Here is a 144,179-nt window from a genome sequence, read left to right on the forward strand (position 1 = left end):
TAGCAAAAAAAAAAAAAACCTTAACAAATTTTAAAAGGTTATTTTTTTTAATATTCGAATTAAATAAAAAATTTAATGAGCCATTATTCTTGTAATTTGAAACTTAACCCACCTAAAAAAAAATTTAAGGAGCCTATATTCTAATAAAATGAAACTTTTTTATTAGCTCAACTAACTTTAAAAATTGGTTGCTGAATTTTTTTTAATTTAAGAACTTAAAAAAAATTAAATTGTGAGCGAGGAATATAGAATACCTAAGTCTCGTTGTTATATCCGTCATTTGTCTCATATATCTAAATATTATAATCGCCATTGATTAATATTTTTTTCCATGGCCCAAAAAGCAAAAAAAATTAATGGACCAATACGCTAGTAATTTCAATGTTTTTTACAGGCTCAATTAAAGAAAAAATTAATGAATTCATATTTTAATTTTAAAAATTTGTTTTTATTAACCTAACAAAATTGAAAAATTAGTTGCCCATATTTTTAAATTTTCCTTTGTGTAATAAAAAAATATTTAAAACACACAGAAATTGTGAGTTAAATAAATAAAACACCTAGGTCTAAAAGTTGCATCTGTTTAACTTTGAACTCAAAGATTGAAACAAAGTCGAAACTCCTCAACAATTGTATTTTTAATTTAGAGTACTTTAAATGTGGGTATGCTCTTAATTATCTCTTATGTCTAGCTAAAAAAAAAACCTTAACAAAGTTTAAAAAGGTTATTTTTTTATTATTCCAATTAAATAAAAAATTTAATGAGCCATTATTCTCATAATTTTAAACTTAACCCACTTAAAAAAAAAATTAATGAGCCTATATTCTAATAAAATGAAACTTTTTTATTAGCTCAACTTAAATTAAAAATTGGTTGCTGAATTTTTTTTAATTTAAGAATTTAAAAAAAATTAAATTGTGAGCGAGGTATATAAAATATCTAAGTCTAGTTGTTATATCCGTCATTCGTCTCATATATCTAAATATTATAATCGTCATTGATTAATATTTTTTTTCCATGGCTCAAAAAAGGAAAAAAAAATTAATGGACCAATACTCTAGTAATTTCAATGTTTTTTTACAGGCTCAATTAAAGAAAAAATTAACGAATACATATTTTAATTCTTAAAAATTAGTTTTTATTAGTCTAACAAAATTGAAAAATTAGTTGCCCATATTTTTAAAATTTCCTTTGGGTAATAAAAGAAATATTTAAAAAACACACAAACTATGAGTTAAACAAATTAAACACTTAGGTCTAAAAGTTGCATCCGTGTAACATTGAACTCAAAGATTGAAACAAAGCTGAAACTCCTCAACAATTGTATTTTTAATTTAGAGTACTTTAAATGTAGGTATGTTCTTAATTGTCTCTTATGTCTAGCAAAAAAAAAAAAAACCTTAACAAAATTTAAAAAGGTTTTTTTTTTAATATTCGAATTAAATAAAAAATTTAATGAGCTATTATTCTTGTAATTTGAAACTTAACCCACCTAAAAAAAAATTTAAGGAGCCTATATTCTAATAAAATGAAACTTTTTTAATAGCTCAACTTACTTTAAAAATTGGTTGCTGAATTTTTTTTAATTTAAGAATTTAGAAAAAATTAAATTGTGAGCGAGGAATATAGAATACCTAAGTCTAGTTGTTATATCCGTTATTTGTCTCATATATCTAAATATTATAATCGTCATTGATTAATATTTTTTTCCATGGCCCAAAAAGCAAAAAAAATTAATGGACCAATACGCTAGTAATTTCAATGTTTTTTACAGGCTCAATTAAAGAAAAAATTAATGAATTCATATTTTAATTTTAAAAATTAGTTTCTATTAACCTAACAATATTGAAAAATTAGTTGCCCATATTTTTAAATTTTCCTCTGGGTAATAAAAAAATATTTAAAACACACAGAAATTGTGAGTTAAATAAATAAAACACCTAGGTCTTAAAGTTGCATCTGTTTAACTTTGAACTCAAAGATTGAAACAAAGTCGAAACCCCTCAATAATTTTATTTTTAATTTAGAGTACTTTAAATGTGGGTATGCTCTTAATTACCTCTAATGTCTAGCTAAAAAAAAAAACCTTAACAAAATTTAAAAAGGTTATTTTTTTATTATTCCAATTAAATAAAAAATTTAATGAGCCATTATTCTTATAATTTGAAACTTAACCCACTTAAAAAAAAAAATTAATGAGCCTATATTCTAATGAAAAGAAACTTTTTTATTAGCTCAACTTAGATTAAAAATTGGTTGCCGGCCGAATTTTTTTTTTAATTTAAGAATTTAAAAGAAATTAAATTATGAGCGAGGTACATAAAATACCTAAGTCTAGTTGTTATATCCGTCATTCATCTCATATATCTAAATATTATAATCGTCATTGATTAATATTTTTTTTCCATGCCCCAAAAAAGCAAAAAAAATTAATGGACCAATACTCTAGTAATTCAATTTTTTTTATAGGCTCAATTAAATAAAAAATTAATGAATTCATATTTTAAATCTTAAAAATTAGTTTTTATTAACCTAACAAAATTGAAAAATTAGTTGCCCATATTTTTAAAATTTCCTTTGGGTAATTAAAGAAATATTTAAAAAACACACAAATTATGAGTTAAATAAATAAAAGACTTAGGTCTAAAAGTTGCATCCGTGTAACATTGAACTCAAAGATTGAAACAAAGCCGAAACTCCTCAACAATTGTATTTTTAATTTAGAGTACTTTAAATGTAGGTATGCCCTTAATTGTCTCTTATGTCTAGAAAAAAAAAAAAACTTAACAAATTTTTAAAAGGTTATTTTTTTATTATTCCAATTAAATAAAAAATTTAATGAGCCATTATTCTTATAATTTGAAACTTAACCCACATAAAAAAAAAAATTTAATGAGCCGATATTCTGATAAAATGAAACTTTTTTATTAGCTCAACTTAGATTAAAAATTAGTTGCTGAATTTCTTTTTATTTTAAGAATTTAAAAAAAATTAAATTGTGAGGGAGGTACATAAAATACCTAAGTCTAGTTGTTATATCCATCATTCGTCTCATATATCTAAATATTATAATCGTCATTGATTAATATTTTTTTCCACGGCCCAAAAAGCAAAAAAAATTAATGGACCAATACGCTAGTAATTTCATTGTTTTTTACAGGCTCAATTAAAGAAAAAATTAATGAATTCATATTTTAATTTTAAAAACTAGTTTTTATTAACCTAACAAAATTGAAAAATTAGTTGCCCATATTTTTAAATTTTCCTTTGGATAATAAAAAAATATTTAAAACACACAGAAATTGTAAAGGTCCGGCCCACTAGTGATATTGTCCGCTCTGGGTCGAAGCCCTCACGGTTTTAAAACGCGTCACTAGGGGTTACAAACCACCAACTTATAAACCCAGCATCTCTCCCGTGTTTTGTCAATGTGGGATTTGCCTAGGGTGTTACAATTCTTCCCCTCTAATAAAAATTTCGTCCTCGAAATTTACACAGTGTAATTAATCGAGGGACCGCTATCTCCTTGTCTTTTCACCTTTTTATGTTATAATACTTTACTTTTTCTTTAGTCTGTCTTATTAATTCTATTTCTACAATCTTATCCTTATCTCGATTTACTATTGGAAATACGTAGCTCTACACAATAGTCCCAAGTCGATACTGTAATCTGCAGCTTACAGCACAAACATCAAGAGCATTGCATAGTCACCACGATATAATCCCAATAGACTAACTCTTTTTATTTTTACAATCAGTTTTGTACTCTTCTTCTTTCATCTCATATACAGCCTCCTTCTCATTTCCATCTATTATCTTTGATACGATCCTTTTAGCATCTCTCCCGTGTTTTGCCGATGTGGAATTTGCCTAGGGTGTTACAGAAATTGTGAGTTAAATAAATAAAACACCTAGGTCTAAAAGTTGCATCTGTTTAACTTCGAACTCAAAGATTGAAACAAAGTCGAAACTCCTCAACAATTTTATTTTTAATTTAGAGTACTTCAATTGTGGGTATGCACTTAATTATCTCTTATGTCTAACTAAAAAAAAAACCTTAACAAAATTTAAAAAGGTTATTTTTTTATTATTCCAATTAAATAAAAAATTTAATGAGTCATTATTCTTATAATTTGAAACTTAACCCACTTAAAAAAAAAATTAATGAGCCTATATTCTAATAAAATGAAACTTTTTTATTAGCTCAACTTAGATTAAAAATTGGTTGCTGAATTTTTTTTAATTTAAGAATTTAAGAAAAATTAAGTTGTGAGCGAGGTACATAAAATAACTAAGCCTAGTTGTTATATCCGTCATTCGTCTCATATATCTAAATATTATAATCGTCATTGATTAATATTTTTTTTCCATGGCTCAAAAAAGGAAAAAAAAATTAATGGACCAATACTCTAGTTATTTCAATGTTTTTTACAGGCTCAATTAAACAAAAAATTAACGAATTCATATTTTAATTCTTAAAAATTAGTTTTTATTAGCCTAAAAAAATTGAAAAATTAGTTGCCCATATTTTTAAAATTTCCTTTGGGTAATAAAAGAAATATTTAAAAAACACACAAATTATGAGTTAAACAAATAAAACACTTAGATCTAAAAGTTGCATCGGTGTAACATTGAACTCAAAGATTGAAACAAAGCTGAAACTCCTCAACAATTGCATTTTTAATTTAGAGTACTTTAAATGTAGGTATGCTCTTAATTGTCTCTTATGTCTAGCAAAAAAAAAAAAACCATAACAAAATTTAAAAAGGTTATTTTTTTTAATATTCGAATTAAATAAAAAATTTAATGAGCCATTATTCTTGTAATTTGAAACTTAACCGACCTAAAAAAGAATTTAAGGAGCCTATATTCTAATAAAATGAAATTTTTTTATTAGCTCAACTTAGATTAAAAATTGGTTGCTGAATTTTTTTTTATTTTAAGAATTTAAAAAAATTAAATTGTGAGCGAGGTACATAAAATACCTAAGTCTAGTTGTTATATCCATCATTCGTCTCATATATCTAAATATTATAATCGTTATTGATTAATATTTTTTTCCATGGCCCAAAAAGTAGAAAAAATTAATGAATTCATTTTTTAATTCTTAAAAATTAGTTTTTATTAACCTAACAAAATTGAAAAATTAGTTGCCCGTGTGTTTAAATTTTCTTTTGGGTAATAAAAAAATATTTAAAAAACACAGAAATTATGAGTTAAATAAATAAAACACCTAGGTCTAAAAGTTGCATCCTTTTAACATTGAACTCAAAAAATTAATGGACCAATACTCTAGTAATTTCAATGTTTTTTACAGGCTCAATTAAAGAAAAAATTGATGAATTCATTTTTTAATTCTTAAAAATTAGTTTTTATTAACCTAAAAAAATTGATAAATTACTTGCCCATATTTTTAAATTTTCCTTTGTGTAATAAAAAAATATTTAAAAAACACAGAAATTATGAGTTAAATAAATAAAACACCTAGGTCTAAAACTTGCATCCGTTTAACATTGAACTCAAAAATTGAAACAAAGCCGAAACTCTTCAACAATTTTATTTTTAATTTAGAGTACTTTAAATGTTGTTATACTCTTAATTGTCTCTTATGTCTAGCAAAAAAAAAAAAACTTAACAAAATTTAAAAAGGTTATTTTTTTTAATATTCGAATTAAATAAAAAATTTAATGAGCCATTATTCTTGTAATTTGAGGCTTAACCCACCTAAAAAAAAATTAATGAGCCTACATTCTAATAAAATGATACTTTTTTATTAGCTCAACTTAATTTAAAAATTGGTTGCTGAATTTTTTTTAATTTAAGAATTTAAAAAAAATTAAATTGTGAGCGAGGTACATAAAATACCTATGTCTAGTTGTTATATCCGTCTTTCATCTCATATATCTAAATATTATATTCGTCATTGAATAATATTTTTTTTCCATGGCTAAAAAATGCAAAAAAAATTAATGGACCAATACGCTAGTAATTTCAATGTTTTTTCCTGGCTCAATTAAAGAAAAAATTAATGAATTCATTTTTTAATTCTTAAAAATTAGTTTTTATTAACCTAACAAAATTGAAAAATTAGTTGCCCGTGTTTTTAAATTTTCTTTTGGGTAATAAAAAAATATTTAAAAAACACAGAAATTATGAGTTAAATAAATAAAACACCTAGGTCTAAAAGTTGCACCTTTTAACATTGAACTCAAAAATTGAAACAAAGTCGAAACTCCTCAACAATTTTATTTTTATTTTAGAGTACTTTAAATGTTGGTATGCTCTTAATTGTCTCTTATGTCTAGCAAAAAAAAAAAACCTTAACAAAATTTAAATGTGTTATTTTCTTAATATTCGAATTAAATAAAAAATTTAATGAGCCATTATTCTTGTAATTTGAAACTTAACCCACCTAAAAAAAAATTAATGAGCCTATATTCTAATAAAATGAAGCTTTTTTATTAGCTCAACTTAGATTAAAAATTGGTTGCTGAATTTTTTTTTAATTTATGAATTTTAAAAAAATTAAATTGTGAGCGAGGTACATAAATACCTAAGTCTAGTTGTTACATCCGTCATTCGTCTCATATATCTAAATGTTATAATCGTCATTGATTAATATTTTTTTCCATGGCCCAAAAAAGCAAAAAAAATTAATGGACCAATCCTCTAGTAATTTCAAAGTTTTTTACTGGCTCAATTAAACAAAAAATTAATAAATTCATATTTTAATTCTTAAAAATTAGTTTTTATTAACCTAACAAAATTGATAAATTACTTGCCCATATTTTTAAATTTTCCTTTGTGTAATAAAAAAATATTTAAAAAACACAGAAATTATGAGTTAAATAAATAAAACACCTAGGTCTAAAAGTTGCATCCGTTTAACATTGAACTCAAAAATTGAAACAAAGCCGAAACTCTTCAACAATTTTATTTTTAATTTAGAGTACTTTAAATGTTGGTATACTCTTAATTGTCTCTTATGTCTAGCAAAAAAAAAAAAACTTAACAAAATTTAAAAAGGTTATTTTTTTTAATATTCGAATTAAATAAAAAATTTAATGAGCCATTATTCTTGTAATTTGAGGCTTAACCCACCTAAAAAAAAATTAATGAGCCTATATTCTAATAAAATGATACTTTTTTATTAGCTCAACTTAATTTAAAAATTGGTTGCTGAATTTTTTTTAATTTAAGAATTTAAAAAAAATTAAATTGTGAGCGAGGTACATAAAATACCTATGTCTAGTTGTTATATCCGTCTTTCATCTCATATATCTAAATATTATATTCGTCATTGAATAATATTTTTTTTCCATGGCTAAAAAATGCAAAAAAAAATTAATGGACCAATACGCTAGTAATTTCAATGTTTTTTCCTGGCTCAATTAAAGAAAAAATTAATGAATTCATTTTTTAATTCTTAAAAATTAGTTTTTATTAACCTAACAAAATTGAAAAATTAGTTGCCCATGTTTTTAAATTTTCTTTTGGGTAATAAAAAAATATTTAAAAAACACATAAATTATGAGTTAAATAAATAAAACACCTAGGTCTAAAAGTTGCACCTTTTAACATTGAACTCAAAAATTGAAACAAAGTCGAAACTCCTCAACAATTTTATTTTTATTTTAGAGTACTTTAAATGTTGGTATGCTCTTAATTGTCTCTTATGTCTAGCAAAAAAAAAAAAAACCTTAACAAAATTTAAATGTGTTATTTTCTTAATATTCGAATTAAATAAAAAATTTAATGAGCCATTATTCTTGTAATTTGAAACTTAACCCACCTAAAAAAAAATTAATGAGCCTATATTCTAATAAAATGATAATTTTTTATTAGCTCAACTAAATTTAAAAATTGGTTGCCGAATTTTTTTTTATTTTAAGAATTTAAAAAAAATTAAATTGTGAGCAAGGTACATAAAATACCTATGTCTAGTTGTTATATCTGTCTTTCATCTCATATATCTAAATATTATATTCGTCATTGAATAATATTTTTTTTCCATGGCTAAAAAATGCAAAAAAAATTAATGGACCAATACGCTAGTAATTTCAATGTTTTTTCCAGGCTCAATTAAAGAAAAAATTAATGAATTTATTTTTTAATTCTTAAAAATTAGTTTTTATTAACCTAACAAAATTGAAAAATTAGTTGCCCATGTTTTTAAATTTTCTTTTGGGTAATAAAAAAATATTTAAAAAACACAGAAATTATGAGTTAAATAAATAAAACACCTAGGTCTAAAAGTTGCATCCTTTTAACATTGAACTCAAAAATTGAAACAAAGTTGAAACTCCTCAACAATTTTATTTTTATTTAGAGTACTTTAAATGTTGGTATACTCTTAATTGTCTCTTATGTCTAGCAAAAAAAAAAAAACCTTAACAAAATTTAAAAGTGTTATTTTCTTAATATTTGAATTAAATAAAAAATTTGATGAGCCATTATTCTTGTAATTTGAAACTTAACCCACCTAAAAAAAAATTAATGAGCCTATATTCTAATAAAATGATACTTTTTTATTAGCTCAACTAAATTTAAAAATTAGTTGCTGAATTTTTTTACTTTAAGAATTTAAAAAAAATTAAATTGTGAGCGAGGTACATAAAATACCTATGTCTAGTTGTTATATCCGTCATTCGTCTCATATATCTAAATATTATAATCCTCATTGATTAATATTTTTTTTCCATGGCTAAAAAAAGCAAAAAAAATTAATGGACTAATACGTTAGTAATTTCAATGTTTTTTTCAGGCTCGATTAAAGAAAAAATTAATGAATTCATTTTTTAATTCTTAAAAATTAGTTTTTATTAACCTAACAAATTTGAAAAATTAGTTGCCCATGTTTTTAAATTTTCTTTTGGGTAATAAAAAAATATTTAAAAAATACAGAAATTATGAGTTAAATAAATAAAACACCTAGGTCTAAAAGTTGCATCCGTTTAACATTGAACTCAAAAATTGAAACAAAGTCGAAACTCCTCAACAATTTTATTTTTAATTTAGAGTACTTTAAATGTTGGTGTGCTCTTAATTGTCTCTTATGTCTAGCAAAAAAAAAAAAACCTTAACAAAATTTAAAAAGGTTATTTTTTTAATATTCGAATTAAATAAAAAATTTAATGAGCCATTATTCTTATAATTTGAAACTTAACCCACCTAAAAACAAATTTAATGAGCCTATATTCTAATAAAATGAAACTTTTTTATTGGCTCAACTTAGATTAAAAATTGGTTGCTGATTTTTTTTTTAATTTAAGAATTTAAAAAAAATTAAATTGTGAGGGAGTTACATAAAATACCTAAGTCTTGTTGTTATATCCATCATTCGTCTCATATATCTAAATGCTATAATCGTCATTGATTAATATTTTTTTCCATGGCCCAAAAAAGCAAAAAAATTGAAGGACCAGTATTCTAGTAATTTCAAAGTTTTTTACCAGCTCAATTAAACAAAAAATTAATGAATTCATTTTTTAATTTTTAAAAATTAGTTTTTATTAACCTAACAAAATTGAAAAATTAGTTGCCTATAATTTTAAAATTTCATTTGGGTAATAAAAGAAATATTTAAAAAACACACAAATTATGAGTTAAATAAATAAAACACCTATGTCTAAAAGTTGCATCCGTTTAACATTGAACTCGAAGACTGAAAAAAAGTCGAAACTCCTCAACAATTTTATTTTTAATTTAGAGTACTTTAAATGTGGGTATGCTCTTAATTGTCTCTTATGTCTAGCTTAAAAAAAAACCTTATCAAAATTTAAAAAGGTTACTTTTTTGTTATTCCAATTAAATAAAAATTTAATGAGACATTATTCTTATAATTTGAAACTTAACCCACAAAAAAAAAAAAATTAATGAGCCTATATTCTAATAAAATGAAACTTTTTTATTAGCTCAACTTAGATTAAAAATTGGTTGCTGATTTTTTTTTTTAATTTAAGAATTTAAAAAAAATTAAATTGTGAGCGAGGAACATAAAATACCTAAGTCTAGTTGTTATATCCATCATTCGTCCCATATATCTAAATGTTATAATCGTCATTGATTAATATATTTTTTCATGGCTTAAAAAAGCAAAAAAAATTGCTGGACCAATACTCCAGTAATTTCAAATTTTTTTACCAGCTCAATTAAACAAAAAATTAATGAATTCATTTTTTAATTCTTAAAAATTAGATATTATTAATCTAACAAAATTAAAAAATTAGTTGCCCATATTTTTAAATTTTCCTTTGGGTAATAAAAAAATATTTAAAAAATACAGAAATTATGAGTTAAATAAGTAAAATACCTAGGTCTAAAAGTTGCATCCGTTTAACATTGAACTCAAAATTTGAAACAAAGCCAAAACTCCTTAACAATTTTATTTTTAATTTAAAGTACTTTAAATGTGAGTATGCTCTTAATTAACTCTTATGTCTAGCTAAAAAAAAACCATAACAAAATTTAAAAAGGTTATTTTTTTATTATTCCAATTAAATAAAAAACTTAATGAGCCATTATTCTTATAATTTGAAACATAACCCACTTAAAAAAAATTTAATCAGCCTATATTCTAATAAAATGAAACTTTTTTATTAGCTCAACTTAGAATAAAAATTGACTGCTGAATTTTTTTTTTAATTTAAGAATTTAAAAAAAATTAAATTGTGAACGAGGCACATAAATACCTAAGTCTAGTTGTTACATCCGTCATTCGTCTCATATATCTAAATGCTATAATCGTTATTGATTAACATTTTTTTCCATGGCCCAAAAAACAAAAAAAATTAATGGACCAATACTCTAGTAATTTCAAAGTTTTTTACCAGCTCAATTAAACAAAAAATTAATAAATTCATATTTTAATTCTTAAAAATTAGTTTTTATTAACCTAACAAAATTGAAAAATTACTTGCCCATATTTTTAAATTTTCCTTTGGGTAATAAAAAAATATTTAAAAAACACAGAAATTGTGAGTTGAATAAATAAAACACCTAAGTCTAAAAGTTGCATCCGTTTAACATTGAGCTCAATGATTGAAACAAAGTCAAAACTCCTCAATAATTTTATTTCTAATTTAAAGTACTTTAAATGTGGGTATGCTCTTAAATCTCTCGTATGTCTAGCTAAAAAAAACCTTAAAAATTTTAAAAAGGTTATTTTTTTATTATTCCAATTAAATAAAAAATTTAATGAGCCATTATTCTTATAATTTGAAACTTAACCCACTTAAAAAAAAAATTAATGAGCCTATATTCTAATAAAATGAAACTTTTTTATTAGCTCAACTTAGATTAAAAATTGGTCGCTGAAATTTTTTTTTTAATTTAAAAATTTTAAAAAAAAATAAATTGTGAACGAGGTACATAAAATATCTAAGTCTAGTTGTTATATCCGTCATTCGTCTCATATATCTTAATGTTATAATCGTCATTGATTAATATTTTTTTTCCATGGCCCAAAAAAGCAAAAAAAAATATTGGACCAATATTCTAGAAATTTCAAAGTTTTTTATCGGCTCAATAAAACAAAAAATTAACGAATTCATATTTTAATTCTAAAAAATTAGTTTTTATTAACCTAACAAAATTGAAAAATTAGGTGCCTATATTTTTAAATTTTCCTTTGGGTAATAAAAAAATATTTAAAAAGCACAGAAATTGTGAGTTAAATAAATAAAACACTTAGGTCTAAAAGTTGCATCCGTTTAACATTGAACTCAAAGTTTGAAACAAATTTGAAACTCCTAAACAATTTTATTTTTAATTTAGAGTACTTTAATTTTATTTTATTTTCATTTGGTCCTAATGTGCTTGTGATGTTGACAAGGGCACCAAGGCATGTGTGCGGCCATCTTTCTTCAAATTGTAGTGATTCTACCTCCCATCATGAATCACATACCTATCATACTGCCATGGCCTACCTAGCAAGATATGTTTAGCTATAATGGGCACTACACCACATAAGACCTCATCATGGTAGCTCCCTATAGTGAAAGGTACCACTACTTGCTTAGTTACCTTCATTTTGTTGCAATCATTTAGCCATTGTAACCCATAAAGTTTAGGATGCTTAAGGGTAGGCAATCCTAATTTCTCTGCAAGTAAGGAACTAGCTGCATTGCAACAACTACCCCCATCTATAATCAAGCCACACAATTTCTCCTTCACCACACACCTAGTATGAAAGATGTTTTCCCTTTGCAACTCATCACTATCCACAATAGGTTGAAACAAAGTCGAAACTCCTCAACAATTTTATTTTTAATTTAGAGTACTTTAAATGTGGGTATGCTCTTAATTGTCTCTTACGTCTAGCTAAAAAAAAACCTTAACAAAATTTAAAAAGGTTATTTTTTTATTATTTCAATTAAATAAAAAATTTAATGAGCCATTATTCTTATAATTTGAAACTTAACCCACCTAAAAAAAAATTTAAAGAGCCTATATTCTAATAAAATGAAACTTTTTTATTAGCTCAACTTTGAATTTTTTTTTTTAATTTAAGAATTTAAAAAAAATTAAATTGTGAGTGAGGTATATAGAATACCTAAGTCTAGTTGTTATATCCATCATTCGTCTCATATATCTAAATGTTATAATCGTCATTGATTAATATATTTTTCCATGGCCCAAAAAAGCAAAAAAAATTGCTGGACCAATACTCTAGTAATTTCAAATTTTTTTACAGACTCAATTAAACAAAAAATTAATGAACTCATATTTTAATTCTTAAAAATTAGTTTTTATTAACCTAACAAAATTGAAAAATTAGTTGCCCATATTTTTAAATTTTCCTTTGGGTAATAAAAAAATATTTAAAAAACACAGAAATTATGAGTTAAATAAATAAAACACCTAGGTCTAAAACTTGCATCCTTTTAACATTGAACTCAAAAATTGAAACGAAGTCGAAACTCCTCAACAATTTTATTTTTAATTTAGAGTACTTTAAATGTTGGTATGCTCTTAATTGTCTCTTATGTCTAGCAAAAAGAAAAACCCTAAAAAATTTAAAAATGTTATTTTTTTAATATTCGAATTAAATAAAAAATTTAATGAGCCATTATTCTTATAATTTGAAACTTAACTCACCTAAAAAAAATATTAATGAGCCTATATTCTAATAAAATGAAACTTTTTTATTAGCTCAACTTACATTAAAAATTGGTTGCTAATTTTTTTTTTTAATTTAAGAATTTAAAAAAAATTAAATTCTGAGCGAAGTATATAGAATACCTAAGTCTAGTTGTTATATTCGTCATTCGTCTCATATATCTAAATGTTATAATCATCATTGATTAATATTTTTTTCCATGGCCCAAAAAAGTAAAAGAAATTAATGGACCAATACTCTAGTAATTTCAAAGTTTTTTACCGGCTCAATTAAACAAAAAATTAATGAATTCATATTTTAATTCTTAAAAATTAGCTTTTATTAACCTAACAAAATTGATAAATTAGTTGCCCATATTTTTAAATTTTCCTTTGGGTAATAAAAAAATATTTAAAAAATACACAAATTGTGAGTTAAATAAATAAAATACCTAGGTCTAAAAGTTGCGTCCGTTTAACATTGAACTCAAAGATTAAAACAAAGTAGAAACTCCTCAACAATTTTATTTTTAATTTAGAGTACTTTAAATGTGGGTATGCTCTTAATTGTCTCTTATGTCTAGGTAAAAAAAAAACCTTAATAAAATTTAAAAAGGTTATTTTTTTTATTATTCCAATTAAATAAAAAATTTAATGAGCCATTATTCTTATAATTTGAAACTTAACCCACAAAAAAAAAATTAATGAGCCTATATTCTGATAAAATGAAACATTTTTATTAGCTCAACTTAGATTAAAAATTAGTTGCTGAATTTTTTTTTTAATTTAAGAATTTAAAAAAAATTAAATTGTGAGCGAGGTACATAAAATATCTAAGTCTAGTTGTTATATCCGTCATTCGTCTCATATATCTAAATATTATAATCGTCATTGATTAATATTTTTTTCCATGGCCCAAAAAGCAAAAAAAATTAATGGACCAATATGCTAGTAATTTCAATGTTTTCTACAGGCTCAATTAAAGAAAAAAATTAATGAATTCATTTTTTCATTCATAAAAATTAGTTTTTATTAACCTAACAAAATTGAAAAATTACTTGCCCATATTTTTAAATTTTCCTTTGTGTAATAAAAAAATATTTAAAAAATACAGAAATTATAAGTTAAATAAATAAAATACCTAGGTCTAAAAGTTGCATCCGTTTAACATTGAACTCAAAAATTGAAACAAAGTCGAAACTCCTCAACAATTTTATTTTTAATTTAGAGTACTTTAAATGTTGGTATACTCTTAATTGTCTCTTACGTCTAGCAAAAAAAAATTAACAAAAGTTAAAAAGGTTATTTTTTTAATATTCGAATTAAATAAAAAATTTAATGAGCCATTATTCTTATAATTTAAAACTTAACCCACTTAAAAAAAAAATTTAATGAGCCTATATTCTAATAAAATGAAACTTTTTTATTAGTTCAACTTAGATTAAAAATTGGTTGCTGAATTTTTTTTTAATTTAAGAATTTAAAAAAAATTAAATTATGAGCGAGGTACATAAAATACCTAAGTCTAGTTGTTATATCTGTCATTCGTCTCATATATCTAAATGTTATAATCGTCATTGATTAATATTTTTTTCCATGGCCCAAAAAAGCAAAAACATTAATGGACCAATACTCTAGTAATTTCAAAGTTTTTTACAGGCTCAATTAAACAAAAAATTAATGAATTCATATTTTAATTCTTAAAAATTAGTTTTTATTAACCTAACAAAATTGAAAAATTGCTTGCCCATATTTTTAAATTTTCCTTTGGGTAAAAAAAAAAATTAAAAAAACACAGAAATTGTGGGTTAAATAAATAAAACACCTAGGTCTAAAAGTTGCATTCGTTTAACAATGAACTCAAAGATTGAAACAAAATCGAAACTCCTTGACAATTTTATTTTTAATTTAAAGTACTTTAAATGTGGGTATGCTCTTAATTGTCTCTTATGTCTAGCTAAAAAAAAAACCTTAACAAAATTTAAAAAGGTTATTTTTTTATTATTCCAATTAAATAAAAAATTTAATGAGCCATTATTCTTATAATTTGAAACATAACCCATTTAAAAAAAAAATTTAATCAGCCTATATTCTAATAAAATGAAACTTTTTTATTAGCTCAACTTAGATTAAAAATTGGTTGCTGAATTTTTTTTTAATTTAAGAATTTAAAAAAAATTAAATTGTGAGCGAGGTACATAAATACCTAAGTCTAGTTGTTACATCCGTCATTCGTCTCATATATCTAAATGTTATAATCGTCATTGATTAATATTTTTTTCCATGGCCCAAAAAAGCAAAAAAAATTAATGGACCAATCCTCTAGTAATTTCAAAGTTTTTTACCGGCTCAATTAAACAAAAAATTAATAAATTCATATTTTAATTCTTAAAAATTAGTTTTTATTAACCTAACAAAATTGAAAAGTTACTTGCCCATATTTTTAAATTTTTCTTTGGGTAATAAAAAAATATTTAAAAAACACAGAAATTATGAGTTAAATAAATAAAACACCTAGGTCTAAAAGTTGCATCCGTTTAATATTGAACTCAAAAATTGAAACAAAGCCGAAACTCTTCAATAATTTTATTTTTAATTTAGAGTACTTTAAATGTTGGTATACTCTTAATTGTCTCTTATGTCTAGCTAAAAAAAAACTTAAAAAAATTTAAAAAGGTTATTTTTTTATTATTCTAATTAAATAAAAAATTTAATGAGCCATTATTCTTATAATTTGAAACTTAACCCACTTAAAAAAAAATTAATGAGCCTATATTCTAATAAAATGAAACTTTTTTATTAGCTCAACTTAGATTAAAAATTGATCGCTGAAATTTTTTTTTTAATTTAAGAAATCAAAAAAAAATTAAATTGTGAGCGAGGTACATAAAATATCTAGGCCAGTTGTTATATCCGTCATTCGTCTCATATATCTTAATGTTATAATCGTTATTGATTAATATTTTTTCCCATGGCCCAAAAAAGCAAAAAAATTATTGGACCAATATTCTAGAAATTTCAAAGTTTTTTATTGGCTCAATTAAACAAAAAATTAATGAATTCATATTTTAATTCTAAAAAATTAGTTTTTATTAACCTAACAAAATTGAAAAATTAGGTGCCCATATTTTTAAATTTTCCTTTGGGTAATAAAAAAATATTTAAAAAACACAGAAATTATGAGTTAAATAAATAAAACACTTAGGTCTAAAAGTTGCGTCCATTTAACATTGAACTCAAAGATTGAAACAAAGTCGAAACTCCTAAACAATTTTATTTTTAATTTAGAGTACTTTAATTTTATTTTATTTTCATTTGGTCCTCATTTGCTTGTGATGGTGACAAGGGCACCAAGGCTTGTGTGCGGCCATCTTTCTTCAAATTGTAGTGATTCTTCCTCCCATCAATAATCACATACCTATCATACTGCCATGGCCTACCTAGCAAGATATGTGTAGCTATAATGGGCACTACAACACATAAGACCTCATCATGGTAGCTCCCTATAGTGAAAGGTACCACTACTTGCTTAGTTACCTTCACTTTGTTGTAATCATTTAGCCATTGTAACCCATAGAGTTTAGGATGCTTAAGGGTAGGCAATCCTAATTTCTCCGCAAGTAAGGAACTAGCCACATTGCAACAACTACCCCCATCTATAATCATGCTACACAATTTCTCCTTCACCACACACCTAGTATGAAAGATGTTTTCCCTTGCAACTCATCACTATCCACAATAGGTTGAAACAAAGTCGAAACTCCTTAACAATTTTATTTTTAACTTAGAGTACTTTAAATGTAGGTATGCTCTTAATTGTCTTTTATGTCTAGCTAAAAAAAAACCTTAACAAAATTTAAAAAGGCTATTTTTTTATTATTTCAATTAAATAAAAAATTTAATGAGCCATTATTCTTATAATTTGAAACTTAACCCACCTAAAAAAAAAATTTAAAGAGCCTATATTCTAATAAAATGAAACTTTTTTATTAGCTCAACTTAGATTAAAAATTGGTTGCTGAATTTTTTTTTAATTTAAGAATTTAAAAAAAAATTAAATTGTGAGCGAGGTATATAGAATACCTAAGTCTAGTTGTTATATCCGTCATTCGTCTCATATATCTAAATGTTATAATCGTCATTGATTAATATATTTTTCCATGGCCCAAAAAAGCAAAAAAAAATTGCTGGACCAATACTCTAGTAATTTCAAATTTTCTTACAGGCTCAATTAAACAAAAAATTAATGAATTCATATTTTAATTCTTAAAAATTAGTTTTTATTAACCTAACAAAATTGAAAAATTAGTTGCCCATGTTTTTAAATTTTCTTTTGGGTAATAAAAAAATATTTAAAAAACACAGAAATTATGAGTTAAATAAATAAAACACCTGCGTCTAAAAGTTGCATCCTTTTAACATTGAACTCAAAAATTGAAACAAAGTCGAAACTCCTCAACAATTTTATTTTTAATTTAGAGTACTTTAAATGTTGGTATGCTCTTAATTGTCTCTTATGTCTAGCAAAAAAAAAAAAAAAAAACCTTAACAAAATTTAAAAATGTTATTTTTTTAATATTCGAATTAAATAAAAAATTTAATGAGCCATTATTCTTATAATTTGAAACTTAGCCCACCTAAAAAAAAATTTAATGAAACTTTTTTTTTAGCTCAACTTACATTAAAAATTAGTTGCTGATTTTTTTTTTAATTTAAGAATTAAAAAAAAAATGAAATTTTGAGCGAGGTATATAGAATACCTAAGTCTAGTTGTTTTATCCGTCATTCGTCTCATATATCTAAATGTTATAATCGCCATTGATTAATATTTGTTTCCATGGTCCAAAAAAGTAAAAAAAATTAATGGACCAATACTCTAGTAATTTCAAAGTTTTTTACCGGCTTAATTAAACAAAAAATTAATGAATTCATTTTTAATTCTTAAAAATTAATTTTTATTCACCTAACAAAATTGAAAAATTAGTTGCCCATATTTTTAAATTTTCCTTTTGGTAATAAAAAAATATTTAAAAAATACACAAATTGTGAGTTAAATAAATAAAACACCTAGGTCAAAAAGTTGCGTCTGTTTAACATTGAACTCAAATATTGAAACAAAGTAGAAACTCCTCAACAATTTTATTTTTAATTTAGAGTATTTTAAATGTGGGTATGCTCTTAATTGTCTCTTATGTCTAGGTAAAAAAAAAACTTAACAAAATTTAAAAAGGTTATTTTTTTATTATTCCAATTAAATAAAAAATTTAATGAGCCATTATTCTTATAATTTGAAACTTAACCCACATAAAAAAAATTTTAATGAGCCTATATTCTGATAAAATGAAACTTTTTTATTAGCTCAACTTATATTAAAAATTAGTTGCTGAATTTTTTTTTTATTTTAAGAATTTAAAAAAAATTAAAGTGTGAGCTAGGTACATAAAATACCTAAGTCTAGTTGTTATATCTGTCATTCATCTCATATATCTAAATATTATAATCGTCATTGATTAATATTTTTTTCCATGGCCCAAAAAGCAAAAAAAATTAATGGACCAATACGCTAGTAATTTCAATGTTTTTTACAGGCTCAATTAAAGAAAAAATTAATGAATTCATTTTTTAATTCTTAAAAATTAGTTTTTATTAACCTAACAAAATTGAAAAATTACTTGCCCATATTTTTAAATTTTCCTTTGTGTAATAAAAAAATATTTAAAAAACACAGAAATTATGAGTTAAATAAATAAAACACCTAGGTCTAAAAGTTGCATCCGTTTAACATTGAACTCAAAAATTGAAACAAAGTCGAAACTCCTCAACAATTTTATTTTTAATTTTGAGTACTTTAAATGTTGGTATGCTCTTAATTGTCTCTTATGTCTAACAAAAAAAAAAAAAACCTTAACAAAATTTAAAAAGGTTATTTTTTTAATATTCGAATTAAATAAAAAATTTAATGAGCCATTATTCTTGTAATTTGAAACTTAACCCACCTAAAAAAAAATTTAATGAGCCTATATTCTAATAAAATGAAACTTTTTTGTTAGCTCAACTTAGATTAAAAATTGGTTGCTGAATTTTTTTTTAATTTAAGAATTATTGTGAGCGAGGTGCCTAAAATACATAAGTCTAGTTGTTATATTCGTCATTCGTCTCATATATTTAAATATTATATTCATCATTCATTAATATTTTTTTCCATGCCCCAAAAAAGCAAAAAACATTAATGGACCAATACTCTAGTAATTTCAATGTTTTTTACAGGCTCAATTAAACAAAAAACTAATGAATTCATATTTTAATTTTTAAGAATTAGTTTTTATTAACCTAACAAAATTGAAAAATTAGTTGCCCATATTTTTAAAATTTCCTTTGGATAATAAAAGAAATATTTAAAAAACACACAAACTATGACTTAAATAAATAAAACACCTAGGTCTAAAATTTGTATCCGTGTAACATTAAACTCAAAGATTGAAACAAAGCCGAAACTCCTCAACAATTGTATTTTAAGTTTAGAGTACTTTAAATGTGGGTATGCTCTTAATTGTCTCTTATGTCTAGCAAAAAAAAAAACTTAAAATTTTTTAAAACGTTATTTTTTTTATTATTCCAATTAAATAAAAAATTTAATGAGCCATTATTCTTATAATTTGAAACTTATCCTACTTAAAAAAAAATTTAATGAGCCTATATTCTGATAAAATGAAACTTTTTTATTGGCTCAACTTAGATTAAAAATTAGTTGCTTAATTTTTTTTTAATTTAAGAATTTAAAAAAAATTAAATTGTGAGCTAGGTACATAAAATACCTAAGTCTAGTTGTTATATCCGTCATTCCTCTCATATATCTAAATATTATAATCGTCATTGATTAATATTTTTTTCCATGGGCCAAAAAAATAAAAAAAATTTAATAGACCAATACGCTTGTAATTTCAAAGTTTTTTACCGACTCAATTAAACAAAAAAATAATGAATTCATTTTTTTAATTCTTAAAAATTAGTTTTTATTAACGTAACAAAATTAAAAAATTAGTTGCCCATATTTTTAAATTTTCCTTTGGGTCATAAAAAAATATTTAAAAAATACACAAATTGTGAGTTAAATAAATAAAATACGTAGGTCTAAAAGTTGCATCCGTTTAACATTGAACTCAAAAATTGAAACAAAGCCGAAACTCCTCAACAATTTTATTTTTAATTTAGAGTACTTTAAATGTTGGTATACTCTTAATTGTCTCTTATGTCTAGCAAAAAAAAAAAAAAAAAAAACCTTAACAAAATTTAAAAAGGTTATTTTTTTAATATTCGAATTAAATAAAAAATTTAATGAGCCATTATTCTTGTAATTTGAAACTTAACCCACCTAAAAAAAAATTTAATGAGCCTATATTCTAATAAAATGAAACTTTTTTATTAGCTCAACTTAATTTAAAAATTGGTTGCTGAATTTTTTTTAATTTAAGAATTTTAAAAAAATTAAACTGTGAGCGAGGTACATAAAATACCTAAGTTTAGTTGTTATATCCGTCATTCCTCTCATATATCTAAATATTATGATTGTCATTGATTAATATTTTTTTTTCCATGGCACAAAAAAACAAAAAAAATTAATGGACCAATACTCTAGTAATTTCAATGTTTTTTACAGGCTCAATTAAACAAAAAATTAATGAATTCATATTTTAATTCCTAGAAATTAGTTTCTATTAACCTAACAATATTGAAAAATTAGTTGCCCATATTTTTAAATTTTCCTTTGGGTAATAAAAAAATATTTAAAACACACAGAAATTGTGAGTTAAATAAATAAAACACCTAGGTTTAAAAGTTGCATCCATGTAACATTGAACTCAAAGATTGAAACAAAGCCGAAACTCCTCAACAATTGTATTTTTAATTTTGAGTACTTTAAATGTGGGTATGCTCTTAATTGTCTCTTATGTCTAGCAAAAAAAAAAAAACCTTAACAAAATTTAAAAAGGTTTTTTTTTTTTAATATTCGAATTAAATAAAAAATTTAATGAGCCATTATTCTTGTAATTTGAAACTTAACCCACCTAAAAAAAAATTTAAGGAGCCTATATTCTAATAAAATGAAACTTTTTTATTAGCTCAACTTACTTTAAAAATTGGTTGCTGAATTTTTTTAATTTAAGAACTTAAAAAAAATTAAATTGTGAGCGAGGAATATAAAATACCAAAGTCTCGTTGTTATGTCCATCATTTGTCTTATATATCTAGATATTATAATCGCCATTGATTAATATTTTTTTCCATGGCCCAAAAAGCAAAAAAAATTAATGGACCAATACGCTAGTAATTTCAATGTTTTTTACAGGCTCAATTAAAGAAAAAATTAATGAATTCATATTTTAATTTTAAAAATTTGTTTTTATTAACCTAACAAAATTGAAAAATTAGTTGCCCATATTTTTAAATTTTCCTTTGTGTAATAAAAAAAATATTTAAAACACACAGAAATTGTGAGTTAAATAAATAAAACACCTAGGTCTAAAAGTTGCATCTGTTTAACTTTGAACTCAAAGATTGAAACAAAGTCGAAACTCCTCAACAATTGTATTTTTAATTTAGAGTACTTTAAATGTGGGTATGCTCTTAATTATCTCTTATGTCTAGCTAAAAAAAAACCTTAACAAAGTTTAAAAAGGTTATTTTTTTATTATTCCAATTAAATAAAAAATTTAATGAGCCATTATTCTTATAATTTGAAACTTAACCCACTTAAAAAAAAATTAATGAGCCTATATTCTAATAAAATGAAACTTTTTTATTAGCTCAACTTAGATTAAAAATTGGTTGCTGAATTTTTTTTTTTAATTTAAGAATTTAAAAAAAATTAAATTGTGAGCGAGGTTCATAAAATACCTAAGTCTAGTTGTTATATCCGTCATTCGTCTCATATCTCTAAATATTATAATCGTCATTGATTAATATTTTTTTTCCATGGCTCAAAAAAGGAAAAAAAAATTAATGGACCAATACTCTAGTAATTTCAATGTTTTTTACAGGCTCAATTAAAGAAAAAATTAACGAATACATATTTTAATTCTTAAAAATTAGTTTTTATTAGCCTAACAAAATTGAAAAATTAGTTGCCTATATTTTTAAAATTTCCTTTGGGTAATAAAAGAAATATTTGAAAAACACACAAATTAAGAGTTAAACAAATAAAACACTTAGGTCTAAAAGTTGCATTCGTGTAACATTGAACTCAAAGATTGAAACAAAGCTGAAACTCCTCAACAATTGTATTTTTAATTTAGAGTACTTTAAATGTAGGTATGCTCTTAATTGTCTCTTATGTCTAGCAAAAAAAAAAAAAACCTTAACAAAATTTAAAAAGGTTATTTTTTTTAATATTCGAATTAAATAAAAAATTTAATGAGCTATTATTCTTGTAATTTGAAACTTAACCCACCTAAAAAAAAATTTTAAGGAGCCTATATTCTAATAAAATGAAACTTTTTTAATAGCTCAACTTACTTTAAAAATTGGTTGTTGAATTTTTTTTAATTTAAGAATTTAGAAAAAATTAAATTGTGAGCGAGGAATATAGAATACCTAAGTCTAGTTGTTATATCCGTTATTTGTCTCATATATCTAAATATTATAATCGTCATTGATTAATATTTTTTTCCATGGCCCAAAAAGCAAAAAAAATTAATGGACCAATACGCTAGTAATTTCAATATTTTTTACAGGCTCAATTAAAGAAAAAATTAATGAATTCATATTTTAATTTTAAAAATTAGTTTCTATTAACCTAACAATATTGAAAAATTAGTTGTCCATATTTTTAAATTTTCCTTTGGGTAATAAAAAAATATTTAAAACACACAGAAATTATGAGTTAAATAAATAAAACACCTAGGTCTAAATGTTGCATCTGTTTAACTTTGAACTCAAAGATTGAAACAAAGTCGAAACTCCTCAATAATTTTATTTTTAATTTAGAGTACTTTAAATGTGGGTATGCTCTTAATTACCTCTAATGTCTAGCTAAAAAAAAAAAACTTTAACAAAATTTAAAAAGGTTATTTTTTTATTATTTCAATTAAATAAAAGATTTAATGAGCCATTATTTTTATAATTTGAAACTTAACCCACTTAAAAAAAAAATTTAATGAGCCTATATTCTAATAAAAATAAACTTTTTTATTAGCTCAACTTAGATTAAAAATTGGTTGCCGAATTTTTTTTTTAATTTAAGAATTTAAAAGAAATTAAATTATGAGCGAGGTACATAAAATACCTAAGTCTAGTTGTTATATCCGTCATTCATCTCATATATCTAAATATTATAATCATCATTGATTAATATTTTTTTTCCATGGCTCAAAAAAGCAAAAAAAATTAATGGACCAATACTCTAGTAATTCAATGTTTTTTACAGGCTCAATTAAACAAAAAATTAATGAATTCATATTTTAAATCTTAAAAATTAGTTTTTCTTAACCTAACAAAATTGAAAAATTAGTTGCCTATATTTTTAAAATTTCCTTTGGGTAATTAAAGAAATATTTAAAAAACACACAAATTATGAGTTAAATAAATAAAACACTTAGGTCTAAAAGTTGCATCCGTGTAACATTGAACTCAAAGATTGAAACAAAGCCGAAACTCCTCAACAATTGTATTTTTAATTTAGAGTACTTTAAATGTAGGTATGCCCTTAATTGTCTCTTATGTCTAGAAAAAAAAAAAACTTAACAAATTTTTAAAAGGTTATTTTTTTATTATTCCAATTAAATAAAAAATTTAATGAGCCATTATTCTTATAATTTGAAACTTAACCCACATAAAAAAAAAAATTTAATGAGCCGATATTCTGATAAAATGAAACTTTTTTATTAGCTCAACTTAGATTAAAAATTAGTTGCTGAATTTTTTTTTATTTTAAGAATTTAAAAAAAATTAAATTGTGAGCGAGGTACATAAAATACCTAAGTCTAGTTGTTATATCCATCATTCGTCTCATATATCTAAATATTATAATCGTCATTGATTAATATTTTTTTCCACGGCCCAAAAAGCAAAAAAAATTAATGGACCAATACTCTAGTAATTTCAATGTTTTTTACAGGCTCAATTAAAGAAAAAATTAATGAATTCATTTTTTAATTTTAAAAACTAGTTTTTATTAACCTAACAAAATTGAAAAATTAGTTGCCCATATTTTTAAATTTTCCTTTGGGTAATAAAAAAATATTTAAAACACACAGAAATTGTAATGGTCCGACCCACTAGTGATATTGTCCGCTCTGGGCCGAAGCCCTCATGGTTTTAAAACGTGTCACTAGGGGTTACAAATCACCAACTTATAAACCCAGCATCTCTCCCGTGTTTTGTCGATGTGGGATTTGCCTAGGGTGTTACAATTCTTCCCCTCTAATAAAATTTTCGTCCTCGAAATTTACACAGTGTAATTAATCGAGGGACCGCTATCTCCTTGTCTTTTCACCTTTTTGTGTTATAATACTTTACTTTTTCTTTAGTCAGTCTTATTAATTCTAGTTCTACAATCTTATCCTTATCTCGATTTACTATTGGAAATACGTAGCTCTACACAATAGTCCCAAGTCGATACTGTAATCTACAGCTTACAGCACAAACATCAAGAGCATTGCATAGTCACCACGATATAATCCCAGTAGACTAACTCTTTTTTTTTCAATCAGTTTTGTACTCTTCTTCTTTCATCTCATATACAGCCTCCTTCTCATTTCCATCTATTATCTTTGATACGATCCTTTTAGCATCTCTCCCGTGTTTTGCCGATATGGGATTTGCCTAGGGTGTTACAGAAATTGTGAGTTAAATAAATAAAACACCTAGGTCTAAAAGTTGCATCTGTTTAACTTCGAACTCAAAGATTGAAACAAAGTCGAAACTCCTCAACAATTTTATTTTTAATTTAGAGTACTTTAAATGTGGGTATGCACTTAATTATCTCTTATGTCTAGCTAAAAAAAAACCTTAACAAAATTTAAAAAGGTTTTTTTTTTATTATTCCAATTAAATAAAAAATTTAATGAGCCATTATTCTTATAATTTGAAACTTAACCCACATAAAAAAAAATTTAATGAGCCTATATTCTAATAAAATGAAACTTTTTTATTAGCTCAACTTAGATTAAAAATTGGTTGCTGAATTTTTTTTAATTTAAGAATTTAAGAAAAATTAAGTTGTGAGCGAGGTACATAAAATAACTAAGCCTAGTTGTTATATCCGTCATTCGTCTCATATATCTAAATATTATAATCGTCATTAATTAATATTTTTTTCCATGGCTCAAAAAAGGAAAAAAAAATTAATGGACCAATACTCTAGTAATTTCAAAGTTTTTTACAGGCTCAATTAAACAAAAAATTAACGAATTCATATTTTAATTCTTAAAAATTAGTTTTTATTAGCCTAAAAAAATTGAAAAATTAGTTGCCCATATTTTTAAAATTTCCTTTGGGTAATAAAAGAAATATTTAAAAAACACACAAATTATGAGTTAAACAAATAAAACACTTAGGTCTAAAAGTTGCATCTGTGTAACATTGAACTCAAAGATTGAAACAAAGCTGAAACTCCTCAACAATTGTATTTTTAATTTAGAGTACTTTAAATGTAGGTATGCTCTTAATTGTCTCTTATGTCTAGCAAAAAAAAAAAAAACCTTAACAAAATTTAAAAAGGTTATTTTTTTTAATATTCGAATTAAATAAAAAATTTAATGAGCCATTATTCTTGTAATTTGAAACTTAACCGACCTAAAAAAAAATTTAAGGAGCCTATATTCTAATAAAATGAAATTTTTTTATTAGCTCAACTTAGATTAAAAATTGGTTGCTCAATTTTTTTTTAATTTAAGAATTTAAAAAAATTAAATTGTGAGCGAGGTACATAAAATACCTAAGTCTAGTTGTTATATCTGTCATTCGTCTCATATATCTAAATGTTATAATCGTCATTGATTAATATTTTTTTCCATGGCCCAAAAAAGAAAAAACATTAATGGACCAATACTCTAGTAATTTCAAAGTTTTTTACAGGCTCAATTAAACAAAAAATTAATGAATTCATATTTTAATTCTTAAAAATTAGTTTTTATTAACCTAACAAAATTGAAAAATTGCCTGCCCATATTTTTAAATTTTCCTTTGGGTAAAAAAAAAAAAAAACACAGAAATTGTGGGTTAAATAAATAAAACACCTAGGTCTAAAAGTTGCATTCGTTTAACAATGAACTCAAAGATTGAAACAAAATCGAAACTCCTTGACAATTTTATTTTTAATTTAAAGTACTTTAAATGTGGGTATGCTCTTAATTGTCTCTTATGTCTAGCTAAAAAAAAACCTTAACAAAATTTAAAAAGGTTATTTTTTTATTATTCCAATTAAATAAAAAATTTAATGAGCCATTATTCTTATAATTTGAAACTTAACCTACTTAAAAAAAAAATTAATGAGCCTATATTCTAATAAAAATAAAATTTTTTATTAGCTCAACTTAGATTAAAAATTGGTTGCCGAATTTTTTTTTAATTTAAGAATTTAAAAGAAATTAAATTATGAGTGAGGTACATAAAATACCTAAGTCTAGTTGTTATATCCGTCATTCATCTCATATATCTAAATATTATAATCATCATTGATTAATATTTTTTTTCCATGGCTTAAAAAAGCAAAAAAAATTAATGGACCAATACTCTAGTAATTCAATGTTTTTTACAGGCTCAATTAAACAAAAAATTAATGAATTCATATTTTAAATCTTAAAAATTAGTTTTTCTTAACCTAAAAAAATTGAAAAATTAGTTGCCTATATTTTAAAAATTTCCTTTGGATAATTAAAGAAATATTTAAAAAACACACAAATTATGAGTTAAATAAATAAAACACTTAGGTCTAAAAGTTGCATCCGTGTAACATTGAACTCAAAGATTGAAACAAAGTCGAAACTCCTCAACAATTGAATTTTTAATTTAGAGTACTTTAAATGTAGGTATGCCCTTAATTGTCTCTTATGTCTAGAAAAAAAAAAAACTTAACAAATTTTTAAAATGTTATTTTTTTATTATTTCAATTAAATAAAAAATTTAATGAGCCATTATTCTTATAATTTGAAACTTAACCCACATAAAAAAAAATTTTAATGAGCCGATATTCTGATAAAATGAAACTTTTTTATTAGCTCAACTTAGATTAAAAATTAGTTGCTGAATTTTTTTTTTAATTTAAGAATTTAAAAAAAATTAAATTATGAGCGAGGTACATAAAATACCTAAGTCTAGTTGTTATATCTGTCATTCGTCTCATATATCTAAATGTTATAATCGTCATTGATTAATATTTTTTTCCATGGCCCAAAAAAGAAAAAACATTAATGGACCAATACTCTAGTAATTTCAAAGTTTTTTACAGGCTCAATTAAACAAAAAATTAATGAATTCATATTTTAATTCTTAAAAATTAGTTTTTATTAACCTAACAAAATTGAAAAATTGCCTGCCCATATTTTTAAATTTTCCTTTGGGTAAAAAAAAATAAAAAAAACACAGAAATTGTGGGTTAAATAAATAAAACACCTAGGTCTAAAAGTTGCATTCGTTTAACAATGAACTCAAAGATTGAAACAAAATCGAAACTCCTTGACAATTTTATTTTTAATTTAAAGTACTTTAAATGTGGGTATGCTCTTAATTATCTCTTATGTCTAGCTAAAAAAAAAACCTTAACAAAATTTGAAAAGGTTATTTTTTTATTATTCCAATTAAATAAAAAATTTAATGAGCCATTATTCTTATAATTTGAAACATAACCCATTTAAAAAAAAAATTTAATCAGCCTATATTCTAATAAAATGAAGCTTTTTTATTAGCTCAACTTAGATTAAAAATTGGTTGCTGAATTTTTTTTAATTTATGAATTTAAAAAAAATTAAATTGTGAGCGAGGTACATAAATACCTAAGTCTAGTTATTACATCCGTCATTCGTCTCATATATCTAAATGTTATAATCGTCATTGATTAATATTTTTTTCCATGGCCCAAAAAAGCAAAAAAAATTAATGGACCAATCCTCTAGTAATTTCAAAGTTTTTTACCGGCTCAATTAAACAAAAAATTAATAAATTCATATTTTAATTCTTAAAAATTAGTTTTTATTAACCTAACAAAATTGAAAAATTACTTGCCCATATTTTTAAATTTTCCTTTGGGTAATAAAAAAATATTTAAAAAACACAGAAATTATGAGTTAAATAAATAAAACACCTAGGTCTAAAAGTTGCATCCTTTTAACATTGAAGTCAAAAATTGAAATAAAGTCGAAACTCCTCAACAATTTTATTTTTATTTTAGAGTACTTTAAATATTGGTATGCTCTTAATTGTCTCTTATGTCTAGCAAAAAAAAAAAACCTTAACAAAATTTAAAAGTGTTATTTTCTTAATATTCGAATTAAATAAAAAATTTAATGAGCCATTATTCTTATAATTTGAAACTTAACCCACTTAAAAAAAAAATTAATGAGCCTATATTCTAATAAAATGAAACTTTTTTATTAGCTCAACTTAGATTAAAAATTGATCGCTGAAATTTTTTTTTTAATTTAAGAATTCAAAAAAAAAATTAAATTGTGAGCGAGGTACATAAAATATCTAAGGCCAGTTGTTATATCCGTCATTCGTCTCATATATCTTAATGTTATAATCGTTATTGATTAATATTTTTTCCCATGGCCCAAAAAAGCAAAAAAATTATTGGACCAATATTCTAGAAATTTCAAAGTTTTTTATTGGCTCAATTAAACAAAAAATTAATGAATTCATATTTTAATTCTAAAAAATTAGTTTTTATTAACCTAACAAAATTGAAAAATTAGGTGCCCATATTTTTAAATTTTCCTTTGGGTAATAAAAAAATATTTAAAAAACACAGAAATTATGAGTTAAATAAATAAAACACTTAGGTCTAAAAGTTGCGTCCGTTTAACATTGAACTCAAAGATTGAAACAAAGTCAAAACTCCTAAACAATTTTTTTTTTTAATTTAGAGTACTTTAATTTTATTTTATTTTCATTTGGTCCTCATTTGCTTGTGATGGTGACAAGGGCACCAAGGCTTGTGTGCGGCCATCTTTCTTCAAATTGTAGTGATTCTTCCTCCCATCATGAATCACATACCTATCATACTGCCATGGCCTACCTAGCAAGATATGTGTAGCTATAATGGGCACTACAACACATAAGACCTCATCATGGTAGCTCCCTATAGTGAAAGGTACCACTACTTGCTTAGTTACCTTCACTTTGTTGCAATCATTTAGCCATTGTAACCCATAAAGTTTAGGATGCTTAAGGGTAGGCAATCCTAATTTCTCCGCAAGTAAGGAACTAGCCACATTGCAACAACTACCCCCATCTATAATCATGCTACACAATTTCTCCTTCACCACACACCTAGTATGAAAGATGTTTTCCCTTGCAACTCATCACTATCCACAATAGGTTGAAACAAAGTCGAAACTCCTCAACAATTTTATTTTTAACTTAGAGTACTTTAAATGTGGGTATGCTCTTAATTGTCTCTTATGTCTAGCTAAAAAAAAACCTTAAAAAAATTTAAAAAGGTTATTTTTTTATTATTTCAATTAAATAAAAAATTTAATGAGCCATTATTCTTATAATTTGAAACTTAACCCACCTAAAAAAAAATTTAAAGAGCCTATATTCTAATAAAATGAAACTTTTTTATTAGCTCAACTTAGATTAAAAATTGGTTGCTGAATTTTTTTTTAATTTAAGAATTTAAAAAAAATTAAATTGTGAGCGAGGTATATAGAATACCTAAGTCTAGTTGTTATATCCGTCATTCGTCTCATATATCTAAATGTTATAATCGTCATTGATTAATATATTTTTCCATGGCCCAAAAAAGCAAAAAAAAATTGCTGGACCAATACTCTAGTAATTTCAAATTTTCTTACAGGCTCAATTAAACAAAAAATTAATGAATTCATATTTTAATTCTTAAAAATTAGTTTTTATTAACCTAACAAAATTGAAAAATTAGTTGCCCATGTTTTTAAATTTTCTTTTGGGTAATAAAAAAATATTTAAAAAACACAGAAATTATGAGTTAAATAAATAAAACACCTACGTCTAAAAGTTGCATCCTTTTAACATTGAACTCAAAAATTGAAACAAAGTCGAAACTCCTCAACAATTTTATTTTTAATTTAGAGTACTTTAAATGTTGGTATGCTCTTAATTGTCTCTTATGTCTAGCAAAAAAAAAAAAAAAAACCTTAACAAAATTTAAAAATGTTATTTTTTTAATATTCGAATTAAATAAAAAATTTAATGAGCCATTATTCTTATAATTTGAAACTTAGCCCACCTAAAAAAAAATTTAATGAAACTTTTTTTTTAGCTCAACTTACATTAAAAATTAGTTGCTGATTTTTTTTTAATTTAAGAATTTAAAAATAATTAAATTTTGAGCGAGGTATATAGAATACCTAAGTCTAGTTGTTTTATCCGTCATTCGTCTCATATATCTAAATGTTATAATCGTCATTGATTAATATTTATTTCCATGGCCCAAAAAAGTAAAAAAAATTAATGGACCAATACTCTAGTAATTTCAAAGTTTTTTACCGGCTCAATTAAACAAAAAATTAATGAATTCATTTTTAATTCTTAAAAATTAATTTTTATTCACCTAACAAAATTGAAAAATTAGTTGCCTATATTTTTAAATTTTCCTTTTGGTAATAAAAAAATATTTAAAAAATACACAAATTGTGAGTTAAATAAATAAAACACCTAGGTCTAAAAGTTTCATCCGTTTAACATTGAACTCAAAGATTGAAACAAAGTCGAAACTCCTTGTAACACCCTGGGCAAATCCCACATCGACAAAACGTGGGAGAGATGCTGGGTTTATAAGTTGGCAGTTCATAACTCCTAGTGACGCGTTTTAAAACCGAAATGTAACGGCCCGGCCCACTAGTGATATTGGCCGCTCTAGGCTGAAGTCCTCACGGTTTTAAAACGCGTCAATAGGGGTTAGGAACTATCAACTTATGAACCCAGCATCTCTCCCGTGTTTTGTCGATGTGGGATTTGCCTAGGGTGTTACAATCCACCCCCCTTATGGGACTCAGCGTCCTCGCTGAGGTTTGCCTCACCATCGTTCAAGGTTGCACGCGGAGCCGCTCTGATACCACAAATGTAATGGCCCGGCCCACTAGTGATATTGTCAGCTCTGGGCAGAAGCCCTCACGGTTTTAAAACGCGTCACTAGGAGTTATGAACTGCCAACTTATAAACCCAGCATCTCTCCCGTGTTTTGTCGATGTGGGATTTGCCTAGGGTGTTACAATCCACCCCCCTTATGGGACTCAGCGTCCTCGCTGAGGTTTGCCCCACCATCGTTCAAGGTTGCACGCGGAGCGGCTCTGATACCACAAATGTAACGGCCCGACCCACTAGTGATATTGTCCGCTCTAGGCTGAAGCCCTCACAGTTTTAAAACGCGTCAATAGGGGTTAGGAACTATCAACTTATGAACCCAGCATCTCTCCCGTGTTTTGTCGATGTGGGATTTGCCTAGGGTGTTACACTCCTCAACAATTTTATTTTTAATTTAGAGTATTTTAAATGTGGGTATGCTCTTAATTGTCTCTTATGTCTTGGTAAAAAAAAAAAACTTAACAAATTTTAAAAAGGTTATTTTTTATTATTCCAATTAAATAAAAAATTTAATGAGCCATTATTCTTATAATTCGAAACTTAACCCACATAAAAAAATTTTTAATGAGCCTATATTCTGATAAAATGAAACTTTTTTATTAGCTCAACTTATATTAAAAATTAGTTGCTGAATTTTTTTTTTTATTTTAAGAATTTAAAAAAAATTAAAGTGTGAGCTAGGTACATAAAATACCTAAGTCTAGTTGTTATATCTGTCATTCATCTCATATATCTAAATATTATAATCGTCATTGATTAATATTTTTTTCCAAGGCCCAAAAAGCAAAAAAAATTAATGGACCAATACGCTAGTAATTTCAATGTTTTTTACAGGCTCAATTAAAGAAAAAATTAATGAATTCATTTTTTAATTCTTAAAAATTAGTTTTTATTAACCTAACAAAATTGAAAAATTACTTGCCCATATTTTTAAATTTTCCTTTGTGTAATAAAAAAATATTTAAAAAACATAGAAATTATGAGTTAAATAAATAAAACACCTAGGTCTAAAAGTTGCATCCGTTTAACATTGAACTCAAAAATTGAAACAAAGTCAAAACTCCTCAACAATTTTATTTTTAATTTTGAGTACTTTAAATGTTGGTATGCTCTTAATTGTCTCTTATGTCTAACAAAAAAAAAAAAAAACCTTAACAAAATTTAAAAAGGTTATTTTTTTAATATTCGAATTAAATAAAAAATTTAATGAGCCATTATTCTTGTAATTTGAAACTTAACCAACCTAAAAAAAAAATTAATGAGCCTATATTCTAATAAAATGAAACTTTTTTGTTAGCTCAACTTAGATTAAAAATTGGTTGCTGAATTTTTTTTTAATTTAAGAATTATTGTAAGCGAGGTGCCTAAAATACATAAGTCTAGTTGTATATTCGTCATTCGTCTCATATATTTAAATATTATATTCATCATTCATTAATATTTTTTTCCATGCCCCAAAAAAGCAAAAAACATTAATGGACCAATACTCTAGTAATTTCAATATTTTTTACAGGCTCAATTAAATAAAAAACTAATGAATTCATATTTTAATTTTTAAGAATTAGTTTTTATTAACCTAACAAAATTGATAAATTAGTTTCCCATATTTTTAAAATTTCCTTTGGATAATAAAAGAAATATTTAAAAAACACACAAATTATGAGTTAAATAAATAAAACACCTAGGTCTAAAAGTTGTATCCGTGTAACATTGAACTCAAAGATTGAAACAAAGCCGAAACTCCTCAACAATTGTATTTTAAATTTAGAGTACTTTAAATGTGGGTATGCTCTTAATTGTCTCTTATGTCTAGCAAAAAAAAAAACTTAATAAATTTTTAAAACGTTATTTTTTTATTATTCCAATTAAGTAAAAAATTTAATGAGCCATTATTCTTATAATTTGAAACTTAACCTACTTAAAAAAAATTTAATGAGCCTATATTCTGATAAAATGAAACTTTTTTATTAGCTCAACTTACTTTAAAAATTGGTTGCTGAATTTTTTTGATTTAAGAACTTAAAAAAAATTAAATTGTGAGCGAGGAATATAAAATACCAAAGTCTCGTTGTTATGTCCGTCATTTGTCTCATATATCTAAATATTATAATCGCCATTGATTAATATTTTTTTCCATGGCCCAAAAAGCAAAAAAAATTAATGGACCAATACGCTAGTAATTTCAATGTTTTTTACAGGCTCAATTAAAGAAAAAATTAATGAATTCATATTTTAATTTTAAAAATTTGTTTTTATTAACCTAACAAAATTGAAAAATTAGTTGCCCATATTTTTAAATTTTCCTTTGTGTAATAAAAAAATATTTAAAACACACAGAAATTGTGAGTCAAATAAATAAAACACCTAGGTCTAAAAGTTGCATCTGTTTAACTTTGAACTCAAAGATTGAAACAAAGTCGAAACTCCTCAACAATTGTATTTTTAATTTAGAGTACTTTAAATGTGGGTATGCTCTTAATTATCTCTTATGTCTAGCTAAAAAAAAACCTTAACAAAGTTTAAAAAGGTTATTTTTTTATTATTCCAATTAAATAAAAAATTTAATGAGCCATTATTCTTATAATTTGAAACTTAACCCACTTAAAAAAAAATTAATGAGCCTATATTCTAATAAAATGAAACTTTTTTATTAGCTCAACTTAGATTAAAAATTGGTTGCTGAATTTTTTTTTTTAATTTAAGAATTTAAAAAAAAATTAAATTGTGAGCGAGGTACATAAAATACCTAAGTCTAGTTGTTATATCCGTCATTCGTCTCATATATCTAAATATTATAAATGTCATTGATTAATATTTTTTTTCCATGGCTCAAAAAAGGAAAAAAAAATTAATGGACCAATACTCTAGTAATTTCAATATTTTTTACAGGCTCAATTAAAGAAAAAATTAACGAATACATATTTTAATTCTTAAAAATTAGTTTTTATTAGTCTAACAAAATTGAAAAATTAGTTGCCCATATTTTTAAAATTTCCTTTGGGTAATAAAAGAAATATTTGAAAAACACACAAATTATGAGTTAAACAAATAAAACACTAAGGTCTAAAAGTTGCATCCGTGTAACATTGAACTCAAAGATTGAAACAAAGCTGAAACTCCTCAACAATTGTATTTTTAATTTAGAGTATTTTAAGTGTAGGTATGCTCTTAATTGTCTCTTATGTCTAGCAAAAAAAAAAAAAAAACCTTAACAAAATTTAAAAAGGTTTTTTTTTTAATATTTGAATTAAATAAAAAATTTAATGAGCTATTATTCTTGTAATTTGAAACTTAACCCATCTAAAAAAAAAAATTTAAGGAGCTTATATTCTAATAAAATGAAACTTTTTTAATAGCTCAACTTACTTTAAAAATTGGTTGCTGAATTTTTTTTAATTTAAGAATTTAGAAAAAATTAAATTTTGAGCGAGGAATATAGAATACCTAAGTCTAGTTGTTATATCCGTTATTTGTCTCATATATCTAAATATTATAATCGTCATTGATTAATATTTTTTTCCATGGCCCAAAAAGCAAAAAAAATTAATGGACCAATACGCTAGTAATTTCAATATTTTTTACAGGCTCAATTAAAGAAAAAATTAATGAATTCATATTTTAATTTTAAAAATTAGTTTCTATTAACCTAACAATATTGAAAAATTAGTTGTCCATATTTTTAAATTTTCCTTTGGGTAATAAAAAAATATTTAAACACACAGAAATTGTGTGTTAAATAAATAAAACACCTAGGTCTAAAAGTTGCATCTGTTTAACTTTGAACTCAAAGATTGAAACAAAGTCGAAACTCCTCAATAATTTTATTTTTAATTTAGAGTACTTTAAATGTGGGTATGCTCTTAATTACCTCTAATGTCTAGCTAAAAAAAAAAACTTTAACAAAAATTAAAAAGGTTATTTTTTTATTATTCCAATTAAATAAAAAATTTAATGAGCCATTATTTTTATAATTTGAAACTTAACCCACTTAAAAAAAAAATTTAATGAGCCTATATTCTAATAAAAATAAACTTTTTTATTAGCTCAACTTAGATTAAAAATTGGTTGCCGAATTTTTTTTTAATTTAAGAATTTAAAAGAAATTAAATTATAAGCGAGGTACATAAAATACCTAAGTCTAGTTGTTATATCCGTCATTCATCTCATATATCTAAATATTATAATCATCATTGATTAATATTTTTTTTCCATGGCTCAAAAAAGCAAAAAAAATTAATGGACCAATACTCTAGTAATTCAATGTTTTTTACAGGCTCAATTAAACAAAAAATTAATGAATTCATATTTTAAATCTTAAAAATTAGTTTTTCTTAACCTAACAAAATTGAAAAATTAGTTGCCTATATTTTTAAAATTTCCTTTGGGTAATTAAAGAAATATTTAAAAAACACACTAATTATGAGTTAAATAAATAAAACACTTAGGTCTAAAAGTTGCATCCGTGTAACATTGAACTCAAAGATTAAAACAAAGTTGAAACTTCTCAACAATTGTATTTTTAATTTAGAGTACTTTAAATGTAGGTATGCCCTTAATTGTCTCTTATGTCTAGAAAAAAAAAAAAACTTAACAAATTTTTAAAAGGTTATTTTTTTATTATTCCAATTAAATAAAAAATTTAATGAGCCATTATTCTTATAATTTGAAACTTAACCCACATAAAAAAAAAATTTAATGAGCCGATATTCTGATAAAATGAAACTTTTTTATTAGCTCAACTTAGATTAAAAATTAGTTGCTGAATTTTTTTTTATTTTAAGAATTTAAAAAAAATTAAATTGTGAGCGAGGTACATAAAATACCTAAGTCTAGTTGTTATATCCATCATTCGTCTCATATATCTAAATATTATAATCGTCATTGATTAATATTTTTTTCCACGGACCAAAAAGCAAAAAAAATTAATGGACCAATACGCTAGTAATTTCAATGTTTTTTACAGGCTTAATTAAAGAAAAAATTAATGAATTCATATTTTAATTTTAAAAACTAGTTTTTATTAACCTAACAAAATTGAAAAATTAGTTGCCCATATTTTTAAATTTTCCTTTGGGTAATAAAAAAATATTTAAAACACACAGAAATTGTAATGGTCCGGCCCACTAGTGATATTGTCCGCTCTGGGCCGAAGCCCTCACGGTTTTAAAACGCGTCACTAGGGGTTACAAACCACCAACTTATAAACCCAGCATCTCTCCCGTGTTTTGTCGATGTGGGATTTGCCTAGGGTGTTACAATTCTTCCCCTCTAATAAAAATTTCGTCCTCGAAATTTACACAGTGTAATTAATCGAGGGACCGCTATCTCCTTGTCTTTTCACCTTTTTGTGTTATAATACTTTACTTTTTCTTTAGTCAGTCTTATTAATTCTAGTTCTACAATCTTATCCTTATCTCGATTTACTATTGGAAATACGTAGCTCTACACAATAGTCCCAAGTCGATACTGTAATCTGCAGCTTACAGCGCAAACATCAAGAGCATTGCATAGTCACCACGATATAATCCCAATAGACTAACTCTTTTTTTTTCAATCAGTTTTGTACTCTTCTTCTTTCATCTCATATACAGCCTCCTTCTCATTTCCATCTATTATCTTTGATACGATCCTTTTAGCATCTCTCCCGTGTTTTGCCGATATTGGATTTGCCTAGGGTGTTACAGAAATTGTGAGTTAAATAAATAAAACACCTAGGTCTAAAAGTTGCATCTGTTTAACTTCGAACTCAAAGATTGAAACAAAGTCGAAACTCCTCAACAATTTTATTTTTAATTTAGAGTACTTTAAATGTGGGTATGCACTTAATTATCTCTTATGTCTAGCTAAAAAAAAACCTTAACAAAATTTAAAAAGGTTATTTTTTTATTGTTCCAATTAAATAAAAAATTTAATGAGCCATTATTCTTATAATTTGAAACTTAACCCACTTAAAAAAAAAAATTAATGAGCCTATATTCTAATGAAATGAAACTTTTTTATTAGCTCAACTTAGATCAAAAATTGGTTGCTGAATTTTTTTTAATTTAAGAATTTAAGAAAAATTAAGTTGTGAGCGAGGTACATAAAATAACTAAGCCTAGTTGTTATATCTGTCATTCGTCTCATATATCTAAATATTATAATCGTCATTAATTAATATTTTTTTTCCATGGCTCAAAAAAGGAAAAAAAAATTAATGGACCAATACTCTAGTAATTTCAATGTTTTTTACAAGCTCAATTAAACAAAAAATTAACGAATTCATATTTTAATTCTTAAAAATTAGTTTTTATTAGCCTAACAAAATTGAAAAATTAGTTGCCCATATTTTTAAAATTTCCTTTGGGTAATAAAAGAAATATTTAAAAAACACACAAATTATGAGTTAAACAAATAAAACACTTAGGTCTAAAAGTTGCATCTGTGTAACATTGAACTCAAAGATTGAAACAAAGCTGAAACTCCTCAACAATTGTATTTTTAATTTAGAGTACTTTAAATGTAGGTATGCTCTTAATTGTCTCTTATATCTAGCAAAAAAAAAAAACCTTAACAAAATTTAAAAAGGTTATTTTTTTTAATATTCGAATTAAATAAAAAATTTAATGAGCCATTATTCTTGTAATTTGAAACTTAACCGACCTAAAAAAAAATTTAAGGAGCCTATATTCTAATAAAATTAAATTTTTTTATTAGCTCAACTTAGATTAAAAATTGGTTGCTCAATTTTTTTTTAATTTAAGAATTTAAAAAAATTAAATTGTGAGCGAGGTACATAAAATACCTAAGTCTAGTTGTTATATCCATCATTCGTCTCATATACCTAAATATTATAATCGTCATTGATTAATATTTTTTTCCATGGCCCAAAAAGTAGAAAAAATTAATGGACCAATATGCTAGTAATTTTAATGTTTTTTACAGGCTCAATTAAAGAAAAAAAATTAATGAATTCATTTTTTAATTCTTAAAAATTAGTTGCCCGTGTGTTTAAATTTTCTTTTGGGTAATAAAAAAATATTTAAAAAACACAGAAATTATGAGTTAAATAAATAAAACACCTAGGTCTAAAAGTTGCATCCTTTTAACATTGAACTCAAAAATTGAAACAAAGTCGAAACTCCTCAACAATTTTATTTTTAATTTAGAGCACTTTAAATGTTGGTATGCTCTTAATTGTCTCTTATGTCTAGCAAAAAAAAAAAAACCTTAACAAAATTTAAAAAAGTTATTTTTTTTAATATTTGAATTAAATAAAAAATTTAATGAGCCATTATTCTCGTAATTTGAAACTTAACCCATCTAAAAAAAAATAATGAGCCTATATTCTAATAAAATGAAACTTTTTTATTAGCTCAACTTAATTTAAAAATTGGTTGCTGAATTTTTTTAATTTAAGTATTTAAAAAAAATTAAATTGTGAGCGAGGTACATAAAATACCTAAGTCTAGTTGTTATATCCGTCATTCGTCTCATATATCTAACTATTATAATCGTCATTGATTAATATTTTTTTCCATGGCCCAAAAAGCAAAAAAAATTAATTGACCAATACGCTAGTAATTTCAATGTTTTTGTCAGGCTCAATTAAAGAAAAAATTGATGAATTCATTTTTTAATTCTTAAAAATTAGTTTTTATTAACCTAACAAAATTGATAAATTACTTGCCCATATTTTTAAATTTTCCTTTGTGTAATAAAAAAATATTTAAAAAACACAGAAATTATGAGTTAAATAAATAAAACACCTAGGTCTAAAAGTTGCATCCGTTTAACATTGAACTCAAAAATTGAAACAAAGCCGAAACTCCTCAACAATTTTATTTTTAATTTAGAGTACTTTAAATGTTGGTATACTCTTAATTGTCTCTTATGTCTAGCAAAAAAAAAAAAAAACTTAACAAAATTTAAAAAGGTTATTTTTTTTAATATTCGAATTAAATAAAAAATTTAATGAGCCATTATTCTTGTAATTTGAGGCTTAACCCACCAAAAAAAAAAATTAATGAGCCTATATTCTAATAAAATGATACTTTTTTATTAGCTCAACTTAATTTAAAACTTGGTTGCTGAATTTTTTTTTATTTTAAGAATTTAAAAAAAATTAAATTATGAGCGAGGTATATAAAATACCTATGTCTAGTTGTTATATCCGTCTTTCATCTCATATATCTAAATATTATATTCGTCATTGAATAATATTTTTTTTCCATGGCTAAAAAATGCAAAAAAAATTAATGGACCAATACGCTAGTAATTTCAATGTTTTTTCCAGGCTCAATTAAAGAAAAAATTAATGAATTCATTTTTTAATTCTTAAAAATTAGTTTTTATTAACCTAACAAAATTGAAAAATTAGTTGCCCATGTTTTTAAATTTTCTTTTGGGTAATAAAAAAATATTTAAAAAACACAGAAATTATGAGTTAAATAAATAAAACACCTAGGTCTAAAAGTTGCATCCTTTTAACATTGAAGTCAAAAATTGAAACAAAGTCGAAACTCCTTAACAATTTTATTTTTATTTTAGAGTACTTTAAATATTGGTATGCTCTTAATTGTCTCTTATGTCTAGCAAAAAAAAAAACCTTAACAAAATTTAAAAGTGTTATTTTCTTAATATTCGAATTAAATAAAAAATTTAATGAGCCATTATTCTTGTAATTTGAAACTTAACCCACCTAAAAAAAAATTAATGAGCCTATATTCTAATAAAATGATACTTTTTTATTAGCTCAACTAAATTTAAAAATTAGTTGCTGAATTTTTTTTAATTTAAGAATTTAAAAAAAATTAAATTGTGAGCGAGGTACATAAAATACCTATGTCTAGTTGTTATATCCGTCATTCGTCTCATATATCTAAATATTATAATTGTCATTGATTAATATTTTTTTTCCATGGATAAAAAAAGCAAAAAAAAAATTAATGGACCAATACGCTAGTAATTTCAATGTTTTTTTCAGGCTCGATTAAAGAAAAAATTAATGAATTCATTTTTTAATTCTTAAAAATTAGTTTTTATTAACCTAACAAAATTGAAAATTAGTTGCCCATGTTTTTAAATTTTCTTTTGGGTAATAAAAGAATATTTAAAAAACACAGAAATTATGAGTTAAATAAATAAAACACCTAGGTCTAAAAGTTGCATCCTTTTAACATTGAACTCAAAAATTGAAACAAAGTCGAAACTCCTCAACAATTTTATTTTTAATTTAGAGTACTTTAAATGTTGGTATGCTCTTAATTGTCTCTTATGTCTAGCAAAAAAAAAACCTTAACAAAATTTAAAAATGTTATTTTCTTAATATTCGAATTAAATAAAAAATTTAATGAGCCATTATTCTTATAATTTGAAAGTTAACCCACCTAAAAAAAAAATTAATGAGCCTATATTCTAATAAAATGAAACTTTTTTTTAGCTCAACTTACATTAAAAATTGGTTGCTGAATTTTTTTTTAATTTAAGAATTTAAAAAAAATTAAATTCTAAGCAAGGTATATAGAATGCCTAAGTCTAGTTGTTTTATTCGTCATTCGTCTCATATATCTAAATGTTATAATCGTCATTGATTATTATTTTTTTTCCATGGCTCAAAAAAGGAAAAAAAATTAATGGACCAATACTCTAGTAATTTCAATGTTTTTTACAACCTCAATTAAACAAAAAATTAATGAATACATATTGTAATTCTTAAAAATTAGTTTTTATTAGCCTAACAAAATTGAAAAATTAGTTGCCCATATTTTTAAAATTTCCTTTGGGTAATAAAAGAAATATTTAGAAAACACACAAATTATGAGTTAAACAAATAAAACACTTAGGTCTAAAAGTTGCATCCGTGTAACATTGAACTCAAAGATTGAAACAAAGCTAAAACTCCTCAACAATTGTATTTTTAATTTAGAGTACTTTAAATATAGGTATGCTCTTAATTGTCTCTTATGGCTAGCAAAAAAAAAAAAACCTTAACAAAATTTAAAAAGGTTTTTTTTCTAATATTCGAATTAAATAAAAAATTTAATGAGTTATTATTCTTGTAATTTGAAACTTAACCCACCTAAAAAAAAATTTAAGGAGCCTATATTCTAATAAAATGAAACTTTTTTAATAGCTCAACTTACTTTAAAAATTGGTTGCTGAATTTTTTTTAATTTAAGAATTTAGAAAAAATTAAATTGTGAGCGAGGAATATAGAATACCTAAGTCTAGTTGTTATATCCGTTATTTGTCTCATATATCTAAATATTATAATCGACATTGATTAATATTTTTTTCCATGGCCCAAAAAGCAAAAAAAATTAATGGACCAATATGCTAGTAATTTCATTGTTTTTTACAGGCTCAATTAAAGAAAAAAATTAATGAATTCATATTTTAATTTTAAAAATTAGTTTCTATTAACCTAACAATATTGAAAAATTAGTTGCCCATATTTTTAAATTTTTCTCTGGGTAATAAAAAAATATTTAAAACACACAGAAATTGTGAGTTAAATAAATAAAACACCTAGGTCTAAAACTTGCATCTGTTTAACTTTGAACTCAAAGATTGAAACAAAGTCGAAACCCCTCAATAATTTTATTTTTAATTTAGAGTACTTTAAATGTGGGTATGCTCTTAATTACCTCTAATGTCTCGCTAAAAAAAAAACCTTAACAAAATTTAAAAAGGTTATTTTTTTATTATTCCAATTAAATAAAAATTTAATGAGCCATTATTCTTATAATTTGAAACTTAACCCACTTAAAAAAAAATTAATGAGCCTATATTCTAATGAAAAGAAACTTTTTTATTAGCTCAACTTATATTAAAAATTGGTTGCCGAATTTTTTTTTAATTTAAGAATTTAAAAGAAATTAAATTATGAGCGAGGTGCATAAAATACCTAAGTCTAATTGTTATATCCGTCATTCATCTCATATATCTAAATATTATAATCGTCATTGATTAATATTTTTTTTCCATGGCTCAAAAAAGCAAAAAAAATTAATGGACCAATACTCTAGTAATTCAATGTTTTTTACAGGCTCAATTAAACAAAAAATTAATGAATTCATATTTTAAATCTTAAAAATTAGTTTTTATTAACCTAACAAAATTGAAAAATTAGTTGTCCATATTTTTAAAATTTCCTTTGGGTAATTAAAGAAATATTTAAAAAACACACAAATTATGAGTTAAATAAATAAAACACTTAGGTCTAAAAGTTGCATCCGTGTAACATTGAACTCAAAGATTGAAACAAAGCCGAAACTCCTCAACAATTGTATTTTTAATTTAGAGTACTTTAAATGTAGGTATGCCCTTAATTGTCTCTTATGTCTAGAAAAAAAAAAACTTAACAAATTTTTAAAAGGTTATTTTTTTATTATTCCAATTAAATAAAAAATTTAATGAGCCATTATTCTTATAATTTAAAACTTAACCCACATAAAAAAAAAATTTAATGAGCCGATATTCTGATAAAATGAAACATTTTTATTAGCTCAACTTAGATTAAAAATTAGTTGCTGAATTTTTTTTATTTTAAGAATTTAAAAAAAATTAAATTGTGAGCGAGGTACATAAAATACCTAAGTCTAGTTGTTCTATCCATCATTCGTCTCATATATCTAAATATTATAATCGTCATTGATTAATATTTTTTTCCATGGCCCAAAAAGCAAAAAAAATTAATGGACCAATGCGCTAGTAATTTCAATGTTTTTTACTGGCTCAATTAAAGAAAAAATTAATGAATTCATTTTTTAATTCTTAAAAATTAGTTTTTATTTAGCCTAACAATATTGAATAATTAGTTGCCCATATTTTCAAATTTTCCTTTGGGCAATAAAAAATTATTTAAAATTAAATAAATAAAACACCTAGGTCTAAAAGTTGCATCCGTTTAACATTGAACTCAAAAATTGAAACAAAATCGAAACTCCTCAACAATTTTATTTTTAATTTAGAGTACTTTAAATGTTGGTATGCTCTTAATTGTCTCTTATGTCTAGCAAAAAAAAAAAAACCTTAACAAAATTTAAAAAGATTATTTTTTTAATATTCGAATTAAATAAAAAATTTAATGAGCCATTATTCTTATAATTTGAAACTTAACCCACCTAAAAAAAAATTTAATGAGCCTATATTCTAATAAAATGAAACTTTTTTATTAGCACAACTTAGATTAAAAATTGGTTGCTGAATTTTTTTTTATTTTAAGAATTTAAAACAAATAAATTGTGAGCGAGGTACCTAAAATACCTAAGTCTAGTTGTTATATTCGTCATTCGTCTCATACATCTAAATATTATGATCGTCATTCATTAATATTTTTTTCCATGCCCCAATGTAGCAAAAAAAATTAATGGACCAATACTCTAGTAATTTCAATGTTTTTTACAGGCTCAATTAAACAAAAGACCAATGAATTCATATTTTAATTTTTAAAAATTAGTTTTTATTAACCTAAAAAAATTGAAAAATTAGTTGCCCATATTTTTAAAATTTCTTTTGGGTAATAAAAGAAATATTTAAAAAACACACATATTATGAGTTAAATAAATAAAACACCTAGGTCTAAAAGTTGCATCCGTGTAACATTGAACTCAAAGATTGAAACAAAGCCGAAACTCCTCAACAATTGTATTTTTAATTTAGAGTACTTTAAATGTGGGTATGCTCTTAATTGTCTCTTATGTCTAGCAAAAAAAAAAAAAAAACTTAACAAATTTTTAAAAGGTTTTTTTTCTTATTATTCCACTTAAATAAAAAATTTAATGAGCCATTATTCTTATAATTTGAAACCTAACCTACTTAAAAAAAAATTTAATGAGCCTATATTCTAATAAAATGAAACTTTTTCATTTGCTCAACTTAGATTAAAAATTAGTTGCTGAATTTTTTTTTAATTTAAGAATTTAAAAAAAATTAAATTGTAAGCGAGGTACATAAAATACCTAAGTCTAGTTGTTATATCCGTCATTCGTCTCATATATCTAAATAATATAATCGTCATTGATTAATATTTTTTTCCATGGCCCAAAAAGCGAAAAAAATTAATGGACCAATACGCTTGTAATTTCAATGTTTTTTTCAGGCTCAATTAAAGAAAAAAATTAATGAATTCATTTTTTAATTCTTAAAAATTAGTTTTTATTAACCTAACAAAATTGATAAATTACTTTCCCATATTTTTAAATTTTCCTTTGTGTAATAAAAAAATATTTAAAAAACACAAAAATTATGAGTTAAATAAATAAAACACCTAGGTCTAAAAGTTGTATCCGTTTAACATTGAACTCAAAAATTGAAACAAAGCCGAAACTCCTCAACAATTTTATTTTTAATTTAGAGTACTTTAAATGTTGGTATACTCTTAATTGTCTCATATGTCTAGCAAAAACCTTAACAAAATTAAAAAAGGTTATTTTTTTTATTATTCGAATTAAATAAAAATTTAATGAGCCATTATTCTTGTAATTTGAAACTTAACCCACCTAAAAAAAAAATTAATGAGCCTAAATTCTAATAAAATGAAACTTTTTTATTAGCTCAACTTAAATTAAAAATTGGTTGCTGAATTTTTTTTAATTTAAGAATTTAAAAAAAATTAAATTATGAGCGAGGTACATAAAATACCTAAGTCTAGTTGTTATATCCATCATTCGTCTCATATATCTAAATATTATAATCGTCACTGATTAATATTTTTTTTTCATAGCTCAAAAAAGCAAAAAAAATTAATGGACCAATACTCTAGTAATTTCAATGTTTTTTACAAGCTCAATTAAACAAAAAATTAATGAATTCATATTTTAATTCTTAAAAATTAGTTTTTATTAACCTAACAAAATTGAAAAATTAGTTGCCCATATTTTTAAAATTTCCTTTGGGTAATGAAAGAAATATTTAAAAAACACACAAATTGTGAGTTAAATAAATAAAACACCTAGGTCTAAAAGTTAAATCCGTTTAACGTTGACCTTAAAGACTAAAAAAAAGTCGAAACTCCTCAACAATTTTATTTTTAATTTAGAGTACTTTAAATGTGGGTATGCTTTTAATTGTCTCTTATGTCTATCTAAAAAAAAACTTAACAAAATTTAAAAAGGTTATTTTTTTGTTATTCCAATTAAATAAAAAATTTATTGAGCCATTATTCTTATAATTTGAAACTTAACCTACTTAAAAAAAAATTTAATGAGCCTATATTCTGATAAAATGAAACTTTTTTATTGGCTCAACTTAGAGTAAAAATTAGTTGCTAATTTTTTTTTTAATTTAAGAATTTAAAAAAAATTAAATTGTGAGTGAGGTACATAAAATACCTAAGTCTAGTTGTTATATCCATCATTCGTCTCATATATCTAAATATTATAATCGTCTTTGATTAATATTTTTTTCCATGGCCCAAAAAGCAAAAAAAATTAATGGACCAATACGCTAGTAATTTCAACGTTTTTTGCAGGCTCAATTAAATAAAAAAGTAATGAATTCATTTTTTAATTCTTAAAAATTAGTTTTTATTAACCTAACAAAATAGAAAAATTACTTTCCCATATTTTTAAATTTTCCTTTCTGTAACAAAAAAATATTTAAAAAACACAGAAATTATGAGTTAAATAAATAAAACACCTAGGTCTAAAAGTTGCATCCATTTAACATTCAACTCAAAAATTGAAACAAAGCCGAAACACCTCAACAATTTTATTTTTAATTTAGAGTACTTTAAATGTTGGTATACTCTTAATTGTCCCTTATGTCTAGCAAAAAAAAAACCTTAACAAAATTTAAAAAGGTTATTTTTTTAATATTCGAATTAAATAAAAAATTTAATGAGCCATTATTCTTGTAATTTGAAACTTAACCCACCTAAAAAAAAAATTTAAGGAGCCAATATTCTAATAAAATGAAACTTTTTTATTAGCTCAACTTAATTTAAAAATTGGTTGCTGAATTTTTTTTAATTTAAGAATTTAAAAAAAATTAAATTGTGAGCGAGGAGTATAGAATACCTAAGTCTAGTTGTTGTATCCGTCATTTGTCTCATACATCTAAATATTATAATCGTCATTGATTAATATTTTTTTCCATGGCCCAAAAAGCAAAAAAAATTAATGGACCAATACGCTAGTAATTTCAATGTTTTTTTACAGGCTCAGTTAAAGAAAAAATTAATGAATTCATATTTTAATTTTAAAAATTAGTTTTTATTAACCTAACAAAATTGAAAAATTAGTTGCCCATATTTTTAAATTTTCCTTTGGGTAATAAAAAAATATTTAAAACACACAGAAATTGTGAGTTAAATAAATAAAACACCTAGGTCTAAAAGTTGCATCTGTTTAATTTTGAACTCAAAGATTGAAACAAAGTCGAAACTCCTCAACAATTTTATTTTTAATTTAGAGTACTTTAAATGTGGGTATGCTCTTAATTATATCTTATGTCTAGCTAAAAAAAAAACCTTAACAAAATTTAAAAAGGTTATTTTTTTATTATTCCAATTAAATAAAAAATTTAATGAGCCATTATTCTTATAATTTGAAACTTAACCTACTTAAAAAACAATTTATTGAGCCTATATTCGAATAAAATGAAACTTTTTTATTTGCTCATCTTAGATTAAAAATTGGTTGCTGAATTTTTTTTTATTTAAGAATTTTAAAAAAATTAAATTGTGAGCGAGGTACATAAAATACCTAAGTCTAGTTGTTATATCCATCATTCGTCTCATATATCTAAATATTATAATCGTCATTGATTAATATTTTTTTTCCATGGCTCAAAAAAGCAAAAAAATTAATGGACCAATACTATAGTAATTCAATATTTTTTACAGGCTCAATTAAACAAATAATTAATGAATTCATATTTTAATTCTTAAAAATTAGTTTTTATTAACCTAACAAAATTGAAAAATTAGTTGCCCATATTTTTAAAATTTCCTTTGGGTAATTAAAGAAATATTTAAAAAACACACAAATTATGAGTTAAATAAATAAAACACTTAGGTCTAAAAGTTGCATCCGTGTAACATTGAACTCAAAGATTGAAACAAAGCCGAAACTGCTCAACAATTGTATTTTTAATTTAGATTACTTTAAATGTAGGTATGCCCTTAATTGTCTCTTATGTCTAGAAAAAAAAAAAACTTAACAAATTTTTAAAAGGTTATTTTTTTATTATTCTAATTAAATAAAAAATTTAATGAGCCATTATTCTTATAATTTGAAACTTAACCCACATAAAAAAAAAATTTAGTGAGCCGATATTCTGATAAAATGAAACTTTTTTATTAGCTAAACTTAGATTAAAAATTAGTTGCTGAATTTTTTTTAATTTTAAGAATTAAAAAAAATTAAATTGTGAGCGAGGTACATAAAATACCTAAGTCTAGTTGTTATATCCATCATTCGTCTCATATATCTAAATATTATAATCGTCATTAATTAATATTTTTTTCCACTGCCCAAAAAGCAAAAAAAATTAATGGACCAATACGCTAGTAATTTCAATGTTTTTTACCCGCTCAATTAAAGAAAAAATTAATGAATTCATTTTTTAATTTTAAAAATAGTTTTTATTAACCTAAAAAAATTGAAAAATTAGTTGCCCATATTTTTAAATTTTCCTTTGGGTAATAAAAAAATATTTGAAACACACAGAAATTGTGAGTTAAATAAATAAAACACCTAGGTCTAAAAGTTGCATCTGTTTAACTTGGAACTCAAAGATTGAAACAAAGTCGAAACTCCTCAACAATTTTATTTTTAATTTAGAGTACTTTAAATGTGGGTATGCACTTAATTATCTCTTATGTCTAGCTAAAAAAAAAACCTTAACAAAATTTTAAAAGGTTATTTTTTTATTATTCCTATTAAATAAAAAATTTAATGAGCCATTATTCTTATAATTTGAAACTTAACCCACTTAAAAAAAAAAATTTAATGAGCCTATATTCTAATAAAATGAAACTTTTTTATTAGCTCAACTTAGATTAAAAATTAGTTGCTGAATTTTTTTTTATTTTAAGAATTTAAAAAAAATTAAATTGTGAGCGAGGTACATAAAATACCTAAGTCTAGTTGTTATATCCATCATTCGTCTCATATATCTAAATATTATAATCGTCATTGATTAATATTTTTTTCCATGGCCCAAAAAGCAAAAAAAATTAATGGACCAATACGCTAGTAATTTCAATGTTTTTTTACAGGCTCAATTAAAGAGAAAATTAATGAATTCATATTTTAATTTTAAAAATTAGTTTTTATTAACCTAACAAAATTGAAAAATTAGTTGCCCATATTTTTAAATTTTCCTTTGGGTAATAAAAAAATATTTAAAACACACAGAAATTGTGAGTTAAATAAATAAAACACCTAGGTCTAAAAGTTGCATCTGTTTAATTTTGAACTCAAAGATTGAAACAAAGTTGAAACTCCTCAACAATTTTATTTTTAATTTAGAGTACTTTAAATGTGGGTATGCTCTTAATTATATCTTATGTCTAGCTAAAAAAAAACCTTAACAAAATTTAAAAGGTTATTTTTTTATTATTCCAATTAAATAAAAAATTTAATGAGTCATTATTCTTATAATTTGAAACTTAAACCACATAAAAAAAAAATTAATGAGCTGATATTCTGATAAAATGAAACTTTGTTATTAGCTCAAGTTAGATTTAAAATTAGTTCCTGAATTTTTTTTTATTTTAAGAATTTAAAAAAAATTAAATTGTGAGCGAGGTACATAAAATACCTAAGTCTAGTTGTTATATCCATCATTCGTCTCATATATCTAAATATTATAATCGTCATTGATTAATATTTTTTTCCACGGCCCAAAAAGCAAAAAAAATTAATGGACCAATACTCTAGTAATTTCAATGTTTTTTACAGGCTCAAATAAAGAAAAAATTAATGAATTCATTTTTTAATTTTAAAAACTAGTTTTTATTAACCTAAAAAATTAAAAAATTAGTTGCCCATATTTTTAAATTTTCCTTTGGGTAATAAAAAAATATTTAAAACACACAGAAATTGTGAGTTAAATAAATAAAACACCTAGGCCTAAAAGTTGCATCTGTTTAACTTGGAACTCAAAGATTGAAACAAAGTCGAAACTCCTCAACAATTTTATTTTTAATTTAGAGTACTTTAAATGTGGGTATGCACTTAATTATCTCTTATGTCTAGCTAAAAAAAAAACCTTAACAAAATTTTAAAAGGTTATTTTTTTATTATTCCAATTAAATAAAAAATTTAATGAGCCATTATTCTTATAATTTGAAACTTAACCCACTTAAAAAAAAAATTTAATGAGCCTATATTCTATTAAAATGAAACTTTTTTATCAGCTCAACTTAGATTAAAAATTAGTTGCTGAATTTTTTTTTTATTTTAAGAATTTAAAAAAAATTAAATTGTGAGCGAGGTACATAAAATACCTAAGTCTAGTTGTTATATCCATCATTCGTCTCATATATCTAAATATCATAATCGTCATTGATTAATATTTTTTTCCATGGCCCAAAAAGTAAAAAAAATTAATGGACCAATACGCTAGTAATTTTAATGTTTTTTACAGGCTCAATTAAAGAAAAAATTAATGAATTCATTTTTTAATTCTTAAAAATTAGTTTTTATTAACCTAACAAAATTGAAAAATTTGTTTCCCATGTGTTTTAAATTTTCCTTTGGGTAATAAAATAATATTTAAAAAATACACAAATTGTGAGTTAAATAAATAAAACACCTGGGTCAAAAAGTTGCGTCCGTTTAACATTGAACTCAAAGATTGAAACAAAGTAGAAACTCCTCAACAATTTTATTTTTAATTTAGAGTGCTTTAAATATGGGTATGCTCTTAATTGTCCCTTATGTCTAGGTAAAAAAAAAAAACTTAACAAAATTTAAAAAGGTTATTTTTTTATTATTCCAATTAAATAAAAAATTTAATGAGCCATTATTCTTATAATTTGAAACTTAACCCACATAAAAAAAATTAATGAGCCTATATTCTGATAAAATGAAACTTTTTTATTGGCTCAACTTAGAGTAAAAATTAGTTGCTAATTTTTTTTTAATTTAAGAATTTTAAAAAAATTAAATTGTGAGTGAGGTACATAAAACACCTAAGTCTAGTTGTTATATCCATCATTCGTCTCATATATCTAAATATTATAATCGTCTTTGATTAATATTTTTTTCCATGGCCCAAAAAGCAAAAAAAATTAATGGACCAATACGCTAGTAATTTCAACGTTTTTTGCAGGCTCAATTAAATAAAAAATTAATGAATTCATTTTTTAATTCTTAAAAATTATTTTTTATTAACCTAACAAAATTGAAAAATTACTTTCCCATATTTTTAAATTTTCCTTTCTGTAACAAAAAAATATTTAAAAAACACAGAAATTATGAGTTAAATAAATAAAACACCTAGGTCTAAAAGTTGCATCCATTTAACATGCAACTCAAAAATTGAAACAAAGCCGAAACTCCTCAATAATTTTATTTTTAATTTAGAGTACTTTAAATGTTGGTATACTCTTAATTGTCCCTTATGTCTAGCAAAAAAAAAAAAACCTTAACAAAATTTAAAAAGGTTATTTTTTTAATATTCGAATTAAATAAAAAATTTAATGAGCCATTATTCTTGTAATTTGAAACTTAACCAACCTAAAAAAAAATTTAAGGAGCCTATATTCTAATAAAATGAAACTTTTTTATTAGCTCAACTTAATTTAAAAATTGGTTGCTGAATTTTTTTTAATTTAAGAATTTAAAAAAAATTAAATCGTGAGCGAGGAGTATAGAATACCTAAGTCATCCGTCATTTGTCTCATACATCTAAATATTATAATCGTCATTTATTAATATTTTTTTTCATGGTCCGAAAAGCAAAAAAAATTAATGGACCAATACGCTAGTAATTTCAATGTTTTTTTTACAGGCTCAATTAAAGAAAAAATTAATGAATTCATATTTTAATTTTAAAAATTAGATTTTATTAACTTAACAAAATTGAAAAATTAGTTGCCCATATTTTTAAATTTTCCTTTGGGTAATAAAAAAATATTTAAAACACATAGAAATTGTGAGTTAAATAAATAAAACACCTAGGTCTAAAAGTTGCATCTGTTTAATTTTGAACTCAAAGATTGAAACAAAGTCGAAACTCCTCAACAATTTTATTTTTAATTTAGAGTACTTTAAATGTGAGTATGCACTTAATTATCTCTGATCTCTAGCTAAAAAAAAAACCTTAACAAAATTTAAAAAGGTTATTTTTTTATTATTCCAATTAAATAAAAAAATTAATGAGCCATTATTCTTATATTTTGAAACTTAACCCACTTAAAAAACAATTTAATGAGCCTATATTCGAATAAAATGAAACTTTTTTATTTGCTCAACTTAGATTAAAAATTGGTTGCTGAATTTTTTTTTATTTAAGAATTTAAAAAAAATTAAATTGTGAGCGAGGTACATAAAATACCTAAGTCTAGTTGTTATATCCATCATTCGTCTCATTTATCTAAATATTATAATCGTCATTGATTAATTTTTTTTTCCATGGCTCAAAAAAACAAAAAAAATTAATGGACCAATACTCTAGTAATTCAATATTTTTTACAAGCTCAATTGAACAAAAAATTAATGAATTCATATTTTAATTCTTAAAAATTAGTTTTTATTAACCTAACAAAATTGAAAAATTAGTTGCCCATATTTTTAAAATTTCCTTTGGGTAATTAAAGAAATATTTAAAAAACACACAAATTATGAGTTAAATAAATAAAACACTTAGGTCTAAAAGTTGCATCCGTGTAACATTGAACTCAAAGATTGAAACAAAGTCGAAACTCCTCAACAATTGTATTTTTAATTTAGATTACTTTAAATGTAGGTATGCCCTTAATTGTCTCTTATGTCTAGAAAAAAAAAAACTTAACAAATATTTAAAAGGTTCTTTTTTTATTATTCCAATTAAATAAAAAATTTAATTTAATGAGCCATTATTCTTATAATTTGAAACTTAACCCACATAAAAAAAAAAATTTAATGAGCCGATATTCTGATAAAATGAAACTTTTTTATTAGCTCAACTTAGATTAAAAATTAGTTGCTGAATTTTTTTTTATTTTAAGAATTTAAAAAAAATTAAATTGTGAGTGAGGTACATAAAATACCTAAGTCTAGTTGTTATATCCATCATTCGTCTCATATATCTAAATATTATAATCGTCATTGATTAATATTTTTTTCCACGGCCCAAAAAGCAAAAAAAATTAATGGACCAATACGCTAGTAATTTCAATGTTTTTTACAAGCTCAATTAAAGAAAAAATTAATGAATTCATTTTTTAATTTTAAAAACTAGTTTTTATTAACCTAACAAAATTGAAAAATTAGTTGCCCATATTTTTAAATTTCCTTTGGGTAATAAAAAAATATTTAAAACACACAGAAATTGTTAGTTAAATAAATAAAACACCTAGGTCTAAAAGTTGCATCTGTTTAACTTGGAACTCAAAGATTGAAACAAAGTCGAAACTCCTCAACAATTTTATTTTTAATTTAGAGTACTTTAAATGTGGGTATGCACTTAATTATCTCTTATGTCTAGCTAAAAAAAAAACCTTAACAAAATTTTAAAAGGTTATTTTTTTATTATTCCAATTAAATAAAAAATTTAATGAGCCATTATTCTTATAATTTGAAACTTAACCCACTTAAAAAAAAAATTTAATGAGCCTATATTCTAATAAAATGAAACTTTTTTATTAGCTCAACTTAGATTAAAAATTAGTTGCTGAATTTTTTTTTATTTTAAGAATTTAAAAAAAATTAAATTGTGAGCGAGGTACATAAAATACCTAAGTATAGTTGTTATATCCATCATTTGTCTCATATATCTAAATATTATAATCGTCATTGATTAATATTTTTTTCCATGGCCCAAAAAGCAAAAAAAATTAATGGACCAATACGCTAGTAATTTCAATGTTTTTTTACAGGCTCAATTAAAGAAAAAATTAATGAATTCATATTTTAATTTTAAAAATTAGTTTTTATTAACCTAACAAAATTGAAAAATTAGTTGCCCATATTTTTAAATTTTCCTTTGGGTAATAAAAAAATATTTAAAACACACAGAAATTGTGAGTTAAATAAATAAAACACCTAGGTCTAAAAGTTGCATCTGTTTAATTTTGAACTCAAAGATTGAAACAAAGTCGAAACTCCTCAACAATTTTATTTTTAATTTAGAGTACTTTAAATGTGGGTATGCTCTTAATTATATCTTATGTCTAGCTAAAAAAAAAACCTTAACAAAATTTAAAAAGGTTATTTTTTTATTATTCCAATTAAATAAATAATTTAATGAGCCATTATTCTTATAATTTGAAACTTAACCCACTTAAAAAAAAATTAATGAGCCTATATTCGAATAAAATGAAACTTTTTTATTAGCTCAACTTAGATTAAAAATTAGTTGCTGAATTTTTTTTTATTTAAGAATTTAAAAAAAATTAAATTGTGAGCGAGGTACATAAAATACCTAAGTCTAGTTGTTATATCCGTCATTCGTCTCATATATCTAAATATTATAATCGTCATTGATTAATATTTTTTTTCCATGGCTCAAAAAAGCAAAAAAAATTAATGGACCAATACTCTAGTAATTCAATGTTTTTTACAGGCTCAATTAAACAAAAAATTAATGAATTCATATTTTAATTCTTAAAAATTAGTTTTTATTAACCTAACAAAATTGAAAAATTAGTTGCCCATATTTTTAAAATTTCCTTTGGGTAATTAAAGAAATATTTAAAAAACACACAAATTATGAGTTAAATAAATAAAAGACTTAGGTCTAAAAGTTGCATCCGTGTAACATTGAACTCAAAGATTGAAACAAAGCCGAAACTCCTCAACAATTGTATTTTTAATTTAGAGTACTTTAAATGTAGGTATGCCCTTAATTGTCTCTTATGTCTAGAAAAAAAAAAACTTAACAAATTTTTAAAAGGTTATTTTTTTATTATTCCAATTAAATAAAAAATTTAATGAGCCATTATTCTTATAATTTGAAACTTAACCCACTTAAAAAAAAATTTAATGAGCCTATATTCGAATAAAATGAAACTTTTTTATTTGCTCAACTTAGATTAAAAATTGGTTGCTGAATTTTTTTTTATTTAAGAATTTAAAAAAAATTAAATTGTGAGCGAGGTACATAAAATACCTAAGTCTAGTTGTTATATCCGTCATTCGTCTCATATATCTAAATATTATAATCGTCATTGATTAATATTTTTTTTCCATGGCTCAAAAAAGCAAAAAAAATTAATGGACCAATACTCTAGTAATTCAATGTTTTTTACAGGCTCAATAAAAGAAAAAATTAATGAATTCATTTTTTAATTTTAAAAACTAGTTTTTATTAACCTAACAAAATTGAAAAATTAGTTGCCCATATTTTTAAATTTTCCTTTGGGTAATAAAAAAATATTTGAAACACACAGAAATTGTGAGTTAAATAAATAAAACACCTAGGTCTAAAAGTTGCATCTGTTTAACTTGGAACTCAAAGATTGAAACAAAGTCGAAACTCCTCAACAATTTTATTTTTAATTTAGAGTACGTTAAATGTGGGTATGTATAGACCCTTATTTTGTGATGAGTATGTGCATTGAGGCCGTGGGAAACCCGATGATGAAAAATTATATGACTGTAAGATATAATTGGAGGCATGGAGCTGAATTATTAATTCCGTGGCATGATCTTGAAAAAATAAAAATAATAATAAAGTTTTGGGAAAATTAATTTAATTAAATTTAAATAAAATTTTGTTTTGTTTAAATTTAATATGGGTAGTTCTTAAATGGATCTAATTAAGTTTAATTGGGCTCTATGGGCCTAAGAAAGCCTAGTTAGGAATTTTAAATAGGACCCATTTAATTATTTTCTAAAAATTAAAATAACAAATATCTCTCTCCTCCTTGGCCCCACTCTCTTCCTCACTCCCTATTGGTGTCAACCCCCTTTCCCCCTCTTTCTATTGGTTGGAACACCTCACCCATATTCCAGTCTCATCCAAATTCATCAATCCTAATCATTTAAGTTATCTGAACCTTATCACCTTAAGACTCCAAATCCTACCACACCTCTTCCTCACTCCCTATTGGTGCCTTCCATTTTTTTCTGTCTTCCTATTGGTTGAAACGCCTCACCCATATCCCAGTCTTATTCGAATTCTGCAATCGTAGTTGTTTAAGTCATCTAAACTTTATCACCCTAAGACTCCAAACCCTATCACACCTCTCCCCCAAAACCCTATAAATACCCTACTAGAGAAGGGAAGAGAGGATGATGGGGAGGAAAGAGGAAGAGAAAATTCAGAGCTATAAGAAATTTAGAGATATTTAAGATTCTTTGAGTTCTTCCTTATTTTTTTTCTTTTCTTCAAGAAGATTTTCATACAAGATTTCTGGAAGGTCAGTTTTTATTGTTTTCTTTTCAAAATCTATGCCACACAATTTTTTAATTTTATGCTCTTTGTCTTTAATTTATTTTATATGTTCATATAGATCATGTAATCATGTTTAATTTGAGGGGATACACAACTCTACACATGTTTAGTTTCTGTCTCTCGTACTTTTATTATTTTTCTTTATTTTCTTTATTTTTTATTACAAACAAAATTGGTAAGTAGCCCTAAGGTAAGTACCAAAGAGGTTATTTGCGCGGAGCTTATATGGAGCTAAACGGGAGTAAGCCAGGGATATCATTGCCATACTAGAAGAGAATACCCTTTTTAAAGGGTAGCTTGCCCCAATGGCAACTGCATTTATTAACAGGTAAGTAGCTCTAAACTTCTCAAACAACCATTGGCATGAAATTGTAGTAATAATAGAACTTTTATTTGGTAAATTAAAATTAACTTTGTTTTTAATTTAATTGACTTTTGCATGTAATTAATTTAAATAAATACTTTGTAAATTAAAATTAATCTTGTTTGTAAATTAAACTAACATTGGCATGTAAATAAATTTAATTTAATACTTGGTAATTGTAAAATAAATTTGCATGTTAGAAATCTTTATTAGGTTGTGATTGTTTGGGCCTTATGTGATATTAGAATAAATTACACATGTACATAATTAACTTAGTTTAATTATCCTTAGGGTAACTTGGTGAAAATTAATTAATTATGTTAAATAGAAACGTAGGGTTATTTGAAATTGAATTTGTTTGTAAATTAAATTCTCAATAATAAATTAATTTTAGTCATCTGGTAAATATCACTTAAATAATTAGCAACCCCATAGATAGGAATTACTTGTGCATGAAAATTGTGTGTAAACAACAATCCTTTTGTGAATTACTTGCGTGTGTAGGATTAGAATTGCATCTTTAGGGTAAAGTTTAATAAAAGAATAATAAACAAGACTTCTAGAAACATTAGTAGAGGACTGGCACTCGAATTAACGAGGTTAGACCAGGCGTAAGGGGTGCCTAACACCTTCCCCTTACGTACCCACTATCCCGAACCTAGACATTGGGCTATGGTAATGACGGTTGTGGAAACTCTGCAAGGAGTAAGTTGCCATCCATGACCCTCGGAAGAAACATCAATATGTCGGTTATTACCCGGGTGGCGACTCCTGTCTATCTATGCCTTCGTGGCATAAATCCTTAGTACCGTGGTAGTGTTATGGGAATACGGTACTTACCAGTGGTTTGATTCTATTAGGATTGTATGAAGTGCATGTCTAGGAAATGCTGTCTAAGGAGGTGGTACTTAAGTGAGACCATTGTGACTCCACCATCTTTCCTGGGCATTACCTGGTGCATTTTATATAATTTTAATGGATGATATTTCTCCTCACGCCCCCACCTCCACAGTTTGGCGACTCCACTGGGGATTAAATAGATAGTTACTCCAACATGTTTCTATTAGTCTAATATTATTCCTTTGTTAAACTTTTTGCATTGCACTACACTATCACACGGATCACCCTTACCCTTTTAGCCTCGTTAGTACTAGCCAAGGAGACCATGGTTCTACTCGAGCTATGACAAATTGGTGAATGCTAGCACCCCATGCCCGTACCTTCGAGTATATAAAAGAGCCACAGCTCCGGCCGTTGTGCTTAATGGACAAGCTCTCGCATGGGTGACCCTTTTCCTACCCAATAAAGCCCATGAGCCTTAGATTTCAACCCTAGGTACCCCGTAGATTTTTGTTGTGCTGGATTCGTATCCTTACTGTTCAAACCATAAGTTTTAGTGGTAGTTGAGATGAACCTAGGCCTATGCATAAACCCAATGTGTGTATAGGCCCAAGTCCATTTTAAAACCCATGTTAAGCAAGAGGATGCTTACTTATGGTTAAACTTTAAGGATACAAATCATTTGTTTATAGAGGAAAGGTCGTCCTGGACCACCTCCTGTTGGTGCGTCTAGTGTACCGTAGCCTAGGATAGAATTTTTTCCCTTATCCTACACGTGAGAGTTGAAGGTATAAGGGGGCGAAGATTTAGTTCTGGAGACATTCTTTTTGGTTTATCATTTAGTCTTTGGTCCGATTTTAGTTTGGTTTATATGGTCTGGTTTTGTTCAGTTTTGGTTCTATTGGTATGGTTCAGTTTTCATTTTGTAAAAGTAAAGGCAAAAAAAAAAAAAAAAAAAGAAGAAAATGGTCCATTCATGCATTGCATTCATGTACATAGCACACTTAGGTTAACCCTTAAATCCTATTTTTTTTTTTTTTAGCAAACATAGCCTCAAAACACATCAAAGAGACTTCCAATCAGGTCACTTGGGTTAGGGAAGGGAAGAGACTAGTAAGGATTTCACCAACACTACTTAAGATGGAAGAAACTATGGCCGTTCTTGATGAAATATTGAACGCCAAGATGTTTGAGCTAAAAGAGACAATTGTGGTCAACTTTAGAAAGAGGCCCCAAGGTAGGCTAATTAAGTGGCATTAAAGTTATTGAGGTTCAAATTATGTCTCACACCCCAAGAAGATTTTTTCTAATTCAGCCAACCCTTATCTGAAGTTTTGGAGCGTCTCAAAGTTCAAGACCTCCTATAGCTCTTAGCACCCAGACCATTCCCAAATCCACTCCCATCTAGCTATGATATCAACCAATGTTGCCAGTTCTACCAAGCCCACAGTCATGACACCGACTTATGCTTTCAATTTAAGTGTGATATCTAAGACCAAATTGATGCCAAAAGGATAATTGACCCAGAAAATCAACCCAAAAGCCTCATGCCTAGTCAAAATTTCCACTTACACTAGGTCTCTACATGATCTCCATCACCCCAAATAACCCTAACAGAATTATTGACTTTATCCAACCCATCCAAAAGCCCAATGAACTTATACAACCCATCCAAAAGCCCAGTGAACCTATCCAATCCATCCAAAAGCCCAATGAACCTCAGTCTATAATGGTTGTTGACATTTGTGATAATTCTAGCTATGATGAGCGTCCTTTGGATGTCTGGACTAATTCTGATGAGGAGATAGTTGCATTACAATTAGATGATTCAGTTCCACTATTGTCTGATTTTTAAGTTATTGGGATCTATGAAAACTTGATGGATCCAAAAGTGGTTACTGTGAAGAAAGGGATAAAATTTTTTTTTTCTGGCATGGGCCTAGGAAAAAGTATAGATGGGCTGGTGACTTTTCTTGAGATGAAGGGGCAAATCACGAGTCATGGTTTGGGCTATGAGCCAACAGAATAGGAAAAAGAGCCAAAACCTCCTAAGTTCTTGAAAGAGAGGGGTAATTACCTGGACATATGATTAGGGGTTACTACATGTGAAAGTGCTAAAGTAGAAAATCAGGACCATTGATCTAAGGACTGCATGGAAAGCTAAGCACCTAAAGTTGTACTCCTAAGTTTGAGTTTATTTTTTGTAATGCTCACAGTAGTGATACTGATGTTTCCAATTCTGATGTGCTTGATAAAGATTTTGAGGCAAAGATCAATAACATTCCCAATCCTTCTGCTTACTTGTTTGATGTTTATTCTAATGGGCATATGCATGGCATTCATAATCATTTAGAATTTATTTTTGTTAATGCATCAAAATCGATCTCTATTAATTTGGGTACACCAAATAATCCTAAAGACATTAAGTTAGCTGAAGATTTAACCCAAGAAGAAAGAGATAAATTTATAGCCTTGTTAACAAAGTACCAAGAAGCACATGCCTCGAGCTTAAAATCAGATGGTCGATTTCTAAGCCACGCTAGTGTCCCTATAGGAAAAGAGTGATCAAAAGTTGACTTAGCTAGTTATCCTAATGAAAAGTAAAATTTCGTGCTATGAAGGATTAATAGTAGCACATGTGGACCTAGAGAGAGAAGGAAAATGATATGAAGACATAAGGAGGTATCTGGAAGTGAGAAAATACTCACAATAAGCCAATAAAAGAGATAGAGCAATAATTCATAAATTAGCTGCTCAACTTACTTTGGCTGGGGGGCAATTCTACAAACTCTTATGTGTGATAGAAAAATAGGCTGAGTAAATAATGAAAGAAGTACATGCAGGAATGTGTGGTCCCCATATGAATGGAAAGGTTCTAGTTGGGAAAAAATGTTCAAAACATATAAGGATAGGGCTGAAAAACTCCCTTATGTTCTTTAAGGTTATCGTAATACTGCAAGGACATCCACGGGGGCAACCCCATTCTCTTTAGTGTATGGGACTAAAGTAGTGCTATCCATTAAGCAAGAGGTCAAATCCTTAAGAGTGATGCTAGAAGCTAAGATCCTAGAAAATGAGTGGGCCTAGAAGAGATATGAAGAACTAGCTTTGATTGATGAAAAGAGGATGTGAGCCTTGTATCATATGTAGGCTTATCAGAGGAAGATAGCTAGAGCCTTTAATAAGAAGGTGAAGCCATGAAAGATCAAAGAGGGAGACATGGTTTTAAAACAAGCTCAGCCCATCCCTTTTGATTTAAGAGGAAAGTTTACCCAAGCTAGGATGGTCCATACATAGTTAACAAGATCTTACCACAGTAAGAATATCATATCTGGATGGGAATGAATTTCAAGAACCAGTCAATTTAGACAGGCTTAAATGGTACTTTGTGTGAGATAGGCCCGCTAGGCTGAAAACCTGCAAAAGGTGGTCTAGGCAAAAGTAAAGGTCAAAAAAAAAAAAAAAGAAAAGAAAAGAAAAAATGCTAGATTGAAAACCTGCAAAAGGCAGTCTAGGCAAAAGGAGAGATGAGAGAAGATCTGGATGGAAAACCTAAAAAGGCCATTCGGCAGGTTATAAAGCTTATTTCTAACTTTGGAAGGTTAGAAATTTAGCAAAACTAAATGTAAGAGGGAGTAATGGTGTACCCGAATAAATAAAGAAGTTTTTATTGCATTAACTAGGAATGAATTTTATTTAATTATGATTGTGAATTTTGTGTCTTGAGAGATACATCAAATGATTAAGTACTTGAACTGCAATGTTTTGATTTAATCTATGTCTTATGAGTATGACAAGATAGGTGCTTGATATGGATGCCCTGGCAATTGTCCAATTAAAAAAAAAGGAAAAAAAAGGAGCTTGCTAGGTGGAAAACCCGAAAGGGCCGCTTAGGCAAAAGTTAGAGCAAGCCCGCTAAGATGAAAATCCAAAAGGACATTTCAGGCAAAAGTTAGGGCACAGAGAATGGAGTTCATGAAAGAGAAATGAGTCAAGATAGAAACCATGGGGGGAGAGAAGAAAAAAGAAAAATCAGAGAGAAATTGTATTATGACCTTAAGGAAGTCTTTTTTGGTGAACAATTCTTCTAAAAAACTTTAAGGCTATAAGAAAGTTTTTGCAAAAAGAGATCCCCCAGAGGACTAAGTTTTTTTTTTTAGAATCTTTAGTAAAATCAGCATGCCCATGATAGGAAGTAGCATACAAGAAACATAAAAATCAGAGAGAATTTTGAGACCCAATCATTCTAAATTTTTCAAATCATGACAGATATTTTTTGGTAAGTCCTTAGACTTTGTTTAGGGCGCATGACATCGTTGTGTAAGGTATAGAAGAACATGCATCAACATGTCACCTGTGGGTGTGTAAGGCGTAGAAAAACATGCATCACCACAGTTTCAAGTGTCGAACTACGAGGGGGTCTGATTCCTCCTCAGGATAGTGAGGGGGATACGTAGGTAGTTTAGGACCGCGATCCTAAATATGAACCCACAACATTTCATGACAGATGTTTTTTGGTAAGTCCTTAGACGTTGTTTAGGGCACATGGCATAGTTGTGTAAGGCGTAGAAGAACACGCATCAACATGTCACCTGTAGGTGTGTAAGGCGTAGAAGAACATGCATCACCACAGTTTCAAGTGTCGAACTACGAGTGGGTCTGATTCTTCCTCAGGATAATGAGGGGGATACGTAGGTAGTTTAGGACCGCGATCCTAAATACGAACCCACAACATTTCATGACAGATTTTTTTGGTAAGTCCTTAGACGTTGTTTAGGGCACATGGCATAGTTGTGTAAGGCGTAGAAGAACACGCATCAACATGTCACCTGTAGGTGTGTAAGGCGTAGAAGAACATGCATCACCACAGTTTCAAGTGTCGAACTACGAGTGGGTCTAATTCTTCCTCAGGATAATGAGGGGGATACGTAGGTAGTTTAGGACTGCGGTCCTAAATACGAATCCACAACATTTTAAATCACATAGTTGCCATTGTCATGAGATCGTAGCTAGCATGACACAGAGTATATCGACAGAGCAAGATGCACTCAATTTTCACATGACACAGTTATCACTGTTATGAGACTGTAGCTAGTCTCATGACGCAGAGTGTATCGACAGAGCAAGATACACTCATTTTTCACATGACACAGTTATTACTGTTATGAGACCGTAGCTAATCTCATAACATAGAGTATGTCGACCGAGCAAGATATACTTGATCCTCATAGCCAATGTTTCATAGTTATTAGAAATTTGAGTTTCACTTTGACAAAACTTGAGCAATGCTTTCGCATTGATTTCAACTTTCGCCAAAGTGGGGGGCAAACTGTAGACCCTTATTTTGTGATGAGTATGTGCATTGAGGCCGTGGGAAACCCGATGATGAAAAATTATATGACTGTAAGATATAATTGGAGGCATGGAGCTGAATTATTAATTCCGTGGCATGATCTTGAAAAAATAAAAATAATAATAAAGTTTTGGGAAAATTAATTTAATTAAATTTAAATAAAATTTTTTTTGTTTAAATTTAATATGGGTAGTTCTTAAATGGATCTAATTAAGTTTAATTGGGCTCTATGGGCCTAAGAAAGCCTACTTAGGAATTTTAAATAGAACCCATTTAATTATTTTCTAAAAATTAAAATAACAAATATCTCTCTCCTCCTTGGCCCCACTCTCTTCCTCACTCCCTATTGGTGTCACCCCCTTTCCCCCTCTTTCTATTGGTTGGAACACCTCACCCATATTCCAGTCTCATCCAAATTCATCAATCCTAATCATTTAAGTTATCTGAACCTTATCACCTTAAGACTCCAAATCCTACCACACCTCTTCCTCACTCCCTATTGGTGCCTTCCATTTTTTTCTGTCTTCCTATTGGTTGAAACGCCTCACCAATATCCTAGTCTTATTCGAATTCTGCAATCATAGTTGTTTAAGTCATCTAAGCTTTATCACCCTAAGACTCCAAACCCTATCACACCTCTCCCCCAAAACCCTATAAATACCCTACTAGAGAAGGGAAGAGAGGATGATGGGGAGGAAAGAGGAAGAGAAAATTCAGAGCTATAAGAAATTTAGAGATATTTAAGATTCTTTGAGTTCTTCCTTATTTTTTTTCTTTTCTTCAAGAAGATTTTCATACAAGATTTCTGGAAGGTCAGTTTTTATTGTTTTCTTTTCAAAATCTATGCCACACAATTTTTTAATTTTATGCTCTTTGTCTTTAATTTATTTTATATGTTCATATAGATCATGTAATCATGTTTAATTTGAGGGGATACACAACTCTGCACATGTTTAGTTTTTGTCTCTCGTACTTTTATTATTTTTCTTTATTTTCTTTATTTTTTATTACAAACAAAATTGGTAAGTAGCCCTAAGGTAAGTACCAAAGAGGGTATTTGCGCGGAGCTTATATGGAGCTAAACGGGAGTAAGCCAGGGATCTCATTGCCATACTAGAAGAGAATACCCTTTTTAAAGGGTAGCTTGCTCCAATGGCAACTGCATTTATTAACAGGTAAGTAGCTCTAAACTTCTCAAACAACCATTGGCATGAAATTGTTGTAATAATAGAACTTTTATTTGGTAAATTAAAATTAACTTTGTTTTTAATTTAATTGACTTTTGCATGTAATTAATTTAAATAAATACTTTGTAAATTAAAACTAATCTTGTTTGTAAATTAAACTAACATTGACATGTAAATAAATTTAATTTAATACTTGGTAATTGTAAAATAAATTTGCATGTTAGAAATCTTTATTAGGTTGTGATTGTTTGGGCCTTATGTGATATTAGAATAAATTACACATGTACATAATTAACTTAGTTTAATTATCCTTAGGGTAACTTGGTGAAAATTAATTAATTATGTTAAATAGAAACGTAGGGTTATTTGAAATTTAATTTGTTTATAAATTAAATTCTCAATAATAAATTAATTTTAGTCATCTGGTAAATATCACTTAAATAATTAGCAACCCCATAGATAGGAATTACTTGTGCATGAAAATTGTGTGTAAACAACAATCCTTTTGTGAATTACTTGCGTGTGTAGGATTAGAATTGCATCTTTAGGGTAAAGTTTAATAAAAGAATAATAAACAAGACTTCTAGAAACATTAGTAGAGGACTGGCACTCGAATTAACGAGGTTAGACCAGGCGTAAGGGGTGCCTAACACCTTCCCCTTACGTACCCACTATCCCGAACCTAGACATTGGGCTATGGTAATGACGGTTGTGGAAACTCTGCAAGGAGTAAGTTGCCATCCATGACCCTCGGAAGAAACACTGAATATGTCCCGGTTATTACCCGGGTGGCGACTCCTGTCTATCTATGCCTTCGTGGCATAAATCCTTAGTACCGTGGTAGTGTTATGGGAAGACGGTACTTACCAGTGGTTTGATTCTATTAGGATTGTATGAAGTGCATGTCTAGGAAATGCTGTCTAAGGAGGTGGTACTTAAGTGAGACCATTGTGACTCCACCATCTTTCCTGGGCATTACCTGGTGCATTTTATATAATTTTAATGGATGATATTTCGCCTCACGCCCCCACCTCCACAGTATGCACTTAATTATCTCTTATGTCTAGCTAAAAGAAAAACCTTAACAAAATTTTAAAAGGTTATTTTTTTATTATTCCTATTAAATAAAAAATTTAATGAGCCATTATTCTTATAGTTTGAAACTTTACCCACTTAAAAAAAAAATTTAATGAGCCTATATTCTAATAAAATGAAACTTTTTTATTAGCTCAACTTAGATTAAAAATTAGTTGTTGAATTTTTTTTATTTTAAGAATTTTAAAAAAATTAAATTGTGAGCGAGGTACATAAAATACCTAAGTCTAGTTGTTATATCCATCATTCGTCTCATATATCTAAATATTATAATCGTCATTGATTAATATTTTTTTCCATGGCCCAAAAAGCAAAAAAAATTAATGGACCAATACGCTAGTAATTTCAATGTTTTTTTACAGGCTCAATTAAAGAGAAAATTAATGAATTCATATTTTAATTTTAAAAATTAGTTTTTATTAACCTAACAAAATTGAAAAATTAGTTGCCCATATTTTTAAATTTTCCTTTGGGTAATAAAAAAATATTTAAAACACACAGAAATTGTGAGTTAAATAAATAAAACACCTAGGTCTAAAAGTTGCATCTGTTTAATTTTGAACTCAAAGATTGAAACAAAGTCGAAACTCCTCAACAATTTTATTTTTAATTTAGAGTACTTTAAATGTGGGTATGCTCTTAATTATATCTTATGTCTAGCTAAAAAAAAAACTTAACAAAATTTTAAAAGGTTATTTTTTTATTATTCCAATTAAATAAATAATTTAATGAGCCATTATTCTTATAATTTGAAACTTAACCCACTTAAAAAAAAAATTAATGAGCCTATATTCAAATAAAATGAAACTTTTTTATTAGCTCAACTTAGATTAAAAATTAGTTGCTGAATTTTTTTTTATTTAAGAATTTAAAAAAAATTAAATTGTGAGCGAGGTACATAAAATACCTAAGTCTAGTTGTTATATCCGTCATTCGTCTCATATATCTAAATATTATAATCGTCATTGATTAATATTTTTTTTCCATGGCTCAAAAAAGCAAAAAAAATTAATGGACCAATACTCTAGTAATTCAATGTTTTTTACAGGCTCAATTAAACAAAAAATTAATGAATTCATATTTTAATTCTTAAAAATTAGTTTTTATTAACCTAACAAAATTGAAAAATTAGTTGCCCATATTTTTAAAATTTCCTTTGGGTAATTAAAGAAATATTTAAAAAACACACAAATTATGAGTTAAATAAATAAAAGACTTAGGTCTAAAAGTTGCATCCGTGTAACATTGAACTCAAAGATTGAAACAAAGCCGAAACTCCTCAACAATTGTATTTTTAATTTAGAGTACTTTAAATGTAGGTATGCCCTTAATTGTCTCTTATGTCTAGAAAAAAAAAACTTAACAAATTTTTAAAAGGTTATTTTTTTATTATTCCAATTAAATAAAAAATTTAATGAGCCATTATTCTTATAATTTGAAACTTAACCCACTTAAAAAAAAATTTAATGAGCCTATATTCGAATAAAATGAAACTTTTTTATTTGCTCAACTTAGATTAAAAATTGGTTGCTGAATTTTTTTTATTTAAGAATTTAAAAAAAATTAAATTGTGAGCGAGGTACATAAAATACCTAAGTCTAGTTGTTATATCCGTCATTCGTCTCATATATCTAAATATTATAATCGTCATTGATTAATATTTTTTTTCCATGGCTCAAAAAAGCAAAAAAAATTAAAGGACCAATACTCTAGTAATTCAATGTTTTTTACAGGCTCAATTAAAGAAAAAATTAATGAATTCATTTTTTAATTTTAAAAACTAGTTTTTATTAACCTAACAAAATTGAAAAATTAGTTGCCCATATTTTTAAATTTTCCTTTGGGTAATAAAAAAATATTTAAAACACACAGAAATTGTGAGTTAAATAAATAAAACACCTAGGTCTAAAAGTTGCATCTGTTTAACTTGGAACTCAAAGATTGAAACAAAGTCGAAACTCCTCAACAATTTTATTTTTAATTTAGAGTACTTTAAATGTGGGTATGCACTTAATTATCTCTTATGTCTAGCTAAAAAAAAAACCTTAACAAAATTTTAAAAGGTTATTTTTTTATTATTCCAATTAAATAAAAAATTTAATGAGCCATTATTCTTATAATTTGAAACTTAACCCACTTAAAAAAAAATTTAATGAGCCTATATTCTAATAAAATGAAACTTTTTTATTAGCTCAACTTAGATTAAAAATTAGTTGCTGAATTTTTTTCTATTTTAAGAATTTAAAAAAAATTAAATTGTGAGCGAGGTACATAAAATACCTAAGTCTAGTTGTTATATCCATCATTCGTCTCATATATCTAAATATTATAATCGTCATTGATTAATATTTTTTTCCATGGCCCAAAAAGCAAAAAAAATTAATGGACCAATACGCTAGTAATTTCAATGTTTTTTACAGGCTCAATTAAAGAAAAAATTAATGAATTCATTTTTTAATTTTAAAAACTAGTTTTTATTAACCTAACAAAATTGAAAAATTAGTTGCCCATATTTTTAAATTTTCCTTTGGGTAATAAAAAAATATTTAAAACACACAGAAATTGTGAGTTAAATAAATAAAACACCTAGGTCTAAAAGTTGCATCTGTTTAACTTGGAACTCAAAGATTGAAACAAAGTCGAAACTCCTCAACAATTTTATTTTTAATTTAGAGTACTTTAAATGTGGGTATGCTCTTAATTGTCTCTTATGTCTAGAAAAAAAAACCTTAAAAAAATTTAAAAGGTTTATTTTTTTATTATTCCAATTAAATAAATAATTTAATGAGCCATTATTCTTATAATTTGAAACTTAACCCACTTAAAAAAAAATTTAATGAGCCTATATTCTAATAAAATGAAACTTTTTTATTAGCTCAACTTAGATTAAAAATTAGTTGCTGAATTTTTTTTTATTTAAGAATTTAAAAAAAATTAAATTGTGAGCGAGGTACATAAAATACCTAAGTCTAGTTGTTATATCCGTCATTCGTCTCATATATCTAAATATTATAATCGTCATTGATTAATATTTTTTTTCCATGGCTCAAAAAAGCAAAAAAAATTAATGGACCAATACTCTAGTAATTCAATGTTTTTTACAGGCTCAATTAAACAAAAAATTAATGAATTCATATTTTAATTCTTAAAAATTAGTTTTTATTAACCTAACAAAATTGAAAAATTAGTTGCCCATATTTTTAAAATTTCCTTTGGGTAATAAAAGAAATATTTAAAAAACACACAAATTGTGAGTTAAATAAATAAAACACCTAGGTCTAAAAGTTGCATCTGTTTAACTTGGAACTCAAAGATTGAAACAAAGTCGAAACTCCTCAACAATTTTATTTTTAATTTAGAGTACTTTAAATGTGGGTATGCTCTTAATTGTCTCTTATGTCTAGAAAAAAAAAAACCTTAACAAAATTTAAAAAGGTTATTTTTTTATTATTCCAATTAAATAAATAATTTAATGAGCCATTATTCTTATAATTTGAAACTTAACCCACTTAAAAAAAAAATTTAATTAGCCTATATTCTAATAAAATGAAATTTTTTATTAGCTCAACTTAGATTAAAAATTAGTTGCTGAATTTTTTTTATTTAAGAATTTAAAAAAAATTAAATTGTGAGCGAGGTACATAAAATACCTAAGTCTAGTTGTTATATCCGTCATTCGTCTCATATATCTAAATATTATAATCGTCATTGATTAATATATTTTTCCATATACCAAAAAGCAAAAAAAAATTAATTTACCATTACGCTAGTACTTTCAATGTTTTTTACAGTCTCAATTAAACAAAAAAATAATGAATTCATATTTTATTTCCTAAAAATTAGTTTTTATTAAACAAACAAAATTGAAACATTAGTTTCCCATCTTTTTAAAATTTCCTTTTGTTAATTAAAAAAATATTTAAAAAACACACAAATTGTGAGTTAAATAAATAAAATACTAAGGTCTAAAAGTTGCGTCCGTTTAACATTGAACTCAAAGATTGAAACAAAGTAGAAACTTCTCAACAATTTTATTTTTAATTTAGAGTACTTTAAATGTGGGTATGCTCTTAATTGTCTCTTATGTCTAGCTAAAAAAAAAAACCTTAACAAAATTTTAAAAATTTATTTTTTAATTATTCCAATTAAATAAAAAAATTTAATGAGCCTTTATTCTTATAATTTGAAACTTAACCCACTAAAAAAAAAAATTTAATGAGCCTATATTCAAATAAAATGAAACTTTTTTATTAGCTCAACTTAGATTAAAAATTAGTTGCTGAATTTTTTTTTATTTAAGAATTTAAAAAAAATTAAATTGTGAGCGAGGTACATAAAATACCTAAGTCTAGTTGTTATATCCGTCATTCGTCTCATATATCTAAATATTATAATCGTCATTGATTAATATTTTTTTTCCATGGCTCAAAAAAGCAAAAAAAATTAATGGACCAATACTCTAGTAATTCAATGTTTTTTACAGGCTCAATTAAACAAAAAATTAATGAATTCATATTTTAATTCTTAAAAATTAGTTTTTATTAACCTAACAAAATTGAAAAATTAGTTGCCCATATTTTTAAAATTTCCTTTGGGTAATTAAAGAAATATTTAAAAAACACACAAATTATGAGTTAAATAAATAAAAGACTTAGGTCTAAAAGTTGCATCCGTGTAACATTGAACTCAAAGATTGAAACAAAGCCGAAACTCCTCAACAATTGTATTTTTAATTTAGAGTACTTTAAATGTGCGTATGCACTTAATAGATACCTTATGTCTAGCTAAAAAAAACTTAACAAATTTTTAAAAGGTTATTTTTTTATTATTCCAATTAAATAAAAAATTTAATGAGCCATTATTCTTATAATTTGAAACTTAACCCACATAAAAAAAAATTAATGAGCTGATATTCTGATAAAATGAAACTTTGTTATTAGCTCAACTTAGATTAAAAATTAGTTGCTGAATTTTTTTTTATTTTAAGAATTTAAAAAAAATTAAATTGTGAGCGAGGTACATAAAATACCTAAGTCTAGTTGTTATATCCATCATTCGTCTCATATATCTAAATATTATAATCGTCATTGATTAATATTTTTTTCCACGGCCCAAAAAGCAAAAAAAATTAATGGACCAATACGCTAGTAATTTCAATGTTTTTTACAGGCTCAATTAAAGAAAAAATTAATGAATTCATATTTTAATTCTTAAAAATTAGTTTTTATTAACCTAACAAAATTGAAAAATTAGTTGCCCATTTTTTTAAAATTTCCTTTGGGTAAATAAAGAAATATTTAAAAAACACACAAATTGTAAGTTAAATAAATAAAACACCTAGGTTTAAAAGTTGCATCCGTTTAACATTGAACTTAAAGACTAAAAAAAAGTCGAAACTCCTCAACAATTTAATTTTTAATTTAGAGTACTTTAAATGTGGGTATGCTCTTAATTATATCTTATGTCTAGCTAAAAAAAAAACCTTAACAAAATTTAAAAAGGTTATTTTTTTATTATTCCAATTAAATAAATAATTTAATGAGCCATTATTCTTATAATTTGAAACTTAACCCACTTAAAAAAAAATTTAATGAGCCTATATTCAAATAAAATGAAACTTTTTTATTAGCTCAACTTAGATTAAAAATTAGTTGCTGAATTTTTTTTTATTTAAGAATTTAAAAAAAATTAAATTGTGAGCGAGGTACATAAAATACCTAAGTCTAGTTGTTATATCCGTCATTCGTCTCATATATCTAAATATTATAATCGTCATTGATTAATATTTTTTTTCCATGGCTCAAAAAAGCAAAAAAAATTAATGGACCAATACTCTAGTAATTCAATGTTTTTTACAGGCTCAATTAAACAAAAAATTAATGAATTCATATTTTAATTCTTAAAAATTAGTTTTTATTAACCTAACAAAATTGAAAAATTAGTTGCCCATATTTTTAAAATTTCCTTTGGGTAATTAAAGAAATATTTAAAAAACACACAAATTGTGAGTTAAATAAATAAAACACCTAGGTCTAAAAGTTGCATCCGTTTAACATTGAACTTAAAGATTGAAACAAAGTCGAAACTCCTCAACAATTTAATTTTTAATTTAGAGTACTTTAAATGTGGGTATGCTCTTAATTGTCTCTTATGTCTAGAAAAAAAAACCTTAACAAAATTTAAAAAGGTTATTTTTTTATTATTCCAATTAAATAAATAATTTAATGAGCCATTATTCTTATAATTTGAAACTTAACCCACTTAAAAAAAAATTTAATGAGCCTATATTCAAATAAAATGAAACTTTTTTATTAGCTCAACTTAGATTAAAAATTAGTTGCTGAATTTTTTTTTATTTAAGAATTTAAAAAAAATTAAATTGTGAGCGAGGTACATAAAATACCTAAGTCTAGTTGTTATATCCATCATTCGTCTCATATATCTAAATATTATAATCGTCATTGATTAATATTTTTTTCCATGGCCCAAAAAGCAAAAAAAATTAATGGACCAATACGCTAGTAATTTCAATGTTTTTTTACAGGCTCAGTTAAAGAAAAAATTAATGAATTCATATTTTAATTTTAAAAATTAGTTTTTATTAACCTAACAAAATTGAAAAATTAGTTGCCCATATTTTTAAATTTTCCTTTGGGTAATAAAAAAATATTTAAAACACACAGAAATTGTGAGTTAAATAAATAAAACACCAAGGTCTAAAAGTTGCATCCGTTTAACATTGAACTTAAAGATTGAAACAAAGTCGAAACTCCTCAACAATTTAATTTTTAATTTAGAGTACTTTAAATGTGGGTATGCTCTTAATTGTCTCTTATGTCTAGAAAAAAAAAACCTTAACAAAATTTAAAAAGGTTATTTTTTTTTATTCCAATTAAATAAATAATTTAATGAGCCATTATTCTTATAATTTGAAACTTAACCCACTTCAAAAAAAATTTAATGAGCCTATATTCAAATAAAATGAAACTTTTTTATTAGCTCAACTTAGATTAAAAATTAGTTGCTGAATTTTTTTTTATTTAAGAATTTAAAAAAAATTAAATTGTGAGCGAGGTACATAAAATACCTAAGTCTAGTTGTTATATCCGTCATTCGTCTCATATATCTAAATATTATAATCGTCATTGATTAATATTTTTTTTCCATGGCTCAAAAAAGCAAAAAAAATTAATGGACCAATACTCTAGTAATTCAATGTTTTTTACAGGCTCAATTAAACAAAAAATTAATGAATTCATATTTTAATTCTTAAAAATTAGTTTTTATTAACCTAACAAAATTGAAAAATTAGTTGCCCATATTTTTAAAATTTCCTTTGGGTAATTAAAGAAATATTTAAAAAACACACAAATTGTGAGTTAAATAAATAAAACACCTAGGTCTAAAAGTTGCATCCGTTTAACATTGAACTTAAAGACTAAAAAAAAGTCGAAACTCCTCAACAATTTAATTTTTAATTTAGAGTACTTTAAATGTGGGTATGCTCTTAATTGTCTCTTATGTCTATCTAAAAAAAAAAACTTAACAAAATTTTAAAAGGTTATTTTTTTATTATTCCAATTAAATAAATAATTTAATGAGCCATTATTCTTATAATTTGAAACTTAACCCACTTAAAAAAAAATTTAATGAGCCTATATTCTAATAAAATGAAACTTTTTTATTAGCTCAACTTAGATTAAAAATTAGTTGCTGAATTTTTTTCTATTTTAAGAATTTAAAAAAAATTAAATTGTGAGCGAGGTACATAAAATACCTAAGTCTAGTTGTTATATCCATCATTCGTCTCATATATCTAAATATTATAATCGTCATTGATTAATATTTTTTTCCATGGCCCAAAAAGCAAAAAAAATTAATGGACCAATACGCTAGTAATTTCAATGTTTTTTTACAGGCTCAGTTAAAGAAAAAATTAATGAATTCATATTTTAATTTTAAAAATTAGTTTTTATTAACCTAACAAAATTGAAAAATTAGTTGCCCATATTTTTAAATTTTCCTTTGGGTAATAAAAAAATATTTAAAACACACAGAAATTGTGAGTTAAATAAATAAAACACCTAGGTCTAAAAGTTGCATCTGTTTAACTTGGAACTCAAAGATTGAAACAAAGTCGAAACTCCTCAACAATTTTATTTTTAATTTAGAGTACTTTAAATGTGGGTATGCACTTAATTATCTCTTATGTCTAGCTAAAAAAAAAACCTTAACAAAATTTAAAAAGGTTATTTTTTTATTATTCCAATTAAATAAATAATTTAATGAGCCATTATTCTTATAATTTGAAACTTAACCCACTTAAAAAAAAATTTAATGAGCCTATATTCAAATAAAATGAAACTTTTTTATTAGCTCAACTTAGATTAAAAATTAGTTGCTGAATTTTTTTTTATTTAAGAATTTAAAAAAAATTAAATTGTGAGCGAGGTACATAAAATACCTAAGTCTAGTTGTTATATCCGTCATTCGTCTCATATATCTAAATATTATAATCGTCATTGATTAATATTTTTTTTCCATGGCTCAAAAAAGCAAAAAAAATTAATGGACCAATACTCTAGTAATTCAATGTTTTTTACAGGCTCAATTAAACAAAAAATTAATGAATTCATATTTTAATTCTTAAAAATTAGTTTTTATTAACCTAACAAAATTGAAAAATTAGTTGCCCATATTTTTAAAATTTCCTTTGGGTAATTAAAGAAATATTTAAAAAACACACAAATTATGAGTTAAATAAATAAAACACCTAGGTCTAAAAGTTGCATCCGTTTAACATTGAACTTAAAGACTAAAAAAAAGTCGAAACTCCTCAACAATTTAATTTTTAATTTAGAGTACTTTAAATGTGGGTATGCTCTTAATTGTCTCTTATGTCTAGAAAAAAAAAACCTTAACAAAATTTAAAAAGGTTATTTTTTTATTATTCCAATTAAATAAATAATTTAATGAGCCATTATTCTTATAATTTGAAACTTAACCCACTTAAAAAAAATTTAATGAGCCTATATTCTAATAAAATGAAACTTTTTTATTAGCTCAACTTAGATTAAAAATTAGTTGCTGAATTTTTTTTATTTAAGAATTTAAAAAAAATTAAATTGTGAGCGAGGTACATAAAATACCTAAGTCTAGTTGTTATATCCATCATTCGTCTCATATATCTAAATATTATAATCGTCATTGATTAATATTTTTTTCCACGGCCCAAAAAGCAAAAAAAATTAATGGACCAATACTCTAGTAATTTCAATGTTTTTTACAGGCTCAATTAAAGAAAAAATTAATGAATTCATTTTTTAATTTTAAAAACTAGTTTTTATTAACCTAACAAAATTGAAAAATTAGTTGCCCATATTTTTAAATTTTCCTTTGGGTAATAAAAAAATATTTAAAACACACAGAAATTGTGAGTTAAATAAATAAAAGACTTAGGTCTAAAAGTTGCATCCGTGTAACATTGAACTCAAAGATTGAAACAAAGTCGAAACTCCTCAACAATTTTATTTTTAATTTAGAGTACTTTAAATGTGGGTATGCACTTAATTATCTCTTATGTCTAGCTAAAAAAAAAACCTTAACAAAATTTTAAAAGGTTATTTTTTTATTATTCCAATTAAATAAAAAATTTAATGAGCCATTATTCTTATAATTTGAAACTTAACCCACTTAAAAAAAAATTTAATGAGCCTATATTCGAATAAAATGAAACTTTTTTATTTGCTCAACTTAGATTAAAAATTGGTTGCTGAATTTTTTTTTATTTAAGAATTTAAAAAAAATTAAATTGTGAGCGAGGTACATAAAATACCTAAGTCTAGTTGTTATATCCGTCATTCGTCTCATATATCTAAATATTATAATCGTCATTGATTAATATTTTTTTTCCATGGCTCAAAAAAGCAAAAAAAATTAATGGACCAATACTCTAGTAATTCAATGTTTTTTACAGGCTCAATTAAACAAAAAATTAATGAATTCATATTTTAATTCTTAAAAATTAGTTTTTATTAACCTAACAAAATTGAAAAATTAGTTGCCCATATTTTTAAAATTTCCTTTGGGTAATTAAAGAAATATTTAAAAAACACACAAATTGTGAGTTAAATAAATAAAACACCTAGGTCTAAAAGTTGCATCCGTTTAACATTGAACTTAAAGACTAAAAAAAAGTCGAAACTCCTCAACAATTTAATTTTTAATTTAGAGTACTTTAAATGTGGGTATGCTCTTAATTGTCTCTTATGTCTATCTAAAAAAAAAAACTTAACAAAATTTTAAAAGGTTATTTTTTTATTATTCCAATTAAATAAATAATTTAATGAGCCATTATTCTTATAATTTGAAACTTAACCCACTTAAAAAAAAATTTAATGAGCCTATATTCTAATAAAATGAAACTTTTTTATTAGCTCAACTTAGATTAAAAATTAGTTGCTGAATTTTTTTTTATTTAAGAATTTAAAAAAAATTAAATTGTGAGCGAGGTACATAAAATACCTAAGTCTAGTTGTTATATCCGTCATTCGTCTCATATATCTAAATATTATAATCGTCATTGATTAATATTTTTTTTCCATGGCTCAAAAAAGCAAAAAAAATTAATGGACCAATACTCTAGTAATTCAATGTTTTTTACAGGCTCAATTAAAGAAAAAATTAATGAATTCATATTTTAATTCTTAAAAATTAGTTTTTATTAACCTAACAAAATTGAAAAATTAGTTGCCCATATTTTTAAAATTTCCTTTGGGTAATTAAAGAAATATTTAAAAAACACACAAATTGTGAGTTAAATAAATAAAACACCTAGGTCTAAAAGTTGCATCCGTTTAACATTGAACTTAGAGACTAAAAAAAAGTCGAAACTCCTCAACAATTTAATTTTTAATTTAGAGTACTTTAAATGTGGGTATGCTGTTAATTGTCACTTATGTCTAGAAAAAAAAAACTTAACAAATTTTTAAAAGGTTATTTTTTTATTATTCCAATTAAATAAAAAATTTAATGAGCCATTATTCTTATAATTTGAAACTTAACCCACTTAAAAAAAATTTAATGAGCCTATATTCGAATAAAATGAAACTTTTTTATTTGCTCAACTTAGATTAAAAATTAGTTGCTGAATTTTTTTTTATTTAAGAATTTAAAAAAAATTAAATTGTGAGCGAGGTACATAAAATACCTAAGTCTAGTTGTTATATCCGTCATTCGTCTCATATATCTAAATATTATAATCGTCATTGATTAATATTTTTTTTCCATGGCTCAAAAAAGCAAAAAAAATTAATGGACCAATACTCTAGTAATTTCAATGTTTTTTTACAGGCTCAATTAAAGAAAAAATTAATGAATTCATTTTTTAATTTTAAAAACTAGTTTTTATTAACCTAACAAAATTGAAAAATTAGTTGCCCATATTTTTAAATTTTCCTTTGGGTAATAAAAAAATATTTAAAACACACAGAAATTGTGAGTTAAATAAATAAAACACCTAGGTCTAAAAGTTGCATCCGTTTAACATTGAACTTAAAGACTAAAAAAAAGTCGAAACTCCTCAACAATTTAATTTTTAATTTAGAGTACTTTAAATGTGGGTATGCTCTTAATTGTCTCTTATGTCTAGAAAAAAAAAACCTTAACAAAATTTAAAAAGGTTATTTTTTTATTATTCCAATTAAATAAATAATTTAATGAGCCATTATTCTTATAATTTGAAACTTAACCCACTTAAAAAAAATTTAATGAGCCTATATTCAAATAAAATGAAACTTTTTTATTAGCTCAACTTAGATTAAAAATTAGTTGCTGAATTTTTTTTTATTTAAGAATTTAAAAAAAATTAAATTGTGAGCGAGGTACATAAAATACCTAAGTCTAGTTGTTATATCCGTCATTCGTCTCATATATCTAAATATTATAATCGTCATTGATTAATATTTTTTTTCCATGGCTCAAAAAAGCAAAAAAAATTAATGGACCAATACTCTAGTAATTCAATGTTTTTTACAGGCTCAATTAAACAAAAAATTAATGAATTCATATTTTAATTCTTAAAAATTAGTTTTTATTAACCTAACAAAATTGAAAAATTAGTTGCCCATATTTTTAAAATTTCCTTTGGGTAATTAAAGAAATATTTAAAAAACACACAAATTGTGAGTTAAATAAATAAAACACCTAGGTCTAAAAGTTGCATCCGTTTAACATTGAACTTAAAGACTAAAAAAAAGTCGAAACTCCTCAACAATTTAATTTTTAATTTAGAGTACTTTAAATGTGGGTATGCTCTTAATTGTCTCTTATGTCTAGAAAAAAAAAACCTTAACAAAATTTAAAAAGGTTATTTTTTTTTATTCCAATTAAATAAATAATTTAATGAGCCATTATTCTTATAATTTGAAACTTAACCCACTTAAAAAAAATTTAATGAGCCTATATTCAAATAAAATGGAACTTTTTTATTAGCTCAACTTAGATTAAAAATTAGTTGCTGAATTTTTTTTTATTTAAGAATTTAAAAAAAATTAAATTGTGAGCGAGGTACATAAAATACCTAAGTCTAGTTGTTATATCCGTCATTCGTCTCATATATCTAAATATTATAATCGTCATTGATTAATATTTTTTTCCATGGCCCAAAAAGCAAAAAAAATTAATGGACCAATACTCTAGTAATTCAATGTTTTTTACAGGCTCAATTAAACAAAAAATTAATGAATTCATATTTTAATTCTTAAAAATTAGTTTTTATTAACCTAACAAAATTGAAAAATTAGTTGCCCATATTTTTAAAATTTCCTTTGGGTAATTAAAGAAATATTTAAAAAACACACAAATTGTGAGTTAAATAAATAAAACACCTAGGCCTAAAAGTTGCACCCGTTTAACATTGAACTTAGAGACTAAAAAAAAGTCGAAACTCCTCAACAATTTAATTTTTAATTTAGAGTACTTTAAATTTGGGTATGCTCTTAATTGTCTCTTATGTCTAGAAAAAAAAACCTTAACAAAATTTAATGAGCCATTATTCTTATAATTTGAAACTTAACCCACAAAAAAAAAAAATTTAATGAGCCTATATTCTGATAATATGAAACTTTTTTATTAGCTCAACTTAGATTAAAAAATAGTTGCTGATTTTTTTTTATTTTAAGAATTTTAAAAAAAATTAAATTGTGAGCGAGGTACATAAAATACTTAAGTCTAGTTGTTATATCCGTCATTCGTCTCATATATCTAAATATTATAATCGTCATTGATTAATATTTTTTTTCCATGGCTCAAAAGAGCAAAAAAAATTAATGGACCAATACTCTAGTAATTTCAATGTTTTCTACAGGCTCAATTAAACAAAAAATTAATGAATTCATATTTTAATTCTTAAAAATTAGTTTTTATTAACCTAACAAAATTGAAAAATTAGTTGCCCATATTTTAAATTTTCCTTTGGGTAATAAAAAAATATTTAAAAAACACACAAATTATGAGTTAAATAAATAAAACACCAAGGTCTAAAAGTTGCGTCCGTTTAACATTGAACTCAAAGATTGAAACAAAGTAGAAACTCCTCAACAATTTTATTTTTAATTTAGAGTACTTTAAATGTGGGTATGCTCTTAATTGTCTCTTATGTCTAGCTAAAAAAAAAAAATCCTTAACAAAATTTAAAAAAGTTATTTTTTTATTATTCCAATTAAATAAAAATTTAATGAGATATTATTCTTATAATTTGAAACTTAACCCACTTAAAAAAAATTTAATGAGCCTATATTCAAATAAAATGGAACTTTTTTATTAGCTCAACTATGATTAAAAATTAGTTGCTGAATTTTTTATTTATTTAAGAATTTAAAAAAAATAAAATTGTGAGCGAGGTACATAAAATACCTAAGTCTAGTTGTTATATAAATCATTATTCTCATATATCTAAATATTATAATCGTCATTGATTAATATTTTTTTTCCATGGCTCAAAAGAGCAAAAAAAATTAATGGACCAATACTCTAGTAATTTCAATGTTTTCTACAGGCTCAATTAAACAAAAAATTAATGAATTCATATTTTAATTCTTAAAAATTAGTTTTTATTAACCTAACAAAATTGAAAAATTACTTGCCCATATTTTTAAAATTTCCTTTGGGTAATAAAAGAAATTTTTAAAAAATACACAAATTGTGAGTTAAATAAATAAAACACATAGGTCTAAAAGTTGCATCCGTTTAACATTGAACTTAAAGACTAAAAAAAAGTCGAAACTCCTCAACAATTTAATTTTTAATTTAGAGTACTTTAAATGTGGGTATGCTCTTAATTGTCTCTTATGTCTATCTAAAAAAAAAAACTTAACAAAATTTAAAAAGGTTATTTTTTTATTATTCCAATTAAATAAAAAATTTAATGAGCCATTATTCTTATAATTTGAAACTTAACCCACATAAAAAAAAATTAATGAGTCTATATTCTGATAAAATGAAACTTTTTTATTAGCTCAAGTTAGATTAAAAATTAATTACTGAATATTTTTTTATTTTAAGAATTTAAAAAAAATAAATTGTGAGCGAGGTACCTAAAATACCTATGTCTAGTTGTTATATTCGTCATTCGTCTCATATATCTAAATATTATATTCGTCATTCATTAATATTTTTTTCCATGCCCCAAAAAAGCAAAAAAAATTAATGGACCAATATTCTAGTAATTTCAATGTTTTTTACAGGCTCAATTAAACAAACAATTAATGAATTCATATTTTAATTTTTAAAAATTAGTTTTTATTAACCTAACAAAATTAGAAAATTAGTTGCCCATATTTTTAAAATTTCCTTTGGGTAATAAAAGAAATATTCAAAAAACACACAAATTTTGAGTTAAATAAATAAAACACCTAGGTCTAAAAGTTGCATCCGTGTAACATTGAACTCAAAGATTGAAACAAAGCTGAAACTCCTCAACAATTATATTTTTAATTCAAAGTACTTTAAATGTAGGTATGCTCTTAATTGTCTCTTATGTCTAGCAAAAAAAAAAAAACTTAACAAATTTCTAAAAGGTTATTTTTTTATTATTCCGAGTAAATAAAAAATTTAATGAGCCATTATTCTTATAATTTGAAACTTAACCCACTTAAAAAAAATATTTAATGAGCCTGTATTCTAATAAAATGAAAATTTTTTATTAGCTCAACTTGGATTAAAAATTAGTTGTTCAATTTTTTTTTTAATTTAAGAATTTAAAAAAAATTAAATTGTGAGGGAGATACATAAAATACCTAAGTCTTGTTGTTCTATCCGTCATTCGTCTCATATATCTAAATGTTGTAATCGTCATTGATTAATATTTTTTTCCATGGCCCAAAAAAGCAAAAAAATTGAAGGACCAGTATTCTAGTAATTTCAAAGTTTTTTATCAGCTCAATTAAACAAAAAATTAATGAATTCATTTTTTAATTCTTAAAAATTAGTTTTTATTAACCTAAAAAAATTGAAAAATTAGTTGCCTATATTTTTAAATTTTCATTTGGGTAATAAAAGATATATTTAAAAAATACACAAATTATGAGTTAAATAAATAAAACACCTAGGTCTAAAAGTTGCATCCGTTTAACATTGAACTCAAAGACTGAAAAAAAGTCAAAACTTCTCAACAATTTTATTTTTAATTTAGAGTACTTTAAATGTGGGTATACTCTTAATCGTCTCTTATGTCTAGCTAAAGAAAAAACCTTAACAAAATTTAAAAAGGTTACTTTTTTATTATTCCAATTAAATAAAAATTTAATGAGACATTATTCTTATAATTTAAAACTTAACCCACATTAAAAAAAAAAATTAATGAGCCTATATTCTAATAAATAAAACTTTTTTATTAGCTCAACTTAGATTAAAAATTGGTTGCTGAATTTTTTTTTAATTTAAGAATTTAAAAAAAATTAAATTGTGAGCGAGGAACATAAAATACCTAAGTCTAGTCGTTATATCCGTCATTCGTCCCATATATCTAAATGTTATAATCGTCATTAATTAATATATTTTTTTGTGGCTTTAAAAAGCAAAAAAAATTGCTGGACCAATACTCTAGTAATTTCAAATTTTTTTACAGGCTCTTAAACAAAAAATTAATGAATTCATTTTTTAATTTTTAAAAATTAGTTTTTATTAATCTAACAAAATTGAAAAATTAGTTGCCCATATTTTTAAATTTTCCTTTGGGTAATAAAAAAATATTTAAAAAATACAGAAATTGTGAGTTAAATAAGTAAAACACCTAGGTCTAAAAGTTGCATCCGTTTAACATTGAACTCAAAAATTGAAACAAAGCCGAGACTCCTCAACAATTTTATTTTTAATTTAGAGTACTTTAAATGTGTGTATGCTCTTAATTGTCTCTTATGTCTAGCAGAAAAAAACTTAACAAATTTTTAAAAGGTTATTTTTTTATTATTCCATTTAAATAAAATTTTTAATGAGCCATTGTTCTTGTAATTTGAAACTTAACCCACTTAAAAAAAAAATTAATGAGCCTATATTCTAAAAAAATGAAACTTTTTTATTAGCTCCACTTAGATTAAAAATTGGTTGCTGAATTTTTTTTTTTTAAATTAAGAATTTAGAAAAAATTAAATTGTGAGGGAGGTGCATAAAATACCTAAGTTTTGTTGTTATATCCGTCATTCGTCTCATATATCTAAATGTTATAATCGTCATTGATTAACATTTTTTTCCATGGCCCAAAAAAGAAAAAAAATTGAAGGACCAGTATTCTAGTAATTTCAAAGTTTTTTATCAGCTCAATTAAACAAAAAATTAATGAATTCATTTTTTAATTCTTAAAAATAAGTTTTTTTTTAACCTAACAAAATTGAAAAATTAGTTGCCCATATTTTTAAAATTTCCTTTGGGCAATAAAAGAAATATTTAAAAAATACACAAATTATGAGTTAAATAAATAAAACATCTAGGTCTAAAAGTTGCATCCGTGTAACATTGAACCAAAAGATTGAAACAAAGCCGAAACTCCTCAACAATTGAATTTTTAGTTTAGAGTACTTTAAATGTGGGTATGCTTTTAATTGTGTCTTATGTCTAGCAAAAAAAAAAAAACTTAACAAAATTTAAAAAGGTTATTTTTTATTATTCCAATTAAATAAAAATTTAATGAGCCATTATTCTTATAATTTGAAACCTAACCCACTTAAAAAAAAAAATTAATGAGCCTATATTCTGATAAAATGAAACTTTTTTATTAGCTCAACTTAGATTAAAAATTGGTTGCTGAATTTTTTTAAATTTAAGAATTTAAAAAAATTAAATTGTGAGCGAGGTACATAAAATACCTAAGTCTAGTTGTTATATTCGCCATTCGCCTCATATATCTAAATGTTGTAATAGTCATTGATTAATATTTTTTTTCGTGGCCCAAAAAAGCAAAAAAAATTAATGGACCAATATTCTAGTAATTTCAAAGTTTTTTATCGAATCAATTAAACAAACAATTAATGAATTCATATTTTAATTCCTAAAAATTAGTTTTTATTAATCTAACAAAATTGAAAAATTAGTTGTCCATATTTTTAAATTTTCCTGCCCATATTTTTAAATTTTCCTTTGGGTAATAAAAAAAATTTAAAAAACACAGAAATTGTGAGTTAAATAAATAAAACACCTAGGTTTAAATGTGCATCCGTTTAATATTGAACTCAAAGATTGAAACAAAGTTAAAACTCTTCAATAATTTTATTTTTGATTTAGAGTACTTTAAATGTGGGTATACTCTTAATTGTGTCTTATGTCTAGCCAAAAAAAAAACCCATAACAAAATATTCTAGTAATTTCAAAGTTTTTCACCGTCTCAATAAAATAAAAAATTAATGAATTCATATTTTAATTCTTAAAAATTAGCTTTCATTAACCTAACAAAATTGAAAAATTAGTTGCCCATATTTTTAAATTTTCCTTTGGGTAATAAAAAAATATTTAAAAAACACAGAAATTGTGAGTTAAATAAATAAAATACCAAGGTCTAAAAGTTGCATCCGTTTAACATTGAACTCAAAGATTGAAACAAAGTCGAAACTCCTCAACAATTTTATTTTTAATTTAGAGTACTTTAAATGTGGGTATGCTCTTAATTGTCTCTTCTGTCTACCTAAAGAAAAAAACCTTAACAAAATTTAAAAAGGTTATTTTTTTATTATTCCAATTAAATAAAAAATTTAATGAGCCATTATTCTTATAATTTGAAACTTAACCCACATAAAAAAAAATTAATGAGCCTATATTTTACTAAAATGAAACTTTTTTATTAGCTCAACTTAGATTAAAAATTTGTTGCTGAATTTTTTTTTTTCATTTAAGAATTTTAAAAAAATTAAATTGTGAGCGAGGTACATAAAATACCTAAGTCTAGTTGTTATATCCGTCATTCGTCTCATATATCTAAATGTTATAATCGTCATTGATTAATATATATTTCCATGGCACAAAAAAAGCAAAAAAAATTGCGGGATCAATACTCTAGTAATTTCAAAGTTTTTTACCGACTCAATAAAATAAAAAATTAATGAATTAATTTTTTAATTCTTAAAAATTAGCTTTTATTAACCTAACAAAATTGAAAAATTAGTTGCCCATATTTTTAAATTTTCCATTGGGAAATAAAAAAATATTTAAAAAACACAGAAATTGTGAGTTAAATAAATAAAATACCAAGGTCTAAAAGTTGCATCCGTTTAACATTGAACTCAAAGATTGAAACAATGTCGAAACTCCTCAACAATTTTATTTTTAATTTAGAGTACTTTAAATATGAGAATGCTCTTAATTGTCTCTTATGTCCAGCGAAAAAAGAAAACCTTAACAAAATTTAAAAAGGTTATTTTTTTATTATTCCAATTAAATAAAAATTTAATGAGCCACTATTCTTGTAATTTGAAACTTAACCCATTTAAAAAAAAAAATTTAATGAGCCTATATTCTAATAAAATGATACTTTTTTATTAGCTCAACTTAGATTAAAAATTGGTTGCTGAATTTTTTTTTAATTTAAGAATTTAAAAAAATTAAATTGTGAGCGAGGTACATAAAATACCTAAGTCTAGTTGTTATATCCGTCATTCACCTCATATATCTAAATGTTATAATCGTTGTTGATTAATATTTTTTTTTACATGGCCCAAAAAAGCAAAAAAATTAATGGACCAATATTCTAGTAATTTCAAAGTTTTTTATCGACTCAATTAAACAAAAAAATTAATGAATTCATATTTTAATTCTTAAAAATTAGTTTTTATTAATCTAACAAAATTGAAAAATTAGTTGCCCATATTTTTAAAATTTCCTTTGGGTAATTAAAGAAATATTTAAAAAACACAGAAATTATGAGTTAAATAAATAAAACACCTAAGTTTAAAAGTTGCATCCGTTTAACATTGAACTCAAAGATTGAAACAAAGTTGAAACTCTTCAATAATTTTATTTTTAATTTAGAGTACTTTAAATGTTGGTATACTCTTAATTGTGTCTTATGTCTAGCCAAAAAAAAGCCATAACAAAATACTCTAGTAATTTCAAAGTTTTTTACCGGCTCAATTAAACAAAAAACTAATGAATTCATATTTTAATTCTTAAAAATTAGGTTTTATTAACCTAGCAAAATTGAAAAATTAGTTGCCCAAACTTTTAAATTTTCCTTTGGGTAATAAAAAAATATTTAAAAAACACAGAAATTGTGAGTTAAATAAATAAAACACCTAGGTCTAGAAGTTGCATCCGTTTAACATTGAACTCAAATATTGAAACAAAGTCGAAACTCCTCAACAATTTTACTTTTAATTTAGAGTACTTTAAATGTGGGTATGCTCTTAATTGTCCCTTATGTCTAACTAAAAAAAAAAAAACCATAACAAAATTTAAAAAGGTTATTTTTTTATTATTCCAATTAAATAAAAATTTAATGAGACATTATTCTTATAATTTGAAACTTAACCCACTTTAAAAAAAAAAAATTAATGAGCCTATATTCTAATAAAATGAAACTTTTTATTAGCTCAACTTAGATTTAAAATTTGTTGCTGAATTTTTTTTTAATTTAAGAATTTAAAAAAAAAATTAAATTGTGAGCGAGGTACATAAAATACCTAAGTCTAGTTGTTATATCCGTCATTCGGCTCATATATCTAAATGTTATAATCGTCATTGATTAATATATTTTTCCATGGCACAAAAAAAGCAAAAAAAATTGCGGGACCAATACTCTAGTAATTTCAAAGTTTTTTACCAGCTCAATAAAATAAAAAATTAATGAATTAATTTTTTAATTCTTAAAAATTAGCTTTTATTAACCTAACAAAATTGAAAATTTTGTTGCCCATATTTTTAAATTTTCCATTGGGAAATAAAAAAATATTTAAAAAACACAGAAATTGTGAGTTAAATAAATAAAATACCAAGGTCTAAAAGTTGCTTCTGTTTAACATTGAACTCAAAGATTGAAACGAAGTCGAAACTCCTCAACAATTTTATTTTTAATTTAGAGTACTTTAAATGTGGGTATGCTCTTAATTGTCCCTTATGTCTAGCTGAAAAAAAAAAACCATAACAAAATTTAAAAAGGTTATTTTTTTATTATTCCACTTAAATAAAAAATTTAATGAGCCATTATTCTTATAATTTGAAACTTAACCCAGTTAAAAAAAAAAATTAATGAGCCTACATTCTAATAAAATGAAACTTTTTTATTAGCTCAACTTAGATTAAAAATTAGTGGTTGAATTTTTTTTTAATTTAAGAATTTAAAAAAAATTAAATTGTGAGCGAGGTACGTAAAATACCTAAGTCTAGTTGTTATATCCGTCATTCGTCTCATATATCTAAACGTTATAATCGTCATTGGTTAATATATATTTCCATGGCCCAAAAAAAGCAAAAAAAAATTGCGGGACCAATACTCTAGAAATTTCAAAGTTTTTTACCGACTCAATAAAACAAAAACAAAAAATTAATGAATTAATTTTTTAATTCTTAAAAATTAGCTTTTATTAACCTAACAAAATTGAAAAATTAGTTGCCCATATTTTTAAATTTTCCTTTGGGTAATAAAAAAATATTTAAAAAACACAGAAATTGTGAGTTCAATAAATAAAATACCAAGGTCTAAAAGTTGCACCTGTTTAACATTGAACTCAAAGATTGAAACAAAGTCGAAACTCCTCAACAATTTTATTTTTTATTTAGAGTACTTTAAATGTGGGTATGCTATTAATTGTCTCTTATGTCTACCTAAAAAAAAAAAACCTTAACAAAATTTAAAAAGGTTATTTTTTTATTATTCCAATTAAATAAAAAATTTAATGAGCCATTATTCTTATAATTTGAAACTTAACCCACATAAAAAAAAAATTAATGAGCCTATATTTTAATAAAATGAAACTTTTTTATTAGCTCAAGTTAGATTAAAAATTTGTTGCTGAATTTTTTTTTTAATTTAAGAATTTAAAAAAAATTAAATTGTGAGCGAGGTACATAAAATACCTAAGTCTAGTTGTTATATCCGTCATTCGTCTCATAAATCTAAATGCTATAATCGTCATTGATTAATATATATTTCCATGGCACAAAAAAAGTAAAAAAAACTGCGAGACCAATACTCTAGTAATTTCAAAGTTTTTTACCGGCTCAATAAAACAAAAAATTAATGAATTAATTTTTTAATTCTTAAAAATTAGCTTTTATTAACCTAACAAAATTGAAAAATTAGTTGCTCATATTTTTAAATTTTCCATTGAGAAATAAAAAAATATTTAAAAAACACAGAAATTGTGAGTTCAATAAATAAAATACCAAGGTCTAAAAGTTGTAACACCCTAGGCAAATCCCACATCGACAAAACACGGGAGAGATGCTGGGTTTATAAGTTGGTGGTTCGTAACCCCTAGTGACGCGTTTTAAAACCGTGAGGGCTTCAGCCCAGAGCGGACAATATCACTAGTGGGCCGGGCCATTACATTTGTGGTATCAGAGCTGCTCCGCATGCAACCTTGAACGATGGTGGGGCAAACCTCAGCAAGGACGCTGAGTCCCATAAGGGGGGTGGACTGTAACACCCTAGGCAAATCCCACATCGACAAAACACGGGAGAGATGCTGGGTTTATAAGATGGTGGTTCGTAACCCCTATTGACGCGTTTTAAAACCGTGAGGGCTTCGGCCCAGAGCGGACAATATCACTAGTGGGCCGGGCCATTACATTTGCCAAATGTAATTAAATGTAATGGCCCGGCCCACTAGTGATAAATGTAATGGCCCGGCCCACTAGTGATATTGTCCGCTCTGGGCCGAAGCCCTCACGGTTTTAAAACGCGTCAATAGGGGTTACGAACCACCAACTTATAAACCCAGCATCTCTCCCGTGTTTTGTCGATGTGGGATTTGCCTAGGGTGTTACAGTCCACCCCCCTTATGGGACTCAGGGTCCTCGCTGAGGTTTGCCCCACCATCATTCAAGGTTGCACGCGGAGCAGCTCTGATACCACAAATGTAATGGCCCGACCCACTAGTGATATTGTCCGCTCTGGGCCGAAGCCCTCACGTTTTTAAAACGAGTCAATAGGGGTTAGGAACCTCCATCTTATAAACCCAGCATCTCTCCCGTGTTTTGTCGATGTGGGATTTGCCTAGGGTGTTACAGTCCACCCCCCTTATGAGGTAGTCCGTACATTTTACTGTTCCGACGACTAATGTCTGTTCGGACAGTCAGGATGTCTGGAACTACACTTAAACTATAGTGAGGAGGCATAAATTAATGAAATAAATATTAAAAAATATAGGAAAAATTTTGAGAAATAAAATAAAATTTAGAGAATTTATTAATTGGTATAAAAAAATAAAAATAATCCGATGAGGCACCATGAAAGGCATTTTGGTCATTTCACCTCTAGGGGTGAAATGACCAAAATGCCTTTCATGGTGCTCATCGGATTATTTTTATTTTTTTATACCAATTAATAAATTCTCTAAATTGTAACACCCTAGGCAAATCCCACATCGACAAAACACGAGAGAGATGCTGGGTATATAAGTTGATGGTTCGTAACCCCTATTGACGCGTTTTAAAACCGTGAGGGCTTCGGCCCAGAGCGGACATTATCACTAGTGGGCCGGGCCATTACATTTGTGGTATCAGAGCCGCTCCGCGTGCAACCTTGAGCGATGGTGGGGCAAACCTCAGCGAGGACGCTGAGTTCCATAAGGGGGGTGGATTGTAACACCCTAGGCAAATCCCACATCGACAAAACACGGGAGAGATGTTGGGTATATAAGTTGATGGTTCGTAACCACTAGTGATATTGTCTGCTCTGGGCCGAAGCCCTCACGGTTCAAAAAGGTGAAAAGATAAGGAGATAGCGGTCCCTCGATTAATTACACTGTGTAAATTTCGAGGACAAAATTTTATTTAGAGGGGAAGAATTGTAACGCCCTCACCGTAGGTAATCCGTACATTTTACTGTTCCGACGACTAATGTCTGTTTGGACAGTCAGGATGTCTGGAACTACACTTAAACTATAGTGAGAAGGCATAAATTAATGAAATAAATATTAAAAAAATGTAGGAAAAATTTTGAGAAATAAAATAAAATTTAGAGAATTTATTAATTGGTATAAAAAAATAAAAATAATCCGATGGGCACCATGAAGGGCATTTTGGTCATTTCACCCATAGAGGTGAATTTTGACTTAAATGTCAAATTAAAATTTGGAAATAGAATAATTAACATAAATTAATTTTATGAATTTGAATTTGAAAAATGAGAAGAGAAAGAAGAAGAAAAGAAAAGAAAAGAAAAGGAAAGAAAAGAAAAGAAAGGAAATAGATTTATGAAATTTAAAAAAATAATAAAGTACACATAAATGTATATATATAAATACCCACAAGAGACAAAATCCCACCAACCATCTTCTTCTTCCACTTCTCTCTCTCTCCTTGCCGTCTCCCTTGGTCTCTCCCTCCCCACCATTGTTATCAAGCTTAAAGCTTGATTTCCTCTTCATTTACCCATCAAAACCCATAGCTCTCTTCACAAATAATTCTCCCCACTCCATAAGGAAGCTTTAGATACCCATTTGAAGAAGAGAAATTGAAGTTTGGCAAGACACCCAAAAAGGTTAGTGCTTTTCTCCCTTCCTTCTTCTTTAATACTTGAAAGTGACTTGAGATAAGTGGAAATTTCAAGAAATTAACAAGAAATTCATGAACCCATGATGTCCCCAAATTTTGGCAGCCATGAAATGTGTTGGGCTTTATTGTGTTCAAATAATGTAAATGAGTTTAGAGATGATGATTGATATGATTATATGTATGAGAAGTGAAAAGGGATTGAATTGATTGAGTTTGAAATTTGGAAATTAGGGTTTGTGTACATGACTTAGAGATTTTGTGTAAATGCTTGAAATTTGACCTAATTGGGATGAGATTATTGCTTATAGAAGTGTATTGCATGCAAATTGAAGTAAGGAAGTTGGAGGAGATTGAGTTTTGAAAGTGTCAATTTTCTGCAGGATGTATTTGTTGAGGGCAGTGTACATTTTAGCCATAAATGAAATTGTGTGACCCCAATTGGTATGAGGCCAATTGGAGGTGAAACTAGACCCAAAATAGCCCATTTTCCATGAAGAAACCATGCCCAAATTCTGTCCAAAACTTGACCTAAATACTGCCCAAATTCGGATTTCCCTGCACCCAACCCAGAAAATGACCAAATGAACAGTACGTGTTCATTTGGTCATAACTCTCTCTATGCTGGTCCAAATGACCTAAAATTTTACTCATGGAAAGTTTAGACATAGGTCTACACTTTTCATGAAGACCACTTAACCCAGTTTTGCTTTTAACAAATTCAAATTGTTAGCACAAGTTGGGTCACTGAAACTGCCAACCCAGAAAATGACCAAATGAACAATACGTGTTCATATGGTCATAACTCTCTCTATACTGGTCCAAATGACCTAAAATTTTACCCATGGAAATTTTAGACATAGGGCTACACTTTTCATGAAGATCACTTAACCCAGTTTTGCATTTAACAAATTCAAATTGTTAGTACAAGTTGGGTCAGTGAAACTGCCAACCTAGAAAATGGCCAAATGAATAGTCATAACTCTCTCTATACTGGTCCAAATGACCTAAAATTTTACCCATGGAAAGTTTAGACATAGGGCTACACTTTTCATGAAGACCACTTAACCTAGTTTTACCTTTAACCAATTCAAATTCTTAGCACAAGTTGAGTCACTAAAACTGCCAACCCGGAAATTGTCCAAAATACTGTTCCTTTGGTATGCTTGACCAGTTTTGGAAAAAATGCCATAACTTGGTCTCCAATGCTGCAAATTGAGTGAAACTAGTGCCAAAAGTTTTATAAGACATAGCACAACAATTTTTATGTTTTGACCAAGCTCTAGAAACCATTGCATCCTAGGGAAAATATTAGCCAAAGTTAGGAATTGAAATCTAGAAAATATTAAGTTGAACCCAGAATGCCATTTGATACCTGTGTGTTCATTTGGCCATAACTCCCACTAGGAAATTCCATTTGAGATGTCCAATATGATATGGAAACATGACACTTAGGGCTACAACATTGATTTAGACACCTTTGTCAAATTCTAAGTGTCAAGACCCTAAAAAGAGGGTCAAATATACTGCCCTAAAGTTGGTTATTGCCCTTATAGGACTGAGAGTCCAGGTTAATACACTGACTATAACTCACTATACCAAGCTTGAAAATTTATGAAATTGTACCTGGGAGTCCCTAAGACATAGAGGAACATATCTTGTGAAGGAACCTAAGTCTAAAAAAGACCATAAAATGATCAAATGACTGGTCAAAGTTTATTGACCAGGAATTGTAAATTCTGGACAGCTTAGAGGCAAAGGGACCAGTTATGGTATTTTCACCATAACTTGAGTTCTGTAACTCCAAATTCAGTGATTCAAAACTAAAATTCAAGTTTAAACATAGAGGAGCAATTGTTATGAAGAAAGTGTGACTAAATAGACATCCTAACCTAGTCAAATTCCTAGATAAAGATAACACATCAGCATGAACCTAAAGAAAGGTTCATGGGAAAAATGCAATATATGATAATTAAAATACTCATAAGGAAAATTAAATATTAAAATGATATGAATATGTAAATTGGGACTAATGTCCTATTAATATGAAATTAATGATACTAATGAACAGTACTAGAAAATAGTAACAGTGAATAGTGCTAAATTAATTAAAAATGTTTAATTGCCCATAGTATACCTAGACTTATTTATTTAGTTTGGATAAATTGGTATACCAATTAGGGACTATAGATAGCAGTAATGCCTACTGAGAAAATCATAAACTGACAATATATGTTTGGTATGATTGTTCTACAGGCTATATGCCTACTTACTGGCCATTGTGCCTACTTTATTTCTGGCTTTACAAGCCTGACAATGGTCTCGTGCCCGATACCGCCTCGTGCTCGACAATGGTCTCATGCCCGATACCGCCTCGTGCTCCGATGATGTATATAGGGTAGACATATGGCTGTCTAACCCGTATACTCCCGTGTATCCAGCTTTTATAATTTGTTATAGGTTTCTTGGGCATTGATAATAATTAATTAATACTGAATATACAATAAGTAAATAGGAAAGACCCCAATAATTTTAATTGATTCCAAAGTGTAAAAAAATGTAAAAGACCCATAATTTATGATTTGTAAATATTATTTCAATTGTTTAATTATTATTATTATAAATTATGCACCACTAAGCGTTATGCTTAGCGCGTTGGTTTTCCATCGCGTAGGTACTGAAGATCAGCAGCCGCCACAGTAGTATTCGGACAGAGTTTCGACCAGATCTGCCACCGATCAGAGTCACCTCATCAGTCTTTTGTATTTTGGTAGGGCCTATGTGTAGACTAGTATTTTGGTTCATTATGTCTAGTCATAATGTAATTACTAGTTTATGATGTATTTTATTTTGGACTTGAAATGAAAACTTATAATTTATTATCTATAAATTTCCATATGAATGCAATAGATGACACTTCATTTTGAGATCTCATAAATAGTTGTGAATGATATGATAAAAGAAAATATGATATGGAAATATGTGAGATGACTATGAATATGTTAACACGTGATAGTGGAACCCGCCAGATGCTAATAAAACAAAGGAGGATCTGTCCGGGTCTCCACAGAAATAAGATATATATATATATATAAAAAAAAAATTCTACACATAAATTACCTGATTTAAATGACATTAAAATTTACAATAGACATGACAAGACAAGATAGGGTGCTCCGGCACCGAATGTGGCACTTCTTGCTCGGCTATACAATAGACGGGTAAGGGGCGTCACATTTAGTGGTATCAGAACTGGACTCCCTCTAGTACAGTGTGTGGTGCGAGGACGCACCAGGCGGAAGCTGGTGGGCTTGTCATGACCCAGGGATGGGGTTGGGACGTGCTTGTTCAACCAGCTACGCACTGGGGTGGAAACTTCGTGTCCCACATCGGAAACGGGAAGAAAAGATTTGGGCCATATATGTGGGAGCCTTCCTCACCTGGTCAGCGCGCTTTTGGGAATGAAACCTCCCAAGGGACAAATCCGTGAGGCCCATGGGCCAAAGCGGACAATACTAACTGGAGAAGGATTAGGCTGTTACATTTGGTATCAGAGCCGCTCCGCGTGCAACCTTGAACGATGGTGGGGCAAACCTCAGCGAGGATGCTGAGTCCCATAAGGGGGGTGGATTGTAACACCCTAGGCAAATCCCACATCGGCAAAACACGGGAGAGATGCTGGGTTTATAAGTTGGTGGTTCGTAACTCCTAGTGACGCATTTTAAAATGCGTCACTAGGAGTTACGAACCACGAACTTATAAACCCAGCATCTCTCCCGTGTTTTGCCGATGTGGGATTTGCCTAGGGTGTAACAAAAGTTGCATCCGTTTAATATTGAACTCAAAGATTGAAACAATGTCGAAACTCCTCAACAATTTTATTTTTAATTTAGAGTACTTTAAATATGAGAATGCTCTTAATTGTCTCTTATGTCTAGCGAAAAAGAAAACCTTAACAAAATTTAAAAAGGTTATTTTTTTATTATTCCAATTAAATAAAAAATTTAATGAGCTATTATTCTTATAATTTGAAACTTAACCCACTAAAAAAAAAAATTTAATGAGCCTATATTTTAAAAAAATGAAACTTTTTTATTAGCTCAACTAAGATTAAAAATTTGTTGCTGAATTTTTTTTAATGTAAGAATTTAAAAAAAATTAAATTGTGAGTGAGGTACATAAAATAACTAAGCCTAGTTGTTATATCCATCATTCGTCTCATATATCTAAATGTTATAGTCGTCATCAATTAATATTTTTTTCCATAGCCCAAAAGAGCAAAAAATTAATGGACCAATATTCTAGAAATTTCAAAGTTTTTTACCGGCTCAATTGCACAAAAAATTAATGAATTCATTTTTTAATTCTTAAAAAGTAGTTTCTATTAACCTAACAAAATTGAAAAATTAGTTGCCCATATTTTTAAAATTTCCTTTGGGTAATAAAAGAAATATTTAAAAAACACATAAATTGTGAGCTAAATAAATAAAATACCTAGGTCTAAAAGTTGAATCCGTTTAACATTGAACTTAAAGACTGAAAAAAAGTCGAAACTCCTCAACAATTTTATTTTTAATTTAGAGTACTTTAAATATGGGTATGCTCTTAATTGTTTCTTATGTCTAGCTAAAAAAGAAAACCTTAACAAAATTTAAAAAGGTTATTTTTTTTTATTCCAATTAAATAAAAATTTAATGAGCTATTATTCTTATAATTTGAAACTTAATCCGCTTTAAAAAAAAAATTTAATGAGCCTATATTCTAATAAAATGAAACTTTTTTATTGGCTCAACTTAGATTAAAAATTGGTTGCTGAATTTTTTTTTAATTTAAGAATTTAAAAAAATTAAATTGTGAGCGAGGTACATAAAATGCCTAAGTCTAGTTGTTATATCCGTCATACGCCTCATATATCTAAATGTTGTAATCATCGTTGATTAATATTTTTTTCCATGGCCCAAAAAAGCAAAAAAATTAATGGACCAATATTCTAGTAATTTCAAAGTTTTTCATTGACTCAATTAAACAAAAAATTAATGAATTCATATTTTAATTCTTAAAAATTAGTTTTTATTAACCTAACAAAATTGAAAAATTAGTTGCCCATATTTTTAAATTTTCCTTTGGGTAATAAAAAAAATTTAAAAAACACAGAAATTGTGAGTTAAGTAAATGAAACATGTAGGTTTAAAAGTTGCATCCGTTTAACATTGAACTCAAAGATTGAAATAAAGTTGAAACTCTTCAATAATTTTATTTTTAATTTAGAGTACTTTAAATGTGGGTATACTCTTAATTGTGTCTTATGTCTAGCCAAAAAAAAAACCATAACAAAATACTCTACTAATTTAAAAGTTTTTTATCGGCTCAATTAAACAAAAAATTAATGAATTCATATTTTAATTCTTCAAAATTAGTTTTTATTAACCAAATAAAATTGAAAAATTAGTTGCCCATATTTTTAAATTTTCCTTTGGGTAATAAAAAAATATTTAAAAAATACAGAAATTGTGAGTTAAATAAATAAAACACCAAGGTCTAAAAGTTGCATCCGTTTAACATTGAACTTAAATATTGAAACAAAGTAGAAACTCCTCAACAATTTTATTTTTAATTTAGGGTACTTTAAATGTGGGTATGCTCTTAATTGTCCCTTATGTCTAGCTAAAAAAAAAAACCTTAACAAAATTTAAAAAGGTTATTTTTTTATTATTCCAATTAAATAAAAAATTTAATGAGCCATTATTCTTATAATTTGAAACTTAACCAATTAAAAAAAAAATTAATGAGCATATATTCTAATAAAATGAAACTTTTTAATTAGCTCAACTTAGATTAAAAATTGATTGTTGAATTTTTTTTTTTAAATTTAAGAATTTAAAAAAAAATTAAATTGTGAGCGAGGTACATAAAATAACTAAGTCTAGTTGTTATATCCGTCATTCGTCTCGTATATCTAAATGTTATAATCGTCATTGATTAATATATATTTCCATGGCACAAAAAAAGCAAAAAAAATTGCGAGACCAATACTTTAGTAATTTCAAAGTTTTTTACCAGCTCAATAAAACAAAAAATTAATGAATTAATTTTTTAATTCTTAAAAATTAGCTTCTATTAACCTAATAATATTGAAAAATTAGTTGCCCATATTTGTAAATTTTCCATTGGGTAATAAGAAAATATTTAAAAAACACAGAAATTGAGAGTTAAATAAATAAAATACCAAAGTCTAAAAGTTGCATCCGTTTAACATTGAACTCAGAGATTGAAACAATGTCGAAACTTCTCAACAATTTTATTTTTAATTTAGAGTACTTTAAATGTGGGAATGCTCTTAATTGTCTCTTATATCTAGCTAAAAAAAAAAAAACCTTAACAAAATTTAAAAAGGATATTTTTTTATTATTCCAATTAAATAAAAATTTTAATGAGCCATTATTCTTATAATTTGAAACTTAACCCACATAAAAAAAAATTTAATGAGCCTATATTTTAATAAAATGAAACTTTTTTATTAGCTCAACTTAGGTTAAAAATTTGTTGTTGAATTTTTTTTTTAATTTAATAATTTAAAAAAAATTAAATTGTGAGTGGGGTACATAAAATAACTAAGTCTAGTTGTTATATCCATCATTCGTCTCATATATCTAAATATTATAATCGTCATTGATTAATATTTTTTTCCATGGCCCAAAAGCAAAAAAAAAAATTAATGGACCAATACGCTAGTAATTTCAATATTTTTTACATGCTCAATTAAACAAAAAATTAATGAATTCATTTTTTAATTCTTAAAAATTAGTTTTTATTTACCTAACAAAATTGAAAAATAATTTGCCCATATTTTTAAATTCTCATTTGGGTAATAAAAAATATTTAAAATTAAATAAATAAAACACCTAGATCTAAAAGTTGCATCCGTTTAACATCGAACTCAAAGACTGAAAAAAAGTCGAAACTCTTTAACAATTTTATTTTTAATTTAGAGTACTTTAAATGTGGGTATGCTCTTAATTGTCTCTTATGTCTAGCTAAAAAAAAAATCCTTAACAAAATTTAAGAAGGTTATTTTTTTATTATTCCAATTAAATAAAAATTTAATGAGACATTATTCTTATAATTTGAAACTTAACCCACTTTAAAAAAAAAAAAATTAATGAGCCTATATTCTAATAAAATGAAACTTTTCTATTAGCTCAACTTAGATTAAAAATTGGTTTCTGAATTTTTTTTAATCTAAGAATTTTAAAAAAAATTAAATTGTGAGCGAGGAACATAAAATACCTAAATCTAGTTGTTATATCCGCCATTCGTCCCATATATCTAAATGTTATAATCGTCATTGATTAATATATTTTTCCATGGCCCATAAAAGCAAAAAAAATTGCTGGACCAATACTCTAGTAATTTCAATTTTTTTTACAGGCTCAATTAAACAAAAAATTAATGAATTCAATTTTTAATTCTTAAAAATTAGTTTTTCATAATCTAACAAAATTGAAAAATTAGTTGTCCATACTTTTAAATTTTCCTTTGGGTAATAAAAAAATATTTAAAAAAATATAGAAATTGTGAGTTAAATAAGTAAAACACCTAGGTTTAAAAGTTGCATCCGTTTAACATTGAACTCAAAAATTGAAACAAAGTCGAAACTCCTCAATAATTTTATTTTTAATTTAGAATACTTTAAATGTGGGTATGCTCTTAATAGTCTCTTTTGTCTAGCAAAAAAAAAAAACTTAACAAATTTTTAAAAGGTTATTTTTTTTATTATTCCAATTAAATAAAATATTTAATGAGCCATTATTTTTGTAATTTTAACCCACTAAAAAAAAATTAATGAGCCTATATTCTAATAAAATGAAACTTTTTTATTAGCTCAACTTAGATTAAAAATTGGTTGTTGAATTTTTTTTTAAATTAAGAATTTAAAAAAAATTAAATTGTGAGGGAGGTACATAAAATACCTAAGTCTTGTTGTTATATCCGTCATTCGTCTCATATATCTAAATGTTATAATCATCATTGATTAATATTTTTTTCCATGTCTCAAAAAAGCAAAAAAATTGAAGGACCAGTATTCTAGTAATTTCAAAATTTTTTATCAGCTCAATTAAACAAAAAATTAATGAATTCATTTTTTAATTCTTAAAAATAAGTTTTTATTAACCTAACAAAATTGAAAAATTAGTTGCCCATATTATTAAAATTTCCTTTGGGTAATAAAAGATATATTTAAAAAATACACAAATTATGAATTAAATAAATAAAACACCTAGGTCTAAAAGTTGAATCTGTGTAACATTGAACTCAAAGATTGAAACAAATCCGAAACTCCTCAACAATTGTATTTTTAATTTAGAGTACTTTAAATGTGGGTATGCTCTTAATTGGCTCTTATGTCCAGCAAAAAAAAAACTTAACAAATTTTTAAAAGTTTATTTTTTTATTATTCCAATTAAATAAAAAATTTAATGAGCCATTATTCTTATAATTTGAAACTTAACCCACTAAAAAAAAAAATTAATGAGCCTATATTCCAATAAAATGAAACTTTTTTATTAGCTCAACTTAGATTAAAAATTAGTTGCTGATTTTTTTTTAAATTTAAGAATTTAAAAAAAATTAAATTGTGAGCGAGGTACATAAAATACCTAAGTCTAGTTGTTATATCCGTCATTCGTCTCATATATCTAAATATTATAATCGTCATTGATTAATATTTTTTTCCATGGCCCACAAAGCAAAAAAAATTAATGAACCAATGCGCTAGTAATTTCAATATTTTTTACAGGCTCAATTAAACAAAAAATTAATGAATTCATTTTTTAATTCTTAAAAATTAGTTTTCATTAAGCTAACAAAATTGAAAAATTAGTTGCCCATATTTTTAAATTTTCCTTTGGGTAATAAAAAAATATTTAAAATTAAATAAATAAAACATCTAGGTCTAAAGTTGCATCCATTTAACATTGAACTCAAAGACTGAAAAAAAGCCGAAACTCCTCAACAATTTTATTTTTAATTTAAAGTACTTTAAATGTGGGTATGCTCTTAATTGTCTCTTATGTCTAGCTAAAAAAAAAACCTTAACAAAATTTAAAAAGGTTATTTTTTTATTATTCCAATTAAATAAAAATTTAATGAGACATTATTCTTATAATTTGAAACTTAACCCACTTTAAAAAAAAAAAATTTAATGAGCCTATATTCTAATAAAATGAAACTTTTTTATTTGCTCAACTTAGATTTAAAATTGGTTGCTGAATTTTTTTTAATTTAAGAATTTAAAAAAATTAAATTGTGAGCGAGGTACATAAAATACCTAAGTCTAGTTGTTATATCCGCCATTCGTCCCATATATCTAAATGTTATAATCGTCATTGGTTAATATATTTTTCCATGGCCCATAAAAGCAAAAAAAATTGCTGGACCAATACTCTAGTAATTTCAAAATTTTTTACAGGCTCAATTAAACAAAAAATTAATGAATTCAATTTTTAATTCTTAAAAATTAGTTTTTCATAATCTAACAAAATTGAAAAATTAGTTGTCCATACTTTTAAATTTTCCTTTGGGTAATAAAAAAATATTTAAAAAATATAGAAATTGTGAGTTAAATAAGTAAAACACCTAGGTCTAAAAGTTGCATCCGTTTAACATTGAACTCAAAAATTGAAACAAAGTCGAAACTCCTCAATGATTTTATTTTTAATTTAGAATACTTTAAATGTGGGTATGCTCTTAATAGTCTCTTTTGTCTAGCAAAAAAAAAAAACTTAACAAATTTTTAAAAGGTTATTTTTTTTATTATTCCAATTAAATAAAATATTTAATGAGCCATTATTCTTGTAATTTTAACCCACTAAAAAAAAATTAATGATCCTATATTCTAATAAAATGAAACTTTTTTATTAACTCAACTTAGATTAAAAATTGGTTGCTGAATTTTTTTTTAAATTAAGAATTTAAAAAAAAATAAATTATGAGGGAGGTAAATAAAATACCTAAGTCTTGTTGTTATGTCCGTCATTCGTCTCATATATCTAAATGTTATAATCGTCATTGATTAATATTTTTTTCCATGTCTCAAAAAAGCAAAAAAATTGAAGGACCAGTATTCTAGTAATTTCAAAATTTTTTATCAGCTCAATTAAACAAAAAATTAATGAATTCATTTTTTAATTCTTAAAAATAAGTTTTTATTAACCTAACAAAATTGAAAAATTAGTTGCCCATATTATTAAAATTTCCTTTGGGTAATAAAAGATATATTTAAAAAATACACAAATTATGAGTTAAATAAATAAAACACCTGGGTCTAAAAGTTGCATCTGTATAACATTACTCAAAGATTGAAACAAAGCCGAAACTCCTCAACAATTGTATTTTTAATTTAGAGTACTTTAAATGTGGGTATGCTCTTAATTGTCTCTTATGTCTAGCAAAAAAAAAACTTAACAAATTTTTAAAAGTTTATTTTTTTATTATTCCAATTAAATAAAAAATTTAATGAGCCATTATTCTTATAATTTGAAACTTAACCCACTAAAAAAAAATTTAATGAGCCTATATTCCAATAAAATGAAACTTTTTTATTAGCTCAACTTAGATTAAAAATTAGTTGCTGAATTTTTTTTTTAATTTAAGAATTTAAAAAAAATTAAATTGTGAGCGAGGTACATAAAATACCTAAGTCTAGTTGTTATATCCGTCATTCGTCTCATATATCTAAATATTATAATCATCATTGATTAATATTTTTTTCCATGGCCCAAAAAGCAAAAAAAATTAATGGACCAATACGCTAGTAATTTCAATGTTTTTTACAGGCTCAATTAAATAAAAAATTAATGAATTCATTTTTTAATTCTTAAAAATTAGTTTTTATTAAGCTAACAAAATTGAAAAATTAGTTATCCATATTTTTAAATTTTCCTTTGGGTAATAAAAAAATATTTAAAATTAAATAAATAAAACATCTAGGTCTAAAGTTGCATCCGTTTAACATTAAACTCAAAGACTGAAAAAAAGCTGAAACTCCTCAACAATTTTATTTTTAATTTAAAGTACTTTTGATGCGTCCCACATCGATTCTACAGGGGGGTCTTGGGTGTTATATATATGGGTTTGCAAACCTCCGCTTGAGAGCTAGCTTTTGAGGCGGAGTTAGGCAGGTTCATATCATTTGGTATCAGAGCCTCACTCTGCATGGGTCGGTGGGCCATGTACAAAGGTTCCCTGACGTTATTCGAGAGAGGTCGGGGTGAACGAGTCATGACCCCAGTTACTTCACGAGGACGTTCAGTCCAAAGGGGTCGAGAATGATGCGTCCCACATCGATTCTGCTGGGAGGTCTTGGGTGTTATATATATGGGTTTGCAAACCTCCCCTTGAGAGCTAGCTTTTGAGGCGGAGTTAGGCAGGTTCATATCAACTTTAAATGTGGTTATGTTCTTAATTGTCTCTTATGTCTAGCTAAAAAAAAAAACCTTAACAAAATTTAAAAAGGTTATTTTTTTATTATTCCAATTAAATAAAAATTTAATGAGACATTATTCTTATAATTTGAAACTTAACCCACTTAAAAAAAAAAATTTAATGAGCCTATATTCTAATAAAATAAAACTTTTTTATTAGCTCAACTTAGATTAAAAGTTGGTTGCTGAATTTTTTTTTTAATTTAAGAATTTAAAAAAATTAAATTGTGAGCGAGGTACATAAAATACCTAAGTCTAGTTGTTATATCCGTCATTCGCCTCATATATCTAAATGTTATAATCGTCATTGATTAATATTTTTTTTCATGACCCAAAAAAGCAAAAAATTAATGGACCAATATTCTAGTAATTTTAAAGTTTTTTTATCGAATCAATTAAACAAAAAATTAATGAATTCATATTTTAATTCTTAAAAATTAGTTTTTATTAACCTAACAAAATTGAAAAATTAGTTGCCCATATTTTTAAATTTTCCTTCGGGTAATAAAAAAAATTTAAAAAACACAGAAATTGTGAGTTAAATAAATAAAACACCTGGGTTTAAAAGTTGCATCTGTTTAACATTGAACTCAAAGATTGAAACAAAGTTGAAACTCTTCCATAATTTTATTTTTAATTTAGAGTACTTTAAATGTGGGTATACTCTTAATTGTATCTTATGTCTAGCCAAAAAAAAAAACCATAACAAAATATTCTAGTAATTTCAAAGTTTTTTACCAGCGCAATTAAACAAAAAATTAATGAATTCATATTTTAATTCTTAAAAATTAGCATTTATTAACCTAACAAAATTGAAAAATTAGTTGCCCATATTTTTAAATTTTCTTTTGGGTAATAAAAAAATATTTTAAAAAAAACAGAAATTGTGAGTTAAATAAAAAAAATACCAAGGTCTAAAAGTTGCATCCGTTTAACATTGAACTCAAAGATTGAAACAAAAACGAAACTCCTCAACAATTTAATTTTTAATTTAGAGTACTTTAAAAGTGGGTATGCTCCTAATTGTCTCTTATGTCTAGCAAAAAAAAAAAACTTAACAAAATTTAAAAAGGTTATTTTTTTATTATTCCAATTAAACAAAAAATTTAATGAGCCATTATTCTTATAATTTGAATCCTAACCCACATAAAAAAAAAATTTAATGAGCCTATATTTTAATAAAATGAAACTTTTTTATTTGCTCAACTTAGATTAAAAATTTGTTGCTGAATTTTTTTTTTTAATTTAAGAATTTAAAAAAAATTAAATTGTGAGTGAGGTACATAAAATAACTAAGTCTAGTTGTTATATCCATCATTCGTCTCATATATCTAAATGTTATAATCGTTATTGATTAATTTTTTTTTTTCATGGCCCAAAAGAGCAAAAAATTATTGGACCAATATTCTATTATTTTCAAATTTTTTTATCAGCTCAATTGCACAAAAAATTAATGAATTCATTTTTTATTTCTTAAAAATTAGATTTTATTAACCTAACAAAATTGAAAAATTAGTTGCCCATATTTTTAAAATTTCCTTTGGGTAATAAAAGAAACATTTAAAAAACACACAAATTGTGAGCTAAATAAATAAAATACCTAGGTCTAAAGTTGCATCCGTTTAACATTGAACTTAAAGACAGAAAAAAAGTCAAAACTCCTCAATAATTTTATTTTTAATTTAGAGTACTTTAAAAGTGGGTATGCTCTTAATTGTCTCTTATGTCTAGCTAAAAAAAAAACCTTAACAAAATTTAAAAAGTTTATTTTTTTATTATTCCAATTAAATAAAAATTTAATGAGCCATTATTTTTATAATTTGAAACTTAACCCACTTTAAAAAAAAATTTAATGAGCCTATATTCTAATAAAATGAAACTTTTTTATTAGCTCAACTTAGATTAAAAATTGGTTGCTGAATTTTTTTTTTTAATTTAAGAATTTAAAAAATTAAATTGTGAGCGAGGTACATAACATACCTAAGTCTAGTTGTTATATCCGTCATTCGCCTCATATATCTAAATGTTATAATCGTCGTTGATTAATATTTTTTTCCATGGCCCAAAAAAGTAAAAAAATTAATGGACCAATATTCTAGTAATTTCAAAGTTTTTTATCGACTCAATTAAACAAAAAATTAATGAATTCATATTTTAATTCTTAAAAATTAGTTTTTATTAACCTAACAAAAATGAAAAATTAGTTGCCCATATTTTTAAATTTTCCTTTGGGTAAAAAAAAAATTTTAAAAACACAGAAATTGTGACTTAAATAAATAAAGCACCTAGGTTTAAAAGTTGCATTCGTTTAACATTGAACTCAAAGATTGAAATAAAGTTGAAACTCTTCAATAATTTTATTTTTAATTTAGAGTACTTTAAATGTGGGTATACTCTTAATTGTGTCTTATGTCTAGCAAAAAAAAAACTATAACAAAATACTCTAGTAATTTCAAAGTTTTTTACCGGCTCAATTAAACAAAAAATTAATCAATTCATATTTTAATTCTTAAAAATTAGCTTTTATTAACCTAACAAAATTGAAAAATTAGTTACCCATATTTTAAAATTTTCCTTTGGGTAATAAAAAAAATTTTAAAAATACAAAAATTGTGAGTTAAATGAATAAAAAACCAAGGTCTAAAAGTTGCATCCGTTTAACATTGAACTCAAATATTGAAACAAAGTCGAAACTCCTCAACAATTTTATTTTTAATTTAGAGTACTTTAAATGTGGGTATGCTCTTAATTGTCCCTTATGTCTAGCTAAAAAAAAAACCTTAACAAAAGTTAAAAAAGTTATTTTTTTATTATTCCAATTAAATAAAAAATTTAATGAGCCATTATTCGTATAATTTGAAACTTAACCCAGTTAAGAAAAAATTTAATGAGCCTATATTTTAATAAAATGAAACTTTTTTATTAGCTCAACTTAGATTAAAAATTTGTTGCTGAATTTTTTTTTTAATTTAAGAATTTAAAAAAAATTAAATTGTGAGTGAGGTACATAAAATAACTAAGTCTAGTTGTTACATCCATCATTTGTCTTATATATCTAAATGTTATAATTGTCATTGATTAATATTTTTTTCCATGGCCCAAAAGAGCAAAAAATTATTGGGCCAATATTCTAGTAATTTCAATGTTTTTTCTCAGCTCAATTGCACAAAAAATTAATGAATTCATTTTTTAATTCTTAAAAATAAGTTTTTATTAACCTAACAAAATTGAAAAATTAGTTGCCCATATTTTTAAAATTTCCTTTGGGTAATAAAAGAAATATTCAAAAAATACACAAATTATGAGTTAAATAAATAAAACACCTAGGTCTAAAAGTTGCATCCGTATAACATTGAACTCAAAGATTGAAACAAAGCCGAAACTCCTCAACAATTGTATTTTTAATTTAGAGTACTTTAAATGTGGGTATGCTCTTAATTGTCTCTTATGTCTAGCAAAAAAAAACTCAATAAATTTTTAAAAGTTTATTTTTTTATTATTCTAATTAAATAAAAAATTTAATGACCCATTATTCTTATAATTTGAAACCTAACCCACTTAAAAAAAATTTAATGAGCCTATATTTCAATAAAATGAAACTTTTTTATTAGCTCAACTTAGATTAAAAATTAGTTGCTGAATTTTTTTTTTAATTTAAGAATTTAAAAAAATTAACTTGTGAGCTAGGTAAATAAAATACCTAAGTCTAGTTGTGATATCCGTCATTCGCCTCATAGACCTAAATGTTATAATCGTCATTGATTAATATTTTTTTCCATGGCCAAAAAAAGCAAAAAAATTAATGCATCAATATGCTAGTAATTTGAAAGTTTTTTACTGGCTCAATTAAACAAAAAATTAATGAATTCATATTTTAATTCTGAAAATTTAGCTTTTATTAACCTAACAAAATTGAAAAATTAGTTGCCCATATTTCTAAATTTTCCTTTGGGTAATAAAAAAATATTTAAAAAACACAGAAATTGTGAGTTAAATAAATAAAATACCAAGGTCTAAAAGTTGCATCCGTTTAACATTGAACTCAAAGATTGAAACAATGTCGAAACTCCTCAACAATTTTATTTTTAATTTAGAGTACTTTAAATGTGGGAATGCTCTAAATTGTCTCTTATGTCTAGCTAAAAAAAAAACCTTAACAAAATTTAAAAAGGTTATTTTTTTAATTATTCCAATTAAATAAAAAATTTAATGAGCCATTATTCTTATAATTTGAAACTTAACCCACATAAAAAAAAAATTTAATGAGCCTATATTTTAATAAAATGAAACTTTTTTATTAGCTCAACTTAGATTAAAAATTGGTTGCAGAATTTTCTTTTAATTTAAGATTTAAAAAAAAATTAAATTGTGAGTGAGGTACATAAAATAACTAAGTCTAGTTGTTATATCCATCATTCGTCTCATATATCTAAATGTTATAATCGTCATTGATTAATATTTTTTTCAATAGCCCAAAAGAGTGAAAAATTAATGGACCAATATTCTAGTAATTTCAAAATTTTTTATCGGCTCGATTGCACAAAAAATTAATGAATTCATTTTTTAATTCTTAAAAATTAATTTTTATTAACCTAACAAAATTGAAAAATTATTTGCCCATATTTTTAAAATTTCTTTTGGGTAATAAAAGAAATATTTAAAAAACACACAAATTGTGAGCTAAATAAATAAAATGCGTAGGTCTAAAACTTGCATCCGTTTAACATTGAACTTAAAGACTGAAAAAAAGTCGAAACTCCTCAACAATTTTATTTTTAATTTAGAGTACTTTAAATGTGGGTATGCTCTTAATTGTCTCCTATGCCTAGCTAAAAAAGAAAACCTTAACAAAATTTAGAAAGGTTATTTTTTTATTATTCCAATTAAATAAAAATTTAATGAGCCATTATTCATATAATTTGAAACTTAACCCACTTTAAAAAAAAAAAAAAAACTTAATGAGCCTATATTCTAATAAAATGAAACTTTTTTATTAGCTCAACTTAGATTAAAAATTGGTTGCTGAATTTTTTTTTTAATTTAAAAATTTTAAAAAAATTAAATTGTGAGTGAGGTACATAAAATACCTAAGTCTAATTGTTATATCCGTCATACGCCTCATATATCTAAATGTTATAATCGTCATTGACTAATATTTTTTTTCGTGGCCCAAAAAAGCAAAAAAAATAATGGACTAATATTCTAGTAATTTCAAAGTTTTTTTTCGACTCAATTAAACAAAAAATAAATGAATTCAAATTTTAATTCTTAAAAATTAGTTTTTATTAACCTAACAAAATTGAAAAATTAGTTGCCCATATTTTTAAATTTTCCTTTGGGTAATAAAAAATATTTAAAAAACACAGAAACTGCGAGTTAAATAAATAAAACACAAAGGTCTAAAAGTTATATCCGTTTAACATTGAACTCAAATATTGAAACAAAGTCGAAACTCCTCAACAATTTTATTTTTAATTTAGAGTACTTTAAATGTGGGTATGCTCTTAATTGTCCCTTATGTCTGGCTAAAAGAAAAAACCTTAACAAAATTTTAAAAGGTTATTTTTTTATTATTCCAATTAAATAAAAAATTTAATGAGCCATTATTCTTATAATTTGAAACTTAACCCAGTTAAAAAAAAAATTTAATGAGCCTATATTCTAATAAAATGAAACTTTTTTTATTAACTCAACTTAGATTAAAAATTGGTTGTTGAATTTTTTTTTTAATTTAAGAATTTTAAAAAAAATTAAATTGTGAGCGAGGTACATAAAATACCTAAGTCTAGTTGTTATATCCGTCATTCGTCTCATATATCTAAATGTTATAATCGTCATTGATTAATATATATTTCCATGGCAGAAAAAAAGCAAAAAAAATTGCGGGACCAATACTCTAGTAATTTCAAAGTTTTTTACTAGCTCTATAAAACAAAAAATTAATGAATTAATTTTTTTAATTCTTAAAAATTAACAGCTTTTATTAACCTAACAAAATTGAAAAATTATTTGCCCATATTTTTAAAATTTCTTTTGGGTAATAAAAGAAATATTTACAAAACACACAAATTGTGAGCTAAATAAATAAAATACCTAGGTCTAAAACTTGCATCCGTTTAACATTGAACTTAAAGACTGAAAAAACGTCAAAACTCCTCAACAATTTTATTTTCAATTTAGAGTACTTTAAATGTGGGTGTGCTCTTAATTGTCTCTTATGTCTAGTTAAAAAAGAAAACCTTAACAAAATTTAAAAATGTTATTTTTTTATTATTCCAATTAAATAAAAATTTAATGAGCCATTATTCTTATAATTTGAAACTTAACCCACTTTAAAAAAAAAAAACTTAATGAGCCTATATTCTAATAAAATGAAACTTTTTTATTAGCTCAACATAGATTAAAAATTGGTTGCTGAATTTTTTTTTAATTTAAAAATTTTTAAAAAAATTAAATTGTGAGTGAGGTACATAAAATACCTAAGTCTAATTGTTATATCCGTCATACGCCTCATATATCTAAATGTTATAATCGTCGTTGATTAATATTTTTTTCCATGGCCCAAAAAAGCAAAAAAATTAATAGACCAATATTCTTGTAATTTCAAAGTTTTTTTCAACTCAATTAAACAAAAAATAAATGAACTCATATTTTAATTCTTAAAAATTTGTTTTTATTAACCTAACAAAATTGAAAAATTAGTTGCCCATATTTCTAAATTTTCCTTTGGCTAATAAAAAAATATTTAAAAAACACAGAAATTGTGAGTTAAATAAATAAAATACCAAGGTCTAAAAGTTGCATCCGTTTAACATTGAACTCAAAGATTGAAACAATGTCGAAACTCCTCAACAATTTTATTTTTAATTTAGAGTACTTTAAATGTGGGAATGCTCTTAATTGTCTCTTATGTCTAGCTAAAAAAAAAACCTTAACAAAATTTAAAAAGGTTATTTTTTTAATTATTCCAATTAAATAAAAAATTTAATGAGCCATTATTCTTATAATTTGAAACTTAACCCACATAAAAAAAATTTAATGAGCCTATATTTTAATAAAATGAAACTTTTTTATTAGCTCAACTTAGATTAAAAATTGGTTGCTGAATTTTCTTTTAATTTAAGATTTTAAAAAAAATTAAATTGTGAGTGAGGTACATAAAATAACTAAGTCTAGTTGTTATATCCATCATTCGTCTCATATATCTAAATGTTATAATCGTCATTGATTAATATTTTTTTCCATAGCCCAAAAGAGCGAAAAATTAATGGACCAATATTCTAGTAATTTCAAAATTTTTTATCGGCTCGATTGCACAAAAAATTAATGAATTCATTTTTTAATTCTTAAAAATTAGGAGCTTTTATTAACCTAACAAAATTGAAAAATTATTTGCCCATATTTTTAAAATTACTTTTGGGTAATTAAAGAAATGTTTAAAAAACACACAAATTGTGAGCTAAATAAATAAAATGCGTAGGTCTAAAACTTGCATCCGTTTAAAATTGAACTTAAAGACTGAAAAAAAGTCAAAACTCCTCAACAATTTTATTTTTAATTTAGAGTACTTTAAATGTGGGTATTCTCTTAATTGTCTCTTATGTCTAGCTAAAAAAGAAAACCTTAACAAAATTTAAAAAGATTATTTTTTTATTATTCCAATTAAATAAAAATTTAATGAGCCATTATTCTTATAATTTGAAACTTAACCCACTTTAAAAAAAAAAAACTTAATGAGCCTATATTCTAATAAAATGAAACTTTTTATTAGCTCAACTTAGATTAAAAATTGGTTGCTGAATTTTTTTTTAATTTAAAAATTTTAAAAAAATTAAATTGTGAGCGAGGTACATAAAATACCGAAGTCTAATTGTTATATCCGTCATACACCTCATATATCTAAATGTTATAATCGTCGTTGACTAATATTTTTTTCCATGGCCCAAAAAAGCAAAAAAAATAATGGACCAATATTCTAGTAATTTCAAAGTTTTTTTTCGACTCAATTAAACAAAAAATAAATGAATTCAAATTTTAATTCTTAAAAATTTGTTTTTATTAACCTAACAAAATTGAAAAATTAGTTGCCCATATTTTTAAATTTTCCTTTGGGTAATAAAAAATATTTAAAAAACACAGAAACTGTGAGTTAAATAAATAAAACACCAAGTTCTAAAAGTTACATCCGTTTAACATTGAACTCAAATATTGAAACAAATTCGAAACTCCTCAACAATTTTATTTTTAATTTAGAGTACTTTAAATGTGGGAATGCTCTTAATTGTCCCTTATGTCTGGCTAAAAGAAAAAACCTTAACAAAATTTAAAAAGGTTATTTTTTTTTATTATTCCAATTAAATAAAAAATTTAATGAGCCATTATTCTTATAATTTGAAACTTAACCCAGTTAAAAAAAAACTTAATGAGCCTATATTCTAATAAAATGAAACTTTTTTATTAACTCAACTTAGATTAAAAATTAGTTGTTGAATTTTTTTTAATTTAAGAATTTTAAAAAAAATTAAATTGTGAGCGAGGTACATAAAATATCTAAGTCTAGTTGTTATATCCGTCATTCGTCTCATTTATCTAAATGTTATAATCGTCATTGATTAATATATATTTCCATTGCAGAAAAAAAGCAAAAAAAAAATTGCGGGACCAATACTCTAGTAATTTCAAAGTTTTTTACCGGCTCAATAAAACAAAAAATTAATGAATTAATTTTTTAATTCTTAAAAATTAGGAGCTTTTATTAACCTAACAAAATTGAAAAATTATTTGCCCATATTTTTAAAATTTCTTTTGGGTAATAAAAGAAATATTTAAAAAACACACAAATTGTGAGCTAAATAAATAAAATACCTAGGTCGAAAACTTGCATCCGTTTAACATTGAACTTGAAGACTGAAAAAAAGTCAAAACTCCTCAACAATTTTATTTTCAATTTAGAGTACTTTAAATATGGGTGTGCTCTTAATTGTCTCTTATGTCTAGCTAAAAAAGAAAACCTTAACAAAATTTAAAAAGATTATTTTTTTATTATTCCAATTAAATAAAAATTTAATGAGCCATTATTCTTATAATTTGAAACTTAACCCACTTTAAAAAAAAAAACTTAATGAGCCTATATTCTAATAAAATAAAACTTTTTTATTAGCTCAACTTAGATTAAAAATTGGTTGCTAAATTTTTTTTTTTTAATTTAAAAATTTTAAAAAAATTAAATTGTGAGCGAGGTACATAAAATACCGAAGTCTAATTGTTATATCCGTCATACACCTCATATATCTAAATGTTATAATCGTCGTTGACTAATATTTTTTTCCATGGCCCAAAAAAGCAAAAAAAATAATGGACCAATATTCTAGTAATTTCAAAGTTTTTTTTCGACTCAATTAAACAAAAAATAAATGAATTCAAATTTTAATTCTTAAAAATTTGTTTTTATTAACCTAACAAAATTGAAAAATTAGTTGCCCATATTTTTAAATTTTCCTTTGGGTAATAAAAAATACTTAAAAAACACAGAAACTGCGAGTTAAATAAATAAAACACCAAGGTCTAAAAGTTACATCCGTTTAGCATTGAACTCAAATATTGAAACAAAGTCAAAACTCCTCAACAATTTTATTTTTAATTTACAGTACTTTAAATGTGGGTATGCTCTTAATTGTCCCCTATGTCTGGCTAAAAGAAAAAACCTTAACAAAATTTAAAAAGGTTATTTTTTTATTATTCCAATTAAATAAAAAATTTAATGAGCCATTATTCTTATAATTTGAAACTTTTTTATTAACTCAACTTAGATTAAAAATTGGTTGTTGAATTTTTTTTTAATTTAAGAATTTAAAAAAAAATTAAATTGTGAGCGAGGTACATAAAATACCTAAGTCTAGTTGTTATATCCGTCATTCGTCTCATATATCTAAATGTTATAATCGTCATTGATTAATATATATTTCCATTGCAAAAAAAAAAGCAAAAAAAATTGCGGGACCAATACTCTAGTAATTTCAAAGTTTTTTACCGGCTCAATAAAACAAAAAATTAATGAATTAATTTTTTAATTCTTAAAAATTAGCAGCTTTTATTAACCTAACAAAATTGAAAAATTATTTGCCCATATTTTTAAAATTTCTTTTGGGTAATAAAAGAAATACTTAAAAAACACACAAATTGTGGGCTAAATAAATAAAATACCTAGCTCTAAAACTTGCATCCGTTTAACATTGAACTTAAAGACTGAAAAAACGTCGAAACTCCTCAACAATTTTATTTTCAATTTAGAGTTCTTTAAATGTGGGTGTGCTCTTAATTGTCTCTTATGTCTAGCTAAAAAAGAAAACCTTAACAAAATTTAAAAAGGTTATTTTTTTATTATTCCAATTAAATAAAAATTTAATGAGCCATTATTCTTATAATTTGAAACTTAACCCACTTTTAAAAAAAAAACTTAATGAGCCTATATTCTAATAAAATGAAACTTTTTTATTAGCTCAACTTAGATTAAAAATTAGTTGCTGAATTTTTTTTTAATTTAAAAATTTTAAAAAAAATTAAATTGTGAGTGAGGTACATAAAATACCTAAGTCTAATTGTTATATCCGTCATACGCCTCATATATCTAAATGTTATAATCGTCGTTGATTAATATTTTTTTCCATGGCCCAAAAAAGCAAAAAAATTAATGGACCAATATTCTTGTAATTTCAAAGTTTTTTTTCAACTCAATTAAACAAAAAATAAATGAATTCATATTTTAATTCTTAAAAATTAGTTTTTATTAACCTAACAAAATTGAAAAATTAGTTGCCCATATTTCTAAATTTTCCTTTGGGTAATAAAAAAATATTTAAAAAACACAGAAATTGTGAGTTAAATAAATAAAATACCAAGGTCTAAAAGTTGCATCTGTTTAACATTGAACTCAAAGATTGAAACAAAGTTGAAACTCTTCAATAATTTTATTTTTAATTTAGAGTACTTTAAATGTGGGTATACTCTTAATTGTGTCTTATGACTAGCTAAAAAAAAAAACCATAACAAAATCTCTAGTAATTTCAAAGTTTTTTACCGGCTCAATTAATCAAAAAATTAATGAATTCATATTTTAATTCTCAAAAATTAGCTTTTATTAACCTAACAAAATTGAAAAATTAGTTGCCCATATTTTTAAATTTTCCATTGGGTAATAAAAAAATATTTAAAAAACACAGAAATTGTGAGTTAAATAAATAAAATACCAAGGTCTAAAAGTTCCATCCATTTAACATTGAACTCAAAGATTGAAATAAAGTCGAAACTCCTCAACAATTTTATTTTTAATTTAGAGTACTTTAAATGTGGGTATGCTCTTAATTGTCTCTTATGTCTACCTAAAAAAAAACCTTAACAAAATTTAAAAAGGTTATTTTTTAATTATTCCATTTAAATAAAAAATTTAATGAGCTATTATTCTTATAATTTGAAACTTAACCCACGTAAAAAAAAAATTAATGAGCCTATATTTTAATAAAATGAAACTTTTTTATTAGCTCAACTTAGATAAAAAATTGGTTGCTGAATTTTTTTTTAATTTAAGAATTTAAAAAAATTAAATTGTGATCGAGGTACATAAAATGCCCAAGTCTAGTTATTATATCCGTCATTCGTCTCATATATCTAAATGTTATAATCTTCATTGATTAATATTTTTTTCCATGGCCCAAAAAAGCAAAAAAATTGAAGGACCAGTATTCTAGTAATTTCAATGTTTTTTATCAGCTCAATTAAATAAAAAATTAATGAATTCATTTTTTAATTCTTAAAAATAAGTTTTTATTAACCTAACAAAATTGAAAAATTAGTTGCCCATATTTTTAAAATTTCCTTTGGGTAATAAAAGAAATATTTAAAAAATACACAAATTATGAGTTAAATAAATAAAACACCTAGGTCTAAAAGTTGCATCCGTGTAACATTGAACTCAAAGATTAAAACACAGCCGAAATTCCTCAACAATTGCATTTTTAATTTAGAGTACTTTAAATGTGGGTATACTCTTTATTGTCTCTTATGTCCAGCAAAAAAAAAAACTTAACAAATTTTTAATAGTTTATTTTTTTATTATTCCAATTAAATAAAAAATTTAATGAGCCATTATTCTTATAATTTGAAACTTAACCCACTTAAAAAAAAATTAATGAGCCTACATTCTAATATAATGAAACTTTTTTATTAGCTCAACTTAGATTAAAAATTGATTGCTGAATTTTTTTTAAATTTAAGAATTTAAAAAAATTAAATTGTGAGCGAGGTACATAAAATACTTAAGTCTAGTTGTTATATCCATCATTCGTCTCATATATCTAAATATTATAATCGTCGTTGATTAATATTTTTTTCATGGCCCAAAAAGCAAAAAAAATTAATGGACCAATACGCTAGTAATTTCAATGTTTTTTACAGGCTCAATTAAACAAAAAATTAATGAATTCATATTTTAATTCTTAAAAATTAGTTTTTGTTAGCCTAACAAAATTGAAAAATTAGTTGCCCTTATTTTTAAATTTTCCATTGGTTAATAAAAAAATATTTAAAAAACACAAAAATTGTGTGTTAAATAAATAAAATACCATGGTCTAAAAGTTGCATCCGTTTAACATTGAACTCAAAGATTGAAACAATGTCGAAACTCCTCAACAATTTTATTTTTAATTTAGAGTACTTTAAATATGGGAATGCTCTTAATTGTCTCTTATGTCTAGCTAAAAAAAAAAACCTTAACAAAATTTAAAAAGGTTATTTTTTTATTATTCCAATTAAATAAAAAATTTAATGAGCCATTATTCTTATAATTTGAAACATAACCCACATAAAAAAAAAAAATTTAACGAGCCTATATTTTAATAAAATGGAAATTTTTTATTAGCTCAACTTAGATTAAAAATTTGTTGCTGAATTTTTTTTTAATTTAAGAATTTAAAAAAAATTAAATTGAGAGTGAGGTACATAAAATAACTAAGTCGAGTTGTTATATCCATCATTCGTCTCATTTATCTAAATGTTATAATCGTCATTGATTAATATTTTTTTCCATGGCCCAAAAAGCAAAAAAAAATTAATGGACCAATACGCTAGTAATTTCAATGTTTTTTACAGGCTCAATTAAAAAAAAAATTAATGAATTCATTTTTTAATTCTTAAAAATTAGTTTTTATTAACCTAACAAAATTGAAAAATTATTTGCCCATATTTTTAAATTTTCCTTTGGGTAAAAAAAAAAATTAAAATTAAATAAATAAAACACCAAGGTCTAAAAGTTGCATCCATTTAACATTGAACTCAAAGACTGAAAAAATGTCCAAACTCCTCAACAATTTTATTTTTAATTTAGAGTACATTAAATGTGAGCATGCTCTTAATTGTCTCTTATGTCCAGGTAAAAAAAAAAAAAATCCTTAACAAAATTTGAAAAGCTTATTTTTTTAATTATTCCAATTAAATAAAAATTTAATGAGACATTATTCTTATAATTTGAAACTTAACCCACTTTAAAAAAAAAAAATTTAATGAGCCTATATTCTAATAAAATGAAACTTTTTTATTAGCTCAACTTAGATTAAAAATTGGTTGCTGAATTTTTTTTTTAATTTAAGAATTTAAAAAAAATTAATTTGTGTGCGAGGAACATAAAATACCTAAGTCTAGTTGTTATATCCGTCATTCGTCCCATATATCTAAATGTTATAATCGTCATTGATTAATATATTTTTTCATGGCCCAAAAAAGCAAAAAAAATTGCTGGACCAATACTCTAATAATTTCAAATTTTTTTACCGGCTCAATTAAACAAAAAATTAATGAATTCATTTTTTAATTTTAAAATTAATTTTTATTAATCTAACAAAATTGAAAAATTAGTTGCCCATATTTTTAAATTTTCCTTTGGGTAACAAAAAAATATTTAAAAAATACAGAAATTGTGAGTTAAATAAATAAAATACCTAGGTCTAAAAGTTGCATCTGTTTAACATTGAACTCAAAAATTGAAACAAAGCCAAAACTCCTCAACAATTTCATTTTTAATTTAGAGTACTTTAAAGGTGGGTATGCTCTTAATTATCTCTTATGTCTAGCAAAAAAAAAAAACCTAACAAATTTTTAAAGGGTTATTTTTTTATTATTCCAATTAAATAAAATATTTAATGAGCCATTATTCTTGTCATTTGAAACTTAACCTACTTAAAAAAAAAAAAAATTTAATGAGCCTATATTCTAATAATCTGAAACTTTTTTATTAGCTCAACATAGATTAAAAATTAGTTGCTGAATTTTTTTTTAAATTAAGAATTTAAAAAAAATTAAATTGTGAGTGAGGTACATAAAATACCTAAGTCTTGTTGTTATATCCGTCATTCGTCTCATATATCTTAATGTTATAATCGTCATTGATTAATATTTTTTTCTATGGCCCAAAAAAGCAAAAAAAATTGAAGGACCAGTATTCTAGAAATTTCAAAGTTTTTTATCTGCTCAATTAAACAAAAAATTAATGAATTCATTTTTTAATTCTTAAAAATAAGTTTTTATTAACCTAACAAAATTGAAAAATTAGTTGTCCATATTTTCAAAATTTCCTTTGGGTAATAAAAGAAATATTTAAAAAATACACAAATTATGAGTCAAATAAATAAAACACCTAGGTCTAAAAATTGCATCCGTGTAACATTGAACTCAAAGATTGAAACAAAGCCGAAACTCCACAACAATTGTATTTTTAATTTAGAGTACTTTAAATGTGGGTATGCTCTTAATTGTCTCTTATGTCTAGCAAAAAAAAAACTTAACAAATTTTTAAAAGTTTATTTTTTTACTATTCCAATTACATAAAAAATTTAATGAGCCATTATTCTTATAATTTGAAACTTAACCCACGTAAAAAAAAATTTAATGAGCCTATATACTGATAAAATGAAACTTTTTTATTAGCTCAACTTAGATTAAAAATTGGTTGCTGAATTTTTTATAATTTAAGAATTTAAAAAAATTAAATTGTGAGCGAGGTACATAAAATACCTAGTCTAGTTGTTATATCCGTCATTCGCCTCATATATCTAAATGTTGTAATCGTCATTGATTAATATTTTTTTTCATGGCCCAAAAAAGCAAAAAAATTAATGGACCAATATTTTAGTAATTTCAAAGTTTTTTATCACATCAATTAAACAAAAAATTAATCAATTCATATTTTAAGTCTTAAAAATTAGTTTTTATTAACCTAACAAAGTTGAAAAATTAGTTGCCCATATTTTTAAATTTTCCTTTGGGTAATAAAAAAAATTTAAAAAACACAAAAATTTTGAGTTAAATAAATAAAACACATAGGTTTAAAAGTTGCATCCGTTTAATATTGAACTCAAAGATTGAAACAAAGTTGAAACTCTTCAATAATTTTATTTTTAATTTAGAGTACTTTAAATGTGGGTATACTCTTAATTGTGTCTTATGTCTAGCCAAAAAAAAAACCATAACAAAATATTCTAGTAATTTCAAAGTTTTTTACCGGCTCAATTAAACAAAAAATTAATGAATTCATATTTTAATTCTTAAAAATTAGCTTTCATTAACCTAACAAAATTGAAAAATTAGTTGCCCATATTTTTAAATTTTCCTTTGGGTAATAAAAAAAATATTTAAAAAACACAGAAATTGTGAGTTAAATAAATAAAATACCAAGGTCTAAAAGTTGCATCCGTTTAACATTGAACTCAAAGATTGAAACAAAGTCGAAACTCCTTAAAAATTTTATTTTTAATTTAGAGTACTTTAAATGTGGGCATGCTCTTAATTGTCTCTTATGTCTGGCTAAAAAAAAAACCTTAACAAAATACTCTAGTAATTTCAAAGTTTTTTACCGGCTCAGTTAAACAAGAAATTAATGAATTCATATTTTAATTCTTAAAAATTTGCTTTTGTTAACCTAACAAAATTGAAAAATTAGTTGCCCATATTTTTAAATTTTCCTTTGGGTAATAAAAAATTATTTAAAAAACACAGAATTTGTGAGTTAAATAAATAAAATACCAAGGTCTAAAAGTTGCATCCGTTTAACATTGAACTCAAAGATTGAAACAAAGTCGGAACTCCTCAACAATTTTATTTTTAATATAGTGTACTTTAAATGTGGGCATGCTCTTAATTGTCTCTTATATCTGGCTAAAAAACAAACCTTAACAAAATACTCTAGTAATTTCAAAGTTTTTTACCGGCTCAATTAAACAAAAAATTAATGAATTCACATTTTAATTCTTAAAAATTAGCTTTTACTAACCTAGCAAAATTGAAAAATTAGTTGCCCATATTTTTAAATATTCCTTTGGGCAATAAAAAAATATTTAAAAAACACAGAAATTGTGAGTTAAATAAATAAAACACCAAGGCCTAAAAGTTACATCCGTTTAACATTGAACTCAAATATTGAAATAAAGTCGAAACACCTCAACAATTTTATTTTTAAGTTAGAGTACTTTAAATGTGGGTATGCTCTTAATTGTCCCTTATGTCTAGCGAAAAAAAAAAAACCTTAACAAAATTTAAAAAGGTTATTTTTTTTATTATTCCAATTAAATAAAAAATTTATTGAGCCATTATTCTTATAATTTGAAACTTAACCGATTTTTAATGAGCCTATATTCTAATAAAATGAAACTTTTTTATTAGCTCAACTTAGATTAAAATTTGGTTGTTGAATTTTTTTTTTAATTTAAGAATTTAAAAAAAATTCAATTGTGTGCGAGGTACATAAAATACCTAAGTCTAGTTGTTATATCCGTCATTCGTCTCATATATTTAAATGTTATAATCGTCATTGATTAATATATATTTTCATGGCAGGAAAAAAGCAAAAAAAATTGCAGGACCAATACTCTAGTAATTTCAAAGTTTTTTACCAGCTCAATAAAACAAAAAATTAATGAATTAATTTTTTTAATTCTTAAAAATTAGTTTTTATTAACCTAACAAAGTCAAAACTCCTCAATAATTTTATTTTTAATTTAGAGTACTTTAAATGTGGGTATGCTTTTAATTGTCTCTTATGTCTAGCCAAAAAAAAAACCTTAACAAAATTTAAAAATGTTATTTTTTTATTATTTCAATTAGATAAAAAAATTAATGAGCCATTATTCTTATAATTTGAAACTTAACCCACACAAAAAAAAAAATTAATGAGCCTATATTTTAATAAAATGAAACTTTTTTATTAGCTCAACTTAGATTAAAAATTTGTTGCTGAATTTTCTTTAATTTAAGAATTTAAAAAAAATTAAATTGTGAGTGAAGTATATTAAATAACTAAGTCTAGTTATTATATCCATCATTCGTCTCATATATCTAAATGTTATAATCGTCATTGATTAATATTTTTTTCCATAGCCCAAAAGAGCAAAAAATTAATGGACCAATATTCTAGCAATTTCAAAGTTTTTTATTGACTCAATTATACAAAAATTAATGAATTCATATTTTAATTCTTAAAAATTAGTTTTTATTAACCTACTAAAAATGAAAAATTAGTTGCCCATATTTTTAAATTTTCCTTTGGGTAATAAAAGAAATTTAAAAAACACAGAAATTATGAGTTAAATAAATAAAACACCTAGGTTTAAAAGTGCATCCGTTTAATATTGAACTCAAAGATTGAAACAAAGTTAAAACTCTTCAATAATTTTATTTTTGATTTAGAGTACTTTAAATGTGGGTATACTATTAATTGTGTCTTATGTCTAGCCAAAAAAAAAACCCATAACAAAATATTCTAGTAATTTCAAAGTTTTTTACCGTCTCAATAAAATAAAAAATTAATGAATTCATATTTTAATTCTTAAAAATTAGCTTTTATTAACCTAACAAAATTGAAAAATTAGTTGCCCATATTTTTAAATTTTCCTTTGGGTAATAAAAAAGTATTTAAAAAACACAGAAATTGTGAGTTAAATAAATAAAATACCAAGGTCTAAAAGTTGCATCCGTTTAACATTGAACTAAAATATTGATACAAAGTCGAAACTCCTTAACAATTCTATTTTTAATTTAGAGTACTTTAAATGTGGGCATGTTCTTAATTGTCCCTTATGTCTAGCTAAAAAAAAAAACCTTAACAAAATTTAAAAAGGATATTTTTTTATTATTCTAATTAAATAAAAAATTTAATGAGCCATTATTCTTATAATTTGAAACCTAACCCAGTTAAAAAAAAATTTAATGAGCCTATATTCTAATAAAATGAAACTTTTTTATTAGCTCAACTTAAATTAAAAATTGGTTGTTGAATTTTTTTTAATTTAAGAATTTAAAAAAAAATTAAATTGTGTGCAAGGTATATAAAATACCTAAGTCCAGTTGCTATATCCGTCATTCGTCTCATATATCTAAATGTTATAATCGTCATTGATTAATATATATTTCCATGGCACAAAAATAGCAAAAAAAATTGCAGGGCCAATACTCTAGTAATTTCAAAGTTTTTTTTCGGCTCAATAAAACAAAAAATTAATGAATTAATTTTTTAATTCTTAAAAACTAGCTTTTATTAACCTAACAAAATTGAAAAATTAGTTGCCCATATTTTTAAATTTTCATTTGGGTAATAAAAAAATATTTAAAAAACACAAAAATTGTGAGTTAAATAAATAAAATACCAAGGTCTAAAAGTTGCATCCGTTTAACATTGACCTCAAAGATTGAAACAATGTCGAAACTCCTCAATAATTTTATTTTTAATTTAGAGTACTTTAAATGTGAAAATGCTCTTAATTGTCCCTTATGTCTAGCTAAAAAAAAAACCTTAACAAAATTTAAAAAGGTTATTCTTTTATTATTCCAATTAAATAAAAAATTTAATGAGCCTATATTTTAATAAAATGAAACTTTTTTATCAGCTCAACTTAGATTAATAATTGGTTGCAGAATTTTTTTTTAAATTAAGAATTTCAAAAAATTAAATTGTGAGGGAGGTACATAAAATACCTGTAACAGCCCGATCCTTCTCCAGTTAGTATTGTCCGCTTTGGCCCATGGGCCTCACGGATTTGTCCCTTGGGAGGTTTCATTCCCAAAAGCGCGCTGACCAGGTGAGGAAGGCTCCCACATATATGGCCCAAATCTTTTCTTCCCGTTTCTAATGTGGGACACGAAGTTTCCACCCCAGTGCGTAGCTGGTTGAACAAGCACGTCCCAACCCCATCCCTGGGTCGTGACAAGCCCACCAGCTTCCGCCTGGTGCGTCCTCGCACCACACACCGTACTAGAGGAGTCCATTTCGGTGGTAAGCTAGCTCAGAGGCTACCGGACCCACACGCTCAATGACATCATATGGACCAATAAACCTAGGGCTCAACTTACCCTTTTACCAAATCTTAGCACTTTTTTCCAAGGTGATACCTTAAGAAACACCTTCTCGCCAACCTCATACTCTATATCCTTTCTCCTCAGGTCGGCATATGACTTCTGTCTGTTCGAGGCGACTTTCAAATTGTCTCTGATGAGTTTCACTTTTTCCTCCATCTGTCTCACTAAATCTGGGCCCACTATTTTCTCCTCACCCATTTCTGTCCAGCATAAGGGAGTTCTACATCTCCTCCCATACAACGCTTCATATGGAGCCATTTTTATACTGGCTTGGTAGCTGTTGTTGTCATTTCAATCTCAAAGTTTAGTTACAAGTCCAAAATGAAATACATCATAAACTAGTAATTTATTGTCTATGAATTTCTATATGAATGCAATAGATAATACTTCATTTTTAGATCTCATAAATAATTGTAAATGATATGATACATGATAATATGATATGGAAATGTGTGAAATGAATATGGACATATTAACAGGTGATTAGTGGAACCCGCCAGATGCTAATAAAATAAGGGAGGCTCTGTCCGGGTCTCCACAGAAATAAGATATTAAAAAAAAAAAAATTCTACACATAGAATACATGTTTTAGATGACGGGTAAGGGGCGTCACAATACCTAAGTCTTGTTGTTATATCCGTCATTCGTCTCATATATCTAAATGTTACAATCGTCATTGATTAATATTTTTTTTCCATGGCCCAAAAAAACAAAAAAATTGAAGGACCAGTATTCTATAAATTTCAAAGTTTTTTATCAGCTTAATCAAACAAAAAATTAATGAATTCATTTTTTAATTCTTAAAAATGAGTTTTTATTAACCTAACAAAATTGAAAAATTAGTTGCCCATATTTTTAAAAATTCCTTTGGTTAATAAAAATAAAAGAAATATTTAAAAAATACACAAATTATGAGTTAAATAAATAAAACACCTAGGTCTAAAAGTTGCATCCGTGTAACATTGAACACAAAGATTGAAACAGAGTTGAAACTCCTCAACAATTATATTTTTAATTTAGAGTACTTTAAATGTGGGTATGCTCTTAATTGTCTCTTATGTCTAGCAAAAAAAAAACTTAACAAATTTTTAAAAGTTTATTTTTTTATTATTCCAATTAAATAAAAAATTTAATGAGCCATTATTCCTATAATTTGAAACTTAACCCACTTAGAAAAAATTTAATGAGCCAATATTCTGATAAAATGAAACTTTTTTATTAGCTCAACTTAGATTAAAAATTGGTTGCTGAATTTTTTTTAATTTAAGAATTTAAAAAAATTAAATTGTGAGCGAGGTACATAAAATACCTAAGTCTAGTGGTTATATCCGTCATTCGCCTCATATATCTAAATGTTGTAATCGTCATTGATTAATATTTTTTTTCATGGCCCAAAAAAGCAAAAAAAATAATGGACCAATATTCTAGTAATTTCAAAGTATTTTATCGAATCAATTAAAAAAAAATTAATGAATTCATATTTTAATTCTTAAAAATTAGTTTTTATTAACCTAACAAAATTGGAAAATTAGTTGCCCATATTTTTAAATTTTCCTTTGGGTAATAAAAAAAATTTTAAAAACACAGAAATTGTGAGTTAAATAAATAAAACACCTAGGTTTAAAAGTTGTATCCGTTTAACATTGAACTCAAAGATTGAAACAAAGTTGAAACTCTTCAGTAATTTATTTTTAATTTAGAGTACTTTAAATGTGGGTATACACTTAATTGTGTCTTATGTCTAGCCAAAAAAAAACCATAACAAAATATTCTAGTAATTTCAAAGTTTTTTACCGGCTCAATTAAACAAAAAATTAATGAATTCATATTTTAATTCTTAAAAATTAGCTTTCATTAACCTAACAAAATTGAAAAATTAGTTGCCCATATTTTTAAATTTTCCTTTGGGTAATAAAAAAATATTAAAAAAACACAGAAATTGTGAGTTAAATAAATAAAATACCAAGGTCTAAAAGTTGCATCCGTTTAACATTGAACTCAAAGATTGAAACAAAGTCGAAACTCCTCAACAATTTTATTTTTAATTTAGAGTACTTTAAATGTAGGTATGCTCTTAATTGTCTCTTATGTCTAGTTAAAAAAAAACCTTAACAAAATACTCTAGTAATTTTAAAGTTTTTTACCGGCTCATTTAAACAAAAAATTAATGAATTTATATTTTAATTCTTAAAAATTAGCTTTTATTAAACAAACAAAATTGAAAAATTAGTTGCCCATATTTTTAAATTTTCCTTTGGGTAATAAAAAAAAATTTTAAAAACACAGAAATTGCGAGTTAAATAAATAAAACACCAAGGTCTAAAAGTTGCATCCGTTTAACATTGAACTCAAATATTGAAACAAAGTCGAAACTCCTTAACAATTTTATTTTTAATTTAGAGTACTTTAAATGTGGGAATGCTCTTAATTGTCCCGTTTGTCTGGCTAAAAAAAAAAACCTTAACAAAATTTAAAAAGGTTATTTTTTTATTATTCCAATTAAATAAAAAATTTAATGAGCCATTATTCTTATAATTTGAAACTTAACCCAGTTAAAAAAAAACTTAATGAGCCTATATTCTAATAAAATGAAACTTTTTTATTAACTCAACTTAGATTAAAAATTAGTTGTTGAATTTTTTTTTAATTTAAGAATTTTAAAAAAAATTAAATTGTGAGCGAGGTACATAAAATACCTAAGTCTAGTTGTTATATCCGTCATTCGTCTCATTTATCTAAATGTTATAATCGTCATTGATTAATATATATTTCCATTGCAGAAAAAAAGCAAAAAAAATTGCGGGACCAACACTCTAGTAATTTCAAAGTTTTTTACCGGCTCAATAAAACAAAAAATTATTGAATTAATTTTTTAATTCTTAAAAATTAGCAGCTTTTATTAACCTAACAAAATTGAAAAATTATTTGCCCATATTTTTAAAATTTCTTTTGGGTAATAAAAGAAATATTTAAAAAACACACAAATTGTGAGCTAAATAAATAAAATACCTAGGTCTAAAACTTGCATCCGTTTAACATTGAACTTAAAGACTGAAAAAACGTCGAAACTCCTCAACAATTTTATTTTCAATTTAGAGTACTTTAAATATGGGTGTGCTCTTAATTGTCTCTTATGTCTAGCTAAAAAAGAAAACCTTAACAAAATTTAAAAAGGTTATTTTTTTATTATTCCAATTAAATAAAAATTTAATGAGCCATTATTCTTATAATTTGAAACTTAACCCACTTAAAAAAAAAAAAAAACTTAATGAGCCTATATTCTAATAAAATGAAACTTTTTTATTAGCTCAACTTAGATTAAAAATTGGTTGCTGAATTTTTTTTTTAATTTAAAAATTTTTAAAAAAATTAAATTGTGAGTGAGGTACATAAAATACCTAAGTCTAATTGTTATATCCATCATACGCCTCATATATCTAAATGTTATAATCGTCGTTGATTAATATTTTTTTCCATGGCCCAAAAAAGCAAAAAAATTAATGGACCAATATTCTTGTAATTTCAAAGGTTTTTTTTCGACTCAATTAAACAAAAAATAAATGAATTCATATTTTAATTCTTAAAAATTAGTTTTTATTAACCTAACAAAATTGAAAAATTAGTTGCCCATATTTCTAAATTTTCCTTTGGGTAATAAAAAAAATATTTAAAAAACACAGAAATTGTGAGTTAAATAAATAAAATACCAAGGTCTAAAAGTTGCATCCGTTTAACATTGAACTCAAAGATTGAAACAATGTCGAAACTCCTCAATAATTTTATTTTTAATTTAGAGTACTTTAAATGTGGGAATGCTCTTAATTGTCTCTTATGTCTAGCTAAAAAAAAACCTTAACAAAATTTAAAAAGGTTATTTTTTTAATTATTCCAATTAAATAAAACATTTAATGAGCCATTATTCTTATAATTTGAAACTTAACCCACATAAAAAAAAATTTAATGAGCCTATATTTTAATAAAATGAAACTTTTTTATTAGCTCAACTTAGATTAAAAATTGGTTGCTGAATTTTCTTTTAATTTAAGATTTTAAAAAAAATTAAATTGTGAGTGAGGTACATAAAATAACTAAGTCTAGTTGTTATATCCATCATTCATCTCATATATCTAAATGTTATAATCGTCATTGATTAATATTTTTTTCCATAGACCAAAAGAGCGAAAAATTAATGAACCAATATTCTAGTAATTTCAAAATTTTTTATCGGCTCGATTGCACAAAAAATTAATGAATTCATTTTTTAATTCTTAAAAATTAGTTTTTATTAACCGAACAAAATTGAAAAATTATTTGCCCATATTTTTAAAATTTCTTTTGGGTAATAAAAGAAATGTTTAAAAAACACACAAATTGTGAGCTAAATAAATAAAATGCGTAGGTCTAAAACTTGCATCCGTTTAACATTGAACTTAAAGACTGAAAAAAAGTCGAAACTCCTCAACAATTTTATTTTTAATTTAGAGTACTTTAAATGTGGGTATGCTCTTAATTGTCCCTTATGTCTGGCTAAAAAAAAAACCTTAACAAAATTTAAAAAGGTTATTTTTTTATTATTCCAATTAAATAAAAAATTTAATGAGCCATTATTCTTATAATTTGAAACTTAACCCAGTTAAAAAAAAAAAATTTAATGAGCCTATATTCTAATAAAACGAAACTTTTTTATTAGCTCAACTTAGATTAAAAATCGGTCGTTGAATTTTTTTTTTAATTTAAGAATTTTAAAAAAAATTAAATTGTGTGCGAGGTAATACCGAAGTCTAATTGTTATATTTGTCATACACCTCATATATCTAAATGTTATAATCGTCGTTGACTAATATTTTTTTCCATGGCCCAAAAAATCAAAAAAAATAATGGACCAATATTCTAGTAATTTCAAAGTTTTTTTTCGACTCAATTAAACAAAAAATAAATGAATTCAAATTTTAATTCTTAAAAATTTGTTTTTATTAACCTAACAAAATTGAAAAATTAGTTGCCCATATTTTTAAATTTTCCTTTGGGTAATAAAAAATATTTAAAAAACACAGAAACTGCGAGTTAAATAAATAAAACACCAAGGTCTAAAAGTTACATCCGTTTAGCATTGAACTCAAATATTGAAACAAAGTCAAAACTCCTCAACAATTTTATTTTTAATTTAGAGTACTTTAAATGTGGGTATGCTCTTAATTGTCCCTTATGTCTGACTAAAAGAAAAAACCTTAACAAAATTTAAAAAGGTTATTTTTTTATTATTCCAATTAAATAAAAAATTTAATGAGCCATTATTCTTATAATTTGAAACTTTTTTATTAACTCAACTTAGATTAAAAATTGGTTGTTGAATTTTTTTTAATTTAATAATTTTAAAAAAAATTAAATTGTGAGTGAGGTACATAAAATACCTAAGTCTAGTTGTTATATCCGTCATTCGTCTCATATATCTAAATGTTATAATCGTCATTGATTAATATATATTTCCATTGCAAAAAAAAAAAGCAAAAAAAATTGCGGGACCAATACTCTAGTAATTTCAAAGTTTTTTACCGGCTCAATAAAACAAAAAATTAATGAATTAATTTTTTAATTCTTAAAAATTAGCAGCTTTTATTAACCTAACAAAATTGAAAAATTATTTGCCCATATTTTTAAAATTTCTTTTGGGTAATAAAAGAAATACTTAAAAAACACACAAATTGTGAGCTAAATAAATAAAATACCTAGGTCTAAAACTTGCATCCGTTTAACATTGAACTTAAAGACTGAAAAAACGTCGAAACTCCTCAACAATTTTATTTTCAATTTAGAGTACTTTAAATGTGGGTGTGCTCTTAATTGTCTCTTATGTCTAGCTAAAAAAGAAAACCTTAACAAAATTTAAAAAGGTTATTTTTTTATTATTCCAATTAAATAAAAATTTAATGAGCCATTATTCTTATAATTTGAAACTTAACCCACTTTAAAAAAAAAACTTAATGAGCCTATATTCCAATAAAATGAAACTTTTTTATTAGCTCAACTTAGATTAAAAATTGGTTGCTGAATTTTTTTTTTAATTTAAAAATTTAAAAAAAAATTAAATTGTGAGTGAGGTACATAAAATACCTAAGTCTAATTGTTATGTCCGTCATACGCCTCATATATCTAAATGTTATAATCGTCGTTGATTAATATTTTTTTCCATGGCCCAAAAAAGCAAAAAAATTAATGGACCAATATTCTTGTAATTTCAAAGTTTTTTTTCGACTCAATTAAACAAAAAATAAATGAATTCATATTTTAATTCTTAAAAATTAGTTTTTATTAACCTAACAAAATTGAAAAATTAGTTGCCCATATTTCTAAATTTTCCTTTGGGTAATAAAAAAATATTTAAAAAACACAGAAATTGTGAGTTAAATAAATAAAATACCAAGGTCTAAAAATTGCATCCGTTTAACATTGAACTCAAAGATTGAAACAAAGTTGAAACTCTTCAATAATTTTATTGTTAATTTAGAGTACTTTAAATGTGGGTATACTCTTAATTGTGTCTTATGACTAGCTAAAACAAAAAACCATAACAAAATCTCTAGTAATTTCAAAGTTTTTTACCGGCTCAATTAATCAAAAAATTAATGAATTCATATTTTAATTCTTAAAAATTAGCTTTTATTAACCTAACAAAATTGAAAAATTAGTTGCCCATATTTTTAAATTTTTCATTGGGTAATAAAAAAATATTTAAAAAACACAGAAATTGTGAGTTAAATAAATAAAATACCAAGGTCTAAAAGTTCCATCCATTTAACATTGAACTCAAAGATTGAAATAAAGTCGAAACTCCTCAACAATTTTATTTTTAATTTAGAGTACTTTAAATGTGGGTATGCTCTTAATTGTCTCTTATGTCTACCTAAAAAAAAACCTTAACAAAATTTAAAAAGGTTATTTTTTAATTATTCGAATTAAATAAAAAATTTAATGAGCTATTATTCTTATAATTTGAAACTTAACCCACATAAAAAAAAAAATTAATGAGCCTATATTTTAATAAAATGAAACTTTTTTATTAGCTCAACTTAGATTAAAAATTGGTTGCTGAATTTTTTTTTAATTTAAGAATTTAAAAAAATTAAATTGTGAGCGAGGTACATAAAATACCCAAGTCTAGTTGTTATATCCGTCATTCGTCTCATATATCTAAATGTTATAATCTTCATTGATTAATATTTTTTTCCATGGCCCAAAAAAGCAAAAAAATTGAAGGACCAGTATTCTAGTAATTTCAATGTTTTTTATCAGCTCAATTAAACAAAAAATTAATGAATTCATTTTTTAATTCTTAAAAATAAGTTTTTATTAACCTAACAAAATTGAAAAATTAGTTGCCCATATTTTTAAAATTTCCTTTGGGTAATAAAAGAAATATTTAAAAAATACACAAATTATGAGTTAAATAAATAAAACACCTAGGTCTAAAAGTTGCATCCGTGTAACGTTGAACTCAAAGATTGAAAGAAAGCCGAAATTCCTCAACAATTGCATTTTTAATTTAGAGTACTTTAAATGTGGGTATGCTCTTTATTGTCTCTTATGTCCAGCAAAAAAAAAAAACTTAACAAATTTTTAATAGTTTATTTTTTTATTATTCCAATTAAATAAAAAATTTAATGAGCCATTATTCTTATAATTTGAAACTTAACCCACTTAAAAAAAATTAATGAGCCTACATTCTAATATAATGAAACTTTTTTATTAGCTCAACTTAGATTAAAAATTGATTGCTGAATTTTTTTTAAATTTAAGAATTTAAAAAAATTAAATTGTGAGCGAGGTACATAAAATACTTAAGTCTAGTTATTATATCCATCATTCGCCTCATATATCTAAATGTTATAATCGTCGTTGATTAATATTTTTTTCCATGGCCAAAAAGCAAAAAAAAATTAATGGACCAATATTCTAGTAATTTCAAAGTTTTTTATCGACTCAATTAAACAAAAAATTAATGAATTCATATTTTAATTCTTAAAAATTAGTTTTCATTAACCTAACAAAATTGAAAAATTAGTTGCCCATATTTTTAAATTTTACTTTGGGTAATAAAAAAAATTTAAAAAACACAGAAATTGTGAGTTAAATAAATAAAACACTTAGGTCTAAAAGTTTCATCCGCTTAACATTGAACTCAAAGATTGAAACAAAGCCGAAACTCCTCAACAATTGTATTTTTAATTTAGAGTACTTTAAATATGGGTATGCTCTTACTTTGTCTTATGTCTAGCAAAAAAAAAAACTTAACAAATTTTTAAAAGTTTATTTTTTTATTATTCCAATAAAATAAAAAATTTAATGAGCCATTATTCTTATAATTTGAAACTTAACCCACGTAAAAAAAAATTTAATGAGCCTATATACTGATAAAATGAAACTTTTTTATTAGCTCAACTTAGATTAAAAATTGGTTGCTGAATTTTTTATAATTTAAGAATTTAAAAAAATTAAATTGTGAGCGAGGTACAAAAAATACCTAGTCTAGTTGTTATATCCGTCATTCGCCACATATATCTAAATGTTGTAATCGTCATTGATTAATATTTTTTTTCATGGCCCAAAAAAGCAAAAAAATTAATGGACCAATATTTTAGTAATTTCAAAGCTTTTTATCGCATCAATTAAACAAAAAATTAATCAATTCATATTTTAAGTCTTAAAAATTAGTTTTTATTAACCTAACAAAGTTGAAAAATTAGTTGCCCATATTTTTAAATTTTCCTTTGGGTAATAAAAAAAATTTTAAAAACACAAAAATTGTGAGTTAAATAAATAAAACACCTAGGTTTAAAAGTTGCATCCGTTTAACATTGAACTCAAAGATTGAAACAAAGTTGAAACTCTTCAATAATTTTATTTTTAATTTAGAGTACTTTAAATGTGGGTATACTCTTAATTGTGTCTTATGTCTAGCCAAAAAAAAAAAACCATAACAAAATATTCTAGTAATTTCAAAGTTTTTTACCGGCTCAATTAAACAAAAAATTAATGAATTCATATTTTAATTCTTAAAAATTAGCTTTCATTAACCTAACAAAATTGAAAAATTAGTTGCCCATATTTTTAAATTTTCCTTTGGATAATAAAAAAATATTTAAAAAACACAGAAATTGTGAGTTAAATAAATAAAATACCAAGGTCTAAAAGTTCCATCCGTTTAACATTGAACTCAAAGATTGAAACAAAGTCGAAACTCCTTAACAATTTTATTTTTAATTTAGAGTACTTTAAATGTGGGCATGCTCTTAATTGTCTCTTATGTCTGGATAAAAAAAAAACCTTAACAAAATGCTCTAGTAATTTCAAAGTTTTTTACCAGCTCAGTTAAACAAGAAATTAATGAATTCATATTTTAATTCTTAAAAATTTGCTTTTATTAACCTAACAAAATTGAAAAATTAGTTGCCCATATTTTTAAATTTTCCTTTGGGTAATAAAAAATTATTTAAAAAACACAGAATTTGTGAGTTAAATAAATAAAATACCAAGGTCTAAAAGTTGCATCCGTTTAACATTGAACTCAAAGATTGAAACAAAGTCAAAACTCCTCAACAATTTTATTTTTAATATAGTGTACTTTAAATGTGGGCATGCTCTTAATTGTCTCTTATATCTGGCTAAAAAACAAACCTTAACAAAATACTCTAGTAATTTCAAAGTTTTTTACCGGCTCAATTAAACAAAAAATTAATGAATTCATATTTTAATTCTTAAAAATTAGCTTTCACTAACCTAGCAAAATTGAAAAATTAGTTGCCCATATTTTTAAATTTTCCTTTGGGCAATAAAAAAATATTTAAAAAACACAGAAATTGTGAGTTAAATAAATAAAATACCAAGGCCGAAAAGTTACATCCGTTTAACATTGAACTCAAATATTGAAACAAAGTCGAAACTCCTCAACAATTTTATTTTTAATTTAGAGTACTTTAAATGTGGGTATGCTCTTAATTGTCCTTTATGTCTAACAAAAAAAAAAACCTTAACAAAATTTAAAAAGGTTATTTTTTTATTATTCCAATTAAATAAAAAATTTATTGAGCCATTATTCTTATAATTTGAAACTTAACCGATTTTTAATGAGCCTATATTCCAATAAAATGAAACTTTTTTATTAGCTCAACTTAGATTAAAATTTGGTTGTTGAATTTTTTTTTTAATTTAAGAATTTAAAAAAAAATAAATTGTGTGCGAGGTACATAAAATACCTAAGTCTAGTTGTTATATCCGTCATTCGTCTCATATATTTAAATGTTATAATCGTCATTGATTAATATATATTTTCATGGCAGAAAAAAAGCAAAAAAAATTGCAGGACCAATACTCTAGTAATTTCAAAGTTTTTTACCAGCTCAATAAAACAAAAAATTAATGAATTAATTTTTTTAATTCTTAAAAATTAGTTTTTATTAACCTAACAAAGTCGAAACTCCTCAATAATTTTATTTTTAATTTAGAGTACTTTAAATGTGGGTATGCTCTTAATTGTCTCTTATGTCTAGCCAAAAAAAAACCTTAACAAAATTTAAAAATGTTATTTTTTTATTATTTCAATTAGATAAAAAATTTAATGAGCCATTATTCTTATAATTTGAAACTTAACCCACACAAAAAAAAAATTAATGAGCCTATATTTTAATAAAATGAAACTTTTTTATTAGCTCAACTTAGATTAAAAATTTGTTGCTGAATTTTCTTTAATTTAAGAATTTTAAAAAAAATTAAATTGTGAGTGAAGTATATTAAATAACTAAGTCTAGTTATTATATCCATCATTCGTCTCATATATCTAAATGTTATAATCGTCATTGATTAATATTTTTTTCCATAGCCCAAAAGAGCAAAAAACTAATGGACCAATATTCTAGCAATTTCAAAGTTTTTTATTGACTCAAATAAACAAAAAATTAATGAATTCATATTTTAATTCTTAAAAATTACTTTTTATTAACCTACCAAAATTGAAAAATTAGTTGCCCATATTTTTAAATTTTCCTTTGGGTAATAAAAAAAATTTAAAAAACATAGAAACTGTGAGTTAAATAAATAAAACACCTAGGTTTAAAAGTTGCATCCGTTTAACATTGAACTCAAAGATTGAAACAATGTTGAAACTCTTCAATAATTTTATTTTTAATTTAGAGTACTTTAAATGTGGGTATACTCTTCATTGTGTCTTATGTCTAGCCAAAAAAAAAAAAACCATAACAAAATATTATAGTAATTTCAAAGTTTTTTACCGGCTCAATTAAAAAAAAATTAATGAATTCATATTTTAATTCTTAAAAATTAGCTTTTATTAACCTAACAAAATTGAAAAATTAGTTGCCCATACTTTTAAATTTTCCTTTGGGTAATAAAAAAGTATTTAAAAAACACAGAAATTGTGAGTTAAATAAATAAAATACCAAGGTCTAAAAGTTGCATCCGTTTAACATTGAACTAAAATATTGATACAAAGTCGAAACTCCTTAACAATTCTATTTTTAATTTAGAGTACTTTAAATGTGGGCATGTTCTTAATTGTCCCTTATGTCTAGCTAAAAAAAAAAACCTTAACAAAATTTAAAAATGATATTTTTTTATTATTCTAATTAAATAAAAAATTTAATGAGCCATTATTCTTATAATTTGAAACCTAACCCAGTTAAAAAAAATTTAATGAGCCTATATTCTAATAAAATGAAACTTTTTTATTAGCTCAACTTAGATTAAAAATTGGTTGTTGAATTTTTCTTTTAATTTATGAATTTTAAAAAAAATTAAATTGTGAGCGAGGTGCATAAAATACCTAAGTCTAGTTGTTATATCCGTCATTCGTCTCATATATCTAAATGTTATAATCGTCATTGATTAATATATATTTCCATGGCACAAAAAAAGCAAAAAAAATTGCGGGACCAATACTCTAGTAATTTCAAAGTTTTTTACCGGCTCAATAAAACAAAAAATTAATGAATTAATTTTTTAATTCTTAAAAATTAGCTTTTATTAACCAAACGAAATTGAAAAATTAGTTGCCCATATTTTTAAATTTTCCTTTGGTAATAAAAGAAATATTTAAAAAACACAGAAATTGTGAGTTAAATAAATAAAACACCAAGGTCTAAAAGTTGCATCCGTTTAACATTGAACTCAAATATTGAAACAAAGTCGAAACTCCTCAACAATTTTATTTTTAATTTAGAGTACTTTAAAGGTGGGTATGCTTTTAATTGTCTCATATGCCTAGAAAAAAAAAAAAAAACTTAACAAATTTTTAAAAGGTTACTTTTTTATTATTCCAATTAAATAAAATATTTAATGAGCCATTATTCTTGTAATTTGAAACTTAACCCACTTAAAAAAAAAATTAATGAGCTAATATTCTAATAAAATAAAACTTTTTTATTAGCTCAACTTAGATTAAAAATTGGTTGCAGATTTTTTTTTTAAATTAAGAATTTAAAAAAATTAAATTGTGAGGGAGGTACATAAAATACCTAAGTCTTGTTGTTATATCCGTCATTCGTCTCATATATCTAAATGTTATAATCGTCATTGATTAATATTTTTTTCCATGGCCCAAAAAAGCAAAAAAATTGAAAGACCAGTATTCTAGAAATTTCAAAGGTCTAAAAGTTGCATTCGTTTAACATTGAACTCAAATATTGATACAAAGTCAAAACTCCTTAACAATTCTATTTTTAATTTAGAGTACTTTAAATGCGGAAATGCTCTTAATTGTCTCTTATGTCTAGCTAAAAAAAAAAACCTTAACAAAATTTAAAAAGGTTATTTTTTTATTATTCCAATTAAATAAAAAATTTAATGAGCTTATATTTTAATAAAATGAAACTTTTTTATTAGCTCAACTTAGATTAATAATTGGTTGCAGAATTTTTTTTTTAAATTAAGAATTTAAAAAAATTAAATTGTGAGGGAGGTACATAAAATACCAAAGTCTTGTTGTTATATCCGTCATTTGTCTCATATATCTAAATGTTATAATCGTCATTGATTAATATTTTTTTCCATGGCCCAAAAAAGCAAAAAAATTGAAGGACCAGTATTCTATAAATTTCAAAGTTTTTTATCAGCTTAATCAAACAAAAAATTAATGAATTCATTTTTTAATTCTTAAAAATGAGTTTTTATTAACCTAACAAAATTGAAAAATTAGTTGCCCATATTTTTAAAATTTCCTTTTGTTAATAAAAGAAATATTTAAAAAATACACAAATTATGAGTTAAATAAATAAAACACCTAGGTCTAAAAGTTGCATCCGTGTAACATTGAACTCAAAGATTGAAACAGAGTTGAAACTCCTCAACAATTATATTTTTAATTTAGAGTACTTTAAATGTGGGTATGCTCTTAATTGTCTCTTATGTCTAGCAAAAAAAAACTTAACAAATTTTTAATAGTTTATTTTTTTATTATTCCAATTAAATAAAAAATTTAATGAGCCATTATTCTTATAATTTGAAACTTAACCCACTTAAAAAAAATTTAATGAGCCAATATTCTGATAAAATGAAACTTTTTTATTAGCTCAACTTAGATTAAAAATTGGTTGCTGAATTTTTTTTAATTTAAGAATTTAAAAAAATTAAATTGTGAGCGAGGTACATAAAATACCTAAGTCTAGTTGTTATATCCGTCATTCGCCTCATATATCTAAATGTTGTAATCGTCATTGATTAATATTTTTTTTCATGGCCCAAAAAAGCAAAAAAAATAATGGACCAATATTCTAGTAATTTCAAAGTTTTTTATCGAATCAATTAAAAAAAAAATTAATGAATTCATATTTTAATTCTTAAAAATTAGTTTTTATTAACCTAACAAAATTGGAAAATTAGTTGCCCATATTTTTAAATTTTCCTTTGGGTAATAAAAAAAATTTTAAAAACACAGAAATTGTGAGTTAAATAAACAAAATACCTAGGTTTAAAAGTTGTATCCGTTTAACATTGAACTCAAAGATTGAAACAAAGTTGAAACTCTTCAGTAATTTATTTTTAATTTAGAGTACTTTAAATGTGGCTATACACTTAATTGTGTCTTATGTCTAGCCAAAAAAAAAACCATAACAAAATATTCTAGTAATTTCAAAGTTTTTTACCGGCTCAATTAAACAAAAAATTAATGAATTCATATTTTAATTCTTAAAAATTAGCTTTCAGTAACCTAACAAAATTGAAAAATTAGTTGCCCATATTTTTAAATTTTCCTTTGGGTAATAAAAAAATATTTAAAAAACACAGAAATTGTGAGTTAAATAAATAAAATACCAAGGTCTAAAAGTTGCATCCGTTTAACATTGAACTCAAAGATTGAAACAAAGTCGAAACTCCTCAACAATTTTATTTTTAATTTAGAGTACTTTAAATGTGGGTATGCTCTTAATTGTCTCTTATGTCTAGTTGAAAAAAAAACTTAACAAAATACTCTAGTAATTTTAAAGTTTTTTACCGGCTCATTTAAACAAAAAATTAATGAATTTATATTTTAATTCTTAAAAATAAGCTTTTATTAAACAAACAAAATTGAAAAATTAGTTGCCCATATTTTTAAATTTTCCTTTGGGTAATAAAAAAAAATTTAAAAAACACAGAAATTGCGAGTTAAATAAATAAAACACCAAGGTCTAAAAGTTGCATCCGTTTAACATTGAACTCAAAGATTGAAACAAAGTCGAAACTCCTCAAAAATTTTATTTTTAATTTAGAGCACTTTAAATGTGGGTATGCTCTTAATTGTCCCTTATGTCTAGCTAAAAAAAAGAACCTTAACAAAATTTAAAAAGGTTATTTTTTTATTATTCCAATTAAATAAAAAATTTAATGAGCCATTATTCTTATAATTTGAAACTTAACCTAGTTAAAAAAAAAAAATTTAATGAGCCTATATTCTAATAAAATGGAACTTTTTTATTAGCTTAACTTAGATTAAAAATTGGTTGTTGAATTTTTTTTAATTTAAGAATTTAAAAAAAAATTAAATTGTGTGCAAGGTATATAAAATACCTAAGTCTAGTTGCTATATCCGTCATTCGTCTCATATATCTAAATGTTATAATTGTCATTGATTAATATATATTTCCATGGCACAAAAATAGCAAAAAAAATTGCAGGGCCAATACTCTAGTAATTTCAAAGTTTTTTATCGGCTCAATAAAACAAAAAATTAATGAATTAATTTTTTAATTCTTAAAAACTAGCTTTTATTAACCTAACAAAATTGAAAAATTAGTTGCCCATATTTTTAAATTTTCATTTGGGTAATAAAAAAATGTTTAAAAAACACAAAAATTGTGAGTTAAATAAATAAAATACCAAGGTCTAAAAGTTGCATCCGTTTAACATTGAACTCAAAGATTGAAACAATGTCGAAACTCCTCAATAATTTTATTTTTAATTTAGAGTACTTTAAATGTGGAAATGCTCTTAATTGTCCCTTATGTCTAGCTAAAAAAAAAAACCTTAACAAAATTTAAAAAGGTTATTTTTTTATTATTCCAATTAAATAAAAAATTTAATGAGCCTATATTTTAATAAAATGAAACTTTTTTATTAGCTCAATTTAGATTAATAATTGGTTGCAGAATTTTTTTTTAAATTAAGAATTTAAAAAAATTAAATTGTGAGGGAGGTACATAAAATACCTGTAACAGCCCGATCCTTCTCCAGTTAGTATTGTCCGCTTTGGCCCATGGGCCTCACGGATTTGTCCCTTGGGAGGTTTCATTCCCAAAAGCGCGCTGACCAGGTGAGGAAGGCTCCCACATATATAGCCCAAATCTTTTCTTCCCGTTTTCGATGTGGGACACGAAGTTTCCACCCCAGTGCGTAGCTGGTTGAACAAGCATGTCCCAACCCCATCCCTGGGTCGTGACAAGCCCACCAGCTTCCGCCTGGTGCGTCCTCGCACCACACACCGTACTAGAGGGAGTCCAGCTCAGGTGGTAAAGCTAGCCTGTAGGCTACTGGACCCACACGCTCAATGACATCATATGGACCAATAAACCTAGGGCTCAACTTACCCTTTTTACCAAATCTTAGCACTTTTTTCCAAGGTGATACCTTAAGAAACACCTTCTCGCCAACCTCATACTCTATATCCTTTCTCCTCAGGTCGGCATATGACTTCTGTCTGTCCGAGGCGACTTTCAAATTGTCTCTGATGAGTTTCACTTTTTCCTCCATCTGTCTCACTAAATCTGGGCCCACTATTTTCTCCTCACCCATTTCTGTCCAGCATAAGGGAGTTCTACATCTCCTCCCAAACAACGCTTCATATGGAGCCATTTTTATACTGGCTTGGTAGCTGTTGTTGTCATTTCAATCTCAAAGTTTAGTTACAAGTCCAAAATGAAATACATCATAAACTAGTAATTTATTGTCTATGAATTTCTATATGAATGCAATAGATAATACTTCATTTTTAGATCTCATAAATAATTGTAAATGATATGATACATGATAATATGATATGGAAACGTGTGAAATGAATATGGACATATTAACAGGTGATTAGTGGAACCCGCCAGATGCTAATAAAATAAGGGAGGCTCTGTCCGGGTCTCCACAGAAATAAGATATTAAAAAAAAAAAATTCCACACATAGAATACATGTTTTAAATGACATCAAAAGTTTACAATAAATATGATAAAACAAGATAGGGTGCTCTGGCACCGAATGTGGCACTTCTTGCTCAGCTATACGGTAGACGGGTAAGGGGCGTCACAATACCTAAGTCTTGTTGTTATATCCGTCATTCGTCTCATATATCTAAATGTTATAATCGTCATTGATTAATATTTTTTTCCATGCCCCAAAAAAGCAAAAAAATTGAAGGACCAGTATTCTATAAATTTCAAAGTTTTTTATCAGCTTAATCAAACAAAAAATTAATGAATTCATTTTTTAATTCTTAAAAATGAGTTTTTATTAACCTAACAAAATTGAAAAATTAGTTGCCCATATTTTTAAAATTTCCTTTGGTTAATAAAAGAAATATTTAAAAAATACACAAATTATGAGTTAAATAAATAAAACACCTAGGTCTAAAAGTTGCATCCGTGTAACATTGAACTCAAAGATTGAAACAGAGTTGAAACTCCTCAACAATTATATTTTTAATTTAGAGTACTTTAAATGTGGGTATGCTCTTAATTGTCTCTTATGTCTAGCAAAAAAAAAACTTAACAAATTTTTAAAAGTTTATTTTTTTATTATTCCAATTAAATAAAAAATTTAATGAGCCATTATTCTTATAATTTGAAACTTAACCCACTTAAAAAAAATTTAATGAGCCAATATTCTGATAAAATGAAACTTTTTTATTAGCTCAACTTAGAATAAAAATTGGTTGCTGAATTTTTTTTAATTTAAGAATTTAAAAAAATTAAATTGTGAGCGAGGTACATAAAATACCTAAGTCTAGTTGTTATATCCGTCATTCGCCTCATATATCTAAATGTTGTAATCGTCATTGATTAATATTTTTTTTCATGGCCCAAAAAAGCAAAAAAAATAATGGACCAATATTCTAGTAATTTCAAAGTTTTTTATCGAATCAATTAAAAAAAATTAATGAATTCATGTTTTAATTCTTAAAAATTAGTTTTTATTAACCTAACAAAATTAGAAAATTAGTTGCCCATATTTTTAAATTTTCCTTTGGGTAATAAAAAAAATTTTAAAAACACAGAAATTGTGAGTTAAATAAATAAAACACCTAGGTTTAAAAGTTGTATCCGTTTAACATTGAACTCAAAGATTGAAACAAAGTTGAAACTCTTCAGTAATTTATTTTTAATTTAGAGTACTTTAAATGTGGCTATACACTTAATTGTGTCTTATGTCTAGCCAAAAAAAAAAAACCATAACAAAATATTCTAGTAATTTCAAAGTTTTTTACCTGCTCAATTAAACAAAAAATTAATGAATTCATATTTTAATTCTTAAAAATTAGCTTTCATTAACCTAACAAAATTGAAAAATTAGTTGCCCATATTTTTAAATTTTCCTTTGGGTAATAAAAAAATATTTAAAAAACACAGAAATTGTGAGTTAAATAAATAAAATACCAAGGTCTAAAAGTTGCATCCGTTTAACATTGAACTCAAAGATTGAAACAAAGTCGAAACTCCTCAACAATTTTATTTTTAATTTAGAGTACTTTAAATGTGGGTATGCTCTTAATTGTCTCTTATGTCTAGTTAAAAAAAAAACCTTAACAAAATACTCTAGTAATTTTAAAGTTTTTTACCGGCTCATTTAAACAAAAAATTAATGAATTTATATTTTAATTCTTAAAAATTAGGTTTTATTAAACAAACAAAATTGAAAAATTAGTTGCCCATATTTTTAAATTTTCCTTTGGGTAATAAAAAAAAATTTTAAAAACACAGAAATTGCGAGTTAAATAAATAAAACACCAAGGTCTAAAAGTTGCATCCGTTTAACATTGAACTCAAATATTGAAACAAAGTCGAAACTCCTTAACAATTTTATTTTTAATTTAGAGTACTTTAAATGTGGGTATGCTCTTAATTGTCCTTTGTGTCTAGCAAAAAAAAACTTAACAAATTTTTAAAAGTTTACTTTTTTATTATTCCAATTAAATTAAAAAATTAATTAGCCATTATTCTTATAATTTGAAACTTAAGCTAGTTAAAAAAAAATTTAATGAGCCTATATTCCAATAAAATGAAACTTTTTTATTAGCTCAACTTAGATTAAAAATTGGTTGTTAAACTTTTTTTTATTTAAGAATTTAAAAAAAAAAATTAAATTGTAAGCGAGGTACATAAAATACCTAAGTCTAGTTGTTATATCCGTCATTCATCTCATATATCTAAATGTTATAATCGTCATCGATTAATATATATTTTCATGGCACAAAAAAACCAAAAAAAAATCGTGGGACCAATACTCTAGTAATTTCAAAGTTTTTTACCGGCCCAATAAAACAAAAAATTAATGAATTAATTTTTTTAATTCTTAAAAATTAGCTTTTATTAACCTACCAAAATTGAAAAATTAGTTGCCCATATTTTTAAATTTTCCATTGGGTAATAAAAAAATATTTAAAAAATACAGAAATTGTGAGTTAAATAAATAAAATACCAAGGTCTAAAAGTTACATCCGTTAAACATTGAACTCAAAGATTGAAACAATGTCGAAACTCCTCAATAATTTTATTTTTAATTTAGAGTACTTTAAATGTGGAAATGCTCTTAATTGTCTCTTATGTCTAGCTAAAAAAAAAACCTTAACAAAATTTAAAAAGGTTATTTTTTTATTATTCCAATTAAATAAAAAATTTAATGAGCCTATATTTTAATAAAATGAAACTTTTTTATTAGCTCAACTTAGATTAAAAATTTGTTGCAGAATTTTTTTTTAAATTAAGAATTTAAAAAAATTAAATTGTGAGGGAGGTACATAAAATACCTAAGTCTTATTGTTATATCCGTCATTCGTCTCATATATCTAAATGTTATAATCGTCATTGATTAATATTTTTTTCCATGGCCCAAAAAAGCAAAAAAATTGAAGGACCAGTATTCTAGAAATTTCAAAGTTTTTTATCAGCTCAATCAAACAAAAAATTAATGAATTCATTTTTTAATTCTTAAAAATAAGTTTTTATTAACCTAACAAAATTGAAAAATTAGTTGCCCATATTTTTAAATTTTCCTTTGGTAATAAAAGAAATATTTAAAAAACACAGAAATTGTGAGTTAAATAAATAAAACACCAAGGTCTAAAAGTTGCATCCGTTTAACATGGAACTCAAATATTGAAACAAAGTCAAAACTCCTCAACAATTTTATTTTTAATTTAGAGCACTTTAAATGTAGGTATGCTCTTAATGGTCCCTTATGTCTAGCTAAAAAAAAACCTTAACAAAATTTAAAAAGGTTATTTTTTTATTGTTCCAATTAAATAAAAAATTTAATGAGCCATTATTCTTATAATTTGAAACTTAACCCAGTTAAAAAAAATTTAATGAGCCTATATTCTAATAAAATTAAACTTTTTTATTAGTTCAACTTATATTAAAAATTGGTTCTTGAATTTTTTTTAATTTAAGAATTTTAAAAAAATTATATTGTGAGCGAGGTACGTAAAATACCTAAGTCTAGTTGTAATATCCATCATTCGTCTCATATATCTAAATGTTATAATCGTCATTGATTAATATATTTTTCCATGGCACAAAAAAAGCAAAAAAAATTGCGGGACCAATAGTCTAGTAATTTTAAAGTTTTTTACCGGCTCAATAAAATAAAAAATTAATGAATTAAATTTTTAATTCTTAAAAATTAGCTTTTACTGACCTTACAAAATTGAAAAATTAGTTGCTCATATTTTTAAATTTTTCATTGGGTAATAAAAAAATATTTAAAAGGCACAGAAATTGTGAGTTAAATAAATAAAATACCATGGTCTAAAAGTTGCATCCGTTTAACATTGAACTCAAAGATTGAAACAATGTCTAAACTCCTCAACAATTTTATTTTTAATTTAGAGTACTTTAAATGTGGGTATGCTCTTAATTGTCTCTTATGTCTAGCTAAAAAAGAAAAACTTAACAAAATATAAAAAGGTTATTTTTTATTATTCCAATTAAATAAAAATTTAATGAGTCATTATTCTTATAATTTAAAACTTAACCCATTTTTAAAAAAAAAAAAAAAATTAATGAGCCTATATTCTAATAAAATGAAAATTTTTTATTAGCTCAACTTAGATTAAAAATTTGTTGCTGAATTTTTTTTTAATTTAAGATATTTAAAAAAAATTAAATTACGAGTGAGGTACATAAAATATGTAAGTCTAGTTGTTATATCCATCATTCGTCACATATATCTAAATGTTATAATCATCGTTGATTAATATTTTTTTCCATGGCCCAAAAGAGCAAAAAATTAATGGACCAATATTCTAGCAATTTCAAAGTTTTTTATCGACTCAATTGCACAAAAAATTAATGAATTCATTTTTTAATTCTTAAAAATTAGTTGCCCATATTTTTAAAATTTCCTTTGGGTAATAAAGAAATATTTAAAAAACACACCAATTGTGAGCTAAATAAATAAAACACCTAGGTCTTAAAGTTGCACCCGTTTAACATTGAACTTAAAGACTAAAAAAAAGTCGAAACTCCTCAACAATTTTATTTTTAATTTAGAGTACTTTATATGTGGGTATGCTCTTAATTGTCTCTTATGTCTAGCTAAAAAAGAAAACCTTAACAAAATATAAAAAGGTTATTTTTTTATTATTCCAATTAAATAAAAATTTAATGAGTCATTATTCTTATAATTTAAAACTTAACCCATTTTAAAAAAAAAATTAATGAGCCTATATTCTAATAAAATGAAAAATTTTTATTAGCTCAACTTAGATTAAAATTGGTTGCTGATTTTTTTTTAATTTAAGAATTTAAAAAAAATTAAATTGTGAGCGAGGTACATAAAATACCTAAGTCTTGTTGTTATATCCGTCATTCGTCACATATATCTAAATGTTATAATAATCGTTGATTAATATTTTTTTCCATGGCCCAAAAGAGCAAAAAATTAATGGACCAATATTCTAGCAGTTTCAAAGTTTTTTATCGTCTCAATTGCACAAAAAATTAATGAATTCATTTTTTAAGTCTTAAAAATTAGTTTTTATTAACCTAACAAAATTGGAAAATTAGTTGCCCATATTTTTAAATTTTCCTTTGGGTAACAAAAAAATATTTAAAAAACACAGAAATTGTGAGTTAAATAAATAAAATACCAAGGTCTAAAAGTTGCATCCGTTTAACATTGAACTCAAAGATTGAAACAAAGTCGAAACTCCTCAACAATTGTATTTTTAATTTAGAGTACTTTAAATGTGGGTATGCTCTTAATTGTCTCTTATGTCAAGCAAAAAAAAAAACTTAATAAAATTTTAAAATGTTATTTTTTTTATTATTCCAATTAAATGAAATTTTAATGAGCCATTATTCTTATAATTTGAAACTTAACCCAGTTAAAAAAAAATTTAATGAGCCTATATTCTAATAAAATAAAACTTTTTTATTAGCTCAACTTAGATTAAAATTTGGTTGCTGAATTTTTTTTTAATTTATGAATTTAAAAAAAATTAAATTCTGAGCAAGGTATATAAATACCTAAGTCTAGTTGCTATATCCGTCATTCGTCTCATATATCTAAATGTTATAATCGTCATTGATTAATATATATTTCCATGGCACAAAAATAGCAAAAAAAATTGCAGGGCCAATACTCTAGTAATTTCAAAGTTTTTTACCGGCTCAATAAAACAAAAAATTAATGAATTAATTTTTTAATTCTTAAAAACTAGCTTTTATTAACCTAACAAAATTGAAAAATTAGTTGCCCATATTTTTAAATTTTCCTTTGGGTAATAAAAAAATATTTAAAAAACACAGAAATTGTGAGTTAAATAAATAAAATACCAAGGTCTAAAAGTTGTATCCGTTTAACATTGAACTCAAAGATTGAAACAATGTCGAAACTCCTCAATAATTTTATTTTTAATTTAGAGTACTTTAAATGTGGAAATGCTCTTAGTTGTCTCTTATGTCTAGCTAAAAAAAAAACCTTAACAAAATTTAAAAAGGTTATTTTTTTATTATTCCAATTAAATAAAAAATTTAATGAGCCTATATTTTAATAAAATGAAACTTTTTTGTTAGCTCAACTTAGATTAAAAATTTGTTGCAGAATTTTTTTTTTAAATTAAGAATTTAAAAAAATTAAATTGTGAGGGAGGTACATAAAATACCTAAGTCTTGTTGTTATATCCGTCATTCGTCTCATATATCTAAATGTTATAATCGTAATTGATTAATATTTTTTTCCATGGCCCAAAAAAGAAAAAAAATTGAAGGACCAGTATTCTAGAAATTTCAAAGTTTTTTATCAGCTCAATCAAACAAAAAATTAATGAATTCATTTTTTAATTCTTAAAAATGAGTTTTTATTAGCCTAACAAAATTGAAAAATTAGTTGCCCATATTTTTAAATTTTCCTTTGGTAATAAAAGAAATATTTAAAAAACACAGAAATTGTGAGTTAAATAAATAAAACACCAAGGTCTAAAAGTTGCATCCGTTTAATAATGAACTCAAATATTGAAACAAAGTTGAAACTACTCAATAATTTTATTTTTAATTTAGAGCACTTTAAATGTGGGTATGCTCTTAATGGTCCCTTATGTCTAGCTAAAAAAAAACCTTAACAAAATTTAAAAAGGTTATTTTTTTATTATTCCAATTAAATAAAAAATTTAATGAGCCATTATTCTTATAATTTGAAACTTAACCCAGTTAAAAAAAAAATTTAATGAGCCTATATTCTAATAAAATGAGACTTTTTTATTAGCTCAACTTAGATTAAAAATTGGTTCTTGAATTTTTTTTTTTTAATTTAAGAATTTAAAAAAAATTATATTATGAGCGAGGTACGTAAAATACCTAAGTCTAGTTGTAATATCCGTAATTTGTCTCATATATCTAAATGTTATAATCGTCATTGATTAATATATTTTTCCATGGCACAAAAAAAGCTAAAAAAATTGCGGGACTAATAGTCTAGTAATTTTAAAGTTTTTTACCGGCTCAATAAAATAAAAAATTAATGAATTAATTTTTTAATTCTTAAAAATTAGCTTTTATTAACCTTTCAAAATTGAAAAATTAGTAGTTGCTCATATTTTTAAATTTTCCATTGGGTAATAAAAAAATATTTAAAAGGCACAGAAATTGTGAGTTAAATAAATAAAATAGCAAGGTCTAAAAGTTGCATCCGTTTAACATTGAACTCAAAGATTGAAACAATGTCGAAACTCCTCAACAATTTTATTTTTAATTTAGAGTACTTTAAATGTGGGTATGCTCTTAATTGTCTCTCATGTCAAGTTAAAAAAAAACCTTAACAAAATACTCTAGTAATTTTAAAGTTTTTTACCGGCTCAATAAAATAAAAAATTAATGAATTAAATTTTTAATTCTTAAAAATTAGCTTTTACTGAGCTTACAAAATTGAAAAATTAGTTGCTCATATTTTTAAATTTTTCATTGGGTAATAAAAAAATATTTAAAAGGCACAGAAATTGTGAGTTAAATAAATAAAATACCATGGTCTAAAAGTTGCATCCGTTTAACATGGAACTCAAATATTGAAACAAAGTCAAAACTCCTCAACAATTTTATTTTTAATTTAGAGCACTTTAAATGTAGGTATGCTCTTAATGGTCCCTTATGTCTAGCTAAAAAAAAACCTTAACAA

Source organism: Hevea brasiliensis, chromosome 15 (assembly GCF_030052815.1).
Source record: "Hevea brasiliensis isolate MT/VB/25A 57/8 chromosome 15, ASM3005281v1, whole genome shotgun sequence".
NCBI lineage: Eukaryota > Viridiplantae > Streptophyta > Magnoliopsida > Malpighiales > Euphorbiaceae > Hevea > Hevea brasiliensis.